We start from the raw sequence: 144,179 nt of genomic DNA on the forward strand, positions 1-144,179 counted from the left end.
AATTGTAATCTCTTTAACTAATTCTCAACAGAGCTCCCACTAATCCATTACTCATTATTATTATTCATTTTTAATTAAGTCATTTATTCATTATTCAGAAAGTCTTTTATGCAAGACATCTGCTGCAGAAACTAAAAGAGAAAATTTAACTGACAACTACTTATATGTAGTCTTCCAGTCAATTCTTCTCTGCATTTTCAACTAAAAGATGATTTATTTTGCAACTACTAAAAAACAGTTTTTTTTGTTTGTTTTTTTTTACTGTAGCTGGAGCTCTGACAAAGATTGTAAGATCTGCTTAAGTGATATTTTTTGTTTCCTTCAAAATCATCCACACCTGCTGAATGTTTCTACCTCTTGATTTTACAACCACAAGCATCAATTGATTTTACTGGGATTGTATGTGATAAACCACCGGAAAGCAGGGCAGACTAATTAGTGAATGGACAGAAATACATGATTTCACAAGTCATCCAAATTTGGCATGCATTGAATTCACTCTACATCTCCAGCAGTTTCTGTATGTCTAGAGATATTATTTCCTGTCCAAACAGTCTGCAAACATCAGCTTTTCGCAGTCTTGCCATAGTTTTCCAATTAGATTTATGTTTGGCATTTGATTGAGCTTTTCAAACATATATTTTCAGCTGAGCTCTCCATGATATCTCTTGCTATATATTTATACAGTTTTCCTGCTCGGACTTGAAACTCCAACCAAATCTCAAGTCCTTTGCAGCCTCTAACAACTTTTCTTCCAAGACTGTTAAATATTGAGCTCCGTCCATCGTCCAATCAACTCTGAGCAGCTCCACCATCCCACCTATACCATGTTTCACGATGATGTGATTATGTTGTGTTGTTCTGTTGTGTAGCGTCTAATTGAATAACACTGGAGTTGTTTTTTCAAGGTGATTCAGATCTTATACGCCTACATGAACTCCAACCCAAAGCTGAGTTTATTTAAGCCTGCCACTTTTTATGAGTGCTGCAGTTTCTACAACTTTCTTTCTACAACTGTGTTCTATTCAGCAGTTATTGCTTCTTCACTTGCCCAAATGGAAAACTGTAATCTTAGACACTGAGCAATGACATAGATCACTGTTAAGACATGAGCGTCTAATATGAGTCAATGAGGGCTGCTCCCTTGGCAACTGGCTTTATGTTTTCTTGCAGTAAGCCTTTCTTGATAATTAGCAATTAGTTGTAGAATACCTGCCCCCTGAGCCTCGATCATTCTCTTTTTTCACGCTTTTGTCGCTTTTCACCTGGTAACAAAGCAAATCTTAAAAGAGGCAGACATTCTCTCGGACTGTCGTAGGATGCAGCTCACTGCAGCTCAGCGTCTGTTTCAGCTTCCATGCAATTTGGCTGATGACTTTACTTCTGGAATGAATTCAACAAGCAGAGGCCATTCTGCTGACGGCGGTGAAACAATTAATACTGTGTGAAGTTATGGAAATACACACTATGCTATAGCCTCCAACCAACATTCCTGGGTTCTCCTAAAGCCTTACAAGAGATATAACAGCATAGTAAAAATACTGATGGTTCATTAAGTCTCTGTAGGACTTGGGTGTTGGTGGATTGCAAAAGAACCTGTGTTGGCTCTGGAGGAGATGCAGAGATCTACAGCTCGTGTGGAAGAGTAGTTCTTTATTGTGAAATCTACAACTTTGACCTCATTACAAGAAGAAAGTCACTGCAGAAAGAAAGCAATAAGAAATCTAAAAATGAAAGTTGTTGGTGGACAAAGATGTTTTACCATGCTCAGGTGTAGCATATTTCTTAATTTCGTGAAACAATGCAATGAATAATAAATAAATGGTCCCTTTCATTGTGAATCCTGAAAGATATTTCAGGAGCAAGATTTATCAAATATGTGCTTGTTGCCTGGCAACTTTCATAGTGTTGAATAAGCTTTGAGGCTTTGTGTGCTTCAATGTCACTGCTGACAATATGCGGCTGATGTCTCTTAGTGGGCTAAGTTTGTAATTTATTGTATGATATTTGGTCTGTAAATGTAAAAGAAACCCTTAAGAGTTAGAAACGTTTGCTGTACACTATGTTGAGTCATAAATCTGTGTGTATAACATAACTTCCTGATCCGAAACATGAATAAATTACTTTACATGATAATTTGAGGAGTGTGATGCATGACACAGATATTGAAAATGTACTGTTCTTTCTTGAATACATATGACATGTTGCAGAAATGAGAGCAAGATAAATGTTTGGAAAAAAAAGAAATAAATTAAATATAAAATATTTTGGGGACAATAGAGCTTTATGTAATATTAATAATATAGAAACCATTCTGCAAAGAGAAAGTAATTCTCAAGTAATCTCCTGGGCTGAGAGACAGTTGTGTTGAGTCCCACCTGTGCTCACATTAGCACTGATTCTTCCTGGAGTTTATTTTCATCCCCTTTGATCCCGACGCGCCTTGAGGCAGTTTTCAACTCGAGTTTCACAGGTTCTCATGAGAACGTGAATCATCAAACAGACATCCAGAGACAGCTTAGTTGATGATTTCTGAGGCATGTAAAAGAGAAAGAAGGAAAAAGAATCTTGTATACCCCACAAAATAATATTGGCATCTTAGATAAAGATGTGTCGAAAGCGTGATTATAAATGCAAAATTCTCCTGAAGCAGTATAGTCTCACACTAAGAAAAAGAAAACAAAAATCTGTGCATGTCCAATTCTTTCACTTAAATCACTGATGGGACATCAATTGATAGTCTGTGGTATTAAAGCCAGTTGTTTAATTCAGTGAGTTTTGTTACATGATCAGGATAATTTAAACAAAAGTTATTTATCAGTCCTCAGTGTTGTGTTTACCTGGTCAATAAAACCAAATTGGAAGAGACGCCTCTTGAAGCACCTCTTCAAGCTAGAAATGAACAGAGCACATGACATTTAAGTAAGACAATTTTCCATTGACGTTTGTAACTCAAGGAATAGGAAAATAGTCACTGTACTTGACTTGCACATAATATGCACAGATCAGTTATTTTAAAATGAGAAAACAACTTTGAAGAATTTAACTATTTGTGTTAAATTATGCTGCCAAAAAAATAAACAGTATTGAATTTAAGGAATCTTTAATTAATTTAGCCAGTGTTGACTTTTAATTCCTTACAAAAGATATTCTGTTTCTCTACTAAACACTATCAATACTTACATTATAATTTAGATTATTTTAAGTTTTTTCTGTTTTACACTACTGGAATGACGTGCTAATTCATTTTAAGCTGTTTTACTTTTTGCTCTTTGTTACAGATCTTTACTAAGAGTACCAATGAATGTGGAGGAGGATGTTAATAAAACACTGGGATTCCATAGCTGCTTCACTATTTGTAAGTCTCCTTTTCGCAGGTCGCATCCATTAACCTTTACCCCAAGCTGCTTTACAATCTGGAGTGTTGTGTTTCATATAGTGTTGCTCAGGTTGAAGGTAGGGTGTCTGGATTTAAAGAGTTTCAGACATAATGAGGACATGAAGGGTGTAAACAAGCATGATCAAATATTTCTTCAGGAATACCATTTCTTTTATATTCTTTATCGTTAAAGGAGTTATATGTTGTGAAAGTAGTTCTTTTCTGTCGCATTATGGTGTTTAGATATAAAAACACTTAATGAGCAACAGTGCTTTTTGCTGCATGCCATTGATATTGGTTTACCCTTATTTTTTGTCATTCAAATTCCCTGCCTAACAGACCTTCACAAATACAGCTTCCCCATCTGTGTCCCCAGAACAGAACCATCTTTGAATAGTTGTCTTATTGTTTTTCACAGTCTTAATAAGAAAGTTCTTTAATTGGAACATGAAACAAACCTGTGGGGAAGCATCTGCATTTGTTGTGACTCTTCCATTCATCTTTGTTTTATTTCCATGTTTAATAATTTTATTTTTCCATTTGTTACTCATTTTAAAAACAGGGAAAACACAAATTGGTAAGCCAGGGCAGATGAAATGCACATAAAAAATTCAACTGCCTATTTCATCCTTTATAAAGTGCATCAGCTGACTCAGCGGGAGGCATTGCATTTCTAATGCAAGTTTCTGTAGAATATTAAACAGTGCAGAAGCAAAATTCATTTCTTCTTCTTCTTATTATTATTACAAATGCAACCGTTAATTTTAACAAATTGCCAAGTAGAAAAAAAAATGCAAGTTAAGAATTAATTGTTATTCACAAATTTGCCAGATGGACAATTATTGTTGCCTCCCTAATTATGGAACATTTTGGAACAAACGATTCTTTAATTTTTTTTTTTTTTTTTTTTTTTAAATTATTATTTATTTACTTCTTCAGAGAGATGAGTGTTTTTCCCGAAGCTTTACAGTAGTAATCCACTACTTCACTTTAACCTAAACTTTAAGTTAAGGTGACAAAAATGCCTAATTACAACCAAAATAAATACCCTTAATGAGTGAGGCTATGTTTTGTTGCTTATTTAAAGTGAAAATAGCATCTGTGGTTAGCTGTAACTTGAACTCAGTGAAACAAAGATGAACAATTACTGAAGTTTATCTTGTAGGACCGTGAGATAATGAAAAACAATATAACCAAAAGGTGCGGTTTGAGAATTTTAACAAAAAGTGACCTTTTGGGGTCAACAAGTTTCTATTACAATCATTGGATGTTATGTGCATGTCCAACAGCTGATTGGGAGGTATGCCAGGTAGAAAACTTGAACACTCAAACAAACATAAAGGAGGTTCCTAAACTCGACTCTAACTTTGGCTGGAGCAACATCATTTGATAAATTGACAATAAGGCTGACACTAAGGCAAGTAGAATTACACATCATGCATGGTGAAAGATCTCTGATGTTTTGGCTTTGCTTCTTTTTCAAACATCCCAGAAGACTTGTTAGAATGCATGACATTATGACCTTTCAGAAATGCCATTAGATTTGAAATGATATCTGATGTGTTCTGCCTGCTTAAAGTGGTTTGTGATCAAAGTTTTAGCAAGACAATAATCCAAAACACGTGATGAAGTTAACAAGGCAATACTAAACCAGCTCATTTGGCTCTTTAACATCCCAGACGTGAATTTTATTCCTCAGTACATGTATTTACTCATATTAGAGGTTGAAGATTTTTACACTTGCACTGTAAGATTATACTTTTGAAAAAAATATAAATACAATTCTCGTGAGACATTGTACGCATCTTTTTTCGGGGTACAAGGTGATTTGTCTGTATGAAATCAGTCGTCCAAATTGCAGCATTTCAGCACCACGGACAGTTCTGTGCAGTCTTTGCCTTTTTCTCTCCGGTCTGACAGCTTCTTGTTAACTTACAAGCTAAAATACAGATAGTTATTGGAAGTCACAAAAAAAAAACACAACTCTGCAGCGTGGATAATATTAATAGTATATTGGTGTGGGGTTTATATTTACCTATACCCTGATATACACTGGACCTCCATCATGCAAAATGACATGAGATGACAGCTGTTAGATGGAGAATATGGCTCTATGTCCAGGACATTTCGCGACCAGGGGGCGGCATAAGTATTTGAAAAATAAATAAATAAATAAAATAAAATAAAACGTTGCATCAGCTTATCCGGAAAAATAAAACCAAAAAAAAAAAAAAAACTATATATAAAGTTTGAATAAGTACAGCAGTATATATATATATATAATTACTGCTGAATAGTTGCGGAGCTATTCCTTAGGAAATGATATATTCACTTTCTGGGGGTGACCGTCCCTCCCTGACGTTTAGTGCGCGATGAACCCTTCGGACTCGTTCCCTGATCGCGGTCTGACCAGAAGAGGGCATTCCGCTTCTGCCTGACGAAGTTGCTTTGACAAGCAGACGTGATTAACGGCGGCGTCATGCTGTATTTCAAACCCAGCAGTAGCGAGAGGGAAGGGAACGGTTGAGCAGGGAAAAAAAAAAAGAAAAGAAAAGAAGGGGGGATGTTTGGATGACTTTCCCGAGAGACTCGTTGACAGCGCTTCACACTCACTTGGGAATAAACCTGCTGCTTACTTTCTTTCGGTGTGCCGCGCAGAACACAGACGAACAAGGTCTTTTACCAGAAATATTTATGGGAACTAACCGCCTGCTTTTTTATATCACGCCGACGCTTGGTGAAGTTCCAGACGGGATTTTCGCGGAATTTCCGTGTGCATGTAAGACTGACATGACTTACTTGGATGTGATATTGTTACCCTCTGCGCCAGCTGCGGTGCGTTCTGGCTGTTACTTTAAATAAGAAGAGGAAAGAAAAGAAGAAGCTGATTCTTCGCTTTGCTTCTGAAACATGGATAGAGAGTTCTGAAGCCGGATTTTGCAAGCCTTTAATCTGGAGTCGGGAAGTAAATGACATTCTCTGCGGTTCGCTGGGACGGGAATAGGTGCAGAGCTAAACCGGATAAAGCATCGCAGGTCCAGGAGAGTGAAAAAGGGCAGGTGCGCTTTGGAGTCAGCGACTGCGCGGAGAGAGCGGACCGGTGGATTAGGACGGTACCTGCGTGTGCTGTGGAGAGCGCATCATGCGGACTCGGATGTCGCGCACAATGAGCCATTAAAACCTGTAGGCTGGAGCGAAAACAGATAAGCGGATATGGGTAAGTTTTTTTTTCCTGTCTCTTTTCATCTGTTTGCTGAACGGAGGTGGTTGCCTCCATTTATCACAATGCAGATCAAATTGTGTCTTCTTTCCATAGTAGAAGCTGATGAAAACCGGACGATTGCGTCAAAAATGTCACTTCGGACGCACCGTTCTGAATCTTTATTTTTATTTTTTAATTAAGTGATTGGAAAAGCTTCTGGTTGCCAGTTAGTCGCAGAGCTGCAATGTGATTTTTTTAACCTCCTGATCTCCATTGCTTGTCCTTCGCTTTAGTAGAAAACTATTTTTTAAATCACATTTTCAAATAATGCGATTAGAAATTCCGCCCCTAAAATATGCACAAAGCAAATCCGCCTGCTTGTTTTAATTAAAGAACACCCCCTTGTTTTTCTCCGACTAGTTCGGGTGCACGGATGCACTGATTGATATGGATTGGAATGCAAATGCGCGGCGCATTTTGGAAGCCAGTCAACTTTATAAAACGTGCCTCTGCATAATCATTTATTGTCCTGTTTGTAGGAGCGTCGCACGGATCCTGTTGTCCTGCCTCACACCAAAGCTGCGTGGCTCTGAGAGGACCAGTCGTGCAGGACTTGCTTTATCAGATTGATTTTTCATTCAGCAAACCCCGTCGTGTTCTGCACCTGCTATCAGCAGACTCGCATTTAGCATAAAGAGCATAAAGCATGCGTCCAAGTGTGTGTGCTTGGTTGTCTCTCTGTAGCAATGAAACGGGCTATTATGCCACTGTATCTAACCTACCCACTCTTACTCTCACTTCTAATTAGTATTTACCATTTGCTCCTTCTGTTACACGCGTGCGCACACATTCCTTACCCACAGGCCACCCTGTGTCACACTCTTGATCCCCACTCAGAGAGCTTCTGATAAAAAAAAAAATAATAATAAAAAAGAATCCCATTTTGATCAATACTTTTTAAACATATATTTCTGCATGATTTCATTTTTTTCATTCTAGACCTCACCAGTTGCTTGAGTTTATTGGGGGATTTGTACCATTAATTGTAAAACAGCATGATCTATTGATCCACAGCAGGTTACTGCACCACATCAATATGAACTGTACATACCAGTACACTACAGTCTATAGGAGCTGCAATTCCTGCACAGGGCCAGGCTTAAGAGGATATGAGCCCTCAGGCTCATATCCAGGTTTGAATTTTTCCAGGTTTAAGGTTGTTGTGACGCTTTATGAACATGTTTCTTTCACTCATTTCTCCATCCCAATTCTATGTGCGCATGTTATTCACCGCCTTATCAATCAGAAGGTAAGAAGCACACCGTGGACATGTCAACAGCCCATCAAAGAGTTACACATGGATCTACTACACACAGATCAACCATACATTCACACATTTGTACCCTTTCATCTTTTCGTAGACCAATTTTGTACCCACACTTTGGAATTTCATTTTCTCTTGCTCCTATTCCATGTCCGAATGTAAACCATTTTGTTCCCGTATAGTTCAAATCATTTTTTATTGTCGTTGCGTTATTTACAGATTTAAATTGCCATTAAAATAATCAAGACTTGCATGTATTTTAATTCAGTTTTATATTATTTTCTAACTCTTGTTCTACTGGGCCAACCGAGAATCACACATAGCCATTTTTTTTATGTATCTCACTAACGTAGGTTGAAGAATACACCATATATTCTAACAATTATTTTGGAAAACCTTTGTTGCCATCTTCCTGTTGAAGTTATTCCTAATTATGCCTAATTTAATCAGTTTAAATACTAATTACCTAAGGTAAAATCCATAAAATCTCTGATCTCTTTAATTTACCACCTGTTCAGAAGTGAAAACACAAATGAATGTTTATTTTGAATTAAACCCCTGCTATTGTAAAATCAACTCTTGTGCTCAAGCCCAAGCTAGTGTAGGCAACCTCCCATTGAAAGATATTAAATCTTGGACCCACGTAACCATTTTTTATTTAATTTAATTATTTCACACATGCTTGAATTTTATGAGTAGCACAGGAACAATGACCGTGACCAATGACAGTTTAGTGTAAACAAATAAAGAAACAAATTAGATGGTCCAGGGAAGCTTGTGTAAGGGGAACGGGCGAGATACATGCAGTTCTTTGTTATTCAACTAGGAGTTATGGATATTCTTCGAAAATGTGTCCCAATATTGAAGTTGCTGCAAGTCAGAGATGCAATTTTTTCACTTCAACACATCCCATCCAGAAATCGATGTCAGGTGATTTGAGTTTTGCTACATATTTTGTTTTCCTGAATGGAAGTTGCCATCAGAAGATGGTACACTGTGGTCAGAAACCAATACGCAGGTTGGCCTTGGAGTTTCATTGAATGACGCTAAGACGGTTAGAGGCTTAAGCGTGCCCAGAAGAAAAAGGATGAGCTGGTGCTGAAAGGCTGGGAAAATTCATGATTTCATGTTGTTTATACCAAAGTCCATTCCTACCAGCTGTATGGTGCAGCTGAAATCAACACTCATTGGGTTAAGAGGTTTTTTTTTTCTCAATCTGTTGTTTTCCAGTTTTGGTGAGCCTCAGTTTTCTGTCGTTAGTTAACAAAGGGGACATATATTCTGCTCCTGTGGCCCATTTGATTTAAGGTTGTACAAGTTGTATGTTCAGAGATGTGTTCTGCTCATCGTTTTAGTATTTAATGCTTATTTCATCTTTTGTTGCTCTTTCATCAACTCCAATCAGTGTCCCCTGAGCTCTGACATCAAGAAGATATATCTGACCACAGCCCATCACCAATGATTTGTAATCTTCTCTTTATCAGAACATTTTGTGTAAACCAGAGAGGTGGCTATGTGTGAAAATTATAGTAAATTTAATTCAATAGACTATCTATAGGGACTGCCTGACCATTTCTTGATGGTCAGTTTGTTCTTCAGAAAGTTGTCTCCACCATGTTTCGATACATAAACACATTGATTTCATTGGTCATTGGCTGAAGAGCTCTTTGTGTCAACAAGCTATTGAACAGATCAAGCCACTAGTGAGTGCAAACAGGAAATTTCTGCACATCTGATGTGAAGTGAGTGAAACTGAGGATTACAAAATCCAAACTGTCAATGCAACACAACGCTGTGCATTTTGCTCACAAGTATTTGATGATTGCGCTGTGTTTTAGTCTTCGTTTTTCCGCCAGAATAGCTGATTGTGAGCCTCTTCATTAACAGCATGCTATGCACTTATGTTTCATGGACCATGTCATTAGAGATGTGCCTCACAGGAGGAGGATGTTAAAGTGGAGAGGGAGTACAGAGCTCAGAAATGAATTTAGATGCAAATGGCATTTCACACAACCTCTCAGCATCTAAACACAATATGTTTCCTGTTACAGAATCAGTGACAACGGACTACTCTGCACTGTTTATATGTACAGAGTACTTCAACAGTATCAACAGATGGCTTTCTGCTAGCCTTCTAGCATCACACAGGCAGCACTCTACAAATGTCAGGTGAAGCAGGTGCACAGCGAGATCAACTAGCCCTTTGAGGGCAATATCTCTCCCCTCTGTTTACATTTGAAAAAAAAAAAATCAACTGCCTGTGTGGAAGTTCAAAAAGTATCCCAATATTGAGGCACTTTGGATTATTTTTCAGAAAGTTTGAGATGAACCACATCAGTGGCAATTATTAGCTTTTTATTTTTATATGCACAACCTAATTTCATAACACTAACATAGTTAGTGTTACGAAAAGGTCACTGAATGGTTGATTTTAAATCTTTTTTCATCCTGTTTCTTCAGACACTGCCCTTGTTGATTCTAGTGAATAGCAAAGGAGAAATGAACTGTTTTCCTTTTTGATATTATATTTTAGATCTCAACTGTTACCTTCTTTTCCAATAGTTATGTATACTTAGTGGTAACTTCCTATATGTGCTATTTGGCTCTCTGCCCAGGGCATCCTTTTGCCAGGAGGTGCCTCAACCAGGAAAACTGAAAGAAACAATTTAATCACCCTGCACAATTTTCTCTTGCTTATTTGCATATTGAATCAGTGAAAACTGGGAGTGTCCCAGTCTCTAAAACTTATTGTGTCATCATGCATGAGCTGGATAATTCTAACAAATAGAGCAATAAATAGATACTTAAACAATCAGCTCCAATGTAGACTTGCATCATTTTGCTGTGATTCTTGATAAGGGATGCTGTTGCTAAAATAAGCTCCAACATCCCTGCACACAGCAGCATGTTTGGCAATGAGGGAATTTTGTTGGCTTAAATTGGTTGTGATTGCAATAATCAACATATCCTCTGCACATGCTTCATGGGTGTCAAACTAAATGTAGGTGCATTCCCGCTACTTACTGGGCCAGAGTGTGTGCATCAGTGGTACCTGTGAGCCAAAAGTGAGGGAACTGAGAAAGGTGTAATAACTAAAATTAATCAGGATTTCATGTGTTATTCAGAAGGATGGATATCATCCTGCTTGGTGGAAAGTCATGACAGAGTCTCTCTGGCCCTTCTCATCGAAACAAGTTTGAACTGAACTGTAAAAGCATGTTAGTAGCTAGGCAACCACATAGAAATGATAAAGGCTTCTCTAATTTAGGCTCTGAATATCAGATTGAGATCGAAATTATTATAGTTACAAAATTCTGGTAATTGGAAGACAGCTTTTTGATTGCACTGTGTTTGTAAATCCAGCTCAATAACATCCTAATTCATAGATGTTCCTGAATATATTTTAATTCCTGTGTTAAAAAAAGAAGAAGTAATGTCTTCTTCTTTATTTATTTCCTATCATTGTTAAACGACAGTGTGCTGTGTTATAGTTACCAATATTGGTGTTCAGAGTCACTGGAGCTGACATTAATTGTTCTATATTACAGTGCTATTATCAGACAAACTTTGGCAGCAATACGACCTGAGCATATTTCTGTACAATCATGATCATAATCCTTCTTGTGTAGTTCCACCTAACAGGACTAGGAAGCAGAAGGAAGCAACAAAATGACACAGTATTTTCAAGCTTTTGTTTCATTGGTTCTGGCTTGGCTGGCTTTGGTATGATCCCACAGATAATTGGAGACTAATGAGTTGGCTTAGGCTGATTTGGGGACATTCGTCCTTATGTTTTAGGCTGCTGTCCAGCCTCTATGGAGTCAAGACTGAATCTGGTAGCAGTTTTGTCAATGACAGGCAGCAAATAGCAATGAGCCACTCATGTGCGCTCAAAGTGCACCAGTTAGTGAGTCCATTTGCCAAGTTATTAAGCTGCATTTGGTTTTATTTTAGGTCAGCAGTAAAGTGCACTTACTCTTTCTATGTGTTAGGGTTGAGAGGCAGAAATAGCCATCTTCTGCTGCTGAGGACAGCAGGGCTGTCTGCTGTATAACAAAGCACAGCGCACATGCCTTTAGACAAACTTAAGCTTTTATTATCCATGCCCAGAAAGCATTGGATTACAAGAAATAACTGTAGAACGTAAAGTGGTTAAAAAATAAGCATTGAAGCATATAATTCTAAAAATATTTAACATAAAAGATGGATCTGTGACAGACTGGCGACCTGTCCAGGGGTTACCCCACCTCTCGCTCGGAACGTTAGCTGGAGATAGGCACCAGCACCTCCCGACCCCACTAGGGACAAGGGTGTAAGAAAATGGATGCATGGTTGGATAAAAGTTGGATTTTAGCAAAAGAAAGAAGGGAAACCATACAGCACATTCAAAAAATATTAATAACTCCTGAATTGATATTGCAGTATAGAACTGCAATATATTCCAGTGGGATTTTATGTGATGGACTAATACGAAATTGTGTACATTATTAAGTAAACAACAAATATATTCCAGTGGGATTTTATGTGATAGACCAATACCAAGTTGTGTATATTTATTAAGTAAACAATATATTCCGAGGGGATTTTATGTGATAGGTCAATGTAGAGCTTTATAGATTTCTTAAATAAACAAAATAAATCTGAAATGTCTGGTGTGCTTTGGAAAACTACCATGACTTACTGAGATTGCATCTGCAAGTTAGATATTTGAAACTTTGTACATTCTCCTTTCAAACTATTAGTCAAGCTCAGTCAGATGGAGAGCCTCCATTAATGCACTTTTTCAAGTCTTTGCACAGAATATGTTTGAATTTATATAGGTCTTAACTTTTAATTGAATATTCTACCACTCGAATATGTTTTGATGAAAGCTATCCCATTATAGTTCTGATTTCATATTGAGGCTTTTGAATCGTCAACCCAGTCTCAAGTCTTTTGCAAATTCTGATGTTTCCTATGGTAGCCCTTGAGGGGTGATTAAAGGCTTGTTCACACAGGTATTTAGCCAAAGCTCCTCCTAGGAACTGCACTCTCCAGTCGAGCTTTGACAAAGTACCCTTCCACTGCACCTTCCCTACACAGCTCCACTAGACTAGTGACAGCAGCAATTAGCCAACACCTAGTGGAACTGTGCATGTGCTGCGCTCATCATATGAACTACTTCTTAATCTCCTAAGAATGATCATCATGGAGAAGAACTGTTAGACAGAGGCCAATTTCAAAGTATAACATTTTTTTAAAGTTATTTTTGACATATGCATAATTTTAATAACTGAAAGTAGTTTACTTGATTGTGGTATAAAATGGCATTATACACATGGAAAATGCATAAATACTCCCGATAAATTTTGGTCGCATCTGACTGTATTTCTCTTGTCAACTATGTGATTGTCATTCCCTGCAAGCAGGAGCTCCAATGGCTAAACTTGAAACTGCATCCACACTCACACTTGCTGTGTGTTTTCTGTGAACCGTGCCAATTATCCACGCAGTGTCCACTGTCCTTCATTTCCCACAATCAAATTAAATCAAACTGGTTTGAATACAAATGCACCTGACATTGACTTTTCATTTGTAAAAAACTTCAAAAACTGTCAGTAATTTTCTTTCCACTTCACAAATGTCGTTCTAGCTCAATGTACAATACATTGAATTGGGGGCAAAATGCAACAAAGGTTTTGCCAGTTACTGTAGATAATGACTTCAGATGGGAATAAACAAAAGTTGCAAAGGAATAAAGAAGACATTTTTTTTAATCCATGCTCAAAAATAGGTTTTGAGTTACAAAAACATCCTGATGGCTGCAGGGTTCAAGGGCATGCAGAATTTAATGTGTGCTAGACGAAAGAAAAAAAATTCTTTCAAATGAAGGAGCAAAAAAAAAATAGTAACGATGAAAAGGACCTCAGCTGGGAGGTAATAGAGACACAAACCCTTTGAGTGACACCTAGGAGGGTGACTTGTGCTGCTTTGTGAATAAGATTAGAGGAAGGAATGGGGAAGAAGATGGCCTACAGAGGCCTTAGCTCATAGATGTCTCATTAAGCTGCATGCCATGTCAGTCAGAGGCAAAGGGGTGTTTTGTGAGCCAGCCTCCATTTGTAGGTGATCCAGGAGTCACTTCTAATAAAGCAGCCATACTTTGCAAATGGGAAGAATGCAGAGTACAAGTCTTGTGCGTCCTCGTGGGATCCAAGACTGAGTGAAAGTTCACATTCATGTTTAGTGGAAACTGCCCACATATTTTAGTCCACTCTTGAACATGCGTTTGGTTCTAAGTATTTTAAATGGACATGGGAGATTATGTGCCGCCATTTGTCTACATCACTTTTCTTACCTTGTCTCCTCTTAGATTTTGATATGCTTTATACACGTTAGACAAAAATAAATCGACTACTCTCACAAATCTTGTGATCCTCATCTTTCAATCTCTACAGTGTGTATGTTAAAGGAGCACAATTGTTGGACCTAGACTGAAGAAATATGATGGATGGAGCTGTTGGTATAATCAATAGCCAGCACAAATTATCTTTGCGGCTCCACAGTTCCCTCCATCTGTAAGGGATGATGAAAGAATCTTCTGAAAACAAACACTAAGTGTTTCTCTTTCAATCACACTGCAAGACACAGACAAATACACATACAATCCCCATATGGGATTGGCAGATGCTTGGCAGTGAACTAAATGGCTATGTTAGACTCCATATGTTGTATGATGCCTCTCAGCCACACTATGTCAGGCACTTACATCTGACAAAATCCCCAGAAGATTATTGAGATTCCACAGAATCAAAGTTATGCCTTTGACTGCAATAGAGGTATTCCCCAAAGTCTGGAGATTTCCATGTTTCAAAGTGAAGTTTGTTATCAGTGTAACATACTAAAAATATGGCACGTTCAATTTGGACTCACAGTAGTAGCTGTCATCATATTTTAATCTCATTAGAAGATGGAGCACTTCTATCTCCATGTATTAATCTTATCTCAGTCTAATCATGGCAATAAATTTCGCACTTGATGATATTGCCTTGAGAAGCAGACTGAGGTGAGCATTCTCTCATACTATCTATTTCAGGGGAAATCAATGTATCTTAATGATAGATCATTAGTTGCTGCGCAAAAGGGTGAGATGAATGGGGGGATTTTAAGTGGAAACAACTGATTCCAAGCTAATAAAAAATAAGTTTGTTGAAGGAAGTTAAATACCCTTTTTTGTGATCTTTATACCAGAAATCATTATTTTGACTTTTTACCAAAAACTTTAAACCCTGTTGAATTATTTTCACATTTTGTCACTTTAATACCACAAACCTCAATGGATTTTATTGACATTTTACATGATAGACATATATTAATTTAATAAACCAGCACAAAGCATGAATTCAAACTTTGCTATGCATTTCTATTCATAGCAAAGTTATTAAATAATCCTTAATTATTTCCATACTAGCCTCCAAAATTTACCAAATTAATTTACTTCACAAGTGCAGACCACAGCTATATGTTTTGTTTTGTTTTTGTTTTTTTTCAAGCAATGTGATATCAACTGTATCATCCTCAAATCATTTTGCCATGTCTGGTGTGTTCTTCATTCTGCAAGATGCTGTTTGTTTGCTAATTTTCTTTAGCAAAAGTCTGAAACCTTCACAGAGCAAAAGTCAAAATAATTGAAAAAAAAGTATTTTTCTTAATTACATTTTAAATATGCTACTTTGTTTTTTTCCAAAACATAAAATCCTACCAAATCCACTAAAGTTTGGTAATTAAATGAAAAAGAAAATATATGTATGCCAGCTACTGTGTCTTGATTTTATGGGATTACGACTTCCCCTTCTCCAAGCTTCAACCCTTATGAAAACTAAAATTTGCATTCCAGTTTCATGCTCTTTCTAACTCCAAGTCTGCTGGATTTATCTTTAAAGTCCTAAATATTTAATTAATCTTAGAATTAATCCTACAACTAAGCTTAAAAATGATGAACACCCTCGGTCCATATTTTCTGGTTTCTTCATCAGTTTCTCTGTCGCTGCAGTAGTGTAATAAATGTAATTCACACACTTGAATTTCAGGCTCCAAATTTGTCATGCCCAGTGTATCTTCACAAGCGGCTCGTGTTCATTATTCCTACAGTTTTGTTAAATTGCAGAATTTCTAAGAAAAGTGCACTTGATGGTGTTTTATCAAACCATGAATCCTAAAGCCTTCTTTGGGATCTGCAGGTGCAGCAACCAGCGAGTAAAATGTAGCTGTTCTTACTAAAGGAACACCTGTACACCAGCTTACATGAACAACCATTAAAGCAGACATCAGGGATCAGTGTTCAACACAGAATCAAAAAAAGACAGGGACTTTTGTTAAAGTACATGTTGAATACACAAATCGGAGATATGTTGCATTACTATACTAAGTTCTGTGACCTGTTTTGGGTATGTTTATATTTACTAACCATGTGAAAATGCTCAGATTTTTCTGAGTAGTTTTATATGCTTTATTGGACTAAAATCAGGAGTATACAATCTGTTTTTGAAAAAGTCTTCTGAGCTTCTGTTCCTGTGAACACCTTTCACCAAATTCCATGGCATCCACTGTTTTGTCTCTTCTGTAGTAAATATAGCCCGACAATCAATGCAGCATAACGTTTCCAGAGTCATATCTTCATCCATATTTGGAGTTACACTTTCCAAAAGCAATCACAGTGCCAATTGCAGAAGCAGATCAGTCATGGAGAGTGAGATTTTACTCAGCGCAGAAAAAAATCAGCATGAAAGGAGTGATAGTTGTGTCTACAGTCCTGGAGGCGTTTCAATTTAGACTCCAGTCATTTCATGTTTAACCAAACCAAAGCAGAACAGATTCAGTCTGAATCATTACTTTTTGCTTTTCTCTGGTCCAAAATCATCACTATATCCCCAGAGGAATGGAATTTCACAACACCTCTCTGCAGAATCAAACAACTACCTGAAAGGCAGTTTTGTGGATTAGTGTGGGCATGAAGTTCAGCAGGCGTGTGTGCGTGTGTGTGTTGTCTTGTTTTTTGCATTCTCGAGACTCCTAAGAAAAAAAGTCTGAGGTTATGCTCTGGCATTTTGATGAAGCTAAGTTGAAATATTTTATTTCAGGCATGTGATAAATTAGGAGTTTAGGTACAACTATGTTGTTTAGGTAGTTTCAGAAGGTGGCGATTAAAATCACCACTTCCTTTATCCTGGTATGCTGTTTACGAGATCCAACTGTTTACAGTAATGACAATGAAGATTACTATACACTGCAACATGTTATTGAAGTTTTTCAACTATATTTAAATTAAAAAGCTGCATTTAGGTTTCAATTATTTAACAATGCTGTTTCAATTGGGAGATTGAAACAGAGAAGGTCATTCAATTTACCTTCTCTTACATCTTTTTCAAGCTTTCTAGAGCCTGCTTTGTGGTATTGTTTGTGGTGATGTGCAGTATTTGGTTTAATCTGTTAAAAAATAAGTTTACATTTAGTTTCAGACCATAAAACCTTTCAGTTTATATTTAAATATGGTTAGACAATTAGTGTGCTTTTATCTTGTCATTTCACCTTCTATCTTTAGCGGTTGTAGGTCTTTTTGGTGACTTGCAGTGGCAGTCTTCATCTTGTTTGGTCACTTAGTTTGAGAGAGCAAGTCTCATTTAATGTCTTTTTTTTCAACATGTTCTCTATCTGTGCTGCTTGCATCAACTAGCCAATTTATTAAATTTAATAAAATGTAAATGTTGCTATTTTTGCTTTTATGTCTTATGATGATGTGGGTTTTAGCCCTGTTGTTCTCGGCCGGCTCCCTTGGTATTTCCACCTCACTTTAATGCTTACCGCATCTGGTACATTGTATGTGTTCTGGATCTTTACACATCTTCTACTCTGGTAATATTTATAGGACTGTCTAAGGGGCATATTAGCTCTGCCTGCACATGGAGTCACATTTAGCTGGTTTTGCTTTTGAGCTGAAAGAATGGGCTTCCTGCTATTCAGGGACTTGTTATGCCATAAAAGTTTTTTCTTCTTACTCCTTTTCTGGGTTGAATTTCTTCCCCAGTTATTAGTGATTTAGTACACTTTCAAAAATTTAATTTCTTTGTTGATGTTACATTTTAGCCTTTGTATGCTTTTTTGAAGAACGTGTAGTAACAGTCCAAATCTGTAGGAAAAGATTCTTTGATTGAATTGAAATGTTTTTGCCAAGATGATCAAGACAACTTATCTCATCTCAATGTCAGTAAGAATTTATTTTGTTTTATTGCCTTTGTCTTTTGGAGATCAATGAGGTCACAGGGACAAGTACTTGCAGTCAAGTATAAGCATTTGACTTAAAAAGTATTTGTTCAATGAAATACTTATATTATAATCTAAAAGATAATTGGAAAGTAAACATTATCTTACTTTCTAACCTTCCTTTTTTCCCTTCATTCTTTTATTTTTAGGCTCTGCTCTGCAGCGTCGCTGGCTATTGTTCCAACTCCTGATGCAGGTGTGGCTAGCAGCAAATCCATCTCTAAGTGATCGCCACTGCCCTAAGAGTTGTCGCTGTGATGGAAAAATTGTCTACTGTGAGTCAAGCGCCTTTCGTGATGTCCCCAAGAACCTTTCAGGAGGCTGTGAGGGCCTGTCGCTGCGGTACAACAGCCTCTCCAGTCTTCGCGCAGGACAGTTTGTTGGCCTCAACCATCTTATTTGGCTCTACTTGGACCATAATTACATTGCCTCTGTGGATGCAATGGCATTCCAGGGGGTCCGCAGGCTTAAAGAACTGATTCTAAGTTCGAACAAGATTACATCACTCCATAATACAACATTTCATCCTGTCCCTAATTTGCGGAATTTGGACTTGTCATACAATAAACTGCAAGCCTTGCAACTTGGGCAATTCCAAGGGTTACGTAAACTTCTTAGTCTTCACATGCGATCTAATTCACTAAAAACTCTCCCGATGCGTCTTTTTCAAGATTGCAGAAATCTTGAGTTCCTTGATCTTGGTTACAATCGCCTCCGGAGTATCACTCGAAATGCACTTTCTGGACTTGTCAAACTCACTGAGTTACATTTGGAGCACAATCAGTTCTCCAAGATCAATTTTTCCCATTTTCCTCGACTCTACAATTTGCGGGCTCTTTACCTGCAGTGGAATCGCATTCGATCAATGAGCCAGGGCCTGACTTGGACCTGGGCCTCTGTCCAAAAACTGGATCTGTCAGGGAATGAACTGACAGAAGTAGATCCCGCAGTCTACCAATGCTTACCAAACCTGCAGACTCTCAACCTGGACTCAAATAAGCTGACAAACGTTTCTCAGGAGGTTGTTGATGCTTGGATCTCACTGACCATGATTAGTTTAGCAGGAAATGTTTGGGACTGTAGCCCTGCCATCTGTCCTCTTGTGGCTTGGCTGAGAAATTTTAGAGGGGCAAAAGAGACCACAATGATTTGTGCCTCTCCCAAGAAAGCTCAAGGAGAGAAAGTGATGGATGCAATTGAAGCATTTGGGGTTTGCCAATCCAACCAAGGGCCAGTTCTCACAGTGAATATTACTCCAAACCCATCCAGGATCCCTGTTCAGACAGAATATAATCCATCTGTGCTGGCTTTGACAACTAGCTCGGGAAAGAGATCTGAGGGATCTCTTTGGGGTCCTACTTCATTGGCAGTTACCCCACCTGTTGCACTTCCTCCAGAGCAAGACTTAGAGCCTGTCTCTTTCCATAAGATTGTGGCCGGAAGTGTTGCCTTGTTTCTGTCCGTTGCAATGATCCTCTTGGTAATTTATGTGTCCTGGAAGCGCTACCCTAACAGCGTGAAGCAGCTCCAGGAGCACTCTGCCGCGGCTCGCAAGCGTCGCAAGAAACCCCGAGAGACGGAGCGCACCCTTAGCTCCCCTCTGCAGGAGTACTATGTGGACTACAAGCCCAACAATTCTGAGGCCATGGATGTGCTTGTCAATGGAACTGGACCATGCACCTACACCATCTCAGGCTCCCGAGAATGCGAGGTATGACACACTACGAACACTACGCTCAAATTAATCGAATAAAAAGATGGCACAAGCCATTCTTTTGCTTGTAATGTAGTACTTCATGTTTTCTGATGGGTGTTTCACCTAAACCCGATCTCTTTTCACATGCATTGTTTGCTATGCCACACAATAGCATAGAAATACAGACAAAATGAAAGTCATTGTCACACTATATGTTCTATGGTTTGTGCTATTTGAATTTTTGTTTTGCTCATTTATTTCCCAAGCTTTTTCTTTGTGTTGGTTTACTTTTTTCAGTATTTTTATTGAATCATTTTTTGTCAACATTAAAGCTTAAGGACGGCACCTACATGCTGGATGTGAATGACAGTAGTACTCTTTTTTTCCACTAAACTGAGCTTCCTCAGAGCAAATGAGTTCACACTTTTTCTCGACACAGCTATGACTCAAGATAGTTGTTGAAAAGCTTTGCAGTCCCCCAACAGCATTGCCTTTCAGCTTTCCTTTCTTCCCTTTTATACCATGGCCGTGGTTACTTGCTTGTTTGCTCACTTGCCTAATTGATTAGTCAAGCATAAACTGAAATGAATACTTTTGCTGGCCGTTGACACTTAAATTCACATTCATGGAGGTAGGGGATAAAAGTATTTGTTGCACACAGACATAAACAGCCTTTGATAGTCCTTAAAGGAGTGTGACTCCTTTGAAATGTTTTACACACAGGCAAGTGATTTTCTTCAAAAAAAGTATTTACACACCGCATCAATGCTGGAATAACACATTTCTCCGCTTGCTTTCACTTACCCTCCTCTTGTGTACTTGACCTGCAGTATAATGATAAGGTTAACCTCTTATTCCAAGAAAAACATACCTCTGATTTTCCAGGTTACATTTTTTTTTTTTATTCGCTATTTCACTAATCACATTAGAATTGTGATTATTGTGCCTTTTTCTCATTTACCACCTATGTTGTGAGGTTTCTTCTGCCATTTATTCCCAAAGGAACTGTGTCCAACCTAAAAGTACTGATAGAAAATTAGGTTAATTAGGTTTGGAAAACTATACTCAAATGTTTCTGCAGCTATGTCACAAATAGCTGCAGTCTTGAAAACATGATACTATTTATGCAGGGGAATTTACTAAAGTTCTAGGTTAATTTATAAATGGTTATTTTCAACTGTAACTTGTTTTATATATGATACATAAACCAGTGCTGTCAACTGATTAAAACATATCAAATTAATCACATTATAGGACTGATTAATCAAGATGAATCACTACGTTTTCATCTTGAACGGAGTTCAAGAGGGTGCTCTCTGCAGGAGAGTGGAGTTTCATTTCTCATCTATTTGTTGTAACCATGCAGTAATTGTGACTACCCACAGATGTCCAGGGGTATCTGGTAAAGGCAGTAAATGTAGTGTCTGCTAGCTGTTGTGATTTAGCTGCCTCATTCATGTTGTACACTTTATGTATTCTTTTTACAATAGTTTTTGTTGAAGTTTCTACAGTTTCACTCTGTCAGCGTTGTCTGACAAGTGTGGCTTGCTGTTGTAAAACCGTCCTGAATTAGCGTCTTTGCTAGTGTCAGCAAAAATGCGTTTTGCTCAAAGATGTTCTTTTAAACACTTTGCGCTTTGGTGAAAACAGAATTTATTGTGGCAATGTGTACATAACACCTTGATTTTATCCACAGTTCTATCAAGGAGATTTATCAAGCTATATTTGGTGCTGAGCATACCAGTTTGACTCAACTTGCTCATCTTTTCACTCGCATTTGCGACTTTGCGTTGTTGACCAAAGACTGTTTGATGCATTGTTGTGAATCAGGGTGCTCTCTGCAGGAGAGAGGATGTAATATGTTATGCAATTAATTGCATTATATAATATGATCACAGTAAACCTTTTAGGTCAATCGCATGCATGTGTCTATGTTTTTAGCCTTAGTATAAATTTAGGCTTTAGTTTGCTGTTCTATTTCATTCAGTGTGGACAAACTTTACAAAAGAAGTTGCTGACTTGCTTTCTAAAATCAGCTCTTTGCTTTTAAAAGTTGTAAAATATGACATCTTTAACTGAATCTCTACAACTTTTCACTATATGTACATCTATCAAAGCAACATAGAGTCAGTCATACACAGACAAGCAGCTTCAGTCTGTCTTTCAACTGTGAACATCACTGTGAAGTAAAACGTTTCGATTGTTAGAGAAAAAAATAATTGATTGAAAAAGTAGTGTGGATATCCTATACTATAACTTTGCAAATATGCTCTAGTTTAGAGTTTGGGATGTAAGGGTCTTTGATATTAATCATTTAAAATTGTCATCAAATCTGGTGGGAAACGTAATTATTATTATATGAAATATTTTGTAGGTGGAGGCATTAATCAAGGCCTTTTCTCAGTTGATTATGGTACAACCACTTCACAACATTTTTTTATTTAATGTGACAAACCACCAAAAAGTAGCATGTAGTTGTAAAGTGAAATTCTTCACTAATAAAATTCTGAAAGGTTTGTTCGGAAAATGGGTTCAGTTCCCTTTTACCCTCAACACCCCTAAGGAAAATTCTGTGCCACCATTTGTCATATATAACATTAATTCAATGAAATGTAATCTCAAGGCACTTTTTAAAAAACACCAATTTATATACAGAGATATATAGTCAATTCATTCAAAATATACAGAAAGATTCAAGACTAATAAACTCTGAATTTGGCTATACTTTTGGAAGGCACTGTATTACCTATAATGGAGGATCACAAAATTATTCAAAATACAAACGTTTTTTCCTTATGACCACCTACTTTGCATCATCCTCTAAAGTTCACTCTTTTATTTTTGCATTCAAAGACTTGGCTGTGCACCATGTGGATGTTGTCTGCTGTGGTTTGGGTCGCCTTTTAATCAGCTCTTATCAAATCCCAAGGATAGACATGGACAACTCTGGTCTTAAGGGGCTGTTGTTCAGCTTGTCTTAAATGTCTTCCTGCTCCAAACAACTGTTTCACATCACTTCACACTATCACTTTATTCTACAGGGACCTAATAATTTATCTCAGATAGAACAGACAAAAATAGAAAACATGCAGCAGAATTGCTAACCCCTGAAGTAAAGTTTCCAAACAGACTTATTAGATCTTAAAGGAGTTATTACTTCCAGGATTTACATTTAGGTCTTATGTTATGCAAAATATAGTATTAAACAACAGTAAGTGAAATCAGCTCATAAAAAAAAAAACATCTTAACTCATCTCAGCTGTCCTTTTTATTGTATAGTCTTTTGCAGATACTCTGGAAAATACACCTTGTCGTTCCTTATCTGTCCTTCCCTCTCACCTTACAAAATGGTGGAATGGTAAGACAGGAGCTATCCATCAGCAGTCCACCAAGTCCTGAGTTCATCTCAGAATGTGCTCTGATCTTGTTTCTACATTTTGTTGCCTTAGCGCAGACATAAATCACTGGACAGAACACGGCAGCGCTTGCAGCACTCTGCCCACCTCGCAGCATTGCTTCCGCTTTCCGTTAGATACGTAGCAGCTTATGTTCATTCATTCTTGAGTAGGAGTTTCTCATTCCTCCTCTGTCACTTTTACCATTATTTTCAATCTGGTTTTTTGTGCCACAGTACATAGCAACCTCTTCATATTATTGTCCTTGCTCTCTCAGGTCCACTTGCCTCGGTGTTTGGCAACCTTTTTAGTGAAATATCAGAAGATAGTGGAATCCTCATTTCCTTGTGTCACTTCAATCAGAGCAGACTTTCCCCCCCTGTCATTTCATTTTGATTTTCCTTTTATCTGCTCCACTGTAGCTGCACTCCTGAGGTGCACAGTGGACTTCACCTGATTTCATGTTTGATGTCACCTCTTTTATGTGTCAGAATATCATTTTATGCCTCCTGGCGCTTTTTTTCCCTGATGCATTTTGTAATCTGGCAACACTACATAATAACATATGCACTCTTCTCTCTCTTCATTTTCCTGCCTTTTCATTTTGTTAAATATTGATGGGTCTAGGGAAGTTGATTTGTGGCTCTTTAAATGCAAGAGATACAAGAAGGAATTTATAGTTTGGATTTTTCCCTTATTTTTAAAGCCTCTCATAGGTGCTTGACTAGAGAGTGGCTCTTTATCGTTCACTCTCTAGCTTCTGACTCCGGCTCCTTACTAGGTTTCTTCTTTAAAAAAAAAAAAAAAAAAAAGCAAGAGAAGAAGCGGAGCACAATGAAAATGATAAAATACAAACATTTATCTCTTAAATGTACATCTAAACATATATATTTTATATGGATATTTCCAATAATTACTTTAAATAATAATAATAATAAAACATTTACATTTTCTTTATCTGAAATTTTTGTACTTAGAAGAAGAAACATGATGCCTGTTAAAAACAGGCTGAGGAATCCTAGTTGGTGTTGAGTCTAATTCTTTGATGAGCCCACGTTGTCTGCTTGATTGAAGCCTTCCCTTTCAGTGCCAGTTCTGAAATTCCCTCTTTTTTTTTCCTTTTTGTTATTTTCCTGTTTACCCTTTTGACTCCAACAACTTTCTCTGACACTCCTGCTGACAATTTTCAAAGCCTAGTGATCCACTAACTGCACCACAGAATCAGATCAGCACATGACACCTGGCTTTTTAAAGTGTTGCACAGAAGCATTTGAAGTACTTCTCATAGCTCATAGTGACATTTTAGAGGAGGAAAAAGTGATGTTTTGATATTGAAGATTTTCCCACAATCATTCCTACACTATATTTCTTCTTCATATCTGTCTCTGAGCACTGTCAGGAGAATAATATATAATCATTTGTGTTGTATCAGAGCCTCTTCTTTCATAGGAAACTAATTCAAATTTTGACAAGTCATTCCGTTAGGCGTTTGACAAGTTATCAAAAGGGATGAATGCTAATGTGTGTTCAAGTAAATGCCATGTTTATATTTTTATTTTTGTAGAACAAACATGTTCAAATCACTGAAAATGACCAATGAGAGAACATTGTTTTCATTTTGGTGAAGAGGAAATAATTTTGCAAATTTATAAAAGACACGTTTAATTAGCAAAATTTAATTTGATTGGCGCTATGACAAAATATAATCAATTATAAATCTTGAAATTGAAAATGCAACAATTTGCATGTAATTTCTAAACTGATGTCTCAACAAAAATATTACTTCTACAAATGAATGTAAAAAAATTTTCTTGATGACAATCCACTTCATTTCTCCCCAGAGTTAGTAATCAGTAGGCAAAAATAATACATTAAATGGATAAGTAGATAAATGAACATATAGACTGCCTGGACTAGATATTTTTCCAGGCACCAATTCAGATAAAATGTTATTTTTGCCACAGTATTTTTATTTCAAAAGAGACAAAATAATTAACAGTTAACAGAATGAATTATTAAATTAGTTTAAAAAAGACAATGAACCAGATGTTTTTCCAATGCTTACTTATGAGAATAGTATTTATGTTGTGCTGATTACGCCACACTAATTCCCAATTTCACCAAAATGAAAATAATAAAATAAAAAGATTTGCAAACTAAATAAACACAAAACAAATAAATGCACAAACACAGATACCAGTTACCATACCAGTTATTGTCCTTTAAACTATTTACACATTAGGACTAATCTTACCACAGTATCTGTTATGCTGACACCCAGCTTGTTTAACATTTTAACAGAATAAAAACATACTGAGTAAGAAAACAAATCAATGAAACAATACAACACATGCATTATGGAGATTATATGTTTTTCCAAAGATCTGGTTACACATTAACCATATTTGTTACCAGAGTATTTCTGCCATGTTGCTGAAACCCTGCTAATTCTATATTCAACACTTTAAATGGAAATGACCTAATCCTGCACCTAACAATCAGATACCTTGAAAAAATTTCCTCGTCAACCAAACACAGACACTGCCTTTGCTTAATGTTTTTCCTTTGTACTAATTACACATTAACTGTTCTTGTTACAGCAGTATTTCAGCTTAGGCAGACGACACCATGGTATATCTATATTTCACCAGGATGAAATATTAATATTTCATTGCTGTCAATCAACAGAAATATTTAATTGCAATTAGTCCTAGAATTTTGTTCAAGAATAATCAATAGTAAGGATTAGTTTTTCCCCCTTCATACTTAAATATGCCAGCTTTCTGTATTAATGGTATTGTAAATTTGCATTAGGAATTTTAACTTCCTTACTTATGTGATATTTAGTTATTCATTGATCAAGTAAGGTTGTAAGTAAAACCTCATACAACATTAGGGTTAACATTATTTTTGCACCTGGCAAATTTATTTACAGTTAAATACATATATCAAATTAAAATGCATTCTGACAATAATTTATTTTTTTTATTTTTTATTTTTATGATCTCTGCACCTTGAGGTGATAATGCTCCTTTGCTGACACTCCAGTCTTAAAGTCTCCTTACAGACATTCTCTGCAGGATAAGTCAGGATTCTTGCTGGTCTATCTTGGTGTTACTTCCACTCAGAAGAAAAGCCCTGGACAAATGAATGGATTACCTAAAAGTAATTATTTCAAAGGTAATAATAATTTTCAGCCAAACTAGCTGTATCATGAATTCCCATAGTTGCCTATGAAGAGTTTTCAAATGTGCAAAGCAAAATTTACATAAGCTATGTTCGACTCTCTGGAACTTTGGAAGAATGTTTGAGAAATCTTAAAGAGTAATTTTGAATTTTTTGTTCTTCACACTATCTTATTTAAAAGTTAACATTGTTTAGGTAATAACATGTGGTGAAAGAAAACAAAATAATATAAAATATAAATAAAAAGACCCAAACGTTTAAATTTGTCATGGTGTCAACACAAACACTGGGACACTGGCCAAAAATGAATTAGCTAATTATAATTCATTGGAGAGGTTAAACTTCAACATGCTAGTGTCTTCAGTCTATAATAAACCAAGTGGGAGTCTTAAAACACGTACTGTGCCGACTGTGGGAAAATATCTCTCTTATCCGCTAATCCTGTCTGTTTCACACTCCCGTTCCATGCTGCTGCTTTCTACACTGCTGTTTGATCCATGCTTAATGAGGGTGGAAGATCACTAATGCAGCAATTACATTACCTGGAAAAGAGGCAAGAGTAATTCCTTTTCCTCATAGCTTTCTGTGATGCAACCAAGCTGTATTGTTATTGTTAAGCTTTGTAAGTTACACCTGCTTTGTTTTATGTTTGACCAGTGATTCACATTATAAAATTGCTGAATCTTTGGTATTTTTTTTTCATTTGCTTACATTTTCTATCCACTCATCTCACAATCAGATCTCCTTTTCAGCTTCCAGTTTCATAATCCTTTTTCAAAGGTGTTCCCATTTGTTTTACAGAGGTCGCTGTTCTGTTTTATTACCTCATATCTTCCTCTCTATCTGCTGATGAAGTGCTGCTCTCCTAAACCTTTCCATATGGATGAGGAAAGTAGTTTAACATATTGTGGTTGCGTCTGAGCGGATAAACCAGGATTCTTTGAGAGCGAATAAAAGGTGAGGGATAATATCGCACTTAAGCCACACCTCAAAGAAGCCTGTGGTTGCATTCTACTTATCCTAACAATCTGTTTAGTTATGCACAAAGCAGCAATTAAAATCATTTTCTAGCTACCATATTTTGAACATTGATGTGTGGATTTGTTTAAGGTCAAAATGATCTCTTTTAGAGCAACTGAGCAATAAAAAAGTCAATAAAAATATCTTATTTTTGGGGTCAGATTTGCTTTAAATTATGAATTAAGACTACATTTCAGTGCAAGTTCTGTGAAGCTTTTGGCTCTTTCAATGATTTATCATCACTTTTTAACTTTAGAAATCACTTGAAACACGCTTGTAAACCAACTTTCACTTGTAGTGTCCAGAAAAGCACTCTGCCCTGCTTGAGGCAATTCATTGTAATGCTCTTGGTAATATAACTGGCATGCATTGTACAAAGAAACACCATGCCAGTATCAGACACATTGCTCATTCAGATGAGTAGCGCTAAGGCTCCCTCTTGGAATAAGGCACCCAGCTGGGGAGAAATATTCACACCTCCAAATGTTGCAGGCCGATTGCTGGGCTGCCAGAGGAAACTTTTCAAGGTGCAGTTCAAATGCAAAATGTTTTTTTTTTTTTGTTTGAGTTGACAGCAGAAGACATAATAAGGGTGAGCAGCAGCTTAATGTAATCTGTTGCCATGATTCCTCCAGTGTTGCTGATTAAAAACATATTTTGTGAAGGAAAGGCTGAAACTGATGGTTGAAGTACAGAAACATCCATTATTTGTAAGAAAATTCCACAAATTTTTAGGGAATATCCTCACGCAACCAACAATACAATTACACAAAATTTTAATTTTGTTGTAAACTAGCCTTATTTGAATAGTTATAAAGACCATAATCTATTGATAGGATGTCTATTTGATGTATTAGATGTGTGTATTTCAGGAAAGTAAAGATTTTGCTCTCACTGCAGCTCCCTTTTAATAGTTCTTATTTACTGAGAAATGTTTCAGAATATCAAATTATTTTCCTTTTCAAAAGAAGACATAAGTTCCAGTACTTATTTTTGTAGTGGAGCAAAGAGAGAAGCAGATTTTTGGAGCCGAATGCTAAAAATGATGCTCTGTTTATATTCTTGCTGGTATGATCCTCCTCAGTAAGATTAGACAGTGTTATTCCCACTTTTCCCTTAATCATGCTGCAAACCAGTAAGAAAGGCGAATATGAGTCATTGATTTTCCGGCATCTAAGCATACTGTTCTCATTTCAGCACATATGTGCAATCCTGCAGTGACGTGAAAAAAATTCTGATCATTACTGTAACAGGCATAATGTTGTTTTATTTTCAAAGCAGGGAAATTGCCGCTGACAGAAACACTTATGCTAAACATTTGTGCATTTTTTTATGTTAGTTGGTCATTAATGAGGTCTTTGGTAACTTTGTCTTCTTCTGTCAACTCATCCACACTTTATGTGTGGATGAATGGAAAATTAAGACTCACAGATTTCGTAGATATTTGTTTCCATGGGCTGTTTGGTTATTTTGAGTTGGAACTACATTTAATTTATCAGGATGTTATTTTTTCATATACAAAGTGATAAAGCTCTGCATCAGAATTTTGTTTATGTTAACCCAAGGCAAATGTCAGCCCATCCCAGAGCTGTGAATTTTTTGTGCACTCATTGGTTTTGACAGTATTTAGGCCAACCTGTCCTGCACCATCAGGAAGCAAAAGATAAAGACAGGAAATCTGAGTTTAAGGACTGTAAGACATGTAGGAAGGCAAACACCTAGAAACACCAGAATTGTCAGCTGGGAGGTCAGACTGGGAAATGTCTGTCCACATAAAAAAATAAAAATAAAAAATCATATAAAAAATGTAGCTTTATTTGTCACCAATGGTTAGCAATTTGAGGATAACACACAGTGCTATCTTAGTTAACTCAAAGCGAAAGCCAGAAAGCTAAAGTCACAGCACAATTCAACAGCTAATTATTTTATTTTTTCAAAGTAAGATCAGCAAACACAGATGCAACACAATGTCAAGCTTAAAACACTCCTTTTCCTCTCTGGGATCAAACATACTATCTTGTACTTGGCTCGATCAACATTGGACACTGAAGATAACTGAATAGAATCACCACATCTCATAACACTACCAGTGGGAAGCACTTATTCTCAAAATCAAGAGGGTTCTCTAAGATTGTCTATTTATTAATTCAAGTCAAACTACACACACACTTTAGATTTTCAAGACAATTTAATGCAGAACTCTAAAACAAAAATAAAGCCACTTTAATTGAAGTGGCAAAATCTTCAGTGTCATCTAATGTCTCTGGATGTGTTAGATTTTGTGGTTAAATAGCTCATTTCAGCAGATAAAATGTACGTGTAGAAAGTACATTTGCAGTTAAGGATAGACAATTAAGCCAAAATGGTTTGATTTACTTGATTTTTTTCAGAATTGAGAAATAAAAAACAAAACAATTCTCACATATTAAATTTTGTTTAAAAATATGTTATATATGGGATCAGAATAAGTATTCCAACATATCAAAGTAGTGTATCAAGAACAAATAAGGAACAGCTGATGAAGTTCTGATTTTGCCACATCGTTTTGATCTTACAAAAGAGCAAGGGGCTGCAAGTCAGATTCACAGTAAAGGTGAAACAGTTTTGCAAGACCATCAGCTTTTTTGTTGTTTTCAGTTTTACTGTCTGGAACACTCACATGTTTGATATATATATATATATATATATATATATATATATATATATATATATATATATATATATATATATATATATATATATACTTCACTCTGCACCAGAGCCGACTATGTGTAAATGCTCACCTTTTTCTGACCAGCACACAGCATAACCTTCATCTCTCCAGCCTGCGGTTTAATCCTGAAGGTTTCATTATGTTGTGTTTTCTGTTTTTATTGAAGACATTTTCTCTGCTGTGTCAAGCACATATTATTTTTAGTTAATTACTTGTCTCTGACTACCTCCAGCATCCCACTCGCCGTGGTCTCACTGCACAGACCTGATGTACTGTAGGTTGTCTTCTGTTGCAGGAAATGTGCACCTCGCATGATTGATGACTCCTCTTCTCCAGCCGCCTTGCTTTAGTGCCGTGATGATTCTCGTATGTCCAACTGCCAAGAACATAAATATATGTAATTCAGAGAATAAGTCTCCAGCATCCATGTTATCACCATAAATGGTGTTTTATAATTCAAACAGTAGGACTTAACAGGAAGTTACAAACTCAGAAGGCAAATGTTTGTTAGGCTTCTTGGAATTATTTTAGCTACATGTCTAATAGTCTGCTAAAGACAGTCCTGCCTTAGAGTATAACAAGACACAAATGGAAAATGTCATAAAATCTTAGGGAATCTTTAAAAATAAAATTGAACTGTGTATACTATTGATTATATTAAGAGGGTAATAAAAGTACTGTATTGATAAAACTGACAATGAATACATTGTGCATTGATTGTGCCAGAGAGCCAGTGGGGCTACTTAAAGACCAGGGATGAACTCCATACACAGCAGCCATTTCCTGGGATTTGAAAATGTGAAAATGATTACAGATAATGATAATCATAAAATGAGAGCAAAATCCACCTGAGCCTCATATGTATTATACATAATGACTTCCAATACCTTTGCAGCAGCCTGACACCATAATTCAGAATTTGTGCCCATTCCTTTGTAACAAAGAATGGCTCAATTTCACTATCACCAAATATCATGTGTGTATTTCAAGAGATATTCAGTGAAAATAATATAGTGGATATTATAAAAGGAAGCTGCTTGTAAGTGTTGCACAACAATTATCTGACATATTTAACATTACAAGTTATTTCTTGAAGAAACTTAGACAAGAATAGAGATTCAATAATGCACAGTAAGGGATTTATAATACATTCATTATACAAAACTTCAAAGAAAACAAAAAAGAAAAAAAAAAAGAGGCTACTTTGATATGTACATCAAGGGTTGTCAGCCTGTTATAATTCCTAAAAAGAAGTCTATTTTCCAAAGCCTCAACACAACAGTGTGACTTTTATTTCTGTTTACCGGTGCAGATTATGCTTACAATGGGCCACTGCTGACTGATCCTTATGATTGAATGGCTGGTTGATCCACTTACTCAATGTAGCATTTAATAAATTATTTGGAACTCCTGAATCACCAGTTCTCAAGTCACTTTTGTGATATTTAGCAATTCAGCTATGAGTGGATCAAACTATGTAAGTGGCAAGTGAGTCATTTGTAATAAGTAGTCACTGTGAAGATTGTGCTTCTAATACTATAAGACAATAAGTGATATTTTTATGACAGACAATGTGAATTTTTAGACTGCTTTTAACAGCCAAAAATAATAATAGTAAAATGTCTTTTAAAATATCTGTTGTTGTATAATTGTTCAGGAATTGTGGTTCAGGTCTACTCTGCATCTCCAGAGTTAGAACTAAACATGGAGAAGCACCATTATGTTCTTAAGCCCCATTGATCTGGAATAAATGTCCAGAAATTTCCAAAAATGCTGAACAGGTGTTCTTATAAATCAAGGCTAAAAAACCCATTTATTTAGAACTGCCTTTGGTCAATGACGTAATAAAGCACAGTCTGTTTTGTAGCCTGTCAACACTTTGCCTTATTTTGCCACTGAAATATTTTACTTGTTTGTTTTATTTTCTTCTGATCCTGCAAAGCACTTTGAATTGCCTTGTTGAAATTGTGACATACAAATCACCTCATCGTCCCCCAAAAAAAGGTCTAGTAATTTCTTCAGATGAGATCTCTTGGAGAGAAAAAATATGCCCTTTGATATCAGAGCCTGCAATTTTTGACATCAACATTGGATTAATGCCAAGTGAATTTCAGTTTTTGTTTTATTTCAAAACCGTTCTTACTTTTGTAGCTGGTCGAATAATATTTTGCTTATATTTAGAATTTTGAAACAGACACCTGACCCTAGCGGTTTCTAAAATCAGCATTTTATGGCAATACAGTGTAGCTACTAGAATACGTAGAGGTACAAGTAAAGCTCCATTCTGGAAAATTAATACATTTAAAACAAGCGTTTATTTGGAAAATGTGACCTCTCTTCCAGCTTGCATGATTTTTCATTAATCTTGTATTTAAGTAGCCTATGACTCTTTGAAAAGATTCTCTTCTTTAATCCATTCAGTCCTCTTAACTGATATGCAATCTTCCAAGAAAAGTAAGATCCATAACACCATCTTGCCACTGAATATAACCATTTAAAAGCAGTCAGTCTTAATGGATGAGGTCACTGCCCGACAAATTACATCGTTCATCATCAAATATAATTCTCTCCATGCACTCACCTTGCAAAGTGAACACTTAAATTGGGACGTTTTCTAAAGTGGTGTGACAGTCAATGCAAAAAGAACATTTTAATCACATTCTCCTCCAACTCACTTCTGATCTATTGAATGGTTCACCTTAGAAAATACATGCCTGATCAGCTCCTCTTTTGTGACATCACTAAACCTTTTTTGTGTAAGGAATAATTTCATTTTTCACAAAGAGTCGTTAATGTAGTGGAGATATCCTGAACATGGCAAACAAATTTTGGATTTCTATATTTTTGTAGGTGATGAGCTACTCTCAAATGAAACAGTTAAGCTGTTTTTTTTTGTGTGTTTTTTTAATCTCCACTCTTTTTAGTCAAGATATATGGATTTTTTGAAATCTTGTAATTATAAAGGCGAGTGTGGCTCAGTTATCATCATCAGGCTGACCTTATTTACGTCAAATAAATTTATGTTTTTGACCTGTGACCTGTAAAATAATCCACACAATGCACGAGTAAAAGAGTGAGCAGCTGGTGTCAATCTGGGCTCATTGAGTTCATTGGTTATTAAATCTGTGTCAAAATAAAAATACAAGCATATGCAATGCAACAGTAACAAAATAACAAAAGCTTTGTAAGATATTGTATAATATGTGTAATATGTTGAGGAGCAGAACTGACAAAATTATAAACATTATGGAGCAATATGCATAGCTCAATAAGATATTTCAGAATTACAGCTACACAATTACAAAGAAGAATGCTATACGGACATTTATTTTAAATGGTAACATTACAGTGAAATGTAAATGACCTGCACTTGTATAGCATTTTATCAAATCCGAGGACTCCAAAGCATTTACATTACATTCAATCTCTCATACATTCTCTCGCACATTCATGCACACATTCGCACACTGATGAAAAGCATACATAACTAACTATTGGAAAATAAAGACATACAGAAGTGAAATCAAAATATTGAAATCCAGTGCCATGCAAAAATAAACATAGTCATATTACAATCAAAATCTTAAAAATAATAGACATCTGAAAGGTGTGATGTGTATTTGATTTCAGTCCACTGTACACCAAAAATAAATGTAGTCAATCTATGTATGGGCTTAAAAAAAAAGTAAAAACACACACTTCTCAAATTTAGTAGGCATCCACGGACAAGACCAGAAAAAGAGAATATTATTCAAAGAAGATGGCCAAAGTTATCCTTTAATGACTCAATCTAAAATGATCTTATTTGTCGTATATGCTCGTACGTGTGACTGTGCCTGACTGTGGAAGCTCCACACAGTAATTTGTTGCTCACCATGCTACTTTCTGTTTCTCTGATTTCTTTTTTTTTTTCCCTTTGTAACCCCAAATCTATTCGGTCAGGTGAGGAAGATGGTAATGAAAGGCCACTGGAAGGAAAAATTACAAACTAAGTCCAAATACAAGAGTAGACATAAGGCAAGAGGGGGAGGAAATGAGTAAAAGGACCGAGAATGATGTAGGGTTTAAAGATTAAGAAAAATTGATAGTTGGAAAGGAGAGTCAGGCATACACACAGTCATGATCCTAGTTCTCAATGGCCTGAGAGGCAAAGCCTGTTTGATTTACAGCCAATCAAAGTTTTAATGTCTGTGCAGAGCATCATAATTTATTAGGATTATCATAAAATTGTGCTGGGAAAAGGAGTGGGGCACTTGTGCCTCCCTCTCAGAATGAATTACTTGCTGGGAGCGGAAGAGTCGATCAGACCAGCTTTCCCACTCTGTTGTACCCCAGCCGTTCTCTGCAGCACAGGACCTACAATAAATATTTAGCCTTTCATCTTTTAGACACTGCCAAGAAAACTGCTTTTTTTCCCCTCTGCATCTGTTATTATTATTTTATTTGTGGATAATCACATGTACTGCTGCAAATACAATGATTAAATCCATAGAGGATTCCCACCATCACACCTTCATAGGAATCCCATATTGATTCCAGTAGGTCTTTGTGTTTTTTTGTTTTGTTTTTGTTTGATTTTTCTTTTTTGCTGTGCTCACTATTTAATTGAAACGCTTTGTAAATGGGATCCTTGTTTCCTTAGGTGCTTTTATACAGATTGAAATGAACACTGACACTTATCCCCCATCATCTCCTAAGCCTTTTCACTCGATTTCAATCACGCAGAAAATTGAAAGAGTCATTGAAAGGTATTGTGTGGAAAGGAGGGGGATTTCTGCTCTGTCCTTCCAAGATGGAGGGCCCTCTTACTTTACCCTCTTTACCATGAAGAGTGAAGGCTGAAAAAATAAAATCAAGTTAAAATAAAGTTATTTGAGTCATATAGTTGAAAAAGTAATAATAAAGCATGCTACTAATATGCATCATATATGTAGACTGGATTAACTTGACAGTTCCTAGTGTTTTAGGATTATGAATCAAATGTTTGCTGTGGATTAAGACTTTACACATGCCTGTACCGTCTGAAGATTAGGTCTGTTTTTAATATTGACCATAATTGACAGTGTTTCCAGTGTAGATTTAAAACTCATGGTGGGTTGCCTTCATCATTTGTTACACTAATCTGTGTAGCAATAGAACAGCTGACTTTTGGGAGTTGGTTTATGGCCTGTACTACCATGACGCTCATAGGGAGTAGAAGGCGCTTGGAGACCAGAGGCTTAATTAATCCAGACTCCCTTAATTACTCACACTCCTGTCCATTATGCTCTCACCAGTCTTCTCACGCTCACTTTCTCTCCTCCTCAATCCTTGTCTTTTCCCAGGTACTTTCCTGCTTTCTTCTGTTTTTTTTTTTTTCATTTTCATCCAGATTTTGTGCCTTTCCCCTGTTCTTTCTTGCTCTTTTTGGCTTACCATCTTGAATCAGGCTTGAGTGAATGGTGACAATATGTTCTGAGGTGATAAACAAGCCCAGGCTGCTGCAGAGGGCAGCTTAGGCAAAGCAATGGATTTCTCTGCTGCTGTCTGTGTTGCCATATGAGAACCAGACAAAAGCCCAGCTGTAGGCAGCAGAGAGTGCCTTCAACACATTGCCTTTAGAGATATGTAATATTTCACAATGCAGGTGGTCGCAGTGTGGTTTACAGGGCACAATGCCCCCGGGCACAGCACCTTCTGGTTGGAGATCATGACAGTTGTCTTGCAAAAACTGGATGCCTCTTTCCATCATGGCTGGATAAAAGGCTGTGGAAGCGCCAAGCCCGTTATGCTCAAAAATGCTGACTTTAATGACGCTGGGCTACCAAGCCCAGCCCACTCACTCTGTGCCCAGAAATAATGAGGCAGTAATTCCACCAGTGGCCATTCAGAATGACTGCACAGTGAATACTGATCAAGAATAACTGTTGACATACACGCACACCATGCTGGTTTGATAATGAGCCGCATGATTAACTCATCAGGGTTTGTTTGTGTGTGTTATTTGCAAGGAAGATGACATATTTCAATGGCAGCTATCTGAACGGAAAAAAAGGGTATTTTTCACAGTTTGATTGCTTTGGGATAGTTTGCTGTGTAAGTTTAGATTTTCTTTCTCCACATAGCTTTTATTATTATTATTTTTTATTTTCCACTGATCCTTGGTACATAACAATCCTGGAGCAATGTAAAACAACTATTATTTTTTAAACAATGAGGCAGCAGAAAGAAGACTTAATAAACTAACAAATGCTAAGTTAAAGAGAATCCAAGTTAGATATGTCTCTACCGCCTTCAGAATGTCAGACGGTAAGATTAGTAGATATTAGAAACCCTGCCCTGCAAAGTTGCCCTGTTTTATCCTTTTGAATGATGATAAAAGCAGACGTCCATTTAATTGATTAGTCCTCACAGTCTGATTACATTTTCTACAATGCAATATGTGAGTTTTTTGGAACATAATGTTTAATTTTATGATAGTTTTATATCTGACATTATGTGACAATATTTGACTTGTAGCTTGTGATCTTCTACTGGCAGCTGTGTAACTCTTACATGTTCACATTTCTAATCTTATGACTAGATTAGAAATGTGAACATGTGTTTAGTTGAACATAGTGGAAGAAGCAGGAACTGCTTTTCTCACTAGCTCTGAAACATAGACTGTGAATTCATTGTGCTGAATTTACATTCGGCACAATGTGAATTCACCTTGTGCTGAATCTGAATTCAGCACAATTCACATTTTTGTGCTGAATTGGAAGGTAAGGTGCTATCTTAAGTGAACAATTGTATTTTTTAGTATGAACTTAAAACACTGACTTACTATACATATACAGCATAATTTTACATTTTTATTATGTATTACTGCATTGTGTATTTTTTCTGGTGTTGGAGACAAATTTGGTGATATATATATATATATATATATATATATATATATATATATATATTATATATATATATATATATATATATATATGTGTGTGTGTGTGTGTGTTTTATATATAGAAAAAAAACATTTTCTTCTATTATTATTATTATTATTATTATTATTAGTTTTGCTTATGTAGGTGTATTTGTTTCAGTTTGATAATTCTGTTTGTATCATTTTTTTCTCTATTTCATTTTTCGTATTTGTATTATAAATTAATTATATACAGTCTTCTTTTCATTTTATTCACAGTCTCATTCTAGAGATAGATTGAATATTGACAGAACATAATGAAAAGCAAGTGTATGTATGTCATAATCCAATTATTTCATAATTAATGCAATTCTTGATTAAATACTGTGAATGCATTTTAGGAGTGATTTCATTCACCGCATTAACTCCCGGTACATAAAGCAGATGATGAAAAATGATGGAATAGAAGGTGATAATAACGAGAATCAGATCTGTCTTATTTTCAATGGGCCATGATGTGATAAATGTCCTGAGGGATGACTTTTCATTTCTTCCCCTTTTATGGCTGTAAAACAGGGCTATCAGGGTGATCTTGTATCCTTGCAGCCATCTCAATGAACACTTGGCAGATTTTTTTTTCCTCCTTCTTCTTAGTCTATTTTTTGTATCTCATCTTCTATTTAATGCAGCATATTTTTTATTATCTAATTTTTGCTTTCAAAGGTAGAGATTATATTTCAAAGTGGAAATCAGGTTGGGTAAACTCTCTATCCTCTCCTCTAAATGTCACACATTAGCCAAGATTGCCTTCACAATATTAGATAAGAATTTGGGTTGGCATTTTGAAGTGAACTTGATTCCAGATGAGCCAAAAAAATAAATAATACATATAATAATAATAATTATAATAATAATAATAATAATAATGAAAATATCATCTCTGTTTGTGACAACATAATAAATTGTTGAGTTTCCAGTGGAATTCCAGCAGTCCACAGTTTTTTGACTCAGGCATTTTGAAAACCAATGGCCACAAAAAAATGCCAGGTTACGAAATGTGGTTGAAAGTGTTACGCAAGTTTTGTGTGGTTCTCCTTAACACTCTCTGTAATCTCAAGATACTCCAAGACTGTGTGGGCCGGAGATCTGGGACACCACTCTAACTGGTGTCTGTAGTGACTCACCACCTCAACACAGTCTGCTAACCATCACATCCCTTGAGCGGCAAGCAAATATCCATGTTTAGTCTGCTCCAGTTTAGCTCCTTTCTCCCACATTCCTTTAGTTGATCTCATGATTCAGTGGCTTGTGTTTTTTTTATTTATATATATATTTTTTAGTCTATTCAACGTGGCCCATTTTCTCTCCTTCTGAGTGTGTTTTTGGGTCTCTCTGTGTCTTTATTTCTTTAGCTTTCTCTTTCCTAGGGCCTGCTCGGCATAATTTGCATGGCCTACTTTCTGCAGTGTGTGGTTTTGTTAATACCCACAAGCAGACACTTGAGCAGTAAATACTCCCCTTGCCGTGGCTAACAGTGGGCTTTCCAGTTTGAACTGTTCCACTAAAGGCCTGCTCTGTGCAGTGCTTGATACACCATTCTTGACTGCTCTGCCATTCAGGTGCTTCTGACAATATGTGGTAAACTTCACCAAGTATGGTAATAATAGAATCTCAGTGGCTCATAATTTGATGTACACATTTTGAACAAAATTGACTTTAAAACAGTGATGCATGACTTTGTTAAAGGTCAAACACTCCCTTCTTGGTGACGTGGTGAATCTGACCCCCAAACAATAAAATGCTTTCTCTCTGCAAATCAGAAATAACATTTTCACTTGCCATTTTTGAATCTGCTCTTAAGACTCACTCACTTCTTCTTTTTGGCTACTGATTGTTTTTATGTAGTATTTTCCTGTCACTCCTTATTCTTGGATTTTCTTTCTATTTTTTTTCAAATCATTTAATTTGTTATAATTTCAAAATACTTTCTCAATGTTTTAAAATAAATGTTTGCTTTGCCCTTTGTTCTTAAGGTGCAAAAAAAATGTAGTCGTACAGTGAGTATCCTCCTATTTTGGTTCATCTTCTTCTGATTCTTACCTATGGTCACAAGATATGGAACATGACCAAAAAGAATGAGATGCTGGATACAAGCTGGTGGAATAAGCTTCCTTTGCATATGGCTGGGTTCAGCATTAGAGATAAGAAATGGAGTTGCGTTATCCTCGGGGAGCTCGAAGTAGAGTAGATCACATCAAAAAGAGTCAGTAAAGATATTTCAAACATCTGATCATAATGCCTCCTGGGTGCCCTCTTTTGGAGGGTTTCTAGGCACATGCCTTGGGGAAGAGACTTCAGGGCTCACTCAGAACCCGCTGGAGGGACTGTATGCAGTGCTTTGCTTAAGTATTTGAACCCTGTAAACGTTTGTTACACTAAGACCACACATGCAAATTTATCTTCTTGGGATTTTTTGGGGGACAATTGTGAAGTGAGAATAAAATGCTATAGCAATTCCCCTGATTTAACATCATTGCCCCACATTCCATGTTTGCCTGATTCCAAGCTGTGGCTCCAGCTGGATGTTTTGACTCCTTCTGGAAAGTGAACCTTAGCATTAGTATGTGTTGTCTGGTTTTGACTCACATGCAACCATTTTGCATGAAGCTCAATAAGTTCTCATCTGGTTTAAACAGCTTTCTTCCTCCTATTATTACACAGCAATTTGTATCACTTTTCTTCAACATATGTTCTCCTTTTTTACCAAATTTCTCCAGAGTTCTTGGTGGTCTTGTCATGCATAACCATTTTTGTTTTATTTTGATGGATTGCCATGCCTTGGGAGGTTTTGAATTGTGTCATTCTATTTGTCAAATGACAGACTGAACAGTGTTCAGTGAGATGTTCAAAGCTTGAAGTACTGCTCCATAATCTGCAACTGCAAACATATCTCCGAAATCTTCACTATCACAGGTGTATTTTTAACATTAAGTGGACAGATGGACCACATCTACTCATTAGTTGACTTTTGCACATGATTTTATTTAGGGGTTTTTATGGTAAAAGGGTATTAAAGTTTTTTTGCTGTAACTTGGCATACAGCTAAAAAGTTGAAAGGCAGTCAATACTTTTACAAGGCATTGTGTAGACTGCAATGTGATCTATGTAATACAAATGAATCAGTGTGTGCATACATAGATGTCACAAACTGTAAAGTTCTTTGTAAGACCCAAAACAATCTAAAAGGTGCTCTTTAAAACTAAGCAATTAAATTTAATATGGGCTTTGTTGGCTCCGGAGCCATGAAACAATCTTTTCCACTTGATAAGCTGCACTCTAAAGTTTACAGCATGGGGTTCTCTTCAAAGCAGACATCTTAGTTTTAATTCTGGACACTCAAAGCTTCCTTTCAAATGTAATATGAGCTTGTAAATGACAAAGTCCAGTCAAGCATGGGCCACTCATGACTCTTCTACTTGGGATGCTCCTGCATCTCTGCTTCAAATTTCTTTTTTTTTTTTCCAATTATGCTTATTGTGAAGTTAGAATAGCTGAAAACATATGCAAAGATTCAGCCCATTACACAGACTCTCTGGGTTCACCTTACTTGCATATTAGATTCAGTGTTTAGTGAGCCTTCCCTTTTTTGCAATGCTGGCGTTAGAAATATCGAGCCAGAAAGAGCTCCCCACACAGCCAAACCTTACAAGCTGTGCAGTTATCTATATAGTGCACCTTTATAAATCTGTGGTGTTTCTCCTTAAGACTGCATGTAACAGAAATGCAGCACTTCACTGCACATCATCTGCACATCTGCATGTATCTCAGAATGTAGAGAAGCCATTGAGGAAAACAGATCTCAGAAAGCTAATCTCTCTGCTTTTACGAGACTTTCTGGGACACCCGATTCCCAGGAGGAAGCCGTCTATGCACTATACACAACCTCTCTGAGTTTGTGTTGTGCTTTTTTTTAAAATGAATAAAAGATAGACGTAGCTTTCTGAGACAGGAGCAGCAAATAAAGGCTAGAAATAGGTGACAGAAACAGAAAGAAAAGACCAGGATTCATATGTAATGGCTGACTGGTGGAAGATGAGAACTAGCTGTTATTCATTTTACCATTTCACCTGTGTTTCTAGAGGAAGTGTCTGTCACAATGAGGGTGATGTCGCCAGGACAGTGCATGTTTCCATGACAACTGAAATACCCAGTTTTCTGATTTGTGTTGTGTCGCTGCGAGAAATCATATCCCTAAGCAAGTTTGTGCTTGTCCTACAGAGGACACATATGAGAGCAAGTCTGCCTTGTTCTGTCCACAACCAGCAACCAATATCTTTCTATGCTACGGCTTCATCCTGCTTGGATATTTTAATCATTAACTTTGCATATTCCATGAAATTCATGGGACCAAGAGTAAATTTATAGTCTTGTCCCATTGGTCCATCTAAAGTGTAATGTCCTCTCAGTTCAACATTCTGTCTGGAGCGATCAACTTGTTCTCCCGTTGGACTTTCTTTGCCAATTTATAGAAAAAGGTAGCATGTAGTCTTTCAGCCTGCAGACTGGCAAGGCCAGCAACAGTTAATCTATTTCACTTAATGAAAAAGTGTTGTTTTTCTAAAATATACATAATAATAGTCACTTTTGTGAAGACTAGTATTGATGATGATGGTTTTTGTGATTCCATGTTCAATCTTTCTGTGGGTTGTATTTTAATTATGTTTGCCGGTACACAATCAAGTCGAAGTAGAAAGAAGAATAGAGTCCAAGTAAAATCAGGGGCCACTTTTGTATTGTCACACAGTTGGAAAATGATGAGCCCAATCTGTTCCATGCCGGGATAGACAGGCCCCTGTGGGCTCACAGAGTCTGCAGCAGTACATTTATGTTATGTTCTTTCATCTCTCATTTTGGAAGCTGCAGGTGGGCTTTTTTCTAGAGCATAGATTCATGTTCTCCCCTGGCTCTCCTTTAAAAGGTATGGCCAGACCTGCAGCAGAGTACATTGTTTTCTAGCTGTACTTACATTGGACTCGAACTATTATTATTACATAGGTTCACTTCACATTCACCAAAGCATATTATGATGTGTATAAATCAATGTATTACCTCTTGGTTTGGAGCCATCTCTAGGAATTACATATATTTGTTTTCAACAGTGGTTAGAGGTCAGTGAGCCAGTAAGATATGAATGAGAACTAACAGTACAGCTAATAAGATGATAACTTCCCCACCTCTGGGTCAATCATTATTGCTGCAACAAGTCACATGAAGTAAATTGTAGCTGTACATCTAGAATAACACAAGAATACTCCACTGGATAGTAGTACAATATTTGTTAGTAAAAGTGGACAATGCATTATTGGCAGAATATACTTGTGTTCTTTACCAGCAGTCTAATAAAAATGCATCCATTTATATTTAAATAAAATACTTTATTTATTTATAAAAATGTATTTTGTGGTGGCTCAAATATTATCAGAAATTTAGCTGTAAACCATAATAAATGCCATGATCTGTTGCAATATTACATGAAATTAGCAATTTTAAATAGGTTTATTTTGTACTTTTTGTTCATAATACTGTAACACACACTAGAAATAGGGAGAAATGAATATAAAATCATTCTTAATTCATGTTCATTATGCAAGAAGGGGAAAAGGAATGGCTAGTGAATCTCACTACAATGCTACCACAAACAAGTTATTTACCAGATCCATTGGAATTGTCAGAATTGATCATATTATACCTTATAAAGCAATATTTTTTTATTGTGAGAGCAAGTCTGAAATTTCTATATGAGTTATTGAGGAAAAATACATAGAAAAAATTGTACACATATAGGGTTCGTTGTGTTGAAATGACTCAATCAATTACATAGAACATTTTGTAAAAATGCATATGGCAATGCAATGTCTGTTATTTTGCTATAATATTGTTGTATTAATGTGGAGCTGCTGTTTGAGGGTCAATGATTGGTTAAATTACTTAAGCATAAATGACTTCATAACTCTTGTTGACATTAGCCTTTAATAGGAGGTAACGGATATCAGGTTAAATAAAACAAAATTCAGCATTTGCACCCAAAAAAAAAAAATGATGTAAGTCTAATGAGTGATTAGCAGACAGTCGGTTAAGTGAACATACATAAAGACATTTCTTACATCCCTATATTAAATAAGAAATGACTTTAAACAGTCACTAAACATAGGAATCAGCAAGTAAAACGTGTGCAGATGTGAAGTCACATCCATGTTTTTGCCATTCTATATATAAAATTACTCATTAAAGCTTTTCTTGTGTTCTGCTTCGCACTTGCCTGTCACAAGACATGCACAAAAGTAGAGTCTATTTTACTCCTCTGTCTACAATACAGCTAACCGAGGTCGAAGAAGTCAGTCTGGAGCTTGGTTGTCACATTTAGGGGTCATAACTGAAACACAACTCTTAACGACGTGCAGTAGAGACAGCATTAGACTGTGGCCTCTCAGTTCAGCAAGATGCAAATAGACTGGAAGTGTGCATTGATTTTCTCATCATGTCAAGACCATTCAGTTGTTCCAAATCCTTTCCCAGTCTCTCCCAATTAGCTTTCGGCCTGTGGAACACTGTCAATCCCCATTTGCCCATCTGCCTATCAGTGGCTTCTTTCCACTGAAGCAAAGACATAGGAAAACGGGGAAAAGAAGAGGGGGAAATGAGGAAAAAGCAAGCCGGCAATGGCTAATTCTGTGTTTGGCTGCTAAAGGAAGGAAGGCTTGGCATGTCAGTGCAAAACCACAGCCAGTGGGGGTGGCTTGTAAACGGAAGGACTCCCTGAGAGAGATACTGTTGTTTGGATGATAGAGTAAAGCACAATGGCCACTCACTCTTTTTGCAGCCATTTATCAATGAAAACAGACGACTTGTTCTGTAGATAAACTTTGCCAAAAAGTGATGTAGATTTCTCATTTCTCTCTCACTTTTATAAGTCTCACTTTCTGTCTGCCTTCCAATATCCCTTTTGGGATTGATCTATCACTGCATGTGCTGCTCCGAACATTAGAGAATCTGGTCACGATAATGGCCTATCTGAGAAGACTTCAGCTGGATCCTTCACTTTCCCAAAAGGCTTTGGTGCTTGAAGTTGGCAGAGCTAGATTTTCTGTGATTGCTGGCTCATCATTCTCCTCTGGTTTCCTCTGCTTCCCCCAGAGAAACAAATAATAGTTCCACTCTGAACTAAAAAGAATGACAAGATACATCCTCAGTTTCTCTGCAAATGCTGTTTGTTTCTTTAACTGTCAAAATATGTCCACACGCCACAATATTTTGTTTTTCCAGACTGTCAGGTGAGAAACCTACACTAAGCAAATGTTTTTTGAAGGAAATATATTATTCATGGCAAATGTTATTGAAAACATTAAGCCCAAACCATTACAATACAGTTCACCTTTGTCAGATGGATAAAAACTAATATGACTTGCCTCCTTCATGTTGGAGCTTGGTGCTCTTTTAATGGAGATGTTTTAGTATCTTGCCTTCTTGTTCAGACGTGATGGTGATAAATGGACTTTAGATCTAATCTGCAGTACTTTTTGGAAATCTTAACTAGGGAGAGAAATGTCTATCTTTCTCTTATGGACATTTTACTTCCAGAGCCATCAAGTCCTCAGAAGGCAATGAATGGAATGATTGATTTAAATATTTAATGCGGCAATAAAATTTATTTTCCAGGCACACAGCGTTATTTTATAGGCACACAGCGTTATTTTATAGAACAATCAAGTGACTATTTTATCTTAAGTTGCTATTAAAATACTGTATAGAGCATACATGACTTAAGCAAAAGTTGTCTTTGCATATAAACACCTTAAAATTTGGTTTCTGTCTCTTCAAGAAGTTCCTGCTCTTTCCAATATTCTGCCATCAGCATCAGCATGTCATAAAAAAAAAAAAAATCTCCATGAAGCCTTTACCAGCATTCTTAACAGTCTTCCTTTGATAAGTAGTTTAAATGATAAGCTCAGCTGATGCCCTGTTTGATAATTGCTGCTGACACTAGTCTGAAGCAGTTGAGTGATGGAGTTGTGTGTTGGGGTACTTTGTGGGTGCAAGTTCGACTTGGAAACTGCACCCCACAGGAGGAATAGCATGGAAAAGTGAGGCCTTTCTTCGATCTAAATTGGAGATTTTACATGCATAATTCATTTGGGAAGTCAATTCTGGGTTGGTTCAGATGTTGCTGGATGGAAATATCTACTATATGACCTGGAAATGCCATGGGTTACCCTAAAGTTAGCTAGAGACGGACTGTTGGCCCAATGAGCATTAAGCAGAAGATGATTGATGGATAAATGTTGGGAGTATTTAATATCGTTCCCTTGCAGGTAAATATCATGTAATTTTATTCATATAAATTTGCTTTCCACTTGGTTCTCTGACTGGTTTCATGATTTTGAGCTGTTTGAACTTGACATATTTGCTCACACATGCAGATAGGAGAATTCATGCTGTTGTCAAACCTTTGTTGTCCTCCCTTTCTTCACTCATTGTTTTTCGTCTTCATTCATTGTCTTGATGGGTGGTGTAATTATTAAAGCCCTAGGGAGTCAGCTGGATTTTCAAAGTTTGTGTAGAGCTGGCAGGAAGCTGCCCGCCAGTGGGGGGCAGAACTGAAATATACACCGCCGCTTGCTAACCTCATCAACCAGAGGAAAACACCCGATAAGGAACAAACTTTAATGAACAACATTTTATTGTACAAACACAATAAAATGTGTTTGAAAAATTATAAACACACACACACACACCGAAAAACACTCACATAAATGGAACCTCACACAGCGAGGCGTGTGGACACACATTGTGGAAATGTAGCTGTCCGCCCCTGCACACAAACAGATAAAGTTGCCATTGCAGCGAGCTGCAAGCCGATAAATTTCCCCCAGCATTCCTTTATGGGTTGCGCTTTTTTTATTTTGCTGCTGGGGTTTTATCTGGGGGCAGCAGTGGCTGCATCCACACATCCTGGCCCTGGCACAGTCAGGTCTTCGCCCACAGTGCATCAGTTCTCACATGAGAAATTAGTTTTTTGATGAAACGTCCTGGCATTCTAAGTCCTGATGGGACATTACTGTGGCCTTGCCCGCAGTGATCTAATCCAGCTGGGCCCAGGCATTGCCTGATATACTGGTGTGCAAGCAGAAAGACCAAGAGATTGAAGGGTTTGAATAGGAGAGGTGTAGAGAAAAAGCAAGGGATTGAGCTGGAATGAATAGGACATACTCTCTGAGGAGAAACAGAGTTAGAGGATCTTCTATAAGAGATTCCATTTTTGGCATGTGTATGCCTATATCTCACCCATCTTGCTGACAGATATTGTGCACATTATCTTGCATGATTGTAGGCTTGCTGAAGGGTCAATATGGCATGTTTGAGTAGACAGAATAAACATCAACAACAAATAAAATAAGAAGCAACACAAGCGGCAGCAGTAGCTGCGGTGTTGTTCGGATAAACTCACTACCGAGGAGCAGCCGGCGCAGAGGCTTCATGAAGGCATGTGGGCATGACTCATAGGTGGGCTATAATGACCACAGATGGCCATTAGCAAGGTGTGAGGTAAACAGGGAAGGCCCCAGGCCCCCAGTGTGGTGGAGGTGCTCACTGCTCAGTTATGACAGGCTCAAACTTGATATGGATCTAACGAGCCCCCTGGTAAATTGAGCTTGTAAGAGGAGCATATCCCCTCTGTACCTGCTGGAGGCAAGTCTAACATTGGGTTACACGTGGCGCACTAATTTTACTTTACACACCCAAAATAAACATTTGTCTTTCAATCTGATTCCTCAGATTTAATTGTCTACACGTTGACCTTGTCTTTATGTATTTTAATTAAAATGTGACTTTGACATATGTCCACATAAAGCTAGTTTTTGTTGGAAGATTATTAAGAATTTCCACAGGGTTTAAATTAAGTTTGTTCTCTGTCCTTGACTTAGACAAGTTGACATAACATAAAGCATTTCTTAAGTCCCTTTGAACCAGTTAGAGGTGTTACTTTGACTCCATTCATCTACACTATGCAGCAGCATCCTGTTGCCCATTATATGGTCAGAGTGAACTAAGATGACAACTTTCAACTTCTTTCAATTTATCTGTGGTTGCAGATAGATTAACCTAACCGCAAGAACCGGAACCTGCACTTACAGAAGCTCTTTTCAGTTTTTTTTTCTTTTTTCTTTATGTGTTGAGGGACCCATTGAGTGAAGTACTCGGAAATCTCAACTGTGCAGAGGCTCATCTCTGCCTGAACAGCAGGTTTTGAAAGATTATTATCAAGAAAGGTACCAGAAGTGTGTCTGTAGCTGGTATTTGAAGTAGTGGTTTTTGTGTGGGAGTCTGTAAATGTTTCCAGGTGTAAATAAATTACATAAAAAAAAAAAAAAAAATGTAGGCTACGATGGCTTTCACAAGAAAATGTAAAAGAACAATATTCTATATTTTTAAAATATATATTGATATAAATATATATGTTTTTATGCAGTTAAAGTCAATAATTATTTTATGCTTCTTTGGAAATATTGCCATTGAAGTTTGCAGTATTTTATTTTTTTTCATTGAACTTAAAAAGCTTGATTTTTATTTTAGTCACAGTATCAATCACAGACTACAAATTCACATCAGTAATTCTTAGGCAGGAGTGTGGTAGAAATAATAAATACAGCCATCTGCAGGTGGGAGTTGTCAGTCTCTAAAACCTAGTTTCTGACTAGTTTTGCAGAAAGTATGCAGTAAAATCATAATTATGCATTTGCATGGACAAATGTGTTTGATTGTATTGGCTTCTTTGTATTTAAATTGTCAGTATATAATTTATTTATCTAATAATTTGCAAACTTAAAAATATTTGTTTTGTTCAAAATTAGATTTAAACACTAGTGAATCCATTAATTTCTTGTGGGACTACTTTTAGCATTGCTGCAATTCTGCACCAGAAAAGACAACTGGTATAGAATAACCAGTGATTTAGTTAGATGCATATGTCATTTATATAAATAATAAACCATTTTGGACCTAGAACTGACCCTTGAGGTACACCACATGTAATATTCATGATTTCAGATATGTATTGGGTTTTTTTTGTTTTGCAGGGCCTGCACACTGAAACACTTCATGAAAAATTAAGTGACCACAGGACTTTGACAAACTTATCCAACAAATATATTGACCTTGAGCTCATACCTCAAATCATGCCAACACATGTATAGCTCCTCATGAGCAGACACAATTGCATGAATTTCTACAAATAAAGTTAAATATAATGGTCTGTTTTGAAAGATTTTAACCCAGAGTATAAATAATACAAGCAATGGTTGAATTTTTATTAAACAAGTTAAACAGGAATCTGGGAAAACTGTAAGTGTTTAAGTAACTGTGAGTTCTGCAGGGAAAAACGTAATGGAAGTGCTAGTTTGAGGAAGAAACAGAACAAGAGCACATGACTTTGCCTTTAGCAATTTTCTCTTGTTATGATTTAACATTTTTAATGACCTTCTTTCTCAGGCCACTATCAACCAAGCCCAACACCCTGCACCCTCCTTCTCCTCCACTTCTTCCAAGTCTTTTTTTAAATATCACCTTGTACAAGGAGACTGTTTCAATGTTTTTTTTTTTTTTTTTTTTTTTTTTACAGATTTCTTATGGTCTCAGTGGGGCTTTTGTCCCCTGGGAGAAAAGAGCACGACTATAGCTAGCTTTAAATCTTTATCCACCAGAGGAGCGGTTGAGTTTTAAGGTACTAGACAGAACCTCTGCTGTTTTCAATGTGCCTCTTAATCTCAACTCATTCATTTATAGATAACTTTTCTGTTTTCCTGGTTTTCTGGAGAAACAGCTGAGAATATTGGGTAGAAAAATTGTAGACTTGTTGCAGTTGCTCTGTGACAGTACTAATCATCTTCTGTCTACCTGCTGGTATCTGCTGCCACTATGTCAACAACCGTAAGCATAATTGGCACGTTCTGTCTGCTTGGGTCACATGATCTCAGTGAGCCCATAACTCACACACACGTTGGAATACAACCTAAAACTGTGAACACCACTCTGTTTCCTGCCAAATACTATGTTCATCTATGAATTATTAATAGGTCTGTGAGCGATCTGGCTAGAAAGTGAAATGTTACGAGTCGTGCAGATTGTCAAGCAGCATAGGTTGCTCCCCTTTTGTAATCTTTTACTGTTTTTTAATCAAATTCAAGGTTTTTTGGTAAGCATGTCTTCTTGTTGCAACAATAGAAGCCGACTTTCAGCCTGCTGACTTGCAGTGCACAGCAACATATCAAATATGCACTTTCTAACTCTTATTTGAAGTCTTTTTTGGATAAATGTTAGGTTTAAAAGCAAATAAGTTCTTTCCTGTAGAACCTGTATGTATTTCTAAACATCTCATTGGTACCGTGACTCGTCTTCCTCCAATAACAACTTCCCCACTGAAGAGTGTTGATAGGCCTACTCGTAAGCTTTTTAGTGTGGTCTGTTCTCTGAATAGAAACAACATAATTTTTGTGTGTTTGAGATTAAGATGAACATTTTTTAAAGTTTTGGCCAGTTGATTCAATGTGGTTTTCACACATAACATCATGGAGACCGTATTTGTTTACTGCAGTCTTTTTCGCCTAGATATTCTAGATAATGTCAAAAATACACATTACTTTCAGATTTTAGTTCTTATAATCACTATGCCTTTTGCACTTATGCTTTCAGATGTTGCTTGGATGTCTTCAGAAGTAAAAACAATGTTATTAAGAGTCTGTAAAATAATCATGAATTACCTTGGACAGATCTTACCTTGAAAAGATCTTGGGCAGGTTGAGTATTCTCTACAGGGTTACACTGTGACAATTCCACATGCACACTCCTGGTTGTTTTTTGTAGTGAATCTCTATAAAGAAACAAAAACATGTTTACCACTTACTTATTAGTCTTCTGTATGGCTAAATCGTTGTTCTTCATGCAGAATCAAACATATTTTTGTGCTTCATCCCTTGTCCTGAAGCTGAAAATTTCTTCAAAGACAAAGTCTTAAAAAGCAAAAGTGTTCTTCAACTTTTTAGACTTGAAATTTTCTACCCTGTCCTTTGTTGTTAGTCAGAATGAGAGTCTGATCTCAGAGGGACTGCCATGGGGTCTGGGCGTCCTTTGCGGTCCTTTATGGTGCATCAGGCCCGTGATGCTGCAGCTTTGCTCAGCTCAGCAGGTATTGGATGGTGCTGGATGCCAGGCAGACATAAACGCAGAAACCCGTGGCATGGCTGGAGAAATTGAATCGCATAAAAACAACACAATCTGACTGCAAATGAGCACAGGAGTAGACAGGCAGGCGGAGAGTGGCAGGGCTAGGGTAAGGAAGGAAGCCAACAGGCCTCAAACCAGACGCTCTGATTCAACATCTCCAATCATTCACACTGCCTTGAGCCACAGCAGCAGTATTATAGGATCCATCAGGATTTTTTTTTTCTTCCTCATTGAATCGCTCTGAGACTGACAGCTATCTACATTTACTGACACCCAGGGTAGTAGAAGACTGCAGCGATCGAAGGGGGGTGCCAGGCTAATTGACTGTCTTCCAGCTGGTTGATGGCTGGCTGTGGAAGAAATTCGAGGCTACTCGCTCACCAACATTTTTTTTTTCTTTTCACAGCCTGGAAGTCATGAGCAGTAAAATGTTTTGGTTGAGATTTCTGAACTCTGCTGGCCAATTCTCTCTTTGTCGTCTACATAAAAATATGACTGTGGATGTGTGTGTCACTATCACTACCACCCTGGTTGTTGAGATTTTTTTTTGTTTCTATTATGATGTGAGGGGAAAACAGAAAATTAGATGGGGCTGAGGGGGGTCCAGTAAATAAAGCATTACAGAGGGTGAATTACTGAACAAATAAAGACATATACCTGCAGCAAAACAGCAGGACCTCACAGTTTTTCCACAGCAGTGGAATCAGCCATGGATTAAATTATGTGTTCCAATTATTTGCTCTGGCCCACAACATTGCACATGGACTTTGTTTTCTTTTTTTTTTTCCCCTTTTCTGAAGATATTGCAGATCCCTATACATTCAAGAAGTTTTGGAACAATTATCCACAGAGACAAAGAAATAAACAGTTCTTTCCAAAATAACTATTGGTTAATGTTAAACCAGTAAACTTTTGTCATAGCTGAAAACACACACGTTAACATATTTTGAGAGTTTAAAAATGACTTGCATAGAAAGCTCTCTTATTTGTCAGCAGAAATTTAGGACGAGATGCATTTCTGGTCTATGTTTAATAGGCTATTCCAAGGAAAAGAGGAAAGGAAGCAACCTGAGATAACTGTAGAGCCAATACACAGTTTGAGTCTTGAGTCACACAAAAGCAAAAACCACAACAAAATAAGATTTTAGACTTGACTTAGTTTTATGCTTTAAAGATTTAATGTGGATTTGTGATCTAAGTTTATCAAGCTTTTATCTTGAATGAATCCAAAATGACATGTGAGCCACAGACTGCATGCAGCACGTTTTACAGTGAAAGGACATATTTAATCATTAGCAAATGACATTCATAGATTGTGAGCTATTAATGTCTCACAAGAATCTGCTCATTTTTGTGCAGCTTCACAATAATGACCACAGGAACGTCTTTTTAAATGAATGCTGTTATAATGACATTGGATCACTTCAGAAAATGATAAATGCTAGTTACGTCTGACATGTTCTTCCTGTTGAGCTGGCTGAGTCATCACAACGGCCCGTCCTGCTGGAAATATAAAAACTTCTGGTTGTGTTTATTCAGAAGTAATACTTTTATTATTTCACTGTCATGTGACTTGTCTATGCTGTTATTTTTAACCCAGATTACACCATCTTTACTGGTTAGAATCGAAAACAAAGGTTTTAAATGTCAGAGTGAGACAAAGAAATTCTTCCTAACCCCATTTAGCGCCCTCTTGGGCCCCTCCAGGGCTGCTGTCCTACATATTTAAGATGATCTATTTGAGTGAAAAAGCTGCTTAGCATGCCATCAAGTTCTGCAGAGGCCAGACAAGAAGCAAGTCATTTGACTTACTTCATGAATGAGTAAGTCATGAGTAAGTACTTGTGTTAATTGAGAGAAAAAAAAAAATGTATATATATATATATATATATATATATATATATATATATATATATATATATATATATATATATATATATATATATATATATATATATATATATATATACTTGAACTGACTCAGTTCCAGTTGAAGTTGCAGCAGAGAAAAGCAAAAGCACCACATTTATGTTTGTGATAGTAGGAACTAAACTACAGTCATCTTAAGAAATCATTTGGAATGTAGATTGCTTACAACGATTAGATAATTGGTTAAATCAATGTCTTAGCTGCAGCTCTCTGGCAGTAGAAGTTGGGAGTTGTAAGATTGGAGAATTCTATTTTATCTTCCTTTTGATAGCAACTATTGTTCTTAGTTTTCCAACCTGCAATTAATGCAGGCATGGAGCATTGAAGAGAAAAAAATCAGTTATATTGCTGTTTTCATATTATTTATATATTCATATTATTATTATTAAACTCTATGCAAAATAAAACTCTGATTGTCCTATTTTGAGTATTTTTCTCTTTCTTTTTTTTCAGGCTGAATTTTAAACCAAACATTGAATTTGGGTATTGAAGAAACAGCACACATTCTTTACAATTTAAATGGCCTCTTGAGTATTGCTGATAAACAAAATCTGATTCAAAGCTAATACCCATTTCAATTTGCTGCAGATACACACACAATGTGTGCATCAAAGTCGTCATATTGATTTAATGTAAGCTGCCTGAATGAGGGAAAAAATGGCGTCCATCGAGCCCATTCAGAGAGAGCTGCATTTGGAATTGATTTTGCAAGAAGATACAGTTTTTTTTTTTTTTCAGCATGGCCTAAGGCTGGAATCTTTCAGGCCAATTATTACTTTTGATTCAACTATGACCATGGAAGATCAAATGTTGTGATGGGGCTTGACGAGCCATGAAGATATCACAGTCAACTCTCAGTCCAGCCACCGGCAGCTGGAGGTACAAATCTGAGGAGGAAGAACCTCGTGTGGTTATGCAGCAAGGATGTTTAAGAGTAGCAAGAAAAAAATAGGTAAATTTGAGTATGCTGTCTGATTTTCTTCTTCAAGGGGTAAAAAAATAAGATAGATAGATAGATAGATAGATAGATAGATAGATAGATAGATAGATAGATAGATAGATAGATAGATAGATAGATAGATAGATAGATAGATAGATAGATAGATAGATAGATAGATAGATAGATAGATAGATAGATAGATAGATAGATAGAGATAGATAGATATATAGATAGATAGATAGATAGATAGATAGATAGATAGATAGATAGATAGATAGATAGATAGATAGATAGATAGATAGATAGATAGATAGATAGATAGATAGATAGATAGATAGATAGATAGATAGATAGATAGATAGATAGAGATAGATAGATAGATAGATAGATAGATAGATAGATAGATAGATAGATAGATAGATAGAGATAGATAGATAGATAGATAGATAGATAGATATAGATAGATAGATAGATAGATAGATAGATAGATAGATAGATAGATAGATAGATAGATAGATAGATAGATAGATAGATAGATAGATAGATAGATAGATAGATAGATAGATAGATAGATAGATAGATAGATAGATAGATAGATAGATAGATAGATAGATAGATAGATAGATAGATAGATAGATAGATAGATAGATAGATAGATAGATAGATAGATAGATAGATAGATAGATAGATAGATAGATAGATAGATAGATAGATAGATAGATAGATAGATAGATAGATAGATAGATAGATAGATAGATAGATAGATAGATAGATAGATAGATAGATAGATAGATAGATAGATAGATAGATAGATAGATAGATAGATAGATAGATAGATAGATAGATAAATAGATAGATAGATAGATAGATAGATAGATAGATAGATAGATAGATAGATAGATAGATAGATAGATAGATAGATAGATAGATAGATAGATAGATAGATAGATGTGGTGTTGGCTCCACAGCTCTACTTCTACCTCACATTGACAAGCTGTCCACATCTCTCTGTAATTTAAGGACTTTACCCCAGAGAGCAGCTCTGAGTTATAACATTTCTCTCAATGCATTCTTCTTCTCTGTTCTCTCGTTTAATCCTCTACCTATTTTTCTCTGCTCTATGCTTTTAGTTTCATAATTATCTTACCTTTTTGTCTGATTGCTTGGACCGTGCGCTAATGGTAGTTTCTTTTTAATTGTTGCACCACACCTTTGGTATTTGAAAGGTTTAAATGAATGAAATCTATGTGAGATCTTCCCTTTAATTTTGTTTATTTTCATAATTATTCAAAACTAAATAAATAAAAATAAAATATATATTTTTTAAGTATTGCTTAATTATATTGAAAAGGAATTTCATGTGCCTTTAAAGTCCAAATGATTATGAATTTTCTCACTCTTGAATTTTTACCAAATATAAAACCATATGAAACCAATTAGCTCAGGGACATGATTAGGTTTCCTCCCCCAAGACAAGCTGGTTTCTCTCTAACTGCATTAAATCAAAAGTAGCATTCCTCTTGCCACTTCGAAAGCAATTTACTCCTCTTTTATCCCAGTAAATGACAACGTAATTGTGTGCCTGCTCAAAAGACAGATGCTTGTAAAGCAGAACCAGAAGAGCTCATCAAGAATTTAAACGAATGATGCACAATTTAGAACGAGCAAGATGAGATGTGTTTCACCTGTCTCGTCAATGTTGACATTTCCATCAGCGAGTAAGGAATTAGGACCAGTCATTTTGGTTGATAATTCTACAGCTTAGCCCTTCTGTCAGTGAAGCTTCACTTCTGTCGTAAACCTGCCACAGCGGCTTCACATGCCATGTTCATACAAGTCATGCTCTAGAGGTACGCTCTGCTATTCCTACCTCACTGTGAGGAACAACAACCTTCATCATGTTCGGTTTAATCACTTAATCTTAGCTATAATACAGAAGTAAACAAATAAAAGCACATCTAAGTAAATGAACAGTTGGGTTCGTTGTGTAATAGCTCGTAAATCTTTCAGAGTTTATAATGAGTTTCTTACTCCTCTGGGCTCAGCAGCAAGAAATCTGCACTTCACACACGAGTGAGAGCGCCATGCGAGAAGACTCCCACTCTAAATATACCACTGAGAGACTTGGGGGAAAATTGGATTGTTTGTTTGGGGAAGTTGTGTTAATCCATGCAAGGATCTCGCATTCATTTCTGACACCTCAAGAAAACTTCTAGGAAAAATCTTGAGCCATATGTAGCACAGCTGTTTTTATTCCTGAGATGGCTATTGAGCTGCTAGTGTGAGGAGATTCTGCTGTGAAATGCATCTGCAGATTTTCAGCATTAGATACAGTTGCTAAAAGTAAGATGGCACTGGGATCTGTTTGGCTGTTTCCAGGCAACAAGAAAACCACAGCATCTCCTTTTTTTCTATTTTCTTCACTTCTACCAACTCTTCTTCCTCTTTCTGCTCCAGGGAACACCCAGTGTTACTTGTCTGAAATTAAAGCCTTGCAAAAAAATAATATACTTTTTGTCCCTGATTTATTCAGACTTTGCAGTTGAATTATTGCTACATCATCCACAGCGTTAGCACAGAGATTCCCAGCTCTTGTGATAGAGTGTGTTCTAGTTTCTGATGCGCAAAACATGCCAGAGATGTGTTATGTGAGGGTGGATTACCTCAAGATGATTATAGTCAGAGCACAATGGGACATAGGTGGCCTTTGATGTCAAGGCACAACTCCACCATCACTGAGCCAAATCAGATATGCATCTAGAGTTCAGAAAAAGAGCATGTGTTGTCAGATGCACATGTGACATGTTTACTCCCACACATTAAGTCTCGCTTTGTTCTTTGTTTTTCAGTGACATTGAACTAGATTCTTTCTTTTACATCTTTTAAACCTTTATTTTTTTATTTAATTTTTCAAATAATGTTTTCTTCCCACCAGTCTTCAATTTAGAATCATTTCCAGGCTTTAGATTTACATAACCTTCATTTATCCAGTGACGTCTGGCATTCTGCGCTGATGCTTTGAAATCGAGTTGCCACAGAAACACTGTGAAATGTCTCCTGCAAGAAACTACTGTAAGAAAAAAAAAAGACAAATACAAAAATGAGAACATTTTTAAGACAGAAGCCGCCACAATTGTCCTTAACTTTGTGACTATGACGTATTTAAATGTAAACCATTAATTATTTGCACTGCTTAATGAGAATTTAGGTTTGTTATAGATAAATGTCAGTAACAACAACTCATACAGATTATATTTGTTTTAATTTTGTAACACTCGGTTGTGATTGAGGTGTCAGTCCAGATATGTAGAATCACACAGAGCTCCTTTGCTGCTTTTTTTAACATGTAATTTCACTTGAAATTTAAGAAAGCAAATGTGCTGGAAATAAAAGCCAGCATGATTTATTTAAAAAAAATAAACAAACATATATATATATATATATATATATATATATATATATATATATATATATATATATATATATATATATATATATATATATATATATATATCAATTGTACAAATAATTTAATTGACAAAAACATATGAAATTATTTAACATCTCTTAATTCAGTGTAACATATTGCATTATTAACTTAGCTCTCGGTCATATCCATCAAAGTCAATGACTGAAGCAAAGAGAACTTTAATCATTGGAACTGGTCTAAAGGAGACTTTTTGAGCAGGTTAACCAATGAAGCGCAAAATTTGAGAATTAAAACAAGCATGTAAACAGCTCTTGTGATTAATGCTTTTTGTTCTGGCTGTGAAAAGTTTAAATATTGACACTGTCCTTTAAATACAATCAGGATATCCCATTTAAATGGATCCATTCAGTGAATCTGGGTAGATTCAGAACTAGATGGACACCAGTTCACACACATTTAGCAGCTAGCTATATAAAACATTATGACGTGATACAACCCCAGTATTCCTTTGATTATTTTCCCAGTATGCCATTTCCTTGATAAAATAAAAAAAAGTGACATAACAGGCACCTGTTCCCTCCTACAAAGAAAAATTAAATAAAAGCTATTTTCTCCTGCACTTTTTAAGCAGTGAGGCAGATTAGGACAGCTTCTCGCTGCAGCTGATGGTTCCACGTGATTGATATAGTCTACAGGTGACAATTCATTCTGACACATCCGGTGACAAATTCATGCTTTATAGCGACCAACAGACTACCTGCAGCCCGGCCTCTCCGCAGATGAAGCTTGATATCCGCTGCATAGTGAAAATCACTTGTGCCACATGCCAGGAATTCCTTACAGGGACACTGGTGAGAAGTGCAAGTCTGAAAAGATGAACTGGAGACTATCTAAAAATATCCCGTATCCTAGCTCTGATTTGATCCAATCTGTGTGCCTTGTGGGCAGAGGTAGTAATTAGTAAAGATAGAATTACTGGGCCAGTTGTTAATTATAACTACTGAGCAGTGCTGTGAACCTGTGTGTGTGTGTGTGTGTGTGTGTGTGTGCGTGTGTAGGCGTGTGTAAAGTTGGGTTGTGTGATTGCGTGTGCACGCTAGTGTACGTACATTAAGACTGTGTCTCACTCACACACACGCACAACATACAGTAATACAGTAATACCTCCTCACCCCTTTTGGATTGTGAGCAAAAGGAAAAGAGTGCAGTCTGTTAAAAAATTAAAGGAGGTAACGAGCAAGTCTATGTTGTAAAATTCCCTGTATTGTATATCCCATGACCTTGTTTTTCCCAGAAAACATTCATTCAAGAAGATAACCCTGAAGGCAGGAGAGGGGAGTGGAGGGGGATGAACATCAAAAACTTGTCTACTTTTCAATTGTTTTGTCTCTCTGTTACATATGAAATACATTCGCTGGCAAACCATCAATAATTAGAAGGCACAACGAAACCTGAGAACGAAAGATAAGCTAAGACTCCTTGTATAAGTACTTCATCCACTGAGATAGAGAATATAACTTCAAAGCTAATTGTTTTTTTCCCCCTTTCTTTGCTGTTCTTCTTATTCTTTTCATGAAGTACATGCAGGAAGCGGAGATGTAGAAACCTTCCTTTTTACTTTCGCTCCTAATAAATTCTCCTGCTTTTATCCCTTGTCCTAATTTAAAGGCAAATTAAAATTCATTGGATTTCAACATGTTCATTAGGCTATGAAGGTGAGCTTTGTGTGGGAGGATGTAGTGCTTAAAAGGTACTTCTCTCTCTGTATAAAATGAATGACAAATAGAAAGCAGAGCAGGAGGCAAAGAACTGGTGGTGGTGCTTCAATTGCAAAATAATTAATTTACCTTGAAAAAAACTAATACACTTACAGTAATTCACCAGTATGTTTATATGTAGATTCCATTTAGATGTCACAAATACAGACATCCCAATAAGTCCTCTTGTGTTTTTCTAAAATGTTTGTGCTTCATCCTAAAAGACCTGAATGCATCCTTTACACCACTGCTATCACAGGTAGCAGGAGGTATTGCATGTTAAAACTGCACTTTCCCTCCAGTTCACAATTACACACTACTATGTGTTGGTCTGTAATATAAAATCCTAACAAAGCTCATTATTTGTTACAAAGTTTTCTTAGATAGTGAGGTCAGGGCAGAAATCCAGCTTTATGCATTGAAATGCATTTGTTTCGTACTGCAAGTTGATTTTTAAAGAATATAAATTATTATTATTATTATTATTATTATATTATTATTATTATTATTATTATTATTATTATACTGTGAGTGTATAAAATAGAAAGAAATCACAGATGTTTCTCCCTTTGCACACTTTAACTTTGCTTCCAATTAAAAAAAAAAAACACAAAAACATAATAGGTCAGGGTGAAAAATAGCAAATTAGTTAACATATGGAAATGAACCATCAAAGGATGATAATGCATTATACGAACATTGCTGTTGTTACAGGCTACTAAATTACCCTTATTATAGATAATGATTCTTTGAATGGACAAATAGCTAATGGGTGTATCTCATCTAGATATACTCATTATTTGATTATGTGTCAATTAAACCGCCATATCTCATTAAAATGCGAGTTTGGTGAAACGTATCTTGGAAAAGTTACACAACATGTATTGGTGTGTGTCACCAGAAATTCCCACATGTCACAAAAATAATATTTTCAACCACAGCTCTCGTGGAAACTCAATTTATGTTCAAAATTGTGTTTAATACCCTAAGAAATAAACATTTCTTCAAACTCCAGACAATTGCAGACAAACTAGCAGTGTTCTGTCACTACCTATGGGGATCAAAATGTCACACTGCTTAACTTTTAAGAATTATCCCTTAAGAATTATGTAACAGTCTCACAATAATGAAACCAAAAAGACAACAGAAATAGATCCACTTATCCTATGAGGAGATGACACTGGAGCTTACAAAGGTGTCCTGTTCCGAATGATATGTTCTTGATTCCTTGCCAGAGAAAGCAAGACTGGCTCCAATTCTGCTATTAATTCCATCTTAAAAGCATTTTACCTTCTTATTTTGCAGCAGTGGGGACAATGAGGAAGGGAGCAGGAAATAGACAGAAGGAGGTGAACAGAGAAAACAGAGTTCGCCGGGTCTTGGCCTGCAGTGGATACTGGATCAGCAGTGTATGTGTGTGTGAAGGTTAGGTGCATTTGAATAAGTGCATGTTTGTGTGTGTTGGGACTTGGGGGTTGATGGGAAAAATCAAGGACAGCCGCCTGTGCCTTCCCTAACTCTGTTAGGCCAGACTGGCATTTTAATAAGGGTTGGTGAATACCACTGCTTCATCCCCCAGGGAAGCTAAACACACACATCCACACGACTTATGCCACATGCGTACAAATTATCCAGAGCAAGGTAGAGTCACACATCATTTCGAGGTAGGTGTGTATAAATGGTACAATAATAGTGAGAATATACACACACATACACACACACACACACACACACACACACACACACACATATATATATATATATATATATATATATATATATATATATATATATATATATATATATATATATATATATATATATATATATATATATATATATATATATATATATATATATATAAGAATTTATTCTTATAAGATGAGAGCAACATGTAACTTTATGGCTTTGACAATAACCCTCTATAGACTGTTGTCACAAGTATTAATCATATTGGAAACACTTTGCTACCATCAGCATCCTGCGTTGTCTTATTTTCATGCCTACGCTTATGGTCATTATATGTGCAATATTCAAGGTAGTAATTTTTGCCTTTTCTGGATTTTACTTCTTTGCTAAATCAGTCATAAATGGTGTGTTTATGTAATTTTACATAAAATCAGGCTGTAAGATTTTGCTAAACACACGAACCAGGCTGTGAATATGTTTTTTTGAGACATCAATGTTCAAGGAATTTTTTGTTCAACAAGGACAAGTAAAGTGGTCAGAATTGATGGCAAAATGTTAGGAGCTGCAAAAACCTTTAGAGAGGGAAAATTCATGTTTCAGGATGGCCAAATTCAAGTTGAAACCAAAATTCAATTTAGAATCTGTAAAAAGATGTGAAAATTGCTCTTCACAGATAAATCCAGCCAATCAGACTGAGCTTAAGCTATGTTGCAAAGAAATGAGATAGGCATTTCTCAAAAGACAATATAACAGTGTAAAACAAGACTTTTAACTGTGATTGTTTTATCTGTTTCCTTTTTTACATTTAATAAAAAAAAAACATTCGACAAACAATTTTAATATATCCATGTCGTAACTCAATAAAAATTGCAGTAAGACTCACTAATGAAATTCTCGCTCACTTGTGTTAAAGTGTTATTGCCTTAACAACATACTCTGTGGACATGAAATGTGAAAAAAAGCAACCTTTCTAACTTTGACATGTCATCCATGGAAACAACTGTGAGTGGGAATTAGGATAAGACAAGACGGCAGTGAAACAAATAAAATAAAAAATACAGCACACAGCTTATATTTGTGGCTGCTATGTTGTTATTCCCCATGCAGATTCACTTCTTCAGGCTCATCTGTGGAGTCTAACATGGATATATGACTGTTGGCTCATATTGACCGGTGCAGATGAAATCAGAGTCATACATAATGTTCACACATAGCATGCCTGCTTCTGATATCGATCGGAAACGGTGAAAGAGGAGAGGATACTGGCTCGCTGTGATGCGTTCATTGGATTTCTGCTTTCACACTCCCTTACCCTGTGCAACATCCTGTGTCAAAACTTGTGTAAAGCCTTTCCGTGTGGAAGGTAAGACAGTTGTAACATACTCCTCTCCCCTTCCCTCTGAAACATGTACTTGTCATCAGCTACTTCCAGAAAATGCTTAACATTTTTATACAGCACATTCTTTTTTAATGGCTTTAAAAACATGAGCCGGAAACTGCATACACAATGATTTGACATGAGCGACTTGAAAATGCAGTTTTCAGCTAATAGGTTGACCTTTTAAGATGACAAGTGTGTAATGTGATTGTGTTCAAATGACTCTGTTTTGATTTCCTTGAGATTCATTTTTACACAGCAGGGAAAGAAACTCATGAGAGGGATCAGAATGGTTGTGATACCACTCGGCCTTTTAAGCAACAGAGAAAAAGAAAAAAAACCCTCAAGTCCCCACTGAAGATTAAATCCACTGGGATTAGCTTTGCTTTTATCTTTTTGTCATTATTTCTTCTGGGTATTTTCTCTAATTTTTGATTGTTCAAGAAAGGTTAAACCAAATCTCCGTACAAGAGGAAAAAAATGAAGATCTTATCTTTGCTTTTTGCATGTGATGTGATCCTGTTCCTCAGATTATATGACCTTCAAAGTTCACTGGTGCAGTTCACAGTAGGGAACGAAAGCTCCTCTGGTCTTAGGTAAGGCTCTCAACAAAAATATTGCCTATCCCAAAGGGACGGCTCTTCCTCTACTGGCAGAATTTGAGTATCTTCAGCCCGTTCTTAGAGTTTCTACCCAGTCTGTGTGTTGTCTGGCTGCAGCCAAGTTGGGTTTGTCTTCATTGCAATCTGTTCCTCACTACTGTGGGTAAAGAAAATGGGCAGAAACATGAAAAACATGGTCTAGCTGTGAATGCAAAGAAGCTGTGGTCAGCACTCAGATCATGTCATGTTTAGCAACATTCAACAATGGAGAACCTCATGGTATTGGTTCTGATGGACTCAAATAAACCCAGATATTTCATTTTTTCTTAAAGACAAAGAGCCAAAAGTGTTAAGTAGTCAAGGTGAAAAACCTAAAAGGATGCTCCATCTAGCTATGATTATGGCTGATTCAAATGATTTAATTTTGTCTTAAAAATTATTGTTGGCTCAAACATAAAGAAAAAAAATCTGATTAGCTTATTAGTTTTCTATATGCATAATTCTATTTTGTGGAACTATGTTTTTTTTTAGCAAGTGCAACATTGACCAGACTGCACTATTTGTCACTCCTTCAACGTGTGCCTGTACTTCAGAGACACGTGCTGCTTGCCGGGTTGTGAAAATGGTCTTGCCACTCCAAAAGTTGAAGCATGTCCTCCTGACGCTACTCATAATTACACTGAGCAGCTACGAAGTGATTTAAATCACAGGCCACTCAACAAATGCTATCTTTATTGTGTACCTTTCTCATACTCTTCATTCAAGAAAAATATATAAAGTATTTATTCATGCAGTAGTACCTACTGCATTCCTTGTGATGGACTGGCAACTTGTCCAGGGCTTACAATGCCTGCTGCTCAATGACCGCTAGAGATAGGCCCCGATTACTTATACATCTGTGCACAACCCTAACACATATATGCCCTAGCTAGTTCTCCGTACATTATTGGAATTGCCCAATGGGCATTGACAGCAGGAGTTTAATGAATTAAAGTGAACGTAGCTGACTCAGTTCAATCGATAAAAGGTCCCCAGTGGAGCCCTGCGTTCTGAACTCTAGAGACAGCCAGGGAGGTGGGCTGGAAAGACAGAGACTGTGTCACAAAGAGAGCAAGAGAGGAAAATAAAAGAAAGAGTGAAAAAAGAGCACACAAGGGAGAAAAAGAGAAGGGACAAACCCTCAAGAGACATGATGTAAAGGGAACGAACTGGGGATGGAGCTGCATGCAAAAATGGATGGAGATGCTGAACAAAAAACGATGAAAGGGTTAAATGTTATGCAGTTTCTTGCATCACATTAACGGCTCTTGAGGCTTTTCCTCAGGAGGGGTGGTTTGTATTATATCTTTTAAGATCCTTTGAGATCTGCGGGTGATTTATCTCTTATATATATATATATATATATATATATATATATATATATATATATATATATATATATATATATATATTTTTTTTTTTTTTTTTTTTCCCATTTCAACAACAGCATGTTTGTGCTTTACTGCTCAACAAACAAACTGGGACTTTATCACACATGTGGCCTCATTCAGTCCAGCATACATGGAAGCAACATTTGTCTTGCGCTTTGTTGCAGTGCTGGAGTCATAACTACCAAGGTCTTTCGAGCATTAAACACTTGAAGCCGTTATGCTTTGTTCCAACAAGTGGTCTCAGTTGAACAAAACAAGAGGAACGGACAATTTTTGTTTTGGTTGAGAAAGAAATTGGAGAACATTTTGACCTGGCAAAGAATTGTATAAGATAAAGTGTAAACCGTCTTACAAGGATGAGAGCACGCTGCTTTATGTCAACAACTCTATGGATTTAGCATGTTATATGAGATGTATTTCACAGATTCAGGGCACAGCGGCAGTCTTTATGAGGGTTTAGATGAAACGTGCTGCATATTTTAAATGCAGTTCAATAAGACAGTTTATGTACTGTCTTGTTATCGCCACAATAGCAGGGAAAGACTTCTTTCCATCACCTTTGCTTAATTCCTTTCCTCCTGTGCGACTTCACTTGGAGTTTTAAATTAGAAATTCTTAATGTACCTCTTTGAACAGAAGGTTTTATTCAAGACCATTTCACAGTAGAATCTGTTATTCTGGTTTGTAGGGAAAAATAGTGTAGTACCAGTTGTAAAATCCTTAAATATTTCGAAGTTTGAAAAACTTATTTCCTTATACTATTAACTTTCTTGCATTAGTTTATTTTCAACTTGCGTTTTCCTGGACCCCCTACTCTCTTCTCATATTTTTTTCTGCTGCGACAGGGAACAGTTTCACCTGTCATGTCACACTTGTGACTGACTGCGTGATGGATGGTATTCTGGTTAGAGCTCTGCTCTGTTTAAGGCACGCAATGGGGCAGAAGCACCCTGCCACCTCCCACATTACCTGTCACACCCCGCACCCTGCTCACGTCACCCCTTATTACCAGGATTTTCACTTCACCTTCGTTGGTTTTTCACAGCTGCCTCGCTCTGACTTTCGCCTTCTTCCATTAGCTTCTTGCTGGTGTAACTATCTGTTTATCATTACTATTATTATTCGTTACTGTTTTCAACTTCTTTCAACTTGATGTTGTCAAGGATTTTTAACAATTTACACAAAATTATGGTCCCTCTACTGTAAATTGGGATCACTGCTCCAAAGATGTGATAAGGCCTAATGCTCAACAATGATATTGAAAAACTTATGAAGCAGTGCAAAGGTTGGTGAGAAATAAGCAATCAGCAGCAAATATAACCCTGTATGTTAAGCTTGATAGAATAATTGCATCAATCAAAAATTATTCACTTTGATTTTGATGAATTGACATAAACACAAAATGGATAACATTTTTGATAATTAAAAGTCCTCTCTTATGAGAACTACATAATAAAGTTGATTACTTTGCTTGTCTGTTTTTCATGGAGCAACACATGTATACCAGACTGGCATCAGCTGGTGTTTTTGTAGGGCTATTAGCTTGATTTAGAGCTATAGCTGAATGTGTCCCACCTGTATGTGGAGGGAGTCCTTCAGCCACCTGATCTGCACCGAACAGCAAGAGTTGAAGGTTCTAATGTCTTTATTTATCTAATTTGAGGGCTGCTACTTTGCTGTTTGTTTTACTCTTTGTATGCCCTTGCCTTTCCTTATATGTGTACATTAGCATCTGTCTTTTGGCTCCTGAAAGCCTTTGAACATTTTATTGTACTGCTAATTGAGAAGATCCAGCACACTCAATGTGATTCAGGGAATTTTTTTTTTCTTTAGCTTTTAATTCCATTAGCCTATCTGTCCTTTCTTTTATAGAGTACTTTCATGCATTATCCAATCCTGCGAATCATTGTGCGCTTGGATGGACCAAGTGTTAGAATTTATTTATGCTAACAAGGAACAGGGCAAATGCAGCCTTTCCAGGTACTGCTCTGGTAATGGGTCCTTGACTGATTGGCAGGCCTATTCTCTGCTCCTCCTGAGTGACAAGTCTGCAGTCGCCCGTGCAACGTAGGAAATGAGAGTGGAATTACAATACCAACCATGTCACCTCCTGAGGGGACAGGAGAAAGAAAAATACAATCACATTCTCCATCAACCTCCCAGGCCCCTCCACCCCCACGACACACACAGACAGACAAACACACACACTGACGCACATTATTTGCCGTCTCTATTTCGAAGATATACATGCCCACACACAGCTTGGCTACAGCTGTGTTTTTATCAACTATTATGCTAGCTTGCATTTGATCCCCACATTAAATCCACCTCCAATTGTGTCAATGTGAAGATGAATGAAACACAGCATGTTTTAGTTTTCCAATTAATGCTTTCCATCAAAACAGGCCAGGTGTAAAAAGTCTAGGTATTCAACTGCTCATTAAAATATTTACACCCCCTGAACACTTTAAAGGGGTGTTTTTTTTAAAAATACATTTTCTAAGTATTTATAATTAAGCTGGGAGGACATATGTTTTAAGCCCCAATACTCCCTAAATAATGTGAAGTAAGCTAAATTTGTAGCAACATGTTTCTGCAGAGATGCGTTTTTATTTTTTCTCTTTTCAATAGTTGAGGGACAGCTGGCTAAACCTGATGGGAAACAGAGAAACAGAATATTTTTGCCAGAAAACCTGCAAGAGGCGGCAAAAGACTTAAAAAAAAAACTGACAGAGGTTTAAAACTATGACACAAAACATAAGGGCGATAAAGAATGATTTGGATTGACGAACATTCGCGGTAAAGAATGGTTTATGAGAATACTAGATAATAATGATAATATAATAGAAACAAACAAAAAAAGACCAGTCCTAAATTCAAACGTGAATGTGTGCAAAAACTTGAAAATTGCTCCATCCGTTTGATTGAGATTGAGATATTTCCAAAGGAGAAATGGGGAAAAAATGTGCGGAGCTGCATTTCCTCCAATCTCTATTTCCACTGCAAAACATTTTACCAGAAAAAGTTCTCGTATAAAGATAGTATTTTTTAATTTGCCATAAAACTTTGAAACAAGTATGATGGAGGAAGACTTCTAAATATTTCAAATTGTTCGATTTGTTTTTTACATTATAAGATGGTCATTTTAGTTTGAAACAGTCTGAAGTTAACATTTTCTGTCAACTTTAACATTTAACTTTCATAGCTTTGGCCAAGGCTGCAGATCCTCTTGTGCTCTTTTCTCAGGCTTTATTTAATTTAAATATTACCAACCTTCTCTGACCTTATAGTGATTATACTACTGTTACATATTACATAAATCTTAATATGATTACAAATTCTTGTTTGTAGTGTTATTGCTGAAAAAACAAGCAAAAAAAAAACAATCAAAAAACAAAAGGAAAAAAAAAACTAATGTCTTGGAGTGGTTCTGCCCCACTCTCTACTCCGGCGCAACAGCTCAGTCAACACTGCAGCAATAGAGGAAGTTAAAATTCAACACCAGTGGCCTTGTTTTGGACCCCATATTGGAAACCGTCAAGCTTGTAGAGGCTTGGCCAAAAACACTTGCAGTTGATCTATAATAGAAGGAGGTTCTACAAAGTATTGTCTCAAATGGATTTATTTTCAAGCTACACTTTCCATATTCATATATTTTTTTATTATTATTAATTATTCATACTTGTCACGATCATATAATACGCAAATTGAAATGCAGACAAAATACATTGAAGTTTGTTATTTTTAACATGCTGATGTGAAACAGTGAAGTGTGTGACTATCTTTTTAAAAAGGCACAATAGATATTTGTTTTCCAAACTGGACACATTTAAAAGCCATTTACATGAATTTAATTTGAAAAGAGTGACAATCAAATTCAGTCCCCATATTTAAATGGGGACTAAATTCATTTAATTTTTATCCTACTGAAGGATAAAAGTGCTTTGCTTTGAAATGACTGTAAAATATATATTTATCAGTGTGTACTGTTTCAGGGATTTGCTTAAAGTAATGACCATAAAACATTACAACTATTTTTTTTTTGTTTGTTTGTTTTTTTGTTTTGTTTTGTTTTGTTTTTCTTGGTCCAGGAAAATAAAAAGAAAGAGTGATTCCATGCTCCAGAGCCAAGTTATGTTGTCTATTTACTCTGCATAGGAAAATGCAAATTCAAATCCACATTTCCTTTGCTGTCAGTCACTTCTAATCCCTCTAAGCTGGTTTAAAAAAATAATAATAAGTGATGATGACCAAAGCATCAGCCACGGGAGGGGATTTGCAGGCATTGTATGGTTTGTGGTAGGATTTCCGCATGTGCATTACTCTGTGTGTGTCATTACCATGGCGTGGTGAATCTGATGCTTGGGTAGATTAAAGTTTAAGTGGGGACATTTTCCATTAAAAAGCTTCCTATTATGTCTGCTTCTCAAATGGAGGTGGCCACCCGTCTGGAGTGTGCCACATTTACTGTTGTTCCCTCTCCGCTTCGACTTTACTGCCTATGACGTTAGTGGGGGTGTTTATGAGTTTATAAAGCCTCATGATGCATCATCATGCCTTTATAAATTCAAAATGAAAACATAGACCGCTCGCCGTTCTCTCTCTCGAGCTCCCCAACATCAAGCCCCTCATTTTCTAACCATCCCAGCGCACTCATTTAACCTTGTTAAACCCCTTAAACTGGGCCGCTCATGGGCCGTTACATGCCACAGTAATCTCTAACAGGGGATTCATTTCTGTCGCTGTTAAAGAGGGAGCTGTTCACATCCGCCATAGGCAGTATAATTTACAGACACCAAGCTCAAGATGTTTAGAGAAAGAGAAATGGTTTTTTGTTGAGATGTTACTCACGGAAAGGGCCTTACGGGCAGAAATAAAGACTAGAGAGACAAAAAGAGAGAGGGGTGAGAGATGGGAAAGAGCAGTGGGGCCACTGTGGTGTAGCAGGCCAAAAGAGTGTCAAAGGTTTTGGACTGTAATTGTGGAGCATAGATTCAGCAATGGGGATACAAAAATGCTCTTCCATATCTGCAGTTTTAAGCAACAGCATGGTTGGGAACATCTAGTTTGTATATGTAAGTAATAACTGCTAAATACTCATCATACTTTATTTTTTTTCAGTTAGAACTGGGGTTTATGAACTAGATATGAAGAAGAGTGAGTCCATGCATACTTTAAAATTAACAAGTTAAAGTCTTCACCAGAAGAAAATTGAATTTTCCAAATGGCCTAAACAAGAGTGGATGTCTAAATCTGAAGTTACTAGACAACAGAGAAAACATCTCTGATGTAATGCTGATGATCCTGAGTTATGTTTCTCCAAACAGTTTAGTGGATCCAGTCAGTTAATTAGAGTAATTCTCATTTCTTCACCAGCCCAGCACACCCATTCAAAACACTTCAGTTATATGCCACGGCAATCTCTAACAACAATTTTATTTCTGTCATTGCTAAAGACGTGGCTGTTCACTACCTCCAAGCTCAAGATGTCTAGAAAAAGAGGGATGGATTTTTGTTGTGATGTTACTCGAGGATATGGCCTCAGGGGCAGAAATGAAGAATAGAGACGGGGTGCTTAGAGCCGGGAAAGAACAGTTGTGCCTTTATAGACATTGCAGGCAAAAACAAGGTGAAGGGCTTTGGACTGTAAGTGCACAGCAGAGGCAGCAGCAGGGCCAAAAAAGCCAGATCCATGTCTGCAGTGTTAAGCAGTGGCTGGGTGGACGCAGAGCCCGCCATAATGAACCCTATTGAAGGTTAGCAGGATCCAGGTGGCCAGGTTTTCAGAGGTGGACAAAAGGCAATCAGCCTCGTGCCCTTTTTGTTTGTGTGGGTATGTGTGCGAGTGCTGCACACATTCCTTTGCCGGTAAAAAGGGGATCAGTCAGAGAATGGAATTTTCATAAGGCATTGAGAATTGCTTTCATGGGAGCAGGAGTGCGCAGCTTTAGATGGTCTGACATTATAGCCACGGCAGACTTCTATTGGAAAATCCCTTCAAAATTCGTTGTGGTTAGAATAAAGTCTCGGTGTCAAGCATAAGACCAGTCAATATTTCTCAACTGTAAATTGATAGTTTTGAGTGTATTGCCTATCTTGATGTCACGGGCCCCTGAAATTGTTTTTTGCTGAGCGATGGGTATCCAATCCTGAAGTTAATAATACTTGTATTTTATTCTTGCAGCTGCAGCTACATGTACTCCTGCTGCAAGCTTCAAACTGGGCTCATGAGTGTACCTGTTTGACTGAATTAAAGCTGCTCGCAGCATTGTGCTATTAAAAGGCACCGTATGAGGAAATAAATAGTGATTGCTTTGTTCCTGGAGATGTTCTCCACTACCACAGCATGAGGCCCACTCTGCAGGGAAACCGCTAGATGTTTTAGGGCCATAGATTTTGCCTATAAATTTTTCTAACTGCTGTTCAGCTAACAGATGACAGAAAATGGTTATAGGTTCAGATCACTGTTTTTTGACAGCATTATGCAATTTCTGCTCCCATAACAGCCTATCATGGTTCTCCTTTACTCCTCGACTCCCCAGCTTCTGTGCCGCTCGCTTAGATTATCCACAGGGTTTATCTTTCATGGCACGTGGTTATATTTCTAACTGCACTGTTTTCAAGTGCTAATGCATTTAATATCAGAGGCTAATTAAATCAGCAAGATCGCTTTGGTACAACATCTGTTCCCCTCTTAATAAGCAGGGCTGTCTTGAAGCGATTGTGTTAAGTGTCATTAAATGCTGATCAAAGGCTCCTGGCTGGTCAGTTGAACTGTGCATTCCTTGATTTCAAGCCATTCTTTATTTACCAGTTTCAACATGGTTTTGTTTTCCACAAAAAAGTATGTACTTTACAAAATATTTTGAAAATAATATGTGTTCTGGGAAAATAATGCAATTGACCAGATATTATGTCTTTTCACATTTAAAGTTTTAAACCAGAGATGAGAAAAAAATATGTTCAGATTAAACTGAAATGAGTTTCTTGTAAGAGTAAGTAATAGTACTTTTGCTTAATTAATTGATTATTTTAATTTATTGCAAATGGTAAAAGACTTTTACAATCACTATGTTCTCACTAAAATCTATAATTTTGAAAAGTCATTTTATAAAGAAAATAAGAAGGTAAAGGTGTTCATCTTTGTTTCATTCTTTTTTTTTTACTGCTTACAGTTTTATTTTATGAAGGCAAGTTTAATTACTCTTTTACATATATATGTACATATATATCATTGAACCAACTGTTAAGAAACATTATTTATTTGGTTTGCCATTGTTAAAATATGCATGACCTTGCCTGAAATGTAATTGTTGGCTGGGTGGATGACAAATGAACAATTCATTAGATTTAAATAAAGAAGTCAAGGTGAACATTTTTGAAGCTTAACTGAATACATGAAGTCTTTTAAAACATGTTAAACAATGAGGCCTATTGAAAAAGTTCTGAACTTCTTCCAATTCACAAAACTGACTGCAACTTTCTTTTACAAAAATGCTTGTTGCCTCTCACAACAAGTGAGTCTAAAGGAAAATACATGTTGAAGGGTGGTGGAGATTTATATAACTTACATTTTACAGCTATCCTGGATAACAAGGCGGTGAAAAACACTGTTTTCACAAACAGAAAACTTATGTTTCAAAAACCACAAATTATGTTTTTAAGAAAATATCCAAATTCAGTGCCATTTCAATTCAGTTTATTTATTTCACAACAAATGTAATCTGGAAGCTTGACTTAATGACACATACAATCTTATAGATTTGCATATTTCCAGGTTTAACCAGTTTATACCTTTTCTACCAGAAAGTAAAAGCAAATAGTACAATGTCAACAGCAAAATAACCATCAGCACAAATGTGAAGTCAGATGGCAGCCTCAGTGTTGCCTCTTTCACTTTTTGTGGTTCCTCCTAATGTGTTGATAAAGATAAGAGAAATTATTGATCATTCTGTTTTTTTGTTTTTTTCTTTTACTCAAATGAACATTACAGTTCAAACAGTCTTGTTCTGATGATGTGCTCAAATTGGACTGCAAAGTGAAATTTCTTTTAAGTTATGTTTGGTATTGGAATATATTCAATGTCAAAATGTTAAAGTACACAGTTCTTTTTTCAGTTATTGACTTCTTTGTACAGTTTATCCAAAGTCTCAACCTTTTGAATAAATGGGAACTATATTAAAGTTCAGTTTCAAGACATTTGAAAAGCTAGTTGAATCTGCTTTGTAAAACCATCCAAATCCAAAAGCAAGTTGTGTTAAGGTTTACAGGCTCCATGGTATTTATGGTCCAAGGAATAATTGGTTAGGTTGGTTCAGATCTCTGGAAGCGTCTGTGTTTCTAAAGCTTCTCTTTTTCAACAAATGTTCTCCTTTCTCCACTTTACCTTGACTGCTTTCTTCCAATTTAGCGTTTTACAGATTTTTTTTCTTTGCATTTTCTTTCTCCATATAATGGTCAAAAGCATTTTGAGTTCAACTGTGTAAAGCATTGGTGTGTGATGCTGAACTAATGGCTTTTAAGATGTCAAAAGGAAAAGTAGTCCACAGTGAAAGAAATTTCCTGGGCCTGCATGGAATTCGTCCAAAAGCGGTTCCTGTTCGCTTTTTCTCGTGGAAACCATATAAGGTGACATCGTTTTTGTCTTTCTTGTTTTCTTTTTGACAAAAACTGGTCAGCAGCAATAATAATAATAATAATGATAATAATAATAATAATAATAATAATAATAATAATAATAATGATTAATCTCAATGTAATGGAACTCCACTGAATATTGTATCAACATTGAGAATGATCAAGATGGTTTCAGGGAATTGTTTTTAAGCATTTTTGTCATTGCATGAATTTTGACTTTAACTGATGCAACAGAGTCCTGCAGTGCTTTTGATTTTGTTCCGGAGCCATATTAGTCCTTCCTGATGACTCATTGATACAATCTGAATTAGCTATAATAGGGCAGCTATTTTAGGAAATGTTCAGTTTTATTCTGTTCTTTCTCCACTTTGCAGCTTTCACATTCATTTGATTTGTATCTCACACACTTTGATCCCAACAGTCTCTTAGAACCATTGCTATTGCCACCAAATTAGGGTGGCTCAGATTAAATAGGGCTGCACATATTTGACTTTGTTTCTCAAATGTTCTTGAGGTTTCTTTCATTTGTGGAATGGTGTGTTGCATTTTGAGATCTTATTTCCTACTTTCTCTTGTCAGACAAGTCCTATTTAAAACCCTGGTATAGCAATAATCAAGCCATACCCGTATTCGTGACCACTGAAACTGAATTCACCTTTCCAGAAAGTTAATAACACCTTTAAATGCAAAGGATGTTTACTTTTTATGAGCCATGTAATATTGGATATCAACTCACCATTTGACAACTGAATTGGGTATTTACATTAGTAATCTTTGTCTGAACTTTTATATTTTTACAAAATATACCTTTATGTAGCTGCATTTGTATGAGGTATTCAGGTGTGCAAAAAGTGAGGGTCTTACAATGTCTTGCAGTGGGATATAACTCATTATGTTCTATTCATCCATGGTAACAAAAAGAGAGAGAAACTGGTCAGCAGCTCAGGTGAGGTGGGAAATTGTGCATCTTTTGCAGTAAGCCAGAATCTATCAGCTTTATACAACGCTTCTTTGCTCTGGCAATCTTTTACAGGGGAAATAAAGGACTGTGTAAGTTTTATCAGCACTGCAGTGCTCCCTGTGAAGGTTTCCTCTCAGGAAATGGAAGAGGAAGTGAGGGGTTGTGCTCCATCAGTTATCAGATATACAGTAGTTGCTCTGGGATATTACTCCCTGATAGATTCTGAATGAGACATCTGCCAAAATACTCCTCTCCACTGTATCAGGAGAGTCACTTTTCGCATAGGTGCTCCATAGAAGAGCTGACACCACTTTATCCGGAGATTGGCGATTTCAGAAGTTACAATTGTTCCGGTTGTTATCTGTAGTGAAATTGCATCAGGGCAGGTGTCACACTCACCCTTTTTTTACCCATCCTACACATTAATTTACAAAGTAAGGAGGGTCAAGGGATAGTGTGGCCAACTGGACAACAACGTTTAATATACAGAGCTCATGCTGGCACATCCCACAGGTTCTAAAATATCACATAAAGGTTTGCAAGGCAGCTGCAAGGACTGGAAGGGAACTGAGAGACTGAAGATTTTGTGAGGTGGGAAAAAAAAAAAAAACAAGTAAAGCTATAATCACAAGCCAAAAGCTGTCACCATCACCATCTACCATTTGTCTTCATAGATGTGACGGTCCTTAATTATTTCCAGAGGAGGTTGAATGATTTGTGTTTTAGTCAATGGGCTGTAGGCCTTTTCTTCATCTAGTGTCAATGATTTCGCTAAGTGCCTCTCATCTGCTTTATCTGCAATATGAATTTTGTAACACATATTTTAAAAGCAACAGATTTTTATGGATCCCCGTACTTCATTTTTATTATCATTACAATTGAAAGGTGAGCAACAGTGTCTTTAAAAGTACATCCCCACAGCAGAATGGTGTCGCCAACATGTTTCACCATCTCATGTCTCATCTGAATGCATCACCTCCCTCCATGCATTTGCTGTGTTCAGGGCATGGCTTGTGTAGATGAATTCATCTAATTCATCTAATTAGATTCATTCTTAAGCCAAGTTGTTGCACTTGATTTTATTTCTGTGCATCTGAAATAAAGACTCAGACTTTTTCAATAAAAATTCACACAGAAGTTTTTATAATCTTATTTGTAATAAATAAATAAATAAATAAAATTAAATTAAAAACCCAGAACTTAAAAATCATGTATCCTCGTTCCTTTCACTTGGCTTATATTAATCAATGGCATAAAATTCCAGCGAAAACAATTTTGTGATGGTAATGTAACAAAAAGGCACTCTAATAAAAGTTGTAGCATAACTACTGCTTTAAATAGCTTGTTATTTCTATTTTTTTTCTTTCTTGTGATCCAATGTTTTTCTTCTGATGTCACATAGTCTACAATATGCTAATAAAATCCTACCTACCTTTTGAAACCTACAGGCTTTGAAGCTCTGCTCTTAGCCCCATTCCATGTTTTTATTTCTGTTTATTTGCTTTGCACATTTGTAAAATTGTTCCTGAAGCTCTTTTGTCTCTTTCTCTATAACCTCACCATTATTTCCCCAGACGCTCTAGCTGTAAATAGACATACCTTTCCCCATAGCAAAGTTCCATCTTCATATGTAGGATTTTACACTGCAAACAAGACTTTCATCCTTGACTGTGACTTTCACTTCTTAGCTCGATACTAAAATGGGGAGGTAGATTAAAATGATAGTGTAGATAAAAAATGCATGTCAACATCGCCAATAAGTTTGAGTTTGTTGACAATTTTTCTGGCTTTATTCTTGTATGGATTTCATTTTCAAAGTTTATCAGTTTCATCTTCAACCAAGACGATTATAAAATCATATATATAAAAAAGTGTGTGCATCCACTGTGAATAGATTCAAATCATACTAGCCAGCTCTGCCATCAACTGCACTATCCCTCTTGATAGTATTGATGTCTTACACCTTTTGACAGCAAACAGTGTCAAAGTGTCTTCCAAAATCTCCACCAATTCTTCTCCATGTGATTAACACTACAACCGCCTCTTAACTGCTTTTGACAGCCAACATGAAACAATGTGACAGATGTCGTAAGTTATTGTCGTTAGCAGTCAAGAGGCATTATACAACTTTAATGATGACTTTCATCAAGCACCACAAAGCTGCTGTCTGCTCCAAACAAGGATGCTGTACCGCTTGCAGTCCGCTTCCCCAGGAGCTGCAACTAGAAGAGCAGCTCCCTGAAAGACTTACTGGAGGATGGCCTCGAGCAACCGTGTGCCATAGAGCTGCACCTGGAATAACTCAAATGGAGGTCGTTTTGTAAAGTAAAGTTTCTGCATGTGCAGCTCGGTGGACAGAATAGCTCAATCAGTTTAAATACATAATCAAGGTCTGGAACATTACCTTACTTATCTTCCGTTAGCATATGCATATCTACAACGAGGCATGGGCTTGAGTGAGATTTTTATTGTATAATGCTGAGAATCAGTAATTGCACAAAACACAATGGTATTTAATAAAAACAAATTATCTATTATTATCTATATTATTTATATTTCTTTTTTTTGCTTCCATTCTGTCTATCTTAGTTTTAAAGCAGATGCTAACCTTAGTTTCTGTAGCGGTTAGCCATTTTTTTTTTTTTTTTTTGTAAATTAGAAAAACAAAATGTTGGTGCCAGCTTTCAGTCAGTGAGCCAACACTGTGCAGCAATACATGGAAGAGGGGCAGCACTGCATTTCTCTACGCATACAGCTGAAATAAAACTCTGGTCACCCTAGCCTTTTCTCTGTCATGTCATTAACACTGCACAAAATTCTTCAGAAGTTGTTAAGCAAACCGTTTAAAAGCTTAGCACTTGGCAATACAGGTAACCCGGTAGTTTCCATCCGCAACTTGACATCTCTCTAGTTTTACTGTTTCTCTGCATTAAGGTTGGTTCTTAGGACAATGGACAGGGATGTTGACAGAAACTTGCCTCCTGCAGCTCCTGCTCCCATCCTTCTACTTGTTATCAGAAATTATAGTCCTTATTTCAGTTCTCACTCTCTTCCACCAACACATCTCCATCTCTGGCTCTGTGCCAATTTTTAACCCGATCTTGCAAATCCGAGTCCTCCTTCACTGGAGAAACAAGTCCTACATTACCGTTAGCTGTTTTAGCTTACTAATGTGCAGAGCCACAAAAACCCACTCATCCTAGGAACATTTTCCACCCATTTTTTTATTTATTTTTCCTTCCTTTTTTATGCATGGTTAGCTGCCGGCCGCAGAGACATGATCCTCTGCCTAACTCTTCAGGCTGCTGATAATGATTGTCACTGCTGCCAAGCCACATAGAGAACTGGGGAATAACGGGGGACGTGGGTGTGTGTGTGTAGGGGTGTGTTGAAGGATTATTTGGTTTATAACTGAAGCTGAAAAAAATAGCATTTGCAAAACCAAAGTCTTAATGAGAAAACCATGTAAGAAACTGCCACATACAAACAAAAGCGATCAGAATTATCCCATTAAAAACAGTCAATGGTAATTTACACCTTAATTAGTCCACCTCATCCAGAGACATGAGGGCCTGATTGATAGTCAAATTGCAGATGAATTTGTTTCCTATTTAAAAATTATAATATGTTTGAAATTCCTCCTCTGTCTCATGCCTACATTCTTCCTTTCATTTCTTCTCTTAGTCCTGTCCAACTCATGAATTAACCATAAAATGGCCAGAGGGTTGATTCTTAGAAACAGGGTCAGCAATTACTTTAAACTCAAGGTACAGCATTATTAATAGATTATTCTTGGATGTTCCTTCGAATGCCTCACAATCCTGCCTTATTGTTTTCTTTCAATCCATTTCAGTGTTGCAGAAAGTGTAAGAAGGAATCCCTAAAGTGATCGTTCTGTAGATGGTAATGGTATTATCAGTCTGTGACAAAAGAAGCATGCCATCATAGTGTCATAAGCCCTGAAATCCTTTGCCTGAGGGCAGGACATAATACTTGCTGAGTTTTTTGGTGGCAGTGGAGTGTGCCCTCCAGTGTAGCGGTTTGTGCCGTAAACATACAATACATTTCTGGAGAGCAGCATTTTCTTTTTCTTTCTTTCACACTTAGTAGGTGGTATTCCTTTAACCGCTGTGCCGGATGACATGTCCCGGTTTTAGAGTTCAGTGAATAATACTGCTCCTGCAAGTACTCAGGGCTGATTGCATCTGGTTTTAAGGTGAGTGAGTCAAAATCAAGTGATTGTGAAGCAGCTGGCAGTTTGATTCTCAAGACATTATGAGAGTATTTTTGAAAAATGGCCCATCATGTTCATGGTTCTTGACTATTGCCATGTTCATTCAAGAGAGAACCTTGTTGTCAGTGTGCATTCATTCTGCTTTACTTCCCTAAAAACCAAATCAAATTTTGTTTGTATAGCACTTTTCAGCAGCAAGGCATTTCAAAGTGCTTTACATCATAAGCACAAAAACACAAAGTAATGCAACATAGAATAAACAATACATTGATACATATTACAGTTCAAATCCAATTCTAAACAGGTGTGTTTTTAGTCGAGATTTAAAGGAAGTCAGGGTTTCTACTGTTTTACAGTTTTCTGGAAGTTTCCTCCAAATTTTTGATGCATAGGTGCTGAAAGCTGCTTCTCCTCTCTTGGTTCTGGTTCTGGGGATGCAGAGCAGACCAGAACCAGAAGACCTAAGAGGTCTGGAAGGTTGATACAACAACAGCAGATCTTTGATGTATTGTGGTGCTAAACCGTTCAGTGATTTGTAAACTAACAACAGTATTTTAAAGAAACGTCTAGATATATTTAACTTGAAGGTCTTGCAAAAGGAAAACCCCATGTCAAAAGCACTTAGAGAATGATGAGGATCTAAGGTTAGATCCTCATCATAGTAAACTAATGCTATAGTTTACTCACTAAGTGTGAGTAAACTATAGCATTAGTTTTCCACTTCTAGATGGTAGGAGTGCCACCTCCCATCAAGGTAGTCAGAAATTATAGTCCTCATAATTTCTGACTAACCTTTGCCTTGTGCACTTAGAGGTGATATTCCACATACTTCAGCTCAAATTTAAGCTATTATTACCTCTCTATAAACTCTGTGTATTCTTCTCTCACCATATGTTTTTTTTTTCTTTATTGGGACATTATTTATTAATCCAATAGATGGTTGCATATAAGATTTTCAATAGATTAAAATTCTAAGAACAGCATGCTAAAGTCACATGAAAGCAATTGATATATTGGAATGTTCTTGGCTTGGTTGCTATTTGTGTCAACAAGAAATATTGCACTTAATGTGCATAAGATTGCTCTACATTTGATATTCAGTTAAAACCATATGGAAAATAGGATGTTATCATATAGTGTAATCTACTGTACATTCAGTAGATTCCTTATATTTCACCATATGTATCAGACTGTCAGGATAAGAAGTCTAAGATGTTAGGTACCTACCTGTCCCCTTTTGTCCTATTCACAATCACATAGCAATGATTAGCAAAGCATTTAGTATGTATTGGGTTTATTTATTTGTTCCAGTGTACATGTTAAAATGACTCTAGGTGTTAATATAATTCCTTCATAAATTTCAGAGTTACTTCTCAATGTGCAACACGATAAAACTTAAACCATAACCGCTCAGATTTGGAGGCCATATCCAATTCTACGCCCACAAACCACTTAGCTCTGCCACGAATAGAGTGACTCATGACTCTGTGAAGCTGCGAGGCTCTGAACATGTCATGAGGTTACCAAAAAGAACAGCTACTGTTTGAATATTCTTACTTGCACAGATTTGGTGAAAGGAATTTGGGATGTAAAAATGAAATTATTATTCTACTGTTCCTATAGAGACACTTATTTTGATTTCCATGCTTCCTCAAATCAGTGTCAGTGATTTGAGGAATAAACTTGGACTTTTAAGTCACAAACAGAACATCAGTCTGATTTCACTTGAATGTTCTAATATTTTTACTCAAAGTAAAATCCAAGTCCATGTTAAAGGATTTTTTAAAATATATAGTATTTTTAATATAATATTTATAGAACTCAGGTAACACTAATATAAACTAATTGCTGCTGAACTGCTAAACTATTATAAGTTAAATGCTGTCCCTCACAACACTATGGTGCATATTTACCATGATGAGAATTTTTTGAAACTTTTTTTCCCCCTTTCATAACTATGGTTGTTTTGCAGTACAAGAGGAGGATTAGTTCTCTAAAAGGTTGAAAAAAGAAAAATCCACCAGTTTCACCATTGAATTTATTAAGTACATGGCAGAGGAAGCTTTGCCATTTGTAAGGAGAGGAGAAAACAAAACAAACGTGTAGAAATACAACAGAATGCAGAAGTTAGTGATGGTAATGATACAATCAGAAGATACAAATAACTTAATGTGTCTACTTCATCCCCTGCCATGTTGTGTGATTGTGTCTGCTGAAAGTTCCTTCATACCAGGTATCACATATTTTTCCTGCCACAAACAAAAATGGACTTATGTTTCTAGATCATGCAGCACTTTTGTTTGGCTTCACTTCAAAGTCCTTTCAAAATACTTTATTTTTTGTGGTTGTATTGTGACAAAATATGAAAGAGTTAAATTCTTGCTGTAATTTCTCCTGTCACTATAGTTTGTAAAGGCATTTTTAAGTAAAAAGCTTCTCCGAGCAGCAGGTCAAGGGCATGAAATAGTGCTCTCTTCTTAATCTGAACACAGTGCATAAAAAGAGAGCTCAAATGGCTTGATATGTAAGAACACATGTAATTACAATAAGAGACACATTGAATAATCCAAAGAAGTTGATCCTCCTCAGTGAGTGGTTTAACAGATTTATTCTATAATCTGTTTGAGTAAGAGAAAAACACAGTTCACAGTGGGTGTGGTTAACAAATTCTGCATCTTTTGTTTACCGTGTCAATGTGAAAACAGTTCATGCTTGAGTCATTGGCTGAGTCACTGATTGTAATGAGCAAGTTACTGACAAATCACTCTAAGAATTCATCAATCCTGCACAAGTCTTTAATTGAGACGTTTAAAAGAATCGAGGGCAGAAAAATCCTTGTCACTGGGAAATACAGCTTTTTTATGTTCATGTCACACAGTGAGATTCAAAGAACAATGCTGCGCTGCACTCTCGACTTTACTGAGCTGTTGAAAACCAGTTACAATATGTAAACTGACAAATGTGATCCTCCCATAAAAAACCTTACACAAGTTTTTAATTATTTAAAAGTTCTCCTACTGGGTGAGTTTGTTTCCTGAAGCTTGAGCACAATTGAAGATATAAACTCAAGTCCTTATTGAACATGGATGACAAGTTTAAATTAGCCAAATGTTTGCAATTCTAAAATGTCATTCCAATCAAGTGTAAATGCATATAATCGATTTCTAAAGGTAAGAAGATTTCTTCAATAATCCTGGCTCTATTTTTTTTAAAAAGTAACTGCCCAGCAAACCTAATCACAAAATTGTTCTGCTTTAGTCACATTAGAAGATTTTCCAGCATGTATGCTTGGTCCAGTTTTTGACACAAACAAATGTACATTGTCTAGCGCATCATGTCAGTTTGAAATTTGAGTAGTAGACTTACCAAGTCTCCCTCTCTGTCTTGTATCTCGAAAACTGATCGTCACTCAGGCAAATATGGCCTGCAGTGCTTCATATGTTTCTCTTGTGTATGTTTTGACCTCTTAATGTGCTGAGCTGAGTTGAGATGTGATTCAGTGATGTCCCAGCATTTCTCATATTTGTATAACCTGTACTTGATTGGAACATGATGTGTTGCTGCTAAGATATTTTAAACTACTTTATGAGGTTAGATAAGCTGTATTCAAGTATGTTCATGTTGCGGTTAATCGTATGGAGGTTTTTCTATTTACATCAGGTTATTCTTCTCTGACAATTATTTTGATTATTTGAATGAATAAAGCCAAAAGAAACAAACAAACAACAACAACAACAAAAACTCCAAAAGGGTTAATACAGCAATCTATGTACCTCTCTTCAGTGGAATACTATTATAAAAACATGTGTCTTGATGTGATGAAGCACCCACTGTGAAATTGTTTGAAAGGGTATTTTCCGTTTTTGCTTCAATTTGATGCAATGTCAGAAGCCAAACAATTTTATTAAGTCAGGTTTCTGGTTGAGCTACCTGGAACAGAGCAGATGTGCTGTGAGAATGATTTTGGCCTGGCCTCGGAACGCAAATGTTGCCACAGTTAGCGAGGAAGAACAAAGTCTGTGGCAGTGATTCACCCCGACCTGTTGACAGAGCCACGCATGTGCGGCTGCGATGGCAGCTGTGTCCGTCCACGTCGCTAGAGGCGGCAAAGATGGCTCTGGAAGGGTTTCAAGCCGAACCATGTTCGGCTCGCTACTCATCACCATTTGCCTCGTCTCCCTGACACACAAATGTACATTGTCTTGCGCGTGTTGCAAAACAGTGTGGTTATTCAGACACTTCAGAGCATGTGAGACAGAGATTGAAAGAGCAAGGGGGGAAGTAGAGGAAAGCAGCAGATGTGTCTTCCTTTCTCTTGTGTAAGGACATATATCTTTCCAACTCTGTTCACATATATGTGAGTTTGTGTATATTAATGAGCTGATGGTAGGTTAAACAATATATAATACTGTGTGTTGGCTCTCCAGTACCATATGACAGGGAAAACTCTGCACACCTGTGCTCTCATCTGTTCCACCACAGGAGGACTTATATTAAGTCATTACTGCAGGCGCCGCCAGTGCACTCCAATTGCGCACATGGCTACCAGGATAAGTGTGCTCCTATTGGATCGTGCAGCCTTGCCATTTATATTTATAGAAACCATGAAGAGATGTCATATCATCACCACGGATACACAGTGGCTGCTATTTGGGCTAAAGTGCATATCAAATTTCAAGTTTCTGTATGGCTCTTGAAATTTAGTTTAAAAGTCAGAATAAAGCTTTAAATGCCATCTTTATAACTGCAAAACTAGCTGTTTATGACTCTACCTTTTTATCTTTAAATATAGTTCAGAGAAATATGTATTACTTTTGAGATTTTAATGTATTGTTTCCACAAAGCTCAATGTATTTATTACAATTGTATATGACACATCAACACAGAATGTGAGGAAAGTCAAGATTGATTTTAAAAAAAATTAATTGTATCTATAGCTTGCCTTTGGACCAGCCTTTGATCCTCTTTCTTTTGGCACCATTAAATACAATATCACTGGATTTCAAAATAGTCCACATTGTCCACTGATCTCAAATCCATCGTGAGAAAGTTACACAATCTAAGGGTTATTGAACAGAAACCTTAATTTCCTTTGTATTTTATCTGAGTATGGATAAAAAAAATGTATGAAACACATAAGTGTTAAATGTGGATGTGAAGTGTTGTTGGGAAACCTTCAACCTTTGCAATTTGAGTTCTGAATTCAGGACCTTTAAGGTAATTTATCTTACATCAAACAGCCATGTAGTACCAATGGATTCTCTTTCTGTTACGATTTAACAATGCAAATTAAAGAAATTCAATACTGTTGTGCTAAATTACTGTGGTGGTGCAATGATAAAATGAGTTTGAGAACCAATGGGCCCGGGCTTCCAGGGAAGAATGCTTGAAATCTAAGATTGGGAAGCATTTTTCTGATCTTACCTCCTATAGAACCTCATAACTAAATCAATTTGACAAAAAAAAACTATTTAAATAACCCGTTGGAATTATTTCTCTTTGCCAGAAAGTCTGTCATACTGCACTGCTGAGCCACCTTTCCCACAGCAGGAGGAACTAGAAGCTATTAAATTTAAATATTCCTTTTTGTTGGCAGAAATAAAAAAAAATCCAACTTCCCAGTGAAAACATACAGTATACTTTCTCTCCCTTAAAACTAAATAAGATAAAATGGTTCTGACCACTAACCCCAATAATAGAAAAATCTGGATAAAAAATAATGTCAGAAAGTTTCACCCAAACCAGCATTTTATAAATGCTATACACTTATATTTATATTTATATTAGTTATACTTGAGAGTTTGGAGATGCTTTCTGCTTTAAGCAGGGCTTCTCTATTTTACAGTAACACTAGCACATTTCTCCTATTGAAAGAAAATGATTGAGACAGTCTGTTTTCTCTGGGTGTAATAAATCTGTCTCAGATGACACATCAGCTTCATCAGACTAATTGCCCTTTCTGCAACAAAGGGATTTGTAGGAGCTCACGGGACATCAAAGACGAGCATCGGCTGCTCATCCCTATATCCTCTGCCTCCTTAACAGCCCCTGACAGAAACGGTGGCCTGTCTTAATTGACTTGGCCCCATCCAGACTTGCTCTTCCATATTAGTGAAATTTAAGCTTCTTGTGAGTGACATGAGGCAAGTTAGCAATGCCTCAGGAGACAATGTTAGTGACAGCTTCCCTCCCCTGAGCCTCGATTGTTCCACCAAGAGCATCATTGGCTGAGAATGGAACATTGTGTTGATTAAAGAGATCTCGTAGTGTGATGTGTCATGTTCTGGCAATCTCTCACAAGATGGATTTAGGGGTCTTTCCTGTTATAATTGCCTTATCTTTCACTAGAGACTACTGAGTGTAGACCCCCTTTACATCAATACCTAAGTCTCCCCAGAGGTCGTCATTGTACTTGAGGAAAAAAAAAATCTGTCACAATTTGCCATATTTTAATAAGTCCAATCCCATAATAGAACTTAATCTGTCTGGAAATTTTGTGTCTGGTTTCAGATATTCAGTTTTGTGAATCCCTGGCCTGCTAATAGCAGTTTCTTTTAAAGAACTATAAATGTCATCAAAATATTTTTTCTTTTTTAATTTTCTGTAGAGTAGGTTGATGCATGTAATTGTAGTGGTGATTTTGATAAGAAAGTCAACATCTCCGGTTATTGATGCATTCACTAATCAGAAAAAAAAAAAAAAAAAAAAAAAAAAACATTGCATACCCAATAGGCATCGTGGCACATGGAAAATCAATCAGTTCTGCTTACCAGTTAAATACTCAATGCATCTATATGTATTCATTTTATGAAAAAAGATTACCTGCTGGAAGAGATGGACAACTTCTGTTCAGATTTCTTTAAACTTAAAACGAGTCTCTCATTTGCTACCTGTCATGAGGCACATTCTTACCTGACATCATTGATTCATCTGGCTTATCTCAGAGGTCTTTGAATTTGACAAAGAGGAATGAGTTTGAAATTAATAAGTTAAAATGGACAGATGTGAGCCTTGGCCTGTGCCTTTTAAATGTCTGTCACTGCTATTTGGCAGGTATCACAAGGAGAAAGAAAGAGAATAAGTTGTAAAAAGAAATGAAAAACAACCAGCGAAGATGAGGCCAGAGAATAGGTTTTGACTACTGCTAGTACTAACAATAGCCCTGTCAACGCTCTCCAAGACCGTGGCCCAGGCTCCCAGTGGCATCTCCAGAGAGAATGTCATGGGAGAAATAAATCTCTCAGCCAATTTATGTGCAGAAGGTGAACTTTTTTTTCCGCCTGCTTTTCATAGCAAAACCAAAAAGGAAGACCACTGACAGCTCAGAGTGGAGACTTTCTTTCTTCCTTGCTCGTTGACATGGCATTTTTATTCACTGGGCCTCTGGAATGCACTCTTGTGCAACGTCGGGGTGAAAGAGAGTCAAAAACAGTCCATGTGAAACTCCCACGGCTGCAGGGTGGTAAAAAAGTGAGAAATCCTTCCAGTTTAAAGCCCTGCTGAACAGTTGGCTCCCTATCCATTTCTGAAGGTGTGACACCATTATGGCAAAGCTGTAAATACTTTTATAGGAAACTGAAAGAGCACATTTCATTACCTGTTTGCTGAATAAACATGAAAGTCCCACACTCCACACATCTGTTGTACACATAATGTGACATTTACGTCAAGACAGGTACATGAAAACCAACAGCATGCAGCCGTCGACCTTGACAACTAGGAAATTGGAAAATTTTAACATGGAGCTAATTTTGTTTTATAGTTTAAGGGCATATTTAGTGGTTTATACAGCTATAATGGTCACAGTCAAGTCTACATCCTAACAACCGACTGTATTACTAGAGAAAAGGGTTCTCAATTCAACTTGCATGCAACATATAGATGATCATGTCATGTCAAATAGAGAAGACAAAAGAAGATGGGAAAGAACAAAGACTATAACTCAAAAAATCTACAGCATCGTGGATGTTTTTGCAAGAATCAGCCACAGACAACTCCAAAAGATTTATTCAGTGATTGCAGATGGAAAACAGGAACTTAATAACTAACAGCGCTATCTTTGGAAAAGAGAATGCTTCCTCACTCACCTGGAGAAGTTGAGTATCTTGGTGTTTTGTTCATGATACACCACGATTAGCTGGAATGGGAAATGACCAGACAGATTGGATCCTCATCTGCAGTAATATAGGTGTTGCTCCAGTCTGTCTTTGTATTCATCTATGAACCACGGCCAAAAGTACAGAGGAGGGTGGGCAATTTTAATGATAGGGTGAGAAGTTCAGTGATCTGGAGGGAGCTCAGAGTAGAGCACTTTCACCACTGAAAGCAGTGGGTATCCAGGCAATCTGAAAAGGAGACCTCTCCATTTTGAGGTTTTCTGGCCATGTCCCACTGGAATCAGAGCCAAGGACACACTGAGAACGAACTGGATGGACTATATCTTCTATCAGGTTTCGAAACACATTTGGATCCCTAAGAAAGGGTTGCAAATTGTCAGAGGGTAAGAGGTTCATTTTTCCTTCTTTCCCTCTTAGCAAAAGACAGTTACGTGAAGTGTGATTAGATTCATAAATCATGTAATCAATACTAAACATTAGCTACCAAACAGCTATTATTAAAATGGTAAATACACATCCCATCATTCAGAATGAAATGTGATGTAAAAAAAATTCTGTGTGCTAAACTGATACAACTTTATTGGTACTCTCACTACCACCACCTGATTCTTATAACTAGCTTTGTGTCGGTCTTTAATTGGATAAGCAAAACACAACACACACACAAAAAACAAAACAAAAAACAATTTTAATGTAAATCTTTATCTAACCCTCTGAAGCCTTGATAGAAAGCATGTCTCTGTGAATGCTTGTACACGGAGCTTTTTCGGTGTCCGTTGATGTGTTTCTTGTGGAGTGAACCAGGCAGGCAACCTTGTATTTTATCCAAGGGAGTCTCGCTACAGAGGTCAGCAAGTACTTTTGCTTGTTCAGTGATGACGAGATTCTGCACTTAAGGGTATCTCTCTCAGGTCTCACTGAGGCTATTTTCAAAAGTCCCTACATGTAGACGCAGGGAGAAATTTTAATGAACAAAAGAGGCAATGTCTGCGAGAAGTTGAAGTCTTTTCGCTGTAAATGATAAATTTTTATTCTTTGTTGTTGTCAGAATTCAAGTGAGAGTTTGCACGAATGCAGTGTTGTAGTTGATGTCTTACTCATATTTGTGATGCTCTCTTTCTGCTGTTTGGTTATGTCGTCTGGCTTTATGGGAGTTTGCTCACTATTGTGACAGTGCACTCAGGAATCTACAGTCATGTGGGACGTTTTTGGGTTTTCCGCTACAAATACAAGAAAGGAAACCTTCCAAAATATGCAAGGAAAGGCTGTCCTTTCTGTTTTAATGAGACTGGTCCATGGACAGGCATATCACCTTCACTATCTTGGCATGGCGAGGCACATTAGTATGTGCATAATACATAAGGTGGCATGGAGATGTACAAATAATTTGCTGTCCCTCGATTCAAGGTAGCATTAGTATGTGCATAATATTTGCTCTTCCAATTTATTCAATGTACTCTTAGAAAATGAATATGATTTCACTTTTTGCAAGACTCCCCATCCTGTTATCCTTGATAAATTGGGTGAAGGTTTATGCTTTGTCCAATCGACATTGTGGTTTCTTATTTATAGTGGGCAAGATCTTTTCTGAATGCCTTGAAACTGCTTTTACAGTACACTATGTCAACATGGAATGCCTTTGATTTCACATAGCTAACTTTTCTTGTTCTTATTCCCATGTGAAAAATTTATTTTAAAGAACACTGGATGTTAAATTCAAAGGACTAACATTTAGTTGGAAAACAGAAGCTATAAAGTGGACCAGATCAAACAAAATTAGTCGATTCTCTTCAAGTTCATTTAAAGCTTCATGCAAAATTATTCATGTGTATTTTTAAAACACAAATCTCTATATTGTGATTTTATGTGATAAACCAACACACTCAATTATAAGCTGGTGATGTGAATTTGATATATGATTTTTTTGCATGGGTACTAAATGTTGTATTTGGTACCATTTTTTCTCATATGCTTTGGTAAAATATAGTACTTCCTGTAGCTTTCATAAGTCACAGACTTAGCATATAGAGAAAATCTGTCAAATTTACTATCTGTCTGAATGCACCTGTTCTACTGTGGAAAATGTAATTTAACAAATTACTGTAAAATACAAATGCATATTTCTAACAAAAACTGAAGTCCTTGAAACATTTTTATTTTACTTCAAATCAATAAATCTGTGATTATATATTTTAATAATTACCAGGGTACATTTCTAATATGTGCATTTGCATTCAGTCCTCCTGACTTATTTTGTAGAAGGACCTTTAGCTGAAATTACAGCTACAAATCACTATGGTTAGGTCTCTACTCCATCTGGAAATTTCTTACTCTTTGCTAAGTAGCTCAAACTTCCTAAGATTAAATAAGGAGCAACTTTGAAGATTACTATGCAAGCCTTACTACCTACTCTCAATTGGATTTAGGTCTGGACTTTGACTTCCTCTGATATAAACCACCTAATTTTAGCTTTGTAAGAATGTTTTTCTTCTGCTGGTAGTTGAATGTCCCCCTTATTCTCAACGCCTTTGCAGTCTCACAATCTCTTCCAGGCTTTGCCTGCTTAACTCACAACGTTTTACTGTGGAGCTGGTGTTTACAGGATGATATGCATTATTAGTTTTGTACTTCAAATCCTAATAACATACACTATGGTTGTAACATGACAACATTACTAACTGTTATAGGCTTAATTTCTACTTACTTTTGAATCTAACATACATTTTTACTGTATTTAGGTAACTGGCTCACACCAAAAACGCTTACAATTATAATCAGATAATTGTTATTTTATAATAGAAACAAGAAATTTTGTTACAGGCACACTATCTTGAAGATTGCATCTTGGGAAGCAATACTATGGAGCAGAAATGCAGAACAATATTTTCCCCCATCACTTGTTTCTTGTATATCTGCACATTGTAGCAAACATAAAATTTGCTGTCGATATCCATTGAATACTGTCGGAACAGTATAGACTAAACACATTAGGTGTGGCAAATATGCTACATGCAGCATGTTCAGTTCTGCTTTCTTCAGCTCACTATTTTTATATCAGTACCACAGCTTCATGTCACATCCTGCATCACACAGCAGTTTGTTCTGATTACAAAAAAAATGGACTGGATTTTATACATTTTGTGTTGGGGCCATGAAATAATAATGGAATACACTGAGTTGTTGATGTGGTTTTGAAATGTATGACTGAATACACTGAAGTGAGCGTCCACGCCCTTTGTTTGTGCATCCCTGCGTAAGTGTACATTTCCACAGCAGGAGTTAGGGTCAGCAGTGGACATGCCAGGGGCACCTCGGGTGATGGGATACACTGCCACTGTTGGCCATCCCTCCTGAGATAATGTCATAATGGGGAACAGTGGGGGGTAGGAGGGTAGGAGACAGCTGGCAGCTTCGTTTTCTGTCAGCGCAAATTTTCTACTACATCAATAATGAGCACCACAGCCGAGCCATGAGCGCCACGGCTCAGTGGGCTCATAACTGTATTCTTGCGTGTCTTCTCGCTCTTCCTGCTTTCTCCCTTTCCATGTAATTCCCCCCTCTTCATTTGTTTTAAACCTGCTTTTACCACATTTTCTACCTGCCCAATTTTATTTTGATTTGTCTGTATTTCTGTTCTTCCCTTCTTGCTCTGAATACATCTGCTTCTGCAAAAAGTGCTCTCCGTGATTTCTGTCGTATGCATTCTTACACGCTGAATAAATAGGAAAAAGAAAAATAGATCAACTTTGTCTCAAAACAGGAACATAACAGCTTGTCTGAGAAACTTGCATTTGCATGTTTAGTAAATATTGGGATAGTTTAAGGCATAAACAATAAAGCTCCCACTGTTTGTGCTTATTAACCCATGTTTATATGCAGCTATGAAATCATTCTGTAAGAAGAAAACTCATACAAAGTGGAGAAAATTAACAAGAATACCCCAAAGTCATAGTGGAAATGATTCGTTTTTCTTTGAATTCAAATTTGGTTGCTTTTGGCAAGACCATCTGATCTGCAATTCTTTTACAATTTTGCTTTAATTTCTCAAGCCTATAAAAAACTGGAGAACTGATGCTGAGGCAACTTGTTTTCCACAAAATGCTGAGTAAATGATGCTGACATATTGGTGTTACAATGCAGAAAACTAAACCTTAGTATGTACGGTCTTTTGTCATGGTTGTTAATGTCAAATTTCTTCATTTAATTTGTATGCATATGCTCAACAACGTAAGTATACTTCTACGTTTTTAGTCTCACCAGGCTGAGAAAAAGGTGAAACAAAATTATTAAAATGAAACCTAATATTAACTGGTAAAAAAATGAAGCGAAATGTCAGAGAAAAGATGTTGGTAAAACTAAAGGATTGCTTTCAGCCTACATTTGCACCCATATGAATAATTCTTCTTAGGACACTTATTATGACATTCATCCTGATAATGTCTGAACGTAAACCTGAGACCTGAGCAGTGTGTTTTAAAACCATTAATACTCAGCGTCTCAGCAAAAATAACTGCTTTGAAGACCCCACTTTCTTATAAGCTCGACTCCAGAAACACAACACTATATTTTAAATGGTTACATGACATCCAGTGCTTACACAATGTAATAATAAAAGGTACTCTGCAGGCATGCTTTTTGTGATTTCAAACGGAATATCAGAGCTACTGATGACATAAATCACCACAATAGGATGACATTACAAATCCGCATTAGCATTAAGCCTTTCTTCCTGAGACATTTGGATGTGCACATAAAGATTTTGTCATTCATTTTGAATATTTTAATGTGATTTATTTCAAATGTTATGTATTTTCACATCCTGACTGCCACAATCACTTCTGAGGAAATAATAACTCTGTTCTCAGAAATTTCCATTTTATCTGTACATTTTCAGAAATGTTATTAGGCTGCAGGTTCTATCATTATCTCCTATTTGAGTTATTTGATAACAACCGCTTACTAAATGTTAAAACACAAGGCTGTCACAAGTGTAACCTGCTGGGACCCCTACTGTTGTCTACAATAAAGCCATTTTTACATAGTCAAAAATTGAGATTGAGAAATGTTAGACACTTTTTAGACAAGAAAAAGGCATAATTGTTTTTGTGAACAAATAGAAGTACATTTTTGGCCACCATGACCATGAATGGTGATGGCAGTATCATGCTGTGGGACACTTGTTCCGTATAACCCTATTAAAAGTGAGGTCTCTTCCACCAAGCCATTTTAAATTAACTATCAGTTCTCCCAAGACTAGTGGTCGGATACCCAACCTAGAAGATGGCAGAAACATATTAATTTCTTCAAATAATCTATAGGCATTTTTAAAGAAAATATTAGAGTTTTTCCACTGATATTTTCTGTGAATCTGTAAATTTCCAGTCTTTTAGTGGGATGAAGGTTCTATGACAGGAAATTCAAATTTTGAAAATTAATGTAGTTGAGATTTCATTCAACACTTTTTGAGTCATGCTGTGAAAAACTACCACCACCAAAAAAAAAATAAATAAATAAAAATAAAAAAACAACTAACATTTTAATGTTCAGGACATGAGAACACATTCTGACCACTTAGCAGAGAGTCAGCGAAAGGTGATTCTTGGCTTCCTCTACATCTGTAATTCACTTACCACTGTGATGTCTTTTGGCTGAACTTTAAACGTAAAAAGAGATCTGTTGGGGTTTGTTGTTTTTTGTGGGAAGAATACAAACAAAAAGCAAAATCCATCAAGCGACTTTCATGTCTGATCTAACATGAGGCTAAAGGACATCAATTCAGCCTTGCCTTTGTTTTCGTGTGGTGTTTTTCTGCATGTCATAATGTCCTGTATTTTGAGGTTTTAGATGTGACAAGGCTCCTGTTAACATCACCAGAAGACAGCAAGTCATGTTTTCCAGTGTACTCCATGTCAAAAACAGTCAGTATCTCAGATTCAATCAGCAATTAATTTAAATAGACAGATATCTCTTCAACAGAAATTGAAAGCATTTTGTGCAGTTGATAAATCTTTTAGCAGGTTTGTCTTTGAAGTGCTTTCTTCATTCAGTAGATCTTTACCGTTTCACTTCAGACTATATTTCACTTATATAGTCTAATATATGTTGGCAAGTTTCGGTTACCTTGACTTAATGCTGTTTTGTTTCTGGGCAACAGAATGATGAATAAATTTTAAAAGCAGTCATCAAAGTTCTCTAATGAAGTAGAAGAATCCAGTATGTATATCATATACGCATCCCTGAAAAGCTCATGATGTGTTTTTAACAACAAAAAATGTCTATGACAAAGTAAGGCATTGGTTTAGTAATCTACATATAAATATATATACAGTAATCATAACTAAGAATGTCAAAAATTTTTGGGCCTTTTGAAATTTTTTCAGTCATTTAAATTAGGTCAAAGCAAAGAATAAGTCAAAACTGAAATTGAGCTACTTGAAAATGTCCCACTTGTAAACAAATGGCAGCATAGAATCCCTGCAAGATGCTTATAAAAACTGTCAACCTTGGGAAAGGCATTGCGCTATTAAATGTTTTAGTCTCAAGGGGATGGCTCTGTTTTAAAACCCATACATATACACAAAGAAGGAATTTGTCTCTAATGCCATGTTGGAAACATATTTAACTGGGCTGGGGTTTATAGGTTGTTAAACACATTATTCCAGGTCACTTCTGTTGGCTGTTTTTCTCATATGCGCTACGTTGCAAAGTGCTGAAATGAGAAGTGAATATTGTTTGGTTTACCGGTCAGGGCAGACAAGGTCAGTTCTTCTACATGTTTTAGCTTTAAATGATCTTTTGCTTGGCTAGTAATCAACATTCTCTGCTCTATTGGTCTTCATATTCAGCTAAGGAAACTGCATACCACTGTATGGGTTTGAATAGAAATAGGTAAGAGCATTAGTATTTACCGCACTATACAATGTTTGCAAATAGCTGCAATCAAATGAATGTCACTTCTCTTACCCTAAGGGAAATATGTTTTCCTGTTTCCTTGCAGATACACATTTTTTGATCATGAAAGTTAAGGGTTCATAGCAAATTACATGAGTAGGCAGCCAACTGAACAACCTGGCAGATTGAGGACGCATACAGAAAATGGAGGTTTTTCTACTTTTTCAAGAAAACATTGATCAGATGTGGAGAATATTTTATTGGAAACCTCAAGGAGTAATGGGAGTATTGTGGGCTACAACAGCTGGTTAGTATGCAGGCAAAACACTGCTTGATAGGAACCTTAGTGACCAATGAGTTTCTCTGATTTCTTGGACATTCTTTCTGCTTGGATGTGCAGAAAATGCTTCTTCTCCACACCTATGCTAAGATTGACTCACTGATATCTAAAGGACAGCACGATTTCAAAATTATGTTTTGGAAACAACAAGTAAACAATTATGTTTATTTTATCTATGCACAATCTCAGGCCATTGCGTATTAACAGAATGGCTGTCTTAGGACAGAATGACCTGAGCTTCCTTAAGATGCCATTTCTTTCTAGCCATCCAGACCCCTTTATTACCAGAGTGTGCCCATTATCTGATGACTACTTTTAGCAAAATAATAGGAAACCAGCATCCTAAATTGGTTTTCTAAAATGACAATTAATTCATTGAACTCCAGACGCCCATCTGCTCACCAGATTTAGGATGTGGGGAAAGGATATTCACATTATAGCTGACAAATTTGCAGCAAATGTAAGATATTATTTTGTCAAAGTCTCTACAGAAAAGTTTTCAGTACCTTGTTGAATCTATTACCGGACGATGTGATGAAAAATATGCAACTAATGCTGTCTGTATATAAAAATGAAAAGATTTATTTATTTATTAGCAAGTTTTAAAAGTGCATCAGAAAGAACAATAGACTGGTGACAAAACTCCTTCAAGGTATGCCTAATATATTTCTTTATTTACATGCAGACAATAGATGAAAATATTTCCTCAAAAGACCATTTAGTTTTTCTGATGTTCCTCGACAATATGTCAGTTGTGTCTGCAATCTGGCATCTCATTAGTCAGCTAGTCACTGGAGGATAGGCTTGTCAGGTTCATCTTGCATTTCTTTGAGTTGAGAAAATTGAATCATGACAACAGCTTAACTCAAGACAAAATACTGACAATGTTGTCAAATTGAAACAGGTCTTTAATTATGTTTTAGTTTCAGTTTTGAAATTTAGGTGCACAAATCCAAATGTTCACTTAAATCACTTCAGGAAATGGTTTACACTTACATGGACTTCCAAAACTTGTCCTGTAAGCTTGAGCTTTGTATTTTGTGATGACACAAACCAATATTTTCATTGTATTTTAGGGGGGATTTTATGTGATAGACCAAAACAGTGATATGTATAATCGTGAAAGAGAAAAAGAAAAATGAACAAGGTTTTAACAGTTTATAGTTTCAAAAGTGAAACTAGCATCTACACTTTGCTCCTCAAAATCAATCCTAGAATCACCTTTTTGTTGTCACTTCAGTGGAATATGTTCAAGTTGCACATCTAAAGAAAAAATAAATCTATCCAGAGAAATTAAACATGGTCCAATTGGATGTTTAATTACATGTAGATCCAGAATTTTATTCACAGCACCACAGCATCATGCTGCCACCTCCTCTTTTTACCATGGGGATGGTGAGTTCAGGGTGAGTTGTTCTGTTCTCATTGTGCTACAACAGCACACCTCGCTAAACGGCTTTATTTGTACACATTAAATTGAATAACCATTTAGTTTACATTGCAAGCTATTGGTTGCATTCAGTTTAAAGGACACTGAAAGGACACCTCACTTATCAAATGTTACATGTAAAATATTTGAAAACTATCATTTTCCTGCACCTTACATCACAGATAGTATGTAAGATTCCTTAAAAACCTACTAATATTTATGGTTCAAGAGTTGTTTATTCTTTTGCAAGGCACCACAAAAAGATGTAGTGATTCAAAATACCCATTGAATTTATTTATTCTCTGACATGTAACATTTGGATCCTGTACTAAAGCGGCAGTATCCCAAAAGTGAGAGACGGGTGAAACACATTAAATTAAACACAATTAACATGTTTGAGGCCAGTAGTGCCAGTGACATTGCATAAAACATTCCATAGGAAACTTGGACAGATGGGGGGTTTATGCTTTTAAAAGAAATCTGTCAAGCTTTGACTGCCATTCTGATTTGCTAGTTTTGGTTATATAACCTCAACTGTTAGCAGAAGTGCTGAAAAATCCTGCAAAACCGCTGTCTAAAACTCAGCAGGCGGCAACAGAGTCATTTTTATGTTCTCAGACGAAGAGGTTAGTTTTGATATGAAACATGATGAAGGCTTAAGCGGATTACAGAAATGTAACTGATCTCTATTTGCTTTATTTCAAACTCTCGTGAAAATTTTTTCATTTTATGTGCAACCTCTGTCAAGCCCACATCAAAGCAAAGTATGTCTTTTTTTCTTATTTTTTAAATGAACCTCTCATCTCTGTCTCATGTATCCCTGCTGCATTTTGCCCCAGGGTTGGGCTTTAAAATTTTATTTGTTCAAGTGTTATTCCACCATATGTGGGTTTACATTAATGAACCAAGGGTTTTAAGTGTTGCAAGTGCAAATCCTGGTGCACCAACGGGCAAGGGGAGTGAGTGAGAGTGTGTGGGGGTGGGAGTGATGCATTAATTCTCTATGAACAATTTGAATATTGTTGCTCCGTTGCAAAAGTAATATCAAATAGCCATCTAATGAAACATTTATCTGGGATTTGGGGATTCAGCCAATTTTAATTACCATTTGCTAAACACAAGTGTTTGCTGTGGGGCAATTGTGAGCAGTACTAGTCAGCAATCACATTTTTGTTTAATTTTCTTTTTTCCTATGGCATATGGGTTCTACTTTTCCAAGACTAGAGGAATTTGATTAAATAACAGGAAGATGTTGCTGTTTTATGCGTGATGGGGAGAATCTGTCATCTATAAATCATCAAAGCAAGTTTTTGAACACTACTCATTATCTAGACTAGAGTTTAATCTGGATCTCAGCTTCGCATATCTAGGGATTGAAAATGTGCTACTTCCACTCAGTAATACAGCTGAAATGTGGTCACAATGGATGGAGAGTCTGTGAACACTATGTTCAAGCATTGCTACAAATGCTGAATTTGAATTTCAGAAATTGAAACTTGACCTCTTTTGGTTTTCTTTCACCATTGATGTTTTTAATAGCCAATAGTTTAATTTTTAACAAGTTATCTCCTCTGACCTGACCATAGATAAAAAAAAAAAAAGAAAAAGAAAAAGGATTTTGGCTGTGAAATGAGTTTGGTGTCATGTTTTCTGTTTTCCCTGTAATTTCTGTGTAATGTCTGACCTTTGTTGTGTCTCCTTGCTCATCATAATTGAAGTTGATTGCGTATTTTCGACACCAATAAAGTGCATAACTGTAATCAAACAAAGTATGTGAAGATTATCAACTAAATGCCATGACTGTATTTCTGATGGCTGTTTGGAGAACCTCTGACTGCTATCAAATAGCATTTTTTTCCTTGAATATCTGATTTAGGAGAGAAAAAGAGGGAAAATAAAACTGGGATGAAGTACCAAACAGAACAGAAAGCCATGATTATGTTATTCAACGACTGTAATACAAAAAAACGAGGTTGATAATAATAAACTCTGATGATACAACTAAAGATATTGTCATGATTCAGTGTGTGATGGAAAACGATTGATTTTGCCTCCTGTGTTATTTATGTCTGGTCTCTATACAGATTCAAATTTAGACAGAATGTTTTTTTTTTAAATTATTATTATTATTTTTGCTAGACTTAGACACAAAATCACACCGAGAAGAGGTGAAACAGACATCAGAGTGCCCAGGTTGATCAAAGACCTTGTTTATCACAAATTCCAAGATTCCAGTCGGCTACATCTCGATCCTATTTGCATCACTGCTCATTAAAATTCAGACAAGATACGTTGTAGCCTCAAAGAAACTGTCAGGTCAGAGTTTCTCAGCAGAAAGGTTTTCCCTTGAGGGATTTGCTCTGCCGCGAGTGTATGCAAAACAGTCCCCGCAGGGATTGCTTGGGACGACCTGAATTTTCCTGCGATTACTCGAGGCCTGTGGCTAATTACCTTTGCAGATGAAAACATACGCCTCCTCATTAATTCAACACCACATAATATATCATAATTACTGGCAAACAAGTTATTGTTATCAGTTTAATTTTGCTGTTAGCGACTTTGATTCTGACTAACTTCAGTGCGGGTCGGTGAAGAAATCAACGCTGTATAGCACAGCTCTGTAAATTATCTCAAGGGATAATTTTCATAGTTTGTTGGTACTTCTGAACTATAATGTGTGATTTTTAATTACGCAGTGCAAGTGGGCCTTGACAAATTTATGACAATAGAAATAATAAATTATTAGCTATTATCAGCGTCAACCTATAGACTGTTGATGCTGTAAAATGTGTGTAACAAAATTATGTATTTTTGGCAACTTTATTTATTTTGTTTTCGTCTCTAGATTTTGCTAATCACAAGTTTTGTTTTAATTAATTTGACAGATACATAGATTGATATCAGACATCTTGCCAGTACTAGAAAGTGGATTGTTTCGATCAAGCAAACATATGTCTTTGAATGGACTAGTTGAAGTCCAGACCTATTTGTCAAATTGAGACCCTGTGGCAAGACTTGGGAAGACTCCATGTCCACAGACACATTCCATCCAAGGTGACTGAGCTTTAGCTGGTTTGCAAAGAAGCATTTGACAACATTTGACAGCTAATACAATTGTTTATGCGGAGAAATTGAATACCAATCCACAACTTTTTAGGTTTTTATTTATCTAAAAATATTTAATAATTTGTCCTTATGCCATAGATTATGTTGATCTAACACAAATAATGTAAGTTTATGGTCAATTTTGCACAGTGTTTCAAGCAACAATTATGATAAAACTACCACGCAAGTGGAAAAAAAAATGTCATTTCAAAACCGCAAGATGAATATGAGTTGCCTGAGGAGAAAAAAATATATATATATAAAAAAATGAAAGGCTTTGGTTTTGTTGCTGTTTGTTAATGTCTCACTTCCTTGAAAGACTGTCTAAGTCCTGCTTCTACAGGGAGTAGTGAGCTAAAATAGGAAGCTGATGGGCCTGGTCTGGGTATCAGTTCTGGCTGCACCCTAGTCCCTTTGACATTTCTTATTAGTCAGGTCTTTAAAAGCCTCTGCATGCCTTCCCAGACACACTCCTCCCCAATATCCCTGATTAAAGTGCGACTGATGCTCCCAGTGCAGAGCCAACTTGGCCACACAGCGTTTATGTTGGGTCATGCTCATTACTCAGACTGGAAGCAGAACATAATGCAAAGCATCACCAACTGAGAGATTTGAGAACTTTGAATCCATAATGACACAGTAGAAATGAAACTACAAATTGTTCTCAGCCTGTCATTTTGCGCTCTTAATATACATTTGGGCTCCCTTCGATGAGTGTGGAAGATTTACAGTGTAAATGGTGCTGGAAGCAATTGAGGGTTGTTTGTTAGGCCGTGAAATAACATCAATGTGCCCTGACTTTGATCATTTGCATGTATATAGATAATAAAACGCCACAGATGGGTTTAGCTGTGCAGGGCTTCTAGTATAAGGTTATGCTATTACACCACCCATAGTCACCCTCTCTGCCAGAAGTTATATTTATATTTCAGTTTATGTGGACCTTGAGTTAAAGTTACTTTACCAAATCACTATGATTATTACCAGTCATAATGATGCTTAATCTCTCTCAATTTCAAGGCTCAATTTGTGGTTCCTGTGATGTAAATATCTTCCTCTCCTCCAGTCTACCTGATTTGGTAATTTCCAAAATTTCTAAGTGCAGAAAATGCAAGACTGCTGACAATGCATGAGCTTCACATGAGCCAGGAATGCAAAAAAAGCAAAAAATACTTATTTAAACCACAGAGACTCGTTGAATACTATGGTAGCGTTCTTTAAAGAATCGCTGTGCAAGACGGTTTGGTACAAACAAATTTATTTATCATTAAATGAGTAGATGAGCCAAGGCACACAAGTTCTCTTTCAATTTTCAACATTTTCTTGTTATGCCAACACAGGCACACTTTTGTTTTGCAGTTTTGAAGAAATGCAGACTGACTCATGCGTAAATGTTAGTGGGAATGGAGCACAGTTCATAGAAGGTTTGTTGCTGTGTGGATATCGTGCAGCGGCTTTAATAAACACTCAATGCCAGCCAAGGGATATGTCCAAAGAATAGGCTTAGAAAATATCTGACAGTGAAACTCATTCTCAGGCTGAAAATCACACTTTTATTGTAAAATATTTGAAAACTATGTATAATTTTCCTCACATTTCACAAGTATACTGTACTTTGAGTTAGGGTATCAAAATACTCTATGTATAATGTGGTTGAGCAGCATTAACACTTTTTTGAAAACACTACAGGGAGAAATAATGAACAGATTTTCAAGACAATAGTTAACATTTAAAATATATTGAATATAGATTTATGTCTGTAATTATTCATCCACAATTAACTACAAAAATCAATATTACTAATGATATTTCTCTCATTAGTAATATTGCCATGACTTCATGTTTGCCATTTTTACAAGATAAACAGTAAATTAAAAGATATAATGCAATCATAACAAATGTCCCAGCAAGTGGGAATATATGACACAAACCTGAAACTTTTTGCAATTCTCAGTTTAGCATTTCCATGTTCCCACAGATTCTCAGCCCCCCATCTCATTAGTTGCTGTGATTGTGTACATTTGTAGGTATGTGTGAAAGCAAACCAGGCTGACAAACGTGTTGAGCATTGAGTAACATTTCATGGCCCATTTGCTATGGCCTGCAAAAGCTCCTTTACTGTATGTATCGTAGAAAGGGAGGCGGTTACGATGAGCATACAGTTGGCACTCACTGGTGCGTGAAGGGGCCCTCAATCCTGCTTTCTCCTTCCCTGTCTTTCATTTGTATTTTTCCCTCACTTTTTTTCCTAAAATGGCTTACTGTGGAGCTCTGCATATGGATTTGCAATTTTAACTGTCATTGCGTGGTGCCTGAGACCTGTAGTCAAGAGTCACTGCACATAAAGGGATCTTCAGTCATTAAAAAGTTAGTGGGAGGCTAAATCCTGTTTAGAGAATCAATTAGTTTAACATCTGGACAGGTGGGCTCATTCATTTCCTAATGCAGATATAAAAGAAAGTGTCATGTTGTTATAATGTGCATATGTGGCTAGCTGACCATTTCTGACATCAGAGCTACTTTAGTCAGGAAAGGATCTTAACTAAATAAAAGATGTGCTGTTTATTTTCCCAAAGAGTACATTTAAGTTGAAGACAGAATTTAGAATAGCTTCAATTATGTGATTTGTTTTTTTTTTTTTTCAGAAATCAAATGGAACTACCCTAAGAATATGATTCCAAGATTGAATTAAAGCCTTAAAGGATTTATGATTAAAATATTTGATGTAGAAAAGCATTGGTAAAGTGTAAACTTAATCTCAATGAATGAACAAATCTGATCTTAAAACTGAACCTCAAATTTAAAAGAGATTCCTCTGAATCAGTTAATTTTTTACCTTCAAGCCAGAAAAACTACTGAAATTTACCAGAAATGATATCTGTACCAAACCAACACTAAAGTAAATAAGTAAATAAATAAACTGATCAAAATTGAGCATGAAAATATTTGATTTAAACAAATTTCAAAATAATGCCAACACCTGCTGTATTGAATTATGTCACAGGATCAGCATTAATTCAAATTATTTCATTCTTGTATACATTCATCAGAAGCAGCAATGGTCAAATAGAGAAATAAAACGATAGCAAATATTGCAGGTTACTGAACAATTTGTTGATGCACACACATTCCTTTACACATCCTGATGGGCTGTCTGGAAACAAACTGACGATGTTTATCTTCACACCTCCTCAGACACACTGCTCTGGTGAAAAGCTGACTGGTGGGCTTCGTGTCATTGAAGCCCGCCTAGCAACATCTGAGTTAAGCTGACAACCCCCGCACGCTGCAGAAACAAACATTTGAAAGAGAATATTCTCCCACATGGAGACAAACAGTCAAATACAAACATGCAACAAAAAAAAAAAAAAAAAAAAAAGAATGACTCACGCACTTATGGTTTTACACCTAAGATTTACACAGTAGACAGATTATTGTGATTATGGAATCCTCACTGGAATCAGACTGTAGATGTATTTAAGTCATATTTTAAAGTTGTGGACTGTTAAGAGAAAATGGAATAGTGAGTAATGAGAAATAACATGTGAATGACATTGGATTGTCTTGAGCCGCAGTGGTGTTTGAAAAAGTTAAATGTATTTAGAACAAGACACAAGCAGCGTCAGTTGTTTATTGCCCATATCTGTTAGTATAGAACACGGTTTGATGTTAGGCATAGAAGATTATTAAGATGCAAGCTTTCACATCCAAAACAAAGTGTAATAATAAGATTCCAATTGAACAATATGCAGTGAAGAAAAAAAAAACATAACGACTGTGCTCACTCATTAATTCCTTTTCTATTAAATTAACCACTTGCAGTGTTAGTCACTGATCACATATTCAGTTTGCTCCAAGGAATGTATTATTGTCCTCAGCTCCAGTAAGCACTTTGTACCACCGTACCGCCCTGCAGAACATTATCTTACTGAAAGGGTTTGGATCTAAATTTACAATAGATGTAAATTTCTGCCAGTACTAAATACAAGTAGACTGCATTGTGGTTTTGTTTAAGACATCTGAACAGATCAGAAGAGAAGACAGGGCACATAAGCAAGATAACAGCTCAATTCAAATGCAGGAATTATGATTTTAAGAAGCATTACACCACAACCTAATCTCACTTACTTAGAGATTGATTACATTTATTTCAACTGAGTCCAAATAACCGCCCTGCGTATCAGTTACATAAATTCTGATCATCGTTTCATGCCAGGTAGTAATAAAATAAAAAAAGTATATTAAAGGAACCGAACTCGAGGGACCAAGTCAATGACTTTGCAGCAATCCCTCAATGTGAGTAAGCATGTGAGGAATTGCATTTTGTTTTTACATGGAAGAAAGCTTCAACGGAAATACTTCCAGAAAGAGGAAAAAAAAAAAAGAAAAAGCGAATACACAGTTAAGTAAAAGCTTTATCAGGAGTTTGATCCACAAAACAAACACAGATTAAGGAAGAATCACAAATTGAGAACATAGAGAAATTAATAATACAGAACAAGAGCTCTGTGAAATGAGCTACTCAGGAATGAGACATGCCTAAACATAGAAGCCCTGGACCAGAAGTACTTTGTATGGAAAAAGAAAAACAAAGATAACGCAAACAGTTATGACAGTAATGTCTCTGTCAATAATTTCAATGAGCAAAAAAAGACAAACCCTTGTGCAATCTTAACATTCTGTTTACTCCCCTTGTCCTACGCCTTAACAAAAGCCCCACAATAAAGCAGCTTACTTGAATTTGAAATCCAAAATCTATTTTGCATGATGAAACAATCGGTTATTTATCAACTCAACTCAATTTAATAAATTTTAATTATGAATTGTTTTTTTGATTAACAACACAAAAAGACAATTAACAGTTGTACACTTTTCTTTTCTTCTTACGACACACCAACTGTAATAGTTTTCTTTTACACAGTAAAGGTTTATTATTGTACTTATATAAATGTGAAGTAATTACTTCTGAATGACCTAACCTGAAAGGGAAAAAAGTCAACAATCTGTAACTTTTGTGTCAACAGTTCATTCTTTTTTACTGTTTAGGACGTTAATTATAAAAATTCTTCTTTCCTACAACATCCTTCAAAATGATGGAAGATATTCTTATGTTGAAGAATATCTTCAGCATAAGATGTTGACCATAAGATGTTCAAAATCTTATGCTTAGCATCCTGCAAAATTATTTAGTAGGTTTTCTGTTCATCTTGCAGATCAAGATGTTCAAGAAGTATAACTTTTTCTAATGATGGGGTCAATTTAAGAAAATATATTCTTTGTACAGTTAATGCTAGTAGGTCACTTTTGACAAGATTTAAGCAATTTCAATTTCAACACATTTGTGTGTTGCTCTAGTGATTCCCTATAATGAATTTCGCAATTTCTTGGAAAGACACTACAAAAATACAAAATATGTTTGTGCATTTTTTTCAAAAAAGGAATAAAAATGTCTTTTTTTTTCACCATTAATTACATATTAATTACCAACTGTAAACATGTTTCAAGTATTTATATAAATAGTGATTGAAATAGGAAAAAGCTAATCCAAAGTGGCAGTTCAGTGGTAGCCATTTGCAACTCCTCTTCACTTTTTTTTATGCTTCTACGAGACACAATGCAGTGACATGAGAGGATCAAAGTGTTTGGCAGGGAAAGCGGCAGACTTCTGAACCGTAATGCTGCTAAAGCCTAGGGAGACATTAGCATTGTATGCCTGTGGCACTGTTGCTTCTTCTTCAGCTGCTCATAAAAGCATGAATGCAAAAAAAAAAAAAGAGAAAGAAAACTTCTAAAGGGGACTGGAAAGCTGTAAAAAAATAAGTTATGGGATTTGGGGCTTTTTAAGAGACGGCATGACTTAAATTAGAGCTGCTCTGAGACTGTTTGCAGTATCAAAATGAAAAAAAAAACAAAAAACAGTTGACTTGACTTTTTCACATTATTTAGTTTTAAAACACACATTTGGAGGTTCTCCAGTCAATAATGATAAACTGACATTGACTTTGACAGCAACTTAAATACTGTTTATACAAGACCCATGACTGTCAAAAGAAAATCACACATAAAAAGCAGCTTAAGTGTTTTAAGGTGCACTAAAGCATTTCCGCTACCCCCTGGGGAAGCATGCCAATCACTGCGTTACTGAAACACATAGAGATAAGCGTTGGCAGAGATCCAAAGAAGCAGAAAGCAGTCCAGTTGTTTAACAAAGAAATGCAGCTTTTCTTTCCTCTCTTCATGCTAATACCTTCTGACAGCCAAGGCCAAGTTATAAAATACACACAGGTGCATCTGCACCAAATTACTCTGTACAACAAAGCTCTCTGCACTAATGGTAAGTGAGGAGTTGGCTATTTCAGATCAGCTTTAAATCAGTTTCCAATATGATTTACTCTTTTGACAAGGAACTATGAGTTACACTTTAGGTACAATCAAATTACAAAATAAAGGCTTCAGATTTATTTTGAAGCCTTTAAAATGAGAATATTTTTAAGTCCTTGTTGTCTATCTCAACAAGGACTTGACTTATTCTTGAGGCCTCAGATGTCAGGCTCTAAAAAATATTTCTGTCTCTTTTAATCAGATTCAGCAACACAGTTGGCTAAAGTTGTGTAAAAGATCTATGTAGTTGTTTGTAAGTTCAGGAGGTCTATGTAAGTAACTGGCTATTATGGTAGAATTACACAGTACAGAACTACTAGAAAAGCAATTAACACCTTTTTAGGTTTGCTTGTGTGTGTTTTTTTTTTTGTTTTGTTTTGTTTTTAATGCAAATATGAGGCGAGCTTTTACAGTCTGTAAGACTCATACGATAGCGCAGACAGAGATGTCCTTAATTTCTCATTAAAAGATTTTAAAAGCTTTTTTATTAGCCTGGGGCATTTGTGGACTGTAGGCTATTAAGTTGCTCATGTTTGCTGTAGCACCATAATAAAGACCATACCTCGTGATCTGAGCTCAGCATTAAATGAGCTCAAATCATTTAACTTAGCTTTTGTTTGGCACCTTATTTTGTCGCTCCTAAGCTGGTGTCATCACATTAGTGGTGATCAATTCATGTAGAAGTTCTATAGTGACGCATTTGTTCTATTTTTTTTTTACATAATTGTAAACATTAATAAAAGTTTGAAACAATGCATAGGGTCAAACTGTACAGAGGTTATGGCATACATTTGATGTGAGAATATTCATTGGAGTCATGAGTGACTTGTAATTTAGCTTTTTATTTCAGCAGTATAGTAACCTAAATGCGGCACATTTTATTTTCTTATGAAATATATAATTGATAGATATTTTGCAGCTTGTTTTGCATTTTAATGGCAGGCTGTTCATCCATCCATCCATCCATCCATCCACCCGTCTGACCGTCCATCCATCCATCCATCCATCCATCCATCCATCCATCCATCCATCCATCCATCCATCCATCCATCCATCCATCCATCCATCCATCCATCCATCCACCCGTCTGACCGTCCATCCATCCATCCATCCATCTCCAGCTTCTTAAATAGCTCTGTCTTTACTGCCATACAGTAAGAGGCAGGTTCCACATTTGACAAGTTGACATTCCATCAAAGAGGTAACAAAAAGAGAGAAATTACTAAAAGTGAAGGAGAGAAAAAGAGAGAAGAAATCAAAGTCTGAAGAGAAAAAGCTTGTATTTTCATTCTGCACCAATCTGTTCTCATTTTGGCTTCAGAGATGGCTACATTGTATCAGGACTCTTAAAAAAAGGCACAAGGTGTTCTTGGCACCGGTAAATCTGCTGAAACCATTCTTCAGTGAGCATGTGTCAAAATCCTTCTGAGGAGATCAAATAAAATCTCAATTAGAAAATTACGACTAACGTGTTACTGTTTTGCTTTTACACTTTTTGTAGATACAAAATTTTAACATGATTCCATAAAATCCTAATAGAATGACAAAATATTTCATATGACATTAAGGGAGTGTTAATCATTGGCTGTACAGTAACCACAATCTGATCATAAGTAGGTTAAAGTTTTATCCTCAAGTGGATACTTTTTTTTAATTTTTTTTATCTCTGTTTCATAATTATTGGAAGCAGAAAAAAAATATTTTAACAATAAAATCCTTTTTTAAAAAGAAATATTTGAGGAGTTTTATTTTTTCAATTTCATCAGAATAGTCTATTCAGCAGCATGGTGGGTATGAAAATCTGCAGCAAATACATTTTTCCTATTTCTTTCAATCAAATTAAGAAGCACTTTGAGAAAAAAATGCTGAAGTCACTCGACAAGGACACTAATTGTTGATATGTGCATGTGTGTGTGTGTGTGTGTGTTTTGGCTACAAACTGAAAGCTGTAAGCCTGCCAAGATTGATTTTCTCGTGAATATGATCTTGTGAATACTGTGACAATGCAGTTGCCAGGTTACAGAAGCATATGTCAGACAAAAACACTCAAATGCATGTACAAGCAGCCATACCAGTAATCAGGTGTGAAAACAATGTTTCAAGGCCAGCCTTGCATCCATTACAGGAGCTGCAGTGGCAAGAAGCAAGTTATCTTTTTGTCAATTCATATATATTAAAATATGTCCATCATTTAGGGCAGCACTCTTATTGAGAAAATAGCCAGAGGTCAGTCTGAGTTATTTATAAATACCTGCTTGTGGAACAAGATATGTAGATTATTGCAGCTTCATAGAAGATTTCAGAAATACTGAACATAACTTAATAAAATCATTTTGTACTTTTCTGACCCTGATTATTTCAATGAAGTAATTCACTTAAATGTTAGAGATCAAACATAACTTTACAAATAGAGAAGGTTTGATGTCCATGTCAGCCATGCTTCTACAACTGCGTGTGTCCACACCGATAAAGAACAGTGTGAGAATTAAATTTTGTGAGCACTTTTATTGGGTTTTATTTTTTATTTTCCAAGATACTTTTTTGTCTGCACTGTAGGGTTTAGTATATGTACAAATGTTGATAGTGCTACAAGAAATTTATCCATAGGGATATACATTAGTGAGTAGAATTTTTTATACCTTTTTTTACAGCCCCTTGTAGTGTACCTGTTTATAGATCCTATGCCTGCAAAATGTGTACAAATTTTGGGAATGTTCAGACCTCTGAGAAGGCATTTCATTGGCATAAGAGTCCACAGAACACACCCAAACGTGGTGTCCAAACACCACGTCAGGGTTTTGGGACCAGACATAACCTTTTATTGAAAACAACTTGAAAACATTAGGTAATCAAAAATTAAGTCAATCATAGCGAAAGTTTCAAAATGGCATGGATTAAACGCAAACTATATGAATAAAATATATCACAGAAAATATTCACTGCTGTTTATTTTCCCTACAACTTTAAAGACATTTGGAAGCAAAAAAGATTTGCTTTATGTACGGTGACCAGATGTGAAACATTTGCATATTTGACTGTCAACAGACTGCAGGGTGCAGGGAATTACTAATGTCCTGATGCTGAGAGGCAAAAAGGCTGACAGCATTCCTAATGAGCCAGCTAGAGCTTGCTACAATAGACTCTGAATAGAAATAGCACATTTTGTTCACAGAAAATGACGTGAAAGACATTTTGAGTCGCTTTTGTCCAACAGAAGGGAGTCTGTGTTTCATTTAAAAAGAGTCTTAACACGTTTTTGTTTTTTTTTCATAGCAACTCTTATTGTAAAAAACCCACTAAAGATAATTTCAAAAAACATACTTGCTGTCTTTCTCTTTCAATAATCTTGTCTCCTAGCCCCTCTTCAATTAAACCTTTACAATTGTTCGCTTCCAGACATTACTTGCACAAGGGCAGATTTATAGTCGGATAATTTGTCAGAATCTGCTGAAATGGTTAGCGAGCGAATATAGGTTCATTAATTGATTGGATGTGGCCTGGGAGTGAGGGAAGCAGCACTGAGGTCTCTGATGAGAGGGGGATATGATGGTGTGGTAGCGAGAGGAGCAGGGCTTGTGAAAGGTTTAAAAACTGAAAGGGGAATGGAGGGGGAGTAATCCACTGAGTGCCCATAATGTAATGAGTCAGCCTTGCTTAATGGAGTCCATTTGAGGGGGGGGAAGGAGTTAGAAAAAGTATGCAGGGTGGTGTTCCTGGAGGTGCTCAGGTGTTGCTGAGAGAAAAGGCCAGACTGGAAGGATCAAAGGTGGCTGAACATTTGAGTTTTCTAAATGAATAATCATCAGACAAACAAAGGCTTTAAAGCAGGTCAACGATTGCAGCTTTGGTCTGTTGCTAAATTTTTTATTTATTTTTTGTTTTGTTTTGTTTTTTGTTTCATTTACGAAACATAGCTGCCTTTAATTCTGAGTGATTTGCTTAAAGATTCCAGACCTTTATTGACATAACTACACACTATAATCTCTGTTTATGAAAGCATGTTGGTGATTGCTTCGAACATTCCTAAAGCAAATCTGTTGAGACACCAAGTGAGATATAGAAATATTTATAGTTCATAAATTAGTCCATAAACTATTGGTAACCAATTAGCTCATGTAATTGTTTGCAGTAGAATCATATTAGGAAAGTTATGCTGGAAAGATGGCATGGTTGTGACACTTTCTCTCAAGGCAAGAGAGCAGAATAGTATTTGTGTCTTATGTGTTGGGACCATATCTGTTGTTCCTGCAGTTGTCATGTGCTTGTTTTGCCGTATGCAAGTAATCGGATGAGTTCTTTCTCCGCCAGCCTGCAGTGTTTTCATTTATTTTATTTTTTTTCAGGTCAGCTGCTATTTCACCCTGCTGTTTTCACGGACTGTTAGAAAATTTCCTAATTGGCAAATAAGTGTGTGATTTAAAGTTAGGAAGACAGAGTGTCGCAAGAGACTCATCTGCTTGTTTTGGACTGTGTAAAGAAGTGCAGAGGGAACACAAGTCCAAACACATGGACAGATGTGATGAGTGCTCCTGGCTGTGATACAAGTAGCACAGCACTGGAGATGGCACGGGCTTTTGTGTTCCAGCTTTACTACTAAAGTTTGAGCGCAAAACCCCTTTACTATCCTTCATTGTGGCTCGTATACTTTCTTTACAAATCCAAGCCGTAGTGAGATTGCATATTAGAAAACAGGATCCCAGAAACTCAGACTTGCTCAAAATAGTTTTTCTTCAATCTGTAAGGTGCAGCTGTTGTAAATGCATGAATTTTAAATGGTATCTAGGCCGGTGCTGAGACTCAGGTGGTCACCATGTGAGGGTATTTACAGTGAGCTGCCAAATGGACTGGGAACAGGAGGTCCCAGAGTCCTAATGAACCATTTAAAGCATGGCAACATTATTACCCAAAACAACATGCTGTAGCAATTCAAGTTTTAAATGTTTTTTTTTAATGTTTTTGTTATGGATTATTTGTTATTAAAAATTGATTTGTGTTTGCTTGATCTAACCTTTTAATGTGTGATATTTCATAAAAGTGAAATGGAGATTAATGGCAACAGAAATAGTGTGGAATATGAAATCTGGACAAAACGTGTAGAATAGGCTTATACATGTATACATTTCAGAAAGATGAACAAAAGAGCATTTTTATAGTACTCCATTCAATCTCAGTTTAGCCTGTTCCCCTCAGGGTCAGTCAATCAGAGCACCAGCTGATTCATGTCGACTTCCCAGTTTATCTCTCATCGACTGGGGTTTGAATTGGCAAAGGGGTAAACAAATCCTGAGTAATTTCTACAACACCTACAGAAACGCTTAAATGCTTTTTTGTTTGTTTTATTTTTCTTATGCCAAGCTTTAAATTTGGTTTTGGAATATTGTGCTGTGTACTTCGGTGTCAGAAAAGAAGCAAAAAAGTCAGCATATTGTTACCTTTTCTCAAGTCCATACCCATATGAAAACTCTATATTTAATATTCTAATTCAGTCAGATTTTCTGGTTGTGAACCTGGATCATTAATCTCATTTTTTTCTTCCCCCCTCTCCCCTCTTTCCCTTCTCTCCTCTTTTCACCATGAACCTTCCACTCGTCCTTATCCCCACAACATTTTGCATCCTCCTCTTTTCCAATGCTCAGGTCCCCCACCAGATGGGTGCCCTAACCTTTTACCGCTACGAACAGCCCATTGTAGACTACTGCCAGGCCCATCAACCCCTGCGGCTCAACATGGGATACGAAGGCCCACCTCAGGGACTGGAAGGACTTGAAGACTTGGGGCCATGTGACAGGGGCACGATACAGACGGTGGCCTTGCCTGCAGTGCCCTCTGTTGCCAGCATAGGTGGCCCTGTGCCAGGGGCCCGGTCCCCTCCTCCGTCCCTCATGCAACAAACTGAAGGCCCCAGCAGTGGCCCTTATCCTCCCCCAGAACGCACCGGAACTCTTAAATTTGGACGCTAAAGAGTCTGACTGTTAGAGGTGGGAGAAAAGCCTGTGATTCAACATTACTTTTGAAAGGAAGGGAGCAGGTGAGGTGGTTCAATGGGGCCTTGTTTATACCACATGGACGAACGGACTACATTTTCAAAATATTCCTGGAGGGTTTTGGCACTGGAAATACACAGTCTTACATTAATATAATATGGTGGAACATTCATCATTCTGAATTTCTTTTAAAAGCAGCTCATAGAAAAAAAAACCCTCACTACCTACTCATCAAAAGTAATTTAACAGATGATGAAAAGAGTTGCTTTGTGGCCGAATCTGGTCTTCATCATACCTGATGTCAGCCCAATGGCTTACGTGTTCACAGTGGCAGCAGTCAGCTTCTGCACTGTCAGGAGTGAAAGGGGACGTGCAATAAACAAAATGTCTCAATCATAGAACATGGCAGTAACGCGACAGATCTCTGAGGTTTTGTGAAGCACAGGAGGCTTCCTACTGTAATTAGAATATTCATCTCACAAGCTGTTGACAAAGTGAGACCTGCATTATCGTTCCGGAAATAATCACATTCAGACTTTCTTTTGTTCTGTTTTGTTGGATGTTGTATTTAGAACTGAATTCAATTTCTGTGCATGTTAAACCAAAGAGTTTATTAAGGACTTTCTTTAAGGCACATACATAAAATATCAGTTGTTTTACACAACAACCCCCTGCCAGTTCGCACTTAACCGCCAAAGCCCCCTGCTGTTTATGACAAACTTTGCAGATGAGCAAAGCAATCAAGCTTGAGTAAGGTCAGGTTCTGAACTGAGCTGTTGAACAGATTCATTATAGTCGTGAAATGTATAAGGGGAACCATGAACAACAGCTTCCAAAGCTGTATGTTCAAATAATAATAACAGAATACATATAGGAAGTAAATGGCTAATCACTGTATGTGAATATACCCCCAGCTGAATGACTCACTTTTCTTTAGGAAACCTTTCATGTGGATATTCATGAGAAAATAAGTACATTTATATGAACATGTGTACATATTATTCAAAAGGTTGAGCCTATTGAAAGAGAAACCACTCTCACTGCCCCAAAATTGTCATTTGAAACAAATCAATGATTGACTTTCATCAGAATGGACTACAGAAGGAGCAACGCGCTCCTCTTTCCCTGCCGCCACAGAGAACAACACTGCTGACTGGAGGCATGTTAAACCAGCAAGCTGACTTCTCTTTGACCTGCATATGAACCCATGGACTGTATTGGGAATGTTACAGACATGTTTATTTATTTTTTTTTTTTGTTCTATAAAGCGTGCAATGGAGTTTTATGCACTCAGTAACCCTGTGGCCGCTGTGTTGAGCACTTCTTATGGAGTCGTTGGGGACTTAACATACAGCAGCGACAGGCTGTCAAGTATAGTCTCTGGCTCCGGCCAGAGTGTTGTGGAAACTGACCACAACAAGCCGGGGTGACACACAGTTCAAACAGATCAATGCATCCTTACGATGGGAATATATGAAGCAAACTATTGTTTTTTTTTTTTCCTTTTCTTTTCTCTTTTTGAGATAAATCGAAAGTTTCTAAAGTGTTTAAAGATGATGTCAATAAATTCCATAAGACTCACAGAGGGACTAAATAAAACAGAACTCAATCATTGTGTAAATAAAAAAAAAGTCTTTAAGAAGAAAATAAAGGTACAAACTTCACTTCTTCTGAAACACAAACTGTGAACAGAAGAGGAGCCTTATTGACGTTCCAGTGGGAATACATTACCAGGACGACTCGGTGAGGAGGTTCCTATTGTAATGCTCTTGTTGTTTCAATGATAAATATTTTTCTATCTGCTCCCTTCATGATATTGCCATTTAATTCAAATGATATGGAGATTCTTTCTTAAACCCAGTTCATTTTACCGAATCGCATTTTGGAGGAAGGGTTGAAACCAGTATTATTTGTGACGTTCTCTGAATGGCCTCTGTATTCTTTGTTCTCACACTTGTACATGTTAGAGAGGTATACCTTCAGGTTGTTGTCACACGGTTTGTTATTTGTAACACAGTCTGTTCATCAACTTTTAGAATTTCCATGCTATCTGCCATTCAAAGATTTCCTGTGTGGAGAAGAAGTGTGCTAACTTGTGAGAAAATATGTTCTTGTTTTGATGTGCCATTATTTTTGTATGCGTTCTACCAAAAACCAGGCCCAGACACAAGTGACTCAAATATTATCACCGCATTGCAACCTCAAAAGGGTTCATTCCCGTTTATGTACAGGTCATTGCATTAAAAAAAATAAAAAATAAAAAAATACAGTTGAGTCACTCGATACAGTTGCTTTTTAGTGCTGGTGGAGTTTACTTTGTAATTACAGCTGTGCCAATGTCTTTATAACGGGAGCTCTCAGTTCTACCCATGTATTATTGTCTTGCCTTGCTCTATATCACTCCTATTAACTCCCTGGCCTGAATTTCATGTCTGCTGCTTGGTGACTCAGGTGAACCTGTTAAGCTTAGTTCTATTTCTGTCCGCATGTTTATATATTGGGAAACTTTGTCCAGCTGGGGAAGGAGACAAACCGTGAGACAGATATTTCCTGCCAGGAATGGCCTAGAACCAGCAGCACGTGTCTCTTACCACATCTCCGTTTCAAACGCATTTCATTTGCTGTTCATGCTCATGTCTTGTCTGATATAAAATTCCCCGACATTCTAAGCTACAAAGGAGAAAAAAACGCTTGTATCAGGCACGGAAAATCACAGGTGAAACTTTCCTTTTATATTCCCCCATGTATGTCTTATTTACATTGGGTTCAAAACATTAAAATTAGGTCATTTTGTTGGCAGCAAAAGATTAAAACGACTTTGTCCTCCACATGTAATTAGAAAATTGTAATGAAATGTTTGTATTTACAGATACAAACCAATGTTGGATTAATCGTCACTACATCCCTGAAAAAATCCGGTATGTTCAGCGGAACTTTGAATCCTGCTGCCAGTATTTATCCAGTCTTTTGTCCATTTCTTTTGCCTTCAGAGAGCTGGAAGCACAAGTGCTGCATGCTGTTGATGCATGCATGAGCTAAACTCCAGGACAGTCTGTGAGACCCATCCAGTGCCAACACTTTTTATGTTCTATTCCACTTTCTTAATACTTTTATGCACCATAACGGTCCATTCATCCCTTCCACACTCTGAGTTAGTCCTAACAAGGATTAAGTGTTTCCCTTATTTCTTCTTGCTTCAGAAGATAATAGTGAAAGTCTAAGGAAAAGTTGTAAAAACTGATGTACTTGAGAGTTTATGCTCAGAGAAATAAATATGCCTCTCTTATGGGAAAAGTATTGCAGATAAGATATAAAGGTGAAGACTTGGCGTGGACTGGTATGAAGTTCTCACAATATAACAACCCGAGAGAAAAAACATGTAGTTTAGTAGCATCATGATATTTAGACAAACAATTTTGACAAAAATTGTATTAGATGAGCACATTTATTTGATTAAAACAAGGCTATTGCTTCAGCTGGCAAATTATTGCTGCTCAGGTATCATTCCTCTAATTGGCTGATTAACTGACATGCTGCTTGTAGCTTAGGAACTGCTGTTTTAAAATGGTTTTACCTCAATAAAGCTATCTTTATTTAGGTGAAACTTAATAAATAGAGTAATTATTTTTATTATAATACTTCTGATAATAAAGATAAATATTTTTATTATCTTTATTATCATGGCTCACAGAGAGCCACGATGCGGTACTTTAGATCTCGGCTCCTTGTATATTTTACAATCAGAAATGTTTCAAAACACCAAAAGGTTCCTTTGCTGTAAGCATGGGAATAATGTGTTCTATATAATCATAGAAAAATCCAGAATAAAGTTAAAATAACTTTAAACAATAAGAAAGGTAGGAAGGAAAAAAATTACCATTTTAAAACTAATGAGAAATGCAACGGAAATTTGTCTTCACCTTGAATCATATATATATATATATATTTTTTTTAAACTCAGTCATTGACTGTCTCTACAATGATCACTGGGATGACTTTGTTTAATGCTGTCTTTGCAAACATGCTAATTGCAAATAAATGATGTTTTAAATTTAAAACTCCATGATCATTTTAGCTTTGCTTTCAAATAGTAAAAACCTTATTCTACAGTGACTTCTCTCAGTGTGTGACATTGTATAACCCCATTTCTTGAATTCTCCTGGTGGAGTGGTGGGAAAAAAAACTATTTCTATAAAATGTATTTCTATATTACAGTTTTGAAAGAAAATCTTGAATCAGCCAATATCAGACCCAAAATATAAAACATGTAGATTAGATGTTGTCCATTGGATAAATACAAGCTATTTTACTTAATTACTGTTGCAGATTCCTGAGCAATCTAAGTAACTTTTCAGTTTTTATTTTTGTTCTGTAAGTCATGATACAACCTCAGCCAAACTGTGACTTTAAAGAAAAAGACATTCCATGCTGTGTTTATATTATCCATACACATAATTTACAAGTCACTATTAACTTGCCTGTCTAGTGTATACACAGTCATGCTTAAACGCATATGTAAACACAAGAAGCAAAGTAGTAACAAAAAAGGACATTACATATATCTAAACAATAATAAACCGCTGCAGGACTTGACACAGCTATCCATTCCAGTTCACCCAAGGCCATCTGTGACGGTTCACTAGGAAGTAATACATTACCTGGTAAACACAGTTGAAAAATTAATTTTGAGCCACACATGGATTCGCGACTTGTTCTTTCTTCTATGCCATTCATCTGTGTCTTACCAGCAGGCAGTACTGGAGTATGCCGTACATTCATGGGTCTTCAGAGTCAAGTTAGCATGTGTACATGTGGAGACTGGGACCGGCTAGCCCTTATGATGTGCCAATTCCCAGTTGGATTTTCTTGAATTTGCTGGATGTATTTGGTCCTACAACATTGAGACATTTGAAAGACAATGAGACTTGAAGCATCGCTACTGATTGAGCTCCCCTGCATGTACCCAGAAGCCCTGTTTGCGTGCGTATGTGTGTGTGTGTCTGCGTCTACTGTACAACAGCACCTACTCCTCTACCTCCTCTGAATGAACGTCACCATTACTGATGTTCTTGCCAACCCGCACCCCATTGATTGTTATTGTTCCACGCTGTTTCACATTAGCAGGAAGTCTTTAACCTTCGACCCTCGTTGTTCCAGCTTTGTTTTTCTGCCATTGCTCATGTCAGAGGTGGCACAGAAAAAGAAAGGCATGATCATTAACCTCTGTCGGGAAGACACACATTTTTGTTTGTCTGACAAAGCCCTAATTGGATTTAATGTAAGCACTTAAGAGAAGAAGTTTTTTCTTTTTCTTACATCTAAATGTGCTTAATTGTTCATTTGCACTTGGAATGAGAATGTTGTGTGAGAGCAAGCAGCAGGATCCTGACAGAGAGCAATATCAGAATTAGTCATTGTTACATGTGGGGTTAAACGCTTTTCCATTTTTGTTTTTCATTTTTTTTTTTTTTTATGTTTGCTCCTTTCTGAATGTTTTCCATCCAACCACAGAATCCCCACCGACTCTGTTTCATCCATTTCCTGCACAGAGTCTTGTTTCTTTTTTATGTAACTTGTAAATATGCGCTTTACTGTTTTCTTTACTAGTTGGTTCGTTGTTACTTTTTTAAAACTTTTATTTTGTTTTTTAATTATTATTGTATCAAAAACTAAGGCTTTTTTTTTCTGTGAAGACCTGGTCCAAGCGCAAAAATATGGCTCTTCTATGAGTATATTATTGTCAGAAAATGTTTTGTAAAAATTTTGATGATGATATAAGAAATAAAACTATAAAGGTGGGAAAGTGTTGTGTTTGTTCTCCCTCATCTTTCACACAGCATTGCAATGAACTACTTTCTAAGAAGACAAGAGAGAACTTTTTTGTCCCATTAATTCATTATTTGTATGTTTTGTTTTTCTATCATGTTAAATGTCAAAACAGAGGTTCAGACAGCTAATAACTATTAGAAAAGAGTAAAAAATACTTCAAGTTTTACTTTCAAATTTTAACTGTATTATTATTTTTTTGAACTGCTGACTTAACAGGTCTCCAGAAAACAGTTGTGTTTGTTTGACAAGAAAAGGAACCCTCAAACTGTCATTGTTGGAGAAGCTGGCTGTTCACAGAGTTCTGCATCCAAGCATATTGACAGAAAATTACAGAAATTAAAATTATTTTAAAAAGCTTGAAATATTTTACTTTATGTGTAATATAAATCTATTAAATTCTTAGATCAAGAAATATTGCTCTCATATGCAATGTTCTATTTTTGAAGCGAGAGTCGAGTCTTTCAGTTAAGTTCCGTAAGTGTGTTCTTTTATGTTCTTCATTTGATCCTTTTTTTCTTAATAAGGATGTTATGTTAGCAAGCAAATATAATATTTTACTGAACTTTGCAACTTTGTTTTGTTTTTAACTATCTAGTTAATTATGGAGAAACCAGCTTTTGTCATGAAGCCCTACAATCAATTGCTTTACTAAGACTGCAAGCACATTTGATGTTTTTTTTTTTTTTCTGTTGTTGTTTTTGTTCCATTTTTCACTAAGTATCAGTAGATAATCTGTGGCATATCTGATTCCAATCAAAACGTTTGCAGGACAGCTTTTTTTTTCAAGCGCTCTACTCTAGTTTTATACATCTTATACGTTGCAGCTCCCACTTCCATCACAGAGTTTCTGATTATTTTGCTGGCATTGAAAAGACAGAGACAGGCATCAAAAGAGTAGTCCTGGTAAATGTGAGGGATTTGTTATGAGTGTAAAAAACACCAACAGCGTGGGAAGAGTGCACTGCAGAAACGGCTGATCTGTTTGCTTCAGCCTGCTGTCACTTTAGATGCACACGTCATGCCATCACTGCCTTGGAGGAACAAGACAGGGCCGCTCACAGTCCAGCTCACAGCAGTTTTCAGGACATGAGGTCCTGCTATCTTTTACAATTTGTCTCCATTGATCATGTTTCCTAAGGAGGACCATCAGCACAAATGTCAGGAGGTTATTCAGTCAAAAAACTTGTTATTGTCTAACTGAGCCAATATAGAAAAATAATATGTACTTTGGCAGAATGTTAACATTTAGACCGTCAGTTACTGGCAGTCCTTAGCTTAAGAAACATACAGTTCCTTAAACAAGAAAATTACATAATACAAAAATATAGTTCAGTCATACCTTAAACTGTTACCAATTCAATTGAGTTCATTTATATTACATTATTTCAAAACACAGGTGGTGTAAAGGGACCTTGTAAAAACCGTCCAGTTCAGATGATAAAATATGGATAAAAACGAAAAACTATTCTGTCACACTGTGAAAAGTGAAATTATACATAGCTTAATTGCACAAGTATTCTGTGCCTTTATTTCTTGCACATTTGTTGATTATGGGTTACAGGAAATAAAAGCTAAATTTTTCAGTCTGAGCACCTCCATGTCACTGATGCAAACTCACTGAATGCATAAATATTAAAATATAATTCAGAAATATCAAATTTCTGTTGAAATAACTTGAATGTGTCTTGTTCATTTTACTTCACTATAAAGCAGAGTGCCATATACAAAAGCATTTCTCTTCAACAAAGCTGTCCTGTATTCAAATTCCCTGAGTTATTTACTGAATGTTTTCTCTTGTCTCTTCATAGGCTGAGAAGGCCATGAGACGCAAGAAAATAAAAACAAAATCTGGAGTGCAAATTTGTTTGACACCACCGGTATGTTATCACCCTAAGGTCATTTCAGGTGGTGAGGGGTCAGATATTGTCACAAACTGGCAAGCTTTGGTCTTTACCACCTCTCACATAAACAAGTTTTTTTAGGCCAACTCACCATACAGACTTCTGAAAACTAACACAGACTGATATGGACTATTCCTGCCTGGAAACTGGGGACAAAATCCATTCAGATAATCCAAAGAATGTGCATCAGTTCTCCAGAATTATTTGATTGTTTTTTGAAGATGCTTCAAGTCACATCCCAAAAAGTCAACTGCTTCAAAGGAGCAAACCAATATAGGATTTATGCTTTAGACTGAAGGCTAATATAGGTTACAAAAGCTTTCACACGAGTGTGGTCGGAGATCCAGTAGTTTACTGTGCTTCTTTCCTCAGAAAAAGCAAACCTTAACTGAAAGGTTAAAAAAGGTCCATCATTGCTGAAGGGTCAGCCTCTTTCAGCTGATTGCACACGGTCATCCTCTTCTCTGTGTGTGTGAAAAAGCATGTAGCTCCTGTTTGATTAGCCAGGTCAGAGGGCCTGGAAATGATGCAGTGTCTGATTCTCAGTGACCTTTAAAACTGTGAGATAGTGGTATGGTGCTGGTAACTCGCAATTCCGGAGGGGAGCTGGGAATTCATTGGTTTACGTCTCTGAGGTTGGTTGACTGGGGTTAGCATCCATGATTGTATCCATGATTTCTGCAGCCCTCTCACACAGACATAAAATGTAAGAAATATAACTCTCAGGGGATGTAAAACATCTCGACTTTCACAACCTGTTTTTACTTAGCTATCCTAATTCTCAGGATAGCTTGAGAATTACTTTATTTTGTGTCCCTCTACATTTGGATCCATCTGTTGTTTAAATGTATCCAAGACTTGGGGTCTGAATGGAGGCTTTCCTGCTCCCCTTGGCGTTTTCTTACAACTGCACTAGGTCTTCCCTTTGACCTGAAATGAGCAATCAGCATTAAAGAACACAATTTACGTTCTGCTCTAGTTGCTCTTTTTTGGTTTTGTCCTTTCATCAAGTCTTCCCTCCAGTGCTTCCCTATATAGGCACATATTATCTTGATATTCTAAGAAATAGTCTTTTACAATTTGTCTTTTCCCTTAAATAACCCACTGACCCGGAAAAAGAATAACCAACCACGCAGCTAAAATAAAGATTTGTGTGAAATCTAAAAAAGATTAGATAGCTTTTAGGACCAGGTACATGTATAACAAACTGAAATCTACTTAATGGAAAACTGCCAGCTCTGTAAAGAAACTAGCCGAGCCATTTGGCTCGGCACACATCTCGTCTGTTTACAGCGTACAGAGACATTCTGACCCATGAGATTGACCCTCAGGTGTCAATCTCACATGAGGGTCCTACTTATAGATTGATTCTATCGTGGCAATAGAAAACTCACGATTCTATCGTGGCAATAGAAAACTATTGACCACGATAGATTCTATCGTGGTCAATAGTGTAATCTTTAACACCAGCAGTTTAGATGTAATGAGTCCTCCTCAGTCCTAAAGAAACCAAGAGATACTGAACAGAAGTCTGTGTGAGTCAACTCTGTCAACACAACGGGATAGCTTGAGAATTACTTCATTTTTTTATTTCAAAACAAGAATCTGATATATGGCTACAGGAGGCTGCCAAGCTTACTGTACACATCTTCATATCCAGGACTCATAAAATAGTTCAAACTCACATCGTTAGACAAAGTTGCAAACTAAAAGCAACCAGAAACCACGACTTGAGGCAGAATTCACACAGCATTTTAATATTGGATGCTTCTTTTTTTTTTTTTTTAATCAAATTTTTACTTTGCTAATTATGGAAAACTCCAATGCCAGGACATTAAAGAAAGGTTAAAGCAGTCACATTCTAAACAAAACAAAACAAACAAAACTTCCAAACTTTCAAAAAGCCTACAGAACAATTGGTCAACACCACATTAAAGATTGCAGCAAATTGCAGCTCTTTGAAAGCACACTATATGCACAAACTGGGGCTGTTTGAAAATCATTTTGTCATAGAAAAAAAACAAAAAACTATCTATGCACCTCCATACCCATTTAAAATACAGACATGAATATCCAAATTCAATCTCACTGCAAATTGGTTGGCAAGTTTCTGCTTTACATGAACGTGTTACATAATAACATCATAGAGAGGAGTATGAAACAGACTGTAAGAGAGATAAGGGAGCCCTCTGTGGGGAGGAATGAGCATAACTCATTTCAAAGTTGTGTTAGCACCTGAATTAAAATAGGCTGGAGTGTAACATCTCAATGCATCGTTGTGGTGGACGGCCTCCAGGCTTCAAAAAATGTCATGAAATAGATATTATTCAGTGATGTCCTGATGTGTTTGGAAAAGTGTGAAAAGATAATGATGCAGAAGTCAAAGATTACATCACAGGGTCACACTTGGTGGATGTGTGTTATTCTCAATACTATGGGTATGCTGTGAAAAGAATATGGTCCTTGTCATTGAGCTTTAAAGTCTGTGATGTGATTCCACAAAGTTTGTGTTGTTTCAGATTTTGGAATATGCGTCCGTATCTGAGGAAAAAAAGTAAATAAAAGTGATAAATAAAACAACCAGCACAGCAGCTGCATAATCTGTTACCTGAAGTTACCTCATATGATTAGTTTAAGCTGTTCTACATGTTTTTGATCACATTTTTTCAATGATTAAATATTATCTAAAGTTTTTTTTTTTTTTTTTTTTTTTTTTTTAACAATACGTTCTGTTAAATTCTGGTGATTTTCTTGAAAAATGTACCTTTGCTTTTAAAATTGTGTTTCCATAATTTTGCGTTCATTAGCCCTGAGTCAGTGCCCCTATTTTGGTGCCATTTCATCCTAATCTACTTACTTTTAATACCTCACAAATAAACCACCAAGACTCACCCATAGGGATAGATTTGCCATTGGGACATCTTTCTTTCTTGTTTACCTCATTAAGGTCCTGAGGACTGCTTCTTTAGTAGAAGGTAAATCATACATCAAAAGATTGAGTCATATGATGACAGCAACTCTGCCTTTGTAGCATCTTATCCTTCCAGATCTTTAGGTTAACAGTTTAATATTATTTTAAACACATGTCACATTATCACATGATGTAAAGTGGGAATGAAGATGAGAAGACACAAGAGGTAGACATAATTCTGCAAAGTAAATATTCAAATCTCCTGATAAGGGTGTTACATACCACATTAGACATGAAGCATTCCTGTAAAATAAATCCTGAGCATTGATGTCTAGTATCCTCTGCATACTGAATACTTATACTCTAGTAGTCAGTTGTTGCTATGAGTGGCAAAACTTAGCTGAGGTTTAGGGAACTTTTTTTGTCCCTTTATGAATTAAATCTTCATTTGAAAACTATATTTATATTCAGGAATTTTTTTTGTCCAATTAAAAAAAAAAAAGATTATCTGAAATCAAAAAATCTAATAAAACGGACTAGGAATTTGTCAGACAAGTTTGACATTTCCTCAGCACTGCCTTTATTTGACCAGCCTTTAGCATGGCTCCAGTGCTATTTTACATGGATATTTTTTTCATTAAAACTGCTTTCAGAAGTAGGATGCGTAACATATCAAAATGTCTAAAATTACAAATATTGCATCCGTTTACAATTCTGTCACAGACAATATTTTAAGGTGTTAATATTTTTCCGTGAACATAACAATGACTATAAACAAAGCTAATGTCATTTACAAATTGCAGTCCTACAACAATATTATGTAACATAAAAATACATTCAACATAAAATCACCAACTGATATTCATTAACCTGTTTAATCCCAATTTTTTTTTTCCTGCAAAATAAGCACATGCATTTCAATCCTTGGATTTTCACTACATGTAAGTCAGTCAGAGCATAATATGAGGATGTGGTTGCTGTCGGAGGATTTTAGTTGTTTCAGTCGCACAATGTCTAAATAAAATCTGAATATTAGAATCTAACACTTTGTTCCTTTGTTCAGTTCTCTAAGACTAAAGACAAATGACACGATTAGATGAGCATAAAGATAGTGTGTGCCCACTTTGTGCAAATATCATTTAATTAAATTCTTAGAGCTGGGTTCTTTAGTCATAGCCACATCACATATCTGTCTGATCGTTCAGCTTAGTGTGGTCAGGCAGACTGTTCTGGACATAGGTCAAAGAACAGGACAGAGTGCTTGACAGGAGAAAATAAGAAGATATTGAAAAAGACAAAAAAAATGATGGTAAAAATGCTTTGAGCCATTTGAAGTGGTTGCGTGCCTATGTGACTCTAGTCACTGTGAGCTCTCCTTGTTTATTGCTTATAACTATAAAGCACTTAAAGCAAAATCTATCTGTTTGGTAAAAGCCATCTTGAAAGCAGAAAAAGGAAAAGGATACGGTGGATAAATCCAGCATTAAAGGATTAGACATGGCTTTTTAATAAATGGATGAAACAAAATTTCTTGAATGCCAGAAAAATGAAGAATATATGTTTAAAAGTTAGGTATTTTGTTGGGGTCTCTTTTTGTTGTACCTCTGTTCCCTTTCTCGTGATAGTTTCTACTTCAGGCATCCTGATTTGCTTTTGGAAAGGCTGTAGTGTTGATTGATTTTGAGAATCTATGGTTCATCATCCCAAATGCACAGCTCCCAAAATATGCTTGTCAATCTTGGGCACTTCATCAGATTATCTATGTGCTAATCTGTGGAGTTCTTTGTGCTTGTGACCTATGGGGCTGTTTGTTTCGGACTCCACACATTACTCAACAATTCACCTCAGTCCTCTTTTAAAACTGCCTGTGTGATTTGAAGCAAATGTTATTTTTTGGTAAAACTGATGTTCATATGTCAGTATGCTAAATATAATGATCATGCAAAAACAGTGCAAAAATCATTCAAACATTTTTTTTTGTTTGACATCTTACAGTTAATCTGATGCATAGTGTCTCACCTCCACAACCTGAGCCATTACCACAAAGAGACTCCAGCTTAGGGGTCAAGCTGTGTGTCCAGAACAGAAATTGAATTGCATTCTATTGCAAAAGTTATTTACCAAAGCATCTAAATCAATCAATTCAAGTTACAAGGTCAAGGATTTAAGCTTTTACTATTGGGAATGCTGGTCTCACATCATATGAACACAAAATGTTAAGAGTAGGATGTCACTAAAGGTAGTGTTTGCAAAAATCTTTGAGCTAAAAGTGCCACATGTGCCAAACTAGCACATGTGGAAGTGTCTTTTTGAACTACATAGGACAATGTATTCACCTGTTGCATGTTTGTACCTATATAATGGTTGGGAGAGAAAATGTAGTGTTCTCCAAATTTTGTATATTATTTCCATTATGCTTTACATGTAATAGATTAGAAATCCTGTTGTCACACTTCAGGGTCACACTTGGTGGATGTGTGTGTTAAAACATGTGATTGCTGTATTTAAAGACCTTAATTTTAGATACACAAATGTAATAATTTTTAATGAAGTAAAGATTTTGATGATGATGATGATGATAATGATGATGGTGATGATGATGGTGATGATGATGATGATGATGATGATGATGATGATGATGATGATGATGATGATGATGATGATGATGATGATGATTGCTAGAGCTGTGATGACCATGAATTTGACAGGACTACTGCATTCATGAGTTCAGTCTCTCTTTTCAGGAAGGTTTTTAAATAGCTCATAACATTTTGTATGTTAAAAATTGTTCAACAAAGATTTCAAAGTCACTCTCATCTGACCAGAGCCCCTTCTTCCGCATGTTTGCTGTCTCTCCTAAATCACTGTTGCAAACTTTCAAAATTACATAAATACCTTTTGTCAATAATGGTCATTTTGTGCCATTATTTTGGATTGGAGGACTCATAATTATTTTGTTGACAAAGTATCCCACTATGATTTTTGCTGCACAGGAATAGTCTATTTCTATTCTGTCACTGCAGGTGTTAGGAGAGCTGTACTATTTTGATAAAAAAATTGAGTACATTTTGAGTTCTTGAAATGACTTCATCAGTCACTCGTACTGAGAGACTATCATTTTGCCACTATTGCAATCAACATACTCTCTTGGTTTGAGGTTAGGTGTGGGTGTAAACACATAACTCATGTTTTAAATTGCATTGTTATATTTGACTCCACAATGTCATCTACGCTAGATAGATGGAGCAGTTCTGTAGAAACATGCCAGAATATCCTTATTTGCGGCACCTTTCACGACATGAAAACTACATTATTTCTGTTAAATGTATGCTTCTATGAGTGCTGAAATGTTTGTGTCATTCTTTGCACTGGACATTGTCATTTTACATTCTAATGAGTCACTGGTGTGATCCAGAAGTTGGGTTTAGTCTCATAACCCGTTTCATTCTATTGTGTTTGCGATATTGAACCAGAATGAATACCAGAGCTCTACTGATCTGGATAAACACAACCTGAGCTCTGGCCCTGTCCTCTCTCACACACTTGCTGGTTGATATGCAGCCAAAAAATGATCCAACATGCAAAGGAGCAAAAGAGATCTGTTGAAACTAACTAAATGGAACTGTGGATGCAGTAATCTTCTAAGGATCAGCATATTTACATGTTAATCATGTTTTTTATTAGAAGGAATATCATAAAATAAACTAAATACTGAATTACACCAATAGTCCAGGAGTATCTGTATGAATGTACTCTTTATATTTTGTGTTTAATTTTCTTTAAGAACCGTGACACAATTTTGTTATTCTCCAAGGCACAATAAAGATAGATGTTTTGGGCAAATGCCACATATAAAGATGAATGACCAAATCTTGCAAAGAGTACAGCAGTCCTGAATAGTAATCAGGCAGAAACACTGAGCCTCAACAGTGTGAGTGAGCCTGATAATGAACATGTCCTATATCTGAGAATCTTATCAGACTCATTTTCTTCTGAGCATGTAGTCAAGACCAAAGTCTTGTTCTGCTGCATGGGTCAAACTAATTTACTTGGTACTTCTTCCATTTTCATCTGCACTTGTTTTCCATTTAATTTTCCATTTTTTTGGGGGGGGAGAGGATGTGTGAGTTAAGAGAAGATAGGCTTATAAAATGGCATTTAGGCAGGCTAATGACAGACATCTTGCTCTCAGGCACCAGCCAAATAGTGGAGTGCAAGGCTGTAACAGCTCACTAATTTATCTGCATAATAGGCAGAATTTATCAAAGCACATTGGGCTCTGCAGGGTAGGGACTGCACTGGCAGGGATTTAATGGCCAGATGGGAGAAAATTGTCAAAGACGACCACAAGAAAGCAGCACAGTGCATGACCCCTGAACCTTTGCAGAGATCTGAGTGTAGAGTTTTATATTCCTTACAAGGAGAACTCCTGGACTTAAAAGTTGAGCTGCCAACTGCGTTAAAGAGACATTCGTGCTTCCAAAGAGATGTATACATTATGCATATAATCTATAATCTATACAGTGAAGCCTCTTTATAGACTAGGATATATATATATATATATATATATATATATATATATATATATATATATATATATATATATATATATATATATATATATATATATATATATATATATATATATAATTACATAAAGAGACTCAGTCTCAAGCTTTTTTGCTGCCTCTACCTGGAGAAAAAATATTTAAAGCAAATCAAATCTGCAATGACCTGATTGTAAAAAAGTTAAGTCACTACAGGTAAAAACAGGGTTACCAGCATACAAATGTACATTTATATTTTTTTCTGTCAAAAGTGTTTAAACTACATATAATATAAAAATTGAGTCTGAAAACTACTTTAAGAAGACTGTACTTTAAATTCAGCAAGTTCAAAGTACAGATTGAGAATAGAGAGAATAACCTGGGTGCTAGGGACAGAACAGAACATCACGGTTGTATTATATTCAGAAATATATTCCATATTCAATCCATGCCTAACAGATTTTCTTTTGTAAAACCATTTTAAAACCATCTATAATTTATTTTCTCTCCACCAATTAGTTTTGTTTAAAGTTTGTATTTTCTACATAGCAAAATCTGTAGAAGTTGCAAAATTTGCGGAAAATGTATCTCTTCAAGACACATGTTGTAAATAAAACCCATTTGAAGTAGGTTCCTTGGATCTCTCCTTTATGGCTCTAGATATTAATGTTTTGTTCAGTTATGGTCATCCTAAAATGTTCTCCACAAACACTTTAAATCCCACATCGCCCCAAATCTGTCTCTGCCAACTCAACCCTCTTCTCTTTCACCATCAAACATCTCTGTTCCCAAAAAATGTATGAGCTCGGTGCAGGAAATAGATCTGAACATCAGCTGAAAAACACACAGACTTTGAAAGCTTGTGGCATATTATTTTTGGTAAAGCTTTTGTTTGCTTCAAGTCTGATGTCTTCTGAAGAACTGAACCTTGCCTCTGGAGAGTAACAAGTAGAAGTCATCACTTTGCCATTTAAAGAGTTGCAAAGCTCAAAATGAACACATCAATCAAAAAACAAGTCTCTTTTTAGGACAGCCTGTCTTATAAAGATATTTGTGATGTATTAAAAATGCACATCGGCTTTGTGGATGAGTTTTCAGATCTCAAGAAAAACAATGTATTTTCATATCATGTTCTCAAGAGACACTAAGTTGATTAATAAGAACGTCTGTGACTGAACTCCAAATATACACAATTATTAAATCCATTTGACTGTGCTCAGAGCTTCTGGTAAACATACATTTCTATTTAGTGGCTAAAGATTGTATGTGCTGCTAATCTTGTATTACATTTATATAAATAGGAATGTGAAAGTTTCCTTTTATGCAAAAAGGAAACTTAGTTTCAACAAGCTTCAACATGTTGCATGCAGCTTCAACATGCTGCATTTTTCCAGCATATTGAAGTTGTTGTCTCACTATTAAAGTCCACTTTGCAAAATATCAGCCGCTATTGTCTCATTTTCATTCCCATTGAGATTTAGAATAATTTGAAGGGTTAGGTTTTGAAGGTTTTATTTTAACAGTAAAAAGAAACCAAATCTTCAACCACATATGGCACAAATTTGTCAGAGAAACTATGCTGGACAGATGTAGTTTGGTTTTGTAGTACAATATATTGTGCACCAAACTAACATGTTAAGCATAGCAACACAGTTTGCCTAGATTATAAATATTCTGCTTTAGAAAATACATTTTACACCACAGTTATATAGTTTCAGAGTAGGGCTAGAGTATCTACAATGGTATTATCAGCCAACTTTCCTTTCTTGTAATTAAGCTATTCTAAGAGAATTAGACCTTCAAGATAGAACAAAAGCAAAACTGCACCATCCTCAAGATCCTGCAAGCACAAATAAGATGAGAAAGAGGGAGACATTCCTAACAAACAACATTTAGAGCAGCTTGGTTCTTTACCAGGAAGAAAGTAATTTAATCAGCAACTATTTTCAGAAGAATATCTAAATGTGAGTGAAAAATAAAGTCAAATCAATAATTTTATTTCCAACTTTGTTATTATATTGTGGTAATACTAAGAACATGACAGACATGCATTATTTTGGGAAATGGATTTAAGAAAATGATAAAGGAAAAGGTGAAAAGCTTAATCTTGAGTGTTTTAGCATTTATAATCAAAGCTAAAACACTCGAAAGAGGAACTCACTTGAGCAGAGATTCACATTCTGTTCATACTAACAACTCTACACAAATTAAAAGTAAACACGATAAAATCTTTGGTGTTTTGGGACAATAAGATAATTGAAACTATAAATAATAATAATATCTTTTACGTGTTATGGCTTTCGATTGTCTTTTTTATAGTAGAAATACAGTCAAAGCAAAGTGAAACCCAAAGTTAAACAGCAATCTGGGAGCCGTGATGCAGCATGGAAGAAATCACCTTGTTGTCTACAGCATTAAAGAAGCCAGATTGCTGTAATATTGACTTTCAGATGGTTTCTCTTATTTTTCTCTTTAATTTACTCCATAGATTATCTGTGAGTTCATATTCATGGCAGTTTGCTGGCCAATCAAGCACAGGAAGTTATAATTTTCACTGTGTGGGAAAGTGTCACGTACTACAAGAAAATGATAACATCTCCATGAAACTTCTCTGCAAGAGAACATGTGACGTGCGGTCCCTGTTGCTTTTGCATGTTTCCAACCCTAAGTGTTTTTTTCTTGCACTTAACTTTGCACTTTCATGTATGGATCAGTCACAATCTCAATGACCTTTTGTGATTTACCATCTTTGTGTCGGGTGTTGATGACTGTCTGCTGTAAATCTTTCAAACTGACAGTTTTCCTCAGCATTATGTGAGCTATGCTCTGTATGCAGAGGGGATCTATATATAAGTTCCACTTTTAGAACTAATATTCTCAAATTTTCTGGGATGCTCCTGTATTAATTATTTACACCTGGTAGCAACAAAGATCCCTTTTGCTTTTTTTAGGTTTTGAAATATTTAGAATAGCAATGTTCTTTCCAAACTCAGGAGAACGAATGCTTGTACTACCAACAAGAGCAGGGCTGAGAGCAACAATTTTCCTGATCACATGACGCTACGTGCTCTAACTAATCTTAGCCATCTGATCTCGCATGAAGTTCTGTCCCAGGAGTATTGGTAGGGGACAATATTTGAAGCACTTGATGGGGCAAAAATGATTCCCTCCCTGAACCACAAAGCTGCAGCGGAAGGAGAGCGTCTTCGTTCAACCCCCGAAGCCAAACAAAGCTGTTTTGGACAGAGCAGAGAGGAGAGTAAATGGAGAGAGAGAGAAAATGCAGAAAGAGGAGGATTAGAAGGAGGATGAGGTAGACAAGACAACGATGGACAAACAACACCAACAGATTGAACAGAGAAACATAGAAAAGCTATGAACTGAGAGAGCAGAACAGCAAGAATTCATTTTGCAGTTAAACTATATCTTCTTAAGGAAAGAGTTTGCTTATTGGATAGAAGAAAATTCCAGGCACATTACACCTGCCACAACTTAATTACAAAATCAGCGTCTTAATTACTGACTGTAATAAGACAACAAAATTACTGTCCTTTTGCTCATTACCTGAAACGCCAGTGCTATAATAGACTTTTTCACAGCACCAAACTCTGCGCTAATCTAAAATGAAAGCTAAGACAAATTTCTCTCCCTTGCGTAAACACTGGCTCAGACTTTAAACAAGCACTTGCAAGCAAGAGCCATAGAGCAAGAGGGAACGGCTGGCAAAGTGAAATCTGACAGAATTAATTTGCTCTTACAAGATTTAATATGAGTTTTTTTTGTTGCAGGGAAACATCTGTTTCTTCTCAGGGTGAGACAGAGCCAGTCAGTTTGAGGTTTTTTTATTTATTTATTTTATTTACTTGAGTTGAGGTCGAGCAGGAGAATGTGTCACTCTTTTGCTAATCTTTTTACTCCTTGGAACAATTTTTAATTTCTTCCTGCATTTGAAAACATGAGTAAATTCTAAGTTATTACAGGTCATTAATCATAATAAAGATGACTTTATATTGGAATATCTTCTATGGTGTGTTTAAATGTCCTTTTGAAACTAGTATGGTTGACAATTCAAGATCATTTTGAATTTCAATAACTGCAGACACTAAAAACAAGTGTAATGAACAACATTTAAATTGTGCATGTTTTGGTTTTGATTTATAGGAAAGCATCTTTTTGCCTTTTTTAAAGATAATTGTAAACATTGGCCTCAAAATACAATACCAAAATACTCATATGCATTGGTTCAGTATTGCAGATTCCCCTTTTCACAATTTTTTTCTGTAGAATGCAACTTCAAATTATTATTGAAAGAACTGCCTAACTTCAGGTTTTTTAGGAGCATTTAAAGCAAAATGCAGTGTTGTGAAGATTAAATACCAAAGCCCAATGCTACTGAACTGTCCTTTGAAACCAACCAATCCAAAACCATTCCTTGGCACTGATTGGATGCAACGCTAAGAGTGAAAATAAGTAAGACTGTAGATATGAGCTTTTCCTGTTGTCCCATGCATATCAAGGTATATTTGGTGCTTGAACAATTATAATTGGCACTTAAAGCCTTTTAGAGGAGCCTCAAATATTAGCAGATTTTAAGTATTTGAGGATTATCTGTGGTGCCCAACTACTTCAGATACCACACACAAACAACTAAGTTATTTAATAATAAGTTACAGAAGAGACCTTAAGAGTCCAAGGTTACTTTGGTCTGATATAATGTGTGTCTCATTCTGATGAAGATTTGAGCATCTCAAGACTAAACAAAAATTAAAATATTTTATGAAACAAAAATATTACTTGTTTATTGATCCAGTTTTTTAACCTACACTTTGATAGCTTTAAAAATTCAACATGTCACAATAAGACAGTGAATGATTCACTCCATGTTTGATGAGGTCCTAAGTTTTTTTAACTGCAACATCCTGTTTTAACTAACTGTTTTTACATTGCATGCCAGGTCTAGTAAAGATTTCATTATGGCTCTCATGTATATAACCATTATAGCACCTCCTCTAAAGTGCAAACAAGAGATGAAAAATCCACGTCTAACTTGAATGAACTGCTGCTCAGGTGGAGAGGCTGGAGGAGAACACCTGTTCCAGCATGTGCTCCTTCAGACAGGAAGGAACTCCAGGGATGTAGATGAGGTCCAACACAAAGTTGTTAATCTTGTACAGTGTTGGTTGTTGTTTGAGTGGGGGTAAGAGCTTGCAGAATGTCTGCAGTTACAGCCAATTAAAAGCGAGCCAGGTGTTAATTAGTCGAGGCGCGAGGGGATCAGCTTGGTCCCGATCCATACCACCGTGTTTCAAAGAGCTCTTGGTCTAAAAGTCCCAGCTGGGCTGCCTGCACTACTCTGCTTGTCATTCCCAATTAGGATGTTAAACATCTTTTTTTTTTTTTTTCTATTTTTTATATTTCCAGAGTTATACCACTTGCTACAGATTCTTCCTCACATTCCAGGCAGATGAGGGGAAACAAGAATGATGACAAATCGGCAGGGTGAATATTTTCTCCCTGTCAGAATCTTTCCTTTCAACTGTCTGAGGGAAGCTGCAGCTCTGAAGGCAAAGCAATGCCTGTTAAACATGACATGAGGAGAATAGAAACAGCAACAGACTTCTTTTCATTTTTTTCTTTAGCAACAAATTTCTGTTGGTCTAAAACTGAATCACTTCTAAGTGTCCATGCCATTATTGCAATGAGAGGAAAAGAAAGGGGAAAGAAACAACTGTTCTTGAGAATGGGAGCTCAATATACAACAACAAAAGACACTTCATGCATTATAAAATGTAAGTGATGTCAGTGGAATAGAGAAATAAGTTAGGAGCAAATTTACTTTAATGTGCTGTGCCTGGAAAAGCTTGTTGGATTTTTCTTTCAGATTGAAGAAGAAAAAAAAAAAAGCAATTATAGTATCTGACCAAGATTCTGGAGGCCAATAGTACTATCAAGGGAAAAACCTAGAATCCTAATTAAAATATTTACATTTTTTGGTGCAATGTCAGTTGGTAAGATCTCCAGGGACATACCTCCAATAACTAAATATATTTTTTCATTTTGAGCGCAGGCAAACTCTCACATTTACTCATTTTTTATGACTTTTTCTGAAAGTTCTGGGAGCCTATGAACGTGGTGAAACCTGATCAAGTGTTGACATTTGAGTGTGACTCACAGAGAAGATGGCAACGTGTGAATATGCAGGGAAAATGGATTAGCGGTGACAGAAGTTTACTGGCAACTCATTTGCATTTTTGCAGAAATATCTTGCTTCAGTTGCTGCTCTGAATCTTGTAAATACCTTTGTTTTATGTGATGAGAGCCAGGTGGATGGGGGAGACAGAGGGAATTTTCTCAACAGCCCACAAATGCAGAATTTTCAAAAAAGGATTTGAGGAGGCATATTTGCATATGAACAAGCTTTTCACTGACGGGGAACACTTAATGCCAGCAATCTATGGATGAACCCACAGATGACGCATGTGTCTTGAGAAGGATCCTATCGATGGGCTTACATAGAATTAGCAGGGCTTTGAGAGTGTAGGATTTTGTGAAGGCGCAAGGGACAGGTCGTTTAACATGCTGCTGTAATGTCATGCAGTGTTGTGGAAATTGCTTGTCTGCGTAAATGCAGACCTGAGAGTTCTCATTTTGAGCTGTAAATCTGCATGAACAAACCACACAGGAATTGGACAATTAATTTGCTGGGCTTCATGCGTGTCCTGTGTTTGCCGTAGATGGAACGGATGGGCGACAGAGCAGAAGGAATTTTCTGGCTGTGGTGAGATGTACAATTCCCGCTTTCTGAACACAAAATTTGTGTGTGTGGGAGGAGAGAGGTGAAAGAAGGAGACAGATGGAAAAGAAAATCTATCAGAGATTGAGAGGCATGTCACTCAACTGAGCAAGTCAGTGAGGTTTATAAACACAGAGGGAGGGCACAGAGGGGCTACAGAGAAGAAGAGAGAGGATAAAAAAACACAATAGAATAATACCTCTCTAAATTTCATTTCGCCATAAGGGCCCTTCAGGAGTTAGAATGGTGGGGTTTTTGTGAGAAAATATCCTAACATTAAGCGTTGAAGATGGAAAAATAGTTCAAAGCTATAGAGGAAACAATCAAGTGGTATCCTGGGACTATTTGCTGTACGATGTCTTGTCAAGTCATGTTTACCAAACCAAATTTCAGATCCAGTTCATCACGTTTGCAGTAAACGACTGAAATTGTGAGCCGCTTCCAAGACTATCAACCAGAAACAGGGGACTAAAAGTAGAAAACACCAGTAAACTTAAGAGTCAGATGTGATCTTTTAAACTGAGAGTTTCGATTCAAAATGGATGAGGTGTATTCCTTCGAAATTTACTGTACCTTAAACTGGACTGTTTTTTTTTATGGTATACTGTCTTTGAATAAAACCTTTTAGTCTATGGAGAGTTGCAGCTCTTGTGTAACTGGTACACCGAGAAATCCTTTTCTTCTTCTGTCCACAGCAACCAATCAAAATGCAGGAAATCATATACGATTCTGAAGTGAGACAACATGCAGTCTAGTGCTGCACAGAGCACAAAACCTCACAGGCCTATTCTCAGCAACAAGCAGCGGATGCAAAGATCCTATAGCATAAGAGCTATAAAAAGTACTCCAGGGTACAGCTGACATACATATTCTCTCTTTTTTAATTTGATGTTCATGCAATCTACTTTAATGTTGCCCTCGGGTACCATCCTTATGGTCAAAATCAAATAGCACCGGTCCATTTGAAAATTGCAAGGACTCTTGTAAAACAATATTTTTGCAGCTGATGCAAATTCCACATATTTTAGCCTCGGAAATGAATAATATATTGCAAGAGCAAAATTTTAAACCCAAATTAATATGTTACCTTCTGAAACTGTTGAGAATATAAAATAAATTCTGATGCTCTTCAGGTGTGAGACAAAGTCTGAATCAGCAGAAAAGCACCTGACAGTGTGGATCTATTTTTGTTTCAAAGGACAAGGGGAGATTGTTAAAAAGCAGATTGTTTTAAATAAAATCTAGAGGAGTTTTATGTTGTTGTGAGAACTATGCTTCAGCATTTAACCAAAAAGTACACACACATAATTTACTAGACTTAGTATTTAATTGCTCAGACATTGTATTGAAAATCTATTGACTAAGCTTAACAAGTCATCTCTGTAAGTCCCAACCATTTAAGACATTATAAAAAGAACATCTTTACCTCTTTTTACCTGATGGTGAAAAGAGTGGCAGTAATTTTGACAAACATCTCATATGAAGAATATGAGACATCATGGGAACTTTGTATTTTTTTTTCTGAGTGAAATTAGGCTACTGTAATCAAATATTCATTTATTTAATATTGTATTCCACATCTTTGCCAGTAAGTGTGGAGGGGGCTGAATGACAGTTACACGAGAGGAAGAAAATCAATCATCATGTTTTATCTCTGTGTAAACACTGCATGGTAAGTCAAAAACATGCATAAATTTAAAGACACACAAATCTATTTTATGGAATCAGCTGAAGGATATAACTCCTAATAGAGACAATGTGAATTGCTACACACACAGACAAAGGTTCATGTGAACCAGCGAGTCTCTTACTGCACATTTCTCACAGGAGGCTGCTATAAACACATTCATTTTCTATATTTTAAGGCTCTAACTGCGTCTCAGAATCTTCCCGACTCTGTGGCTCTCTTTTCCTCTCAGTCAGCTGTGTGATAGACTGACCTAGGGGATATAAATGACATGAATTCCTATCTATCATCCCTCCTCCGTTCCCTCTCCCCTTTCCTCCTCACTCGTGCTGTGGAAATCAAAGACTGCTGAGCCAAGGGGAAAAAAGATTCCATCAATCTTCACTTGTCCCTAACAGTCACGTTTACCTGACAACGTTGCACAGGACTCTGTGAAATGCAGCTTCTTCCTGCCAAAGCCTTGGCTTATGCCCCTGAAATATTGTTTCTTTCTTTATATTAAATTCTATTTAATGGGCGGCCCTGGTGTCTCAGCAGGTGTAGGTGCGCAATGTGAACTTGCATGATCATGGAATCTGCCTCGTGACCTTTGTCACATGTCTTCCTCCTGCTATTTTAGGCTCTACATATTCAGAGAAGATTTGCTGAGTGGGCAGGCTTGGTTTCATCAAGGCCCAGTTTAACATTCAAACAGTTGCCTGCATTCACTAAGGGCTGCCCTGCCCTGTTGCCTTGTGCACTATTACACACTTGGTCACTCTCACAACCCAGAGATTACCTAACTGTGGAGTTCTTGATTGTTTATAAGTCTAGCTTGTCTATATGTACGTGAGAATATCATCTATTACTATATCATGAAATCAATTTTTATATGGTTTTAAATTAAACCAAAACACAATTAAGTACTGCAACTTCTTGCTCACTTCAGTTCAGTGATTTATTGCAAAGGTATTCATTTTTGAATTGTTTTTATGTCCTAAAGAATTATTCTCATTATTTAAAAAGTATAAGGAAAATAACTTTCAATTGTTTTTTTTTTTTTTTTTTTTTTTTTTTTTTTTGGGGGGGCAGGGAGGGGGTTGTTCTGAGATGAATGTTTAACTTTGGGATATTGCTTTTATTTTTTCAGTTCATGGTTCTTTGGGAGCTTGAACCAACTTGTCCAGGTTTTCGCTCCATTGCACACCCTTTTATTTTCTACAAATATTAAATATTTTTTCCCAATATTTTTGCATTCTGAATGGTTTGAAATGTCATTGTTTAGTCTTTAGTAATTATCTACATTCTTTTGTACTTCACAGCAATAGATCTATTTTCTCTGTTTAAGATGTGACCTTTTAAGAAATCCTAAACCATCAAATAGATCCAATATGTACATAAACTGTTGAGAACAAATTAATGGCTCAAAATATATAAAAGGACTTCAGATTCAATAATGTACACTGAACTCATGCTAACAATAGCAACCTAAAAAAGTATTTCATGTCACTTCAATAAGCTTAGAGGGACTGTGTGTGTTGTCAAATCTAAAAGGTGCTTCATTATGGTTTGTAATTTGATAAATGTCAGTTCAAATTGAAAAGCCATTTTATTTGTCTGTCCTGCAGACAGTTTCAAGCAAACACCCCATCTGTGTCACTGTGTGCCTGAGTGAGACACAGTAATGCCCTGTCATGCTGGTGGTGGTCAGAAGGGTGGATGGTGCTGGTGTACCAGCCTCACCTCCATCAGACTGCCCCAGAGAAGCTGTGCCTACAGTAGAGTAGCTTGTCATCAGTATGTGAATGTGTGCAAGAATGAGGGTAACTGATTTCTTTGTAAAGCGTCTTTGAGTGTCCTACTGAAGCGCTATGTAACTCTGATGTAATTTAATTTCATTAAGTGCATCTCGTAGAAAAAAGCTGTCAGTTTTTCACTTTTAGTTCAGCGGAGAACTTCCTCACCGTCTCAGTGACAGAATGTTAACACCAATCACATTCTATGGGTTCCTTTCAGTCTCGCAATAACTGAAACAAGGCTTTCACTATCTGTTGACCAATCCGAAGCTCACAGAAAACAATGAGTATTCAGCGAAAATACAAGAATATTTTCAAAGAAGAATAACATGCAGTTATGACAAAAGAGCTTCAGTTGATACAGCTAGATTAAATTGATATCCTAATCAATTTTGGTCAGCAGATAAGTCTGCAATTTCTACACATATTTTATCATTACAGGATATGCAAGTTTCCTTTAAAGCCTAAAATCTTTTTGTTGGATTCTGTTTTGTTCTAAAATCTGAATCTAGCCTCAGTGTTAAAAACATTGAAGATTTTTAACATTAATTGTTAAGTAATAAATAAATAAATACAGATCCAGCATAAAAAGAGATGTGGAAAACATTGAGTACACCCATATCACTTCAAGATATAAACAGAATGCAGTAATGACGTGCTGCTTTATGAATGCACTGAATAACTAATCAATTAATGCATAAGTTATGAAACTTTTCTGATCTGGACTAAGCTGGTTGATGTTGACACAATGCCAAAGAGGAGAGGCAACAGCAGTACTGTCAGAGAAACGGTTCCTGCTGTCCATCAATCTGAGAATCATTCTAAGATAATTTCCAGACAGTATCAAGTAGATCAATCAACAGAAATAGAGATTATTCATAAGTAATCCCCAAGAAAGGCAAATGCCAATCTTCCCTGGTATGGACAACTCAGCAAATCCAGACAAGGAGAAATTTGCTAAGTTGTCTCTGAATAAACCAGATGGCCTTTGGAACAATATGCTCTGTGCAAATGAGACCAAAGTAGAGGTGTAATGCTAACATGCTTGGTGACATATTTTGGAGAGACTCAAACACAGATCAGTCATCCCAAATTTAGCAGAAAATCTAAATAAATAGGGTGTACTTTCTTTCTTTTAAATGAAAATAATAATTTCCATGAGTAATTAATCTGAGATGGAGAAATAACTTGTCTTGTCTTCATGAATAAATTATATTTTATGGCAAAAATGCCTAAGAATTGCTCTGTAGAATTTTCAAAGATGGAGTAAATCACTCCTCATTATTGTGATACAACGTGGCCCTAAGACACATCAGACAACAGATGCTAACTATTCCTCTAAGCTTGAATAACCGCTCAAATCTTTGTCCAGCCATATTTTTCACTGCTGGGATGATAACATTATTGCAGATATGCTTATGATGATATTTCTAAGTATAGAAAGTTCCCTTAGATTGGCTCAAAGCCCAGAGGATCAACATCATTATTGCAGGCCAGGGAAGAGCTGCCCAGAAGGTTGTCCCCAGAGGCCGCTTAGTAAGAGGACAGTCCAACTGGCGGAAGAGTTGAAGCACCTGAGAGCTCGATGTTTTCAGAAAAAAAAGGAAGAGAGAGAAGAGGAAAAGGAAAAGGGGAAAAAAAAGCCCCTCTAGTGAATGTATGACATAGCTACAGGGCCTCTTCAGGAAATGTCACAACCCTGTTCTACCTCCCGGCCGCTGTGCCGTTTATCCAATATGTTAGCCCCTGTAGCTTTGTTGGTGACTTAACACAAGATGACTCCAAAGCTAAGGCCAAATTCTGGAGGATATAAAACCTTATCAGAGAGGATGCTGGCCTCATATCATCGCACTTCCCAAGTAGCAAAAAAATAGAAAGAGACATGCATCACTGGGATTTACCAACACATTTGTATCAGAGGCACGATTCTCAAAAGTGTCTCCTCGGGGTTATGAGTTAGCAAAATACCGTCTTCTGTAGAAGGTTAGGCTTGTCAGAGATTTCTGTATTTCTTTGGATTGCTTGAACTTTGAGGTGTTTTTTTCCTTGATTTTACTACAAATAAACTACATTTTAAACAGTTCAAATTATTACATCAGGGTCAGGAAAACACAGGGGGGATGTGCATTCTATCAAGCCATTAAACACATTATGATTAAAAGGGGAAAAAAGAGTTTTCTTTTTGTATTTTTGATGACAAAGCTGATATGTAGGGAATTACGCATTTTTCACTTTATTATGTACAACCAGTTAAATTATTGTTTATTCTAATTATATTGATTCAGCCCCATCTTCTCTGTTGTCACTATATTGGTTGACTTAAAAGAAAGATTTACAATTTCACAACTTTTTGGGGCAAATGTTTATGGATAAATGTTCCATTTAGGAAGATGTAAATGCTGCATGGAAAATGTAATTTGACAAAATTACAAAAGTACCCTATATTCACCAGCCTGACTTGCCAAAGAGCCAAATGAGATCAGTGTCCAACTCCATTTAGGGACGACACAAAATGCTCGAAGGGTTACCCATGACTGAAGAAAGAGATAAGAACGTGTGTTAGCTGATTGATCCAGTCAGCTTTTCCGTAAAAATGCCTTTACTGAGTTGCAGGTTTAAAGGGAATCAAAGGTTGATCCATAAAGTATCGACTCACATTGACTGATGACAATGTGAGATTTTTTATTTATAGGACCTTGTAGAAAACAAGGTTAGATACATACTTGGTATATGTAAAAAACCCATCAAGTGCATTGATTTCTTACATTGTTTATTTCCACTCTTCAAAAGTGTGGTACCCTGTTTTGATGACGTACAACCCAACTGACTTCAAAACAGTTGTACAGTAGTATAAATTATGAAATTTCTCAAAGGTTGTAGATAGTTTTGTAAGACATTTCAGCAGCAAACAAAAAATTATGTTCTCTCTGCGTCTGTTGTCTTTTCCCTGTTGGGCAAGGTTTTTTTTTTTTCTAACACTGACATCCAATTGTAATGGAAAGCAGAAATGTGAGTTGCATTCACAGGGTGAAAAATCCTGTCACATAAATGACTTTTAGTCAAAGACTTGTGGGCACTAGAGCTGTGGATTGCAGTGTAGGATGTGAGGAGAGAATAAAACTAAAGATGGCCATTGCCTTTTTCAACCTCCCTTGGAAACTAATGGAAGTGTCCTCATTTTTGCAAATGACAATATAAACAAATGATGGATCGCAATAATCTGGGTGGTCGGCAGAGTGAGTCGAAATGTCCAGCACCCATGACCATGTTAAACATTAAAGAGATATAATGAGTGGGGCAGAAAATAATGGAAGTGGAAAGATTCATCTTTTTGAAATAAACAAATTTATAGTGTGTTTTTTTACAATACAGGATATAAAAGAAGAAACAAAGACTTGCTTACCACATCTGCATATTAATGTTTGGTGTGCATCTATTTGAGACACAGTTGTGCATGTAAATATGTGAGACCAAAGAGTTGGAAGTGGTGGATGGGTATTTGCTGTTTTTTTTTTTTTTTTTCTCTCAGATGTCAGTCCCAAACAATGTTTGTACCTGGCAGTGGACACAGCTGCACCGTTAGCCTTGTGCGTCTTTTTTCTTTTCTTCTCAGATCACTCTTCATTGCTTTGTTTGTCCTAGCAACCATCTCCTGAGAATTTTGTTCTTATTCTCAAGGCAATATGTGCCATTTGTCTTAGCTAAAGTAAATTGTATTATCCTACATCAGCATGAGCTCATTGGTTGTCGAGGGACCGCTCTCCTCTCTTTCTCTCTTGTTGCCTCTGCCTTTCTGAGCAGAAGTGGGAGTAAGTTTAGTGATTTTGCATGGGCTTGGACCTGAATGTTATTCCACTTTTTCTTTCCATTTGACTTTTTTGCCTCCGTTTTCACTTTTTTTAGTTGTGTGTTTCATTTTAGAGATTTAGATACTGCCAGTATGGGAAGAAAAAGAGATCTTTAGAGGAGTCTAGCTTTCCCCCATTGGAGAAATTTGTGATTTACTCTCTTCGTATCGGTTCCGCATTTGCTTTTTGGTCATGCTTAAATGTTTCAGATCATTAGTGAAATGCTACTTTTGGACAAAAATAACTTCTGTAAATATTGGGAGCAAAAAATAGCATCAAGCAATTGCAATACCTCTCAGCAAGTCTTTTACATTTCGGCAGAAGATATTTGGCCCGCTGTTCTTTGAAGAGCTTTAGAAGTAGAATCCTAAATTAGCTGCACAACAAAGTTTTGACACATGAGTGACAGTTGAAGGTCCTGTTTAAAATCATGAATTTGGCGACTTCAAGACTTTTACATTGGTTTTCTGAGTCATTCAGCAGCTGTTTCCTCCAAAGAAGGTCTTGCCAGTTCTGTAGGTTTATATCTTACAGTTGATTATTTTTGAGCAAATCTGTAAGCATTATTTTGTCTTCATCTCTTTTAATATCTTCATTTCATATTAAAAAAAATTATGCTCTACAGGTCTGGCTTTCCACTGCATATGCTGTGACTGAGAGATCAACTGAAATGAATTAAATTGAATTAATGTTGGTGGTTTGTCTGGGAGTCAGATCAAGGTAAAAATCCTGAGACACAGAAAACAATAACTGCCACGTCTGGAAAGTTACTTTTAGAGTTGTCCATTTCGTCATCATGTACTTTTATTGTGCTGCAACGCTGTCGGGAGAGACTGAAATTTTTATTATGGTCTAACAGGTCCATAAATGATCCATGGGTAACGTATCTTGGTTTCAGTCAATGCTGTGAACAAATATTCTGATGGAACTTGTGAACACATAATGGGAGACTTTTTTCTTGTGAGCCTTTTGGTTAAGACTAACATGTAGCTCTTTGTACAAACTGCCTCTGGCAAAGAGGCATACAATTTGCAGTGGAGACATTTATACTTTGCTACAGCTGTAGACTCTTTAATCTCTGTTTGCAGTGGAACACATGGAGATAAATACCTTTCCTTTGCCATGGTCAGAGGAAAACACAGTTTTTAGTTTTATTTTATTTTTTTACTTGTGTCCTAGTTCTACATGGTTGTTTGTTTCAGAGAGTTTTTTTTCTTGTTGCTTTTTACTTTTGTGGCCATAGATATACTCAACAACCAAAGATCCAGATTTAAACTCTTACCCTTTTGGGAACATGCAAAAGCAGCTATATGCTCTTGTTGAAACAAGATGATGGTTAATTGTTGTTACACTTGATGCAAAATTTATTTTTGTAAGCTTGTAAAATGAAATCCGGAGTGATTTTCAGGTCAAGGCATCGCATCTTTTATGTAACTCTGGGGTTAAAAATCTCTTCTATGGTTTGTTATTGTGGAGCAAATTCTCTTTAGACCTGAGCTGATGTAACGTCAGCAACTGTGAAAAAATCTTTTTTTTTTCTCTCCGTTTGGAAAGAAACCTTGAACTAAATGTGTCTTCACATTCCATCAAGTCTTTCTCATACAAACTGTTTTTCCCTCTCTTTCCTCTGGTTGTGTTGGGAAAGTATCTCAAATGCATTTACTCATGTTTCACAAACTGAAAAATTGTTTTATTTTAATCTTATGGCATGGACCAACACTGATTTCTGCATTATTCTAAAGTGGAAAAAATGGCAAAATTTTTACTAATAAAAATATGAAGTGTGTTGAATATTTGTATTCAGTTCTATTTCATTTCTACAAGTTGTGCAAAGTGGTAAGAAGAAATTACTGCGATCATTGTCTTGGTGAAATGCAGGCAGATAAATTACTGGCCTGGGTTTTTATGGTTAGAACAAAATAATCTAACTTTAGAGCATTGAGAGGTGGATAGAAATGATTGCCGTGCAAAACTCTTAATATAGTTCTACATAATTCTGCACATGAAGAAAACATTTGATTATTTTGAAGCAAAGAAGAAACATATTCAAAACCTAAAGAAGATTAACTGAAATTTGAGACCCTCTTATTTAGATCCAACAATAATTATGTGTTCAACGACTTCAGTCGAACTGCAGGGAGAAATCCAATGATGTTGTGTGACAAGACCTCAATAGACACAATCTATGCATGCAACTCATTTGAGCTATTTTGCAAAAAAGAATGAGCAAACATGTAAGCCCATATGACGACCTCAACATCCAGCTTTGCCAGACTTTTCAGAATTGTAGCTGTAAAACCTTACGGAAAACTGCTTATGATTTTTATAACATCTATCCGTTATTACTTTGTGCTTGGACTACAAAAAAAAAAAAGTCAATAAAACACATTGAAGTTTGTGCTTCTTTAATTCTGCATCATTTGGAACCATTCATACTTGAAGCCTGTTTTCACCTTTATTGCTATGCGGATCCAACATGTTTATCCTGTTAGTAATAATGACCCAGTAAGACTGCCTCCAGTCAGTTTGGAACAATAAATTGGCCATTGCTGTGCTTGACATGAAAGCAGCACTCTTACTAAATCCTGAACTAACATAAAGGATGAAAAGTAATCCCCATTAACACCTTAATTGTTGTAATTTACATATCCCTCCACTCCTAACAGAAAAGATTGATTGCTTCTATTTTATTGTTTTAGATTAGTTCACCATAGGAAGGGAGCTTTGTCCATTAAGTCATCATAAATGAAGTGCTGAGCAAAAAGGAAAAAAAAAAAATACTTGAGCTAATTACTGTGCTGAACTGACTTGAAATCAGGACACACCCCCTGCCTAGAGGCACTAGAGTTCTACAAGTGACAGCATGTGGCCTCAGATATTATTGACATCTTCCACTCAGAACTCTTTTAAAGGTTTCATGACCCAGCCATTCACCTTGGAATGAGCTGACTATTATACAACATTTGGAGGCAGACCATTTAGTTTGAGCAATTTGCTTAAATAACATCACAACTTCAACAATCAAGGCTCTACAGAGAACTGTTGGCTGCTTGCTGTCTCACCTAAGTGAAGGGCATCTGGGAAATGTGTGTCAATATTAATATGAGCCACTCAGGGGCCAGTCTGTGTACTAAACTCTGAACACAAAAAATGAAAAATAAACAAAAAACTGTAGTCCAGCGTTCATGCATAGAAAGATAAACACAAACTAGTACACAAACACCGACTGTCCGGAGCTCTGGTCACACAATCAGTAAAGAGAGTGTGTTTGCTGAAGGTCATTTCAGGATGGACCTTTTATGTTTCTCCTGCCAGTTCAAACCTCCAGCCTAAACATTGTTATTTACCCAATAATTTTCAAAAAGAGTTTTTAATGCAGCCAGTAATGGAGGCACGCTTTCTGACCAACAAATGTTCCAACAATTTTGCAATATTTTGTAGCTAATGAGATTTTTTTTATTGCTAATCCAACTACTATATCTGATTTTCTACCGATGTTAGAACATCGGATTATTACTAGTTACTACTGATTTTCTTAATTCAGTACTTAACTGATGCAAAAGATGCTCCAGTGAATTACAAAACTCATCATACACTAAACATTTTCCCTTTTTGTTATGTTAAAATGACACATTTCTCTACCTGTTATTGCTATTTCACACTAAAGATTAAGGCAAATCAGACCATAACTTCTTAGTAGAAGAAAAAAAAACAATGAGTTGTTTGCATGTTTGTTTTACTTTTGCAAATGAACAAGTATCAACATACTTTTAAATATTTTTGCAAGGCATTGTAAATTAGAAAGACTAACAAGACAGCCTGGTTTGAAAATGTTTTAAGTTTGCAAACTCCAAGAAAGTCAGAAAAAAGACAGAACCATAGGCACCAAACTCTAGTGGATTCTAGCTGTCAACAACCTTCCTATTTTGCATTTTGTTTGGTGACATCCTCTCTTTAACTTCTTCACCACACATAGAATTTGCATAGTTAAAGTTATGCATTCAGGTATGTGAGAATACAAACATCTAACAAAAACTGCTGCAGCGCTTTTCTTTGATGCAAAAGCAAAACTCCTCACAAAATTGTTGTGTCGCCCACTAGGAAAACCATTCCACTTTCAAAAGCAGTTCCTGCAAAACCATCATTTAAGAATAAATAAATATACCACCAGGCTCCTGACCACATGTATGAGTCTGTGAAGAGCTTGAAGTGAGAACAAAATTTGTCATTTTAAATCTTTTTAGGAAAACATACATCCCATCTTACGAAGGAAGAAAGGCACTCTTTCAGGATTTATGATGGAGTTTCTGGTGCAAAAATGCTAGTTTTGTATATTGGTTTATCTCTCTTCTTCCTTCTGAAACGAATAGATTTCAGACTGAAATTTAGGGTCATAAAAAGTCCCTTTCTTAGGCCTTTTCAGGTAAAAAAAATGTGACAAATCATTTTCTGTCTGTAATCACTTAAGGTAATGTCATAAAAATGTGTCATTCTTTTATTTTGAATTTCTATGAGAGCATAACTGTGGCATTTTAATTGTATCCTTGTTAATTAATAATTAATGAGAATATATTGGCAATCAAGTAACACACTTAATTTCTGATTTCAGTTATTACTATTATTGATTCTTCTTAATTCCAAATTTAGAAGTGCAAATAATTTTGATGTTAAATAAATATTAAGAAATATAAGAATTTCTCTCATGTGTCTTTTCATATAGTAGATACAAAAGGTCAAGAATTTACCCTTCAAATTGATTTTGGGATTAAGAGACTGAAAAAGAAAATTGAACCGGTGAGATTGATTGGTTCATGTATATTAATAGTCTTACACTGTGTTCTATATATTTCTTCTTCTCCTATTTGTTATTATTGCACATTATTCAGGTGGAGGCTTTTCATCAGCACTTCATGACTCTTTCTCTGCAGGTTGCTGCAGTTTTCATTGCTTTTGTGTGCATTTTACTGCTGCGTATCAATTCCAGAAAGAAAGGTTCAGCTGGACGTCTATCTATCTGTCCATCACCGTCTCTTGTCATTCTGTTCATGATTGTGACAAGAAAAGGCTATCATAACTGTCAGCAGGCAGGCATTAGAGGAGCATACTGGACAGACTCTCACTCCTACTTGCGGTCAATACGGAATCAACAGTCAGCCTAACATTCATGCCTTTAGGGAGGAAATGCATGTGGGAGGGAATTTTAGCACCTAGAGAAAGCCCACACTGAGTGGTAAACTGCTCACAGCATGGCTCCAGAACTTCCTGCTGTGAGATAA

General features: G+C 36.4%; 1 protein-coding gene across 1 annotated transcript; it reads left to right on the forward strand.

The window, feature by feature from the left end:
- The first annotated feature begins 5,753 nt into the window (after positions 1–5,753).
- Positions 5,754–111,881, forward strand: LOC129366477 (leucine-rich repeat transmembrane neuronal protein 4). Its single transcript, XM_055040353.1, has 3 exons — positions 5,754–6,596; positions 18,354–19,915; positions 109,265–111,881. The coding sequence occupies exons 1-3, from the start codon at positions 6,593–6,595 to the stop codon at positions 109,586–109,588; spliced, it is 1,890 nt and encodes a 629-aa protein (XP_054896328.1). The 5' UTR covers positions 5,754–6,592; the 3' UTR covers positions 109,589–111,881.
- The last annotated feature ends 32,298 nt before the right edge of the window (positions 111,882–144,179 follow it).

The sequence above is a fragment of the Poeciliopsis prolifica genome, unplaced genomic scaffold (genome assembly GCF_027474105.1).
Source record: "Poeciliopsis prolifica strain line A6 unplaced genomic scaffold, Auburn_PproV2 SCAFFOLD015, whole genome shotgun sequence".
Classification (NCBI taxonomy): domain Eukaryota; kingdom Metazoa; phylum Chordata; class Actinopteri; order Cyprinodontiformes; family Poeciliidae; genus Poeciliopsis; species Poeciliopsis prolifica.

What these genes read in the sequence shown, in the direction of transcription:
- LOC129366477 (XM_055040353.1), top strand. An exon ending in CAGGCTCCCGAGAATGCGAG is followed by an intron (nt 19,916 to 109,264) that starts GTATGACACACT and finishes TCCAATGCTCAG; the next exon opens with GTCCCCCACCAGATGGGTGC.